At 40.1% G+C, this 142,293-nt stretch overlaps 6 protein-coding genes and 2 non-coding genes across 29 annotated transcripts in view; 2 read left to right on the top strand and 6 right to left on the bottom strand.

The window, feature by feature from the left end:
• PPP1R10 (protein phosphatase 1 regulatory subunit 10) overlaps positions 1-11,025 on the top strand; it is an 18,147-nt gene extending 7,122 nt beyond the window's left edge. For 3 of the 9 annotated variants that reach the window (XM_007483487.3, XM_007483484.3, XM_007483483.3), the window contains 18 exons: positions 1,426-1,543; positions 2,349-2,435; positions 2,545-2,680; positions 2,847-2,898; positions 4,630-4,707; positions 5,091-5,264; positions 5,478-5,583; positions 5,691-5,803; positions 6,341-6,441; positions 6,625-6,772; positions 7,064-7,222; positions 7,382-7,628; positions 7,750-7,825; positions 7,937-8,131; positions 8,321-8,435; positions 8,759-8,881; positions 9,011-9,472; positions 9,675-11,025. In XM_007483487.3, coding sequence (XP_007483549.1) covers positions 1,437-1,543; positions 2,349-2,435; positions 2,545-2,680; positions 2,847-2,898; positions 4,630-4,707; positions 5,091-5,264; positions 5,478-5,583; positions 5,691-5,803; positions 6,341-6,441; positions 6,625-6,772; positions 7,064-7,222; positions 7,382-7,628; positions 7,750-7,825; positions 7,937-8,131; positions 8,321-8,435; positions 8,759-8,881; positions 9,011-9,472; positions 9,675-9,784 — 2,589 coding nt within the window. In that variant the 5' untranslated portion in view covers positions 1,426-1,436 and the 3' untranslated portion in view covers positions 9,785-11,025. The remainder of the gene's footprint in view (positions 1-1,425; positions 1,544-2,348; positions 2,436-2,544; positions 2,681-2,846; positions 2,899-4,629; positions 4,708-5,090; positions 5,265-5,477; positions 5,584-5,690; positions 5,804-6,340; positions 6,442-6,624; positions 6,773-7,063; positions 7,223-7,381; positions 7,629-7,749; positions 7,826-7,936; positions 8,132-8,320; positions 8,436-8,758; positions 8,882-9,010; positions 9,473-9,674) is intronic. The other 6 variants (XM_016430940.2, XM_056817835.1, XM_056817836.1 and 3 more) reach the window with 5 other exon arrangements.
• Positions 11,026-20,068: 9,043 nt separating this feature from the next.
• ABCF1 (ATP binding cassette subfamily F member 1) lies at positions 20,069-32,768 on the bottom strand. Its single transcript, XM_007483482.3, has 25 exons — positions 32,612-32,768; positions 31,615-31,661; positions 31,317-31,400; positions 31,040-31,178; positions 30,867-30,904; positions 30,676-30,780; positions 29,645-29,719; positions 29,459-29,563; positions 28,530-28,637; positions 28,192-28,314; positions 27,818-27,918; positions 27,659-27,744; positions 27,193-27,332; positions 26,731-26,879; positions 26,048-26,131; positions 25,671-25,795; positions 25,377-25,489; positions 24,976-25,147; positions 24,463-24,537; positions 24,277-24,347; positions 21,791-21,823; positions 21,537-21,705; positions 21,330-21,394; positions 21,136-21,208; positions 20,069-21,012 (listed from the first exon to the last, which is right to left on the bottom strand). Exons 1-25 carry the CDS (start codon positions 32,694-32,696, stop codon positions 20,846-20,848), a joined length of 2,532 nt encoding a protein of 843 aa, XP_007483544.1. The 5' UTR covers positions 32,697-32,768; the 3' UTR covers positions 20,069-20,845.
• On the bottom strand, positions 27,743-27,817 carry MIR12326 (microRNA mir-12326). The gene has a single exon (NR_162861.1). It is a non-coding gene; the product is annotated as a microRNA mir-12326 (primary transcript).
• Positions 32,769-33,462: 694 nt separating the features above from the next.
• Positions 33,463-38,020, bottom strand: PRR3 (proline rich 3). Its single transcript, XM_007483480.3, has 4 exons — positions 37,889-38,020; positions 35,975-36,037; positions 35,438-35,752; positions 33,463-35,184 (listed from the first exon to the last, which is right to left on the bottom strand). The coding sequence occupies exons 1-4, from the start codon at positions 37,959-37,961 to the stop codon at positions 35,081-35,083; spliced, it is 555 nt and encodes a 184-aa protein (XP_007483542.1). The 5' UTR covers positions 37,962-38,020; the 3' UTR covers positions 33,463-35,080.
• A 123-nt stretch (positions 38,021-38,143) lies between these two features.
• GNL1 (G protein nucleolar 1 (putative)) lies at positions 38,144-49,912 on the top strand. The gene is made up of 14 exons (XM_007483481.3): positions 38,144-38,281; positions 38,594-38,671; positions 39,158-39,261; positions 39,699-39,864; positions 40,233-40,369; positions 40,495-40,646; positions 40,827-40,898; positions 41,600-41,807; positions 41,998-42,093; positions 42,647-42,841; positions 44,143-44,321; positions 44,525-44,687; positions 45,724-45,864; positions 46,209-49,912. The coding sequence occupies exons 2-14, from the start codon at positions 38,613-38,615 to the stop codon at positions 46,445-46,447; spliced, it is 1,911 nt and encodes a 636-aa protein (XP_007483543.1). The 5' UTR covers positions 38,144-38,281; positions 38,594-38,612; the 3' UTR covers positions 46,448-49,912.
• Positions 49,913-74,199: 24,287 nt separating this feature from the next.
• Positions 74,200-79,075, bottom strand: RPP21 (ribonuclease P/MRP subunit p21). 2 transcript variants are annotated; one of them, XM_007483477.3, is made up of 5 exons: positions 78,671-79,075; positions 78,475-78,575; positions 78,304-78,386; positions 77,830-77,955; positions 74,200-74,570 (listed from the first exon to the last, which is right to left on the bottom strand). In XM_007483477.3, exons 1-5 carry the CDS (start codon positions 78,773-78,775, stop codon positions 74,557-74,559), a joined length of 429 nt encoding a protein of 142 aa, XP_007483539.1. In that variant the 5' UTR covers positions 78,776-79,075; the 3' UTR covers positions 74,200-74,556. The 2 variants fall into 2 exon arrangements, with proteins under 2 accessions (XP_007483539.1, XP_007483538.1); XM_007483476.3 differs by lacking the exon at positions 74,200-74,570 and adding an exon at positions 76,801-77,666 and having other exon boundaries at positions 78,671-79,069.
• A 1,220-nt stretch (positions 79,076-80,295) lies between these two features.
• TRIM39 (tripartite motif containing 39) lies at positions 80,296-135,796 on the bottom strand. Of its 13 annotated transcripts, none has more exons than XM_056817819.1 (10): positions 95,002-95,139; positions 94,211-94,293; positions 91,920-92,118; positions 88,941-89,102; positions 88,260-88,719; positions 87,142-87,237; positions 85,818-86,048; positions 83,269-83,291; positions 82,641-82,756; positions 80,296-82,136 (listed from the first exon to the last, which is right to left on the bottom strand). In XM_056817819.1, exons 5-10 carry the CDS (start codon positions 88,710-88,712, stop codon positions 81,589-81,591), a joined length of 1,467 nt encoding a protein of 488 aa, XP_056673797.1. In that variant the 5' UTR covers positions 88,713-88,719; positions 88,941-89,102; positions 91,920-92,118; positions 94,211-94,293; positions 95,002-95,139; the 3' UTR covers positions 80,296-81,588. The 13 variants fall into 13 exon arrangements, with proteins under 13 accessions (XP_056673797.1, XP_056673801.1, XP_056673798.1 ...); XM_056817823.1 differs by having other exon boundaries at positions 88,972-89,102; XM_056817820.1 differs by lacking the exon at positions 88,941-89,102.
• On the bottom strand, positions 87,241-87,302 carry MIR7278 (microRNA mir-7278). The gene has a single exon (NR_127472.1). It is a non-coding gene; the product is annotated as a microRNA mir-7278 (primary transcript).
• Positions 135,797-142,293: the final 6,497 nt, after the last annotated feature.

Here is a 142,293-nt window from a genome sequence, read left to right as displayed (position 1 = left end):
GGAGTGTAGCCTTTTTGCCTCTTATCTAAGTTTACTTTCTTAAAATTGGATAAACTACAGGTTTCCTCATGGGACAAGAGGGAAAACCACTTGTTTTCTCCTGAGACTTATATATCTTCACTCTCTTACAGATGTTGGGGTAGGCCGTGAGCAGTCATAGAAAATAAGCAGTAAAGCTTATATCACCCTTGGACCCCGCACAAAGATATTCCTCTGATTCAAAGGAGCCTTTGTTTGGAGAAAAATTGTGTGAAAACCCTATCCTAAGCTTATCTCCTATGTAACCTTACATAATTTTGAGAGTCATTCATAGAAATTATTTACACCCTAATCTTTGTCTCTTATAGCATTTCTTCCTTTCCTGACTGTCTTTTGATGAAGAAATAGAAGAGAACTATTTTTTTTTATTGTATTTTTCACTCCTGGCTCCCTTATATTCAGTCCATACCATAAATTCCTATACATAGGCTTTGGAAATTGAGGAAGCTGATGAAATTCTTTTGATTTACCATCATTACTTCTGAAATTTTCAAGTTGACCAAAATATTTTTATTATTGGTTTGTTATTAATAAGTAACTCTACACATAGCCCAAACTTTTATTCTATATGAGATAAGAGAGCAAACATCTCTGATTTATAGCTTCTTAAATGTCTCCACCTCTTTCTCATACTACTGTTTTCCCAATTTTAGATTTGCTCCTTGTTCCCAGTTTTATCAGTATAATCTATCACAATTTACCTATGCATTGGGGTGATGCCAGAATCCTTTGGAAGATAACTTTTTTAAGGGCTTCATTGTATTTCTCATCCCTTAAACTAAATTTATAAGAATAATTTAGAACAGAAATGTTGAAACCTGATGTTGATAGCTCCCAGTTCTTAAGACTTATTTATCTAGGAATAAATGAACCATATTCAGATCTAGGAATATTTGACCAAATATGTAATACACTGAAGTGGTTTTGAGAACAGTCAGCTTCATCTGACACAAAATTAACTAGCCTTTTAAAAGCATATTATTATAGGACCTTGGGTCTTGGACCCTTATCTACAGCCTGGGGGGAAACTCAGCCTTTCTAATGGCTGAATTTGGAAAGGAAAGAGACTTTTCCAGCAACAGTGTTTACCTCTTATAAATGTGTGTGTGTGTATGTATGTGTATATATACATATATGTGTATATGTATATATATGTTTTGCCCTTCTCTTTTTAGTAATGACAGTCTTAAGTCTCTTCATTTCTGGATCACTGAGGAGGGGCTAAATAGCCATTTGGGGTCTTGCTTGATAGAAATTAAAAGAATTATTAAACCCTCTTTAGTTTGCTGTGTTAATATCAGATGGGCGATTAGGAAGAAGTGTATTATTGGAAATAATCCTGTCACAATCTTTGACATATTTTCTCAATCTTCTCTCCTCCCTCAGGCTTTATCATCATGGGCTCGGGCCCCATTGACCCTAAAGAACTCCTTAAGGGCCTAGACAGCTTTCTTGGTCGAGATGGAGAAGTCAAAAGTGCAGAAGGAATAGCCAAGATCTTTAGGTATGTATAAATTGCCATTGAAATGGATTTCTGGAATGAGATGACCAAAAAAAGAAGTGGATCTATATTACATGACTATGATTATAGTAGGAAGACTTGAGAACTGTAACATTAGGGAAAAGGGGAGTTATATTCAGTATCATATATATAACACAATTAGCAAAATTTTATTTTTTTATTAAATATTTCTAATCAACATGGAATTTCAGTAGCACTGGTAGTAATCTGAATAAATAACTCCCATCACCTTCCCTTGATTTCCTAGCAAGGCCTGTATATGGAATCTATAGAAAGACTTTGTTTTATAACTGTCAAACCAAATTCTAAAATCCAGTTAACTGGTAAGGGATCTGATGCTATTTTTTGTTATTGTATTAATTACATGAATGGCATTCTTGTTTGTAGCCTTAGTTTTACCAATACAGTGGCCCTTAGTTTAAAAAAAGGAAGAGAATCAAAATAACTCATGGCCCTTGCTAAAACTGGTAACAAATATAGTGACGATGAGCGTTAGTATGTGGCTACTGATTATTTAGAAGGTTATGAGAGTGGTCTTTGCAAGGGAAATAGTGCATAATACTCCCAAGATTTAATTGTACATATTTCTCCTATTAGAGTCCCCCATATTGTCTTATATATATTCCTTTCTCCTAGAGACCACTGCTCCTCTCTTGTTTCTTAGATTGAGATCCAAAGTTCCTCATGATCATCCTTCCATAGTGGAACACAGAGGCTCAGATTCCTCTGTGAGTAGAAGATGTGTTTCTCTTTCCCAGCTCTTATCTCAATTTAATTTCCCTTATAGCTTGATGAAGGAAGCTCGAAAGATGGTGAGCCGCTGTACCTACCTAAACATTCTCTTGCAGACCCGTTCACCAGATGTACTAGCCAAGTAAGTAAGACCTAGGAAGTAGAGATGGAATGGAATAGGGGATCAGGGCATTGAAGAAGACAGGAACATAGAACTCCTGAATTCTGATACACCTTCTGTCTATCTGCAGGTTTATCCGAGTTGGTGGCTACAAGCTCCTTAATAATTGGCTGACTTACTCAAAGACAACCAACAACGTACCTCTCTTGCAGCAGATTCTACTCACCCTTCAGCACCTACCCCTTACTGTGGATCATCTCAAGCAGGTAATTTGGCTTTCATCCTTTCTCAACTGAGTATATTGCATAACTGATAAGAAAATTATATCTTATTAAACTTACTGTGTTTCTAGAGCATATGGGACTATAAGTTGTGGGAGATGGAATCTTTCTTCTCCTTATGCTTGCTTCTCTTCTGTTTCCCATATTTTAGAACAACACAGCCAAACTTGTAAAGCAGCTGAGCAAGTCAAGTGAGGATGAAGGTAAGTTCATTCTTTGTTCTCTTCTTGTCTACTTTTTCTTTTGCTTCCATTTTACCCCTCTCTATCCATCTCTCACCCAGCTGATCCTCCTCTTTCTATCCTCTTTCCTTTCTACTTATATCTCCCTTTTTGGTCTTATATTTACCTTGTCCCATACCTAACTTTCTATTTATATAGCCTCTGGAGTCTAGTCCTTGGCGGATTCATTGTTGATGGCATGGACTCTTTAATAGCAATTTTGGAGCATTTTGAGGGGCTAGTAATTTCCTTTAGCAACAGTATTATCAAAGCCAAGGTTTTTTTGCTTTGTTTTGATCTTAAATTTTATTTATTTTTAGCTTTTTTAAAACCTTTCCTTCTGTCTTCGTATCAGTTGTAAGATCAGAGAGAGCTGCAAAGACTAGGCAATCAGGATTAAGTGGCTTGTCCAGGGTTATACCACTAGAAAGTATCTCAAGGCCATGTTTGAACCCAGATCCTCCAGACTCCAGGCCTGGTTTTCACATTGTTACTTTTTAAACCCTTATGTTCTATATTAGAATAAATACTGTATATTTCTGCCAAAGCAGACAGTCACTAAGGGCTAGGCAATGGGAATTCAGTGACTTGCCCGAAGTCACAAAGCTAGGAATTGTCTTGGGGCAGATTTGAACACAGGATCTCCCATCTCTGGTCCTGGCTCTCAATCCACCAAGCCATCTAGCTACTCCCTCTATTATTATTTATTATTATTATTTAGCTTCTAATTCTTTCCCTCCAACCTCCCATCAAGCAAGTAAGAAGAACAAAATTTATTATAGCCATTACAATCAACCACAACAAATTTCCTCATTATCCATGCCCAAAAACAGATTTTTATTTAAATCCTAAATCTACACTCTTGAGTCCATATCCCCTCTGTATCAGAAGTAGGGTTAAATTGTTTTATCATGAGCCCTCCGGAATTGTGTTTGATCATTGAGTTGATCAGAATTCTCAAATCTTTCAACAAAGTTGTTTGTCTTTATAGTATTGTTATATAATTGTTCTTTTGGTTCTGCTCACTTCACATTGCATCCATTCTATATCTTTAAATATTTTGAAAACTTCCTTATAACTTCTAGGACATCTCTTCTAGTTATGCTTTCTTTGACTCTTCTTATGACATGAATTCAAGTTTTGTCATTATGCTGATCGATCACCTTCTGACTCAAAGCTTCTAAAATGCAACATTCAGAATTTTATACAGATCTTTCAGAGGACTAGGTGCACAGGGATAATCCTTTCCTTCATTCTAGAGACTTCTGTTAATGTAATAATTATCCCATCATGCTGTTGGACTGAGTTCACTAAAGCCACTTGATCTTTGCCATGTCTCTCTCTTGATCTGTTTATGCAACAGATTTTCCTTAAATCCTAGCCAGAGTTTATATTCCCACTTCTCTTCTTCCTTTTCCTGCCTACTCCTTTGTACCAATATCTTTAAGAATTTTCCTTAAGAACTGTTTTCAAAAAGGAGAAAAACCAATAATGGATTATTATTATTATAAAGATAAGAGGGCCAATTCCCACTCTCCTCAAGCAGTCTTTTATGGGGTGTTTGATTTGGTGGCTTATTGGAATTATTACAAAGGAGTTCTTAAGAGAATAGAACTAAGAAATATGCAGAGGTGGGGGAATAGGAAGGGGTCCTATGTTTTGTTACAAATTTGTCTAACTTATCTTCACTCTATATTTCTGTCTTCTTTGAAGAACTCCGGAAATTAGCTTCAGTTCTAGTCAGTGACTGGATGGCTGTCATCCGCTCTCAGAGTAGCACCCAGCCTACTGGTGAGTTACTTTGTTCCTATTCCTGGCATAATTAACTTCCAAGGATACTAGGGAGGAGTTCATCTTACTCATTTGTCCTGGAGGAGCCTTCTTACCATACAACAATAGCTGACATTGTATAATGTTTAAAGGTTGCAAAACAATTTATCCACATGGTCTCATTTATCCTCACAACAATCCTATGAGTTAATTACTACATGTATCATCATATCCATTATGCAGATAAGGAAACTGAGGCAGACAGGATAAGTGACTTTCCCATAGTCAGACTACTAGTGTTAGTGACAAGTTTTGAACCCAGATCTTATAGTCTCCAAGTCCAGCATTGTCCACCATGCTTCTCTCCATTTAAAATCTTTTCTTTTTTTCTTCTTTTTCCATAGAAAAAGACAAGAAGAAAAGGAAGGAAGAGGGGAAAGGACGCACTACTCCTCTTGAAAGACCCTTGCCTGAAGTGAAGGCAGAAACAAGAACTGAAGAGGCACCAGAGAAGAAGAAGGAGAAGCCTAAATCTTTGCGAACCACAGCTCCTAGCCATGCCAAGTTCCGTTCTACTGGTAAGATTGAGTCCTGATCTTGGAAGGGAGGATACACATACATACATACAGTCATTGCCTTGGGGGATAAAAGTTATTGATTTGTGACCTACTTAAAAGGGTAAGGACAGGCATTTTAGGAATAGTGGTAAACATTGATTTAGCAAGGAGAATACAAGAAAGCCAAAAAGAGAGCACAATATCAAGAATTGACACCATGTATACCTTTTTCAGGCTTGGAGCTGGAGACACCATCCCTGGTGCCTGTGAAGAAGAATGCCAGTACTGTAGTCGTTTCTGACAAATACAACCTAAAGCCCATCCCCCTCAAGCGGCAGAGGTATGTATGTATTAGAACTGGTAACATGTATTACCTGAGGTTATAAAAGGATTGGTAGGGAGGACTTGAAAGCAAGCAGATTTTTAACAATTCCTTTCTCTTAACAGCTCTTCAACTGCACCTGGTGATGTGGCTCCTCCAGCTGAAAAGAAATACAAACCACTTAATACAACACCCAACACCACCAAAGAGATTAAAGTGAAGATCATACCCCCACAGCGTGAGTAGAGCCAAGGGCAAGGGCAAGCAGTAGATTCTGTAGCTAGGGGAATGGAGATTGATTTTTTTTCCTAAATTTTCCATTTAGTCTTTTATTTCTCTTAAGTCTTTCAAAGAAAGTCTATTTTTCACGTCTCATTTTATAAAAAATCTACCAAATTTCTGGCCTTTCTTTCCCTCTATGTGTCCCTTTCTGTTTCTGATTTTTAGTCTTCCAGTTCCTAGAGTATATACCCCTTGTTGCTCAGTCATTGTTATACACTTCCCCCTCTCCCACTGTCAGCTAACAACCCTCATCTACATTTAGTATCCAAAACTAAATTGCTAAAAGATAAGTCTGGTAACAGTTAAGACTTTCTTATGTGAATTTCTATGCCATCTGTGCTTTCTGACATTGCTATCATCTTATTTTAGATAGAGGGAGATCTCACTATCCTATTTGGCCAATATATTCTTTGTCACTAATTGTTATATAGGGAAGTATGCCATCTGTAAATCCGTCCATCAATTATACACTCTTTTCCTTCCTTCTCTTTAGCTATGGAGGGCCTGGGTTTCCTAGATGCCCTCAACTCAGCACCTGTTCCAGGCATCAAAATAAAGAAAAAGAAAAAGGTTTTGTCACCCACAGCTACCAAGGTATGAATCCTGGGCGGTGGTGATGTGGAATGATGGAGGAGAAAATCCTTGGGTAGGGATTGGGAAGTGTTCATAAGTCTCTTTAGGAGCCTTGTGAGAGATTGTGTTCCTTTATGGTTTCTCTTAAAACCTATTATGCTCTCTATGGCTTCTCAATCCTAATGAGCCCTTTTTCTCCTATAGCCAAGTCCCTTTGAGGGGAAACAAAGCACAGAGCAGAACACAGCCAAACCTTCTTCACCAGAGCCAGCGGCTCCTGCTGAGGCCATGGACATAGAACGGCCTGGAACCCCTGTCCCTCCTGTTGAAATTCCAGAGCTTATGGACACAGGTAAGAGTAGAGACTGAATGTCTAAGATTCTAGAATGTCTGGGTCCTGAGAAAAGGGAACTAGGTTTGGAAAACTGAACATGGAAAAACTTTATTTAGGGTCAAGACTCCATACTACTTTAAGTGATAATTCTGTTTACTCAGTTTAACTTGTGGTTCTGTACTTTTATATTCTTGTGGCTTTAAGCAAGTCACTTAACTTTTTAGGGCCTCATCTGTAAAATTAGGAGTTGGGTGAGATAACCTCTCTGATGTCTTGCTTTAAATCTAATAGTCTTTAATACTCTTATAGCCTCCTTGGACACAGGAGTGCTGGATGCAAAACCAGTGGAGAGCCCTGGGGATCCAAGCCAGTTGACAAGGAAGGGCCGGAAGAGAAAGACTGTGACATGGCCTGAAGAAGGTAAACTGAGAGAATACTTTTACTTTGAACTGGATGAGACTGAGCGAGGTAAGAGGGTAGATTGATACATAGGGGCACCTTGGAGCTGTGAAAGATGGAGGGTAATGGGGTCTTGGAAAGGTCCATCTGACCTAACTCCTCTGTGTTCTCTTCTCCTTCTTTTCCTTCCCCCTATCCCACACCTCCCAACAAAATAAATAAAAATAGTTAATGTGAACAAGATCAAAGACTTTGGTGAAGCAGCCAAGAGAGAGATATTGTCGGACCGTCATGCTTTTGAGACAGCTCGGCGTCTGAGCAATGACAATATGGAAGAGAAGGTGGCATGGGTGTGCCCCCGGCCCTTGGCCTTACCTTCACCCCTTGTTTCACCGGGTGGCAATAGCCAAGAGCGCTATGTCCAGGCTGAACGTGTGAAAGGAATCCTGCAGGAGCTCTTCTTATCCAAGGAGAGGTGAGCAGGGGATAAAACTCAGTGAGGCAGTTGGTTGAGAGAGGGATAAGGTGAGAAATTATTACTGGGAATCTGGGCTTAATGGAAAAGTAATCTTAACATCATTTTTTTCCCTGTACAGTGTTCCTGACAGTCCTCATGAGCCTGACCCCGAGTCATATGAACCTGTTCCTCCAAAACTCATTCCTCTGGATGAGGTAGGGTATTTTGGGTATTTGTCTTTCAGTCTTTGTCTATGGGGTAAGGTGTCTAATGTGTCTCATTGACATGTTTGATTTATCATTATTCTGATTTTTTTATAACTTTAGGAATGTTCCCTAGATGAGACCCCATATTCTGAGGCATTAGAGACTGGTGGACCAGGTGGTTCCCCTGATGGGACAGGTGGCTCCAAGCTGCCTCCAGTCCTGGCCAACCTTATGGGAAGTATGGGTGCTGGAAAGAGCCCCCAGGGTCCAGGAGGTGGCGGCATCAATGTCCAGGAGATCCTTACTTCCATAATGGTGAGACAATCTTTTCATGAGGTTCTCCTTTTTTGCCTTTTTTTGTAACCTTATCTCCCTGATTATCCCTCCTACATGGTATCTCCCTCTCCTTCAGCCATTCTTCCCTTTACAGTTATGCTTTTGATTTTTGCTATCCCCATATCTGCTGACTGACCTCTTTTCTAACTCCTCTACTCTTTTCCACAGGGAAGCCCCAATAGTCACCCTTCAGAGGAGTTGCTGAAACAACCAGACTACTCGGATAAGATCAAGCAGTTGCTGGGTAACCTCCAGGGCCAGGCCCAGGGGTCTGGGGGAGGAGGTGAGGAAGCCCACTTTAGGTTTAGAGGTGAAACACAGCCAGGTAGATATGCCCCAATTAAAAATTGGAGGTGGAATAAGGGAATAGTCTTAGAAAAAGAACTTGTAAAGAGACACAAAAAATGCCAGTAGGAAGGGAGTAAAGAGAGAATAGAATAGTTCCTAAAATAGTTAAGGCTTTATTTTAATTTGATCAGATTGAGTAGACACTCAGCCTCTCACTTTTTAAATTGGGGCCTGTATATTTAATGGGAGGTAGATCCTCAGGGTAGTGGTATTAATCCTAGAATCTGTCTTAAATTTTTTTTCTTCCTCTTAATTCAGTGCCCCATGGGATTTTGGGACCTGCCCCAATGGCTAATGGTTTCCCACCTGGAGGTCCAGGAGGCCCCAGTGGCCCCAAAGGCATGCAACATTTCCCCCCTGGACCTGGAGGCCCTATGCCAGGTGAGTGGGATGGATATTTCTCTAGGATCCTGAAAGAGGGAGTATGAGATTGACCTAAACACAGGAAGAAGTGGGAACAAAAACATGGTCGTGAGCCTGACCAACATGCAAATATCTCTTTCTTTATAGGTCCCCATGGAGGGCCTGGTGGGCCTGGTGGTCCAGTGGGTCCACGACTTTTGGGCCCACCCCCTCCTCCCCGTGGGGGTGACCCCTTCTGGGATGGTCCAGGAGATCCCATGCGAGGTGGTCCAATGCGAGGAGGTCCAGGACCTGGTCCTGGGCCATACCATAGAGGCCGAGGGGGTCGAGGCGGAAATGAACCTCCTCCATTTCGAGGAGGCCGGGGAGGCCGCTCTGGGGGAGGACCTCCCAATGGACGAGGAGGCCCTGGTGGAGGAATGGGTGGAGGTGGTGGCCACCGTCCTCATGATGGCCCTGGTCATGGTGGACCCCATGGTCATCGGCCTCATGATGGCCCTGGCCATCGAGGCCATGACCACCGAGGCCCACCCCCCCATGAGCATCGTGGCCATGATGGGCCTGGTCATGGAGGCCACAGAGGACATGACCCCCATGGCCATGGAGGAGGTGAGTGTTCCCTATGAAACAGTATATAATAGTTAAACTCCTTTTATATCCTTTAGAATGTCCTAGAATTTCCCATATTCTACCCCAAATTGTCTTCCCTGAGTCTGGTGGTAGCGATGGTGATGGAGGGGAAAGGGACAGGGTCATTCCTTCTCTCTGGGGCCTCTAATGTCCATCTAACCGCATACCACAACTTCCACAGATATGTCAAGCCGCCCTGTGTGCCGACACTTCATGATGAAGGGCAGCTGCCGCTACGAGAACAACTGTGCCTTCTACCACCCGGGTGTCAATGGGCCACCCTTGCCCTAGGGGTTACCAATCAGTGGTACCCTGTTTATGACTGCAGCCTCCCTCCCTTCTTGGCCCTTTTGCCCTGTTATGGCTTCTGTGAGGCCCACCTCCCCCTTTCCCCAGCTGATGAGGAGCTGGACCCCCTTCCTCACCCCCTGTTTGGGGTTTTGGGGATTTTCTAATCACTGGTGCGCATTGTTGTACATATTTCCTCCAGTCAGGGGAGGAGAAAGACTGATACATCCTGTACCCCTGGACTGCTAAAGAGAAGACCTACTGGGCTTTGCCCTGTGAGGGGCTGTTAACCCAGCCCTAGCCTCCTTCCAGTATTATCCTGGACCCTGCATATAACTATGACTGGTTATCCTGAAGGAAGGGGAAGAGACCCCTCTACAACCAAGATAGGAAAGATGGACCCTTTCTATCTTTGGTCACCCATGTGAACAATCCCCTGACATGGTGTCTTTTGCACTTATTGTGAAATCATCCTATAACCAAGCAGGTTCATTCATTCCTTATGGGGGTGGGGATATGATAAGGGGTGCCTTCTTATTTCACTGCACTAAGAAGGTTCCCTCCAAGCTAGGTGTGAATTATCCAACACACTCTATGCTTTGCCTTCCTCCTTTCTCTTCCTATATAATATACACATCAGGACCTGTACTTTGCACTCTGAATCCTTTTTAACAGTATGACACTGCAGCCTTGTATGAGCACCCAGACCAGCTTTATCAGTCCTTCATACCTTTTGACAAAAGTCATCCGTATTCTTTAAACCCGATATTTTTTCAGCTGGTATAGGTGAGATCCCTGGTGTCAGTCCTCCCTTCCCCTTTACTAACTGGGAGTTCTGTAAAACACTCTTAAGCAAGACCACTCTGTCAATATGTCAGTGATCCCAAGTCTGACATAGTCACACTACATGCACTGCCTTTTGAGAGTTTTTCAGCTCCAGTCCCTCTTACCCCAAACCATGTCAGTGTGAGGCCTCTCTAGGCCCAACCCCATCAGTCACTTCTGTAAAACCCCACCTGGCCCTTTCCAGGGTGGATCCTGGACAGTATTGCTGCCCTTTCCCAATTTTCTCCTTTGCCCCATCCCAGCGTCAGTTGTTTTCTGTGAAAACGGCAGTGGATGGATCGGGTTTTGTGCAGGGCCCCAGGTTTAGAGCCACAATGGATTGAGGATGATTATTTTCTTTTTGTTTTGTATATTTTGTACATTAATAATAAACAGTGGAAAGAGAAGCTTATTTAAAACCCTTTGTGTGCCTTGATTACTTTTCTGAGTCCTAGACTTCAATGTCTTCTCATTGTAACATTGGAAAAATTGTGTGAGGATCAGCTGAAGCATTTATATAATTACTTGCTTTGAGTAACAAGTAGTAAAGGAAAAACACAAGTATGTACAGCTGGGATCCTAATAAGAGTGAGTGCATCTGGAAAACAGCATCTTGGCTCTTCCCAATGTCTTCTGAAGCATGAGGCCAATTGAACTTTTGAATTGGAAACGTTTATGGGGGAACTGGAGAGAGAAGGGGAATTGTGGCCATGAAAAAAAGACCTTGGCAAATTTTTGTCTGTTCATTCAGCAGTGTAACTGGCCATGATCATTCTTCATTCTGTAGGTTGAATCCAAGACTTCAGGCTTCAGAAGGGAGTTAGCATTCTTAGTCATCCTCTGGGATCCTGGTTGTTGGTCACTGCATTAGAGTTCTTCAACCTGTCCAAGTTCCTTTTTATGCTATTATGTAAATTGTTTTGAATCTGCTCTCCTGCTTAGATTACCCAAGTCTTTCCAGGTCTCTCTCAAACCATCTTTTTAGTCATTTCCTAAAACACAATATAGTATAATTTATTCAGCCATCCCCCTGCTAGATGGGCACCTCTTTAGTTTCCAGGTGCCACCACAAAAATCTATATTTTTATATATCTATGGATAAATCCTTTTTTCCTTTCAGAGATGAGAATATTGTACTTTTAAAGAGCTGGGTTTCTCCAATTTTCTAATTTGCTTTTCCCTTTTATTTCCCCTCTACCTTCTCTCCTGCAGAAGTTCCCAAGTACATTAGAAAATACTTGGTTATTAAAGGAAGTGGTATGCTTTTAAAAAAATTAGGTTTTTTGTTTTCAAAAAACTTTTCCTCCATTGCCCACATTTTATTCTCACTGGGATCCATTTGCCCCATTATGTCTACATGACTACCTGCATAGATTGGACTCTGATCATTGTCCAGTCTAACACCCTAAGCCCACTAACAGCTGAGACGGACCTTTGACATGCCCAGAATTCTGAATCTGAATCGTCTTCCTTATGCAGTCTCCTCATGACTGCCTCCCAGGCTGGGATGTTGCTGGAGAAAATCATAACCCTATGCTGACCTGGCCCACCCCAGGTTTATGGTAACTTCAATGAGTCTCTCAGTGATAGATACACCACAATCTTTGATCTGTATTTTTTCCCCTTCTTCATTCTGTATTAATTCCTTAGTGTACTCCCCATGGAAGTTGCCATCCCATACTTCAAAATCATCAGTCTCAAATGAGAACCTCACTTATTCATCCAAAAATATCTTTTATCATATTGATCTCAAATATCTCTGCATCTTTCCCTTCCAGGTTTTGGGGAAGTGCCCCATCTTTGCAAAGCTACTCTTCCAGTCTCATCCTTTTTATTCCCACTTGCTGACACCACTCTAGTCCAGGCACACATTACCTGTGACCTGGTCTGTCACAACAACTTCTTATCTATCCTTCACAATGGCACCTCATTACTCTCCTTCCCTAGCACAGATCTGGTCATCTCTAATGCTAACAACACCCCACACACACACACCAAAAAAAAAAAAAACCACACCAAAAAGTCTTTAAATGGTTTCACATTACCTATAGAACTAAATCTAGCTCCCTTAGGTTTTAAAGTTGTTGGGTTTTTTGCTTTTTCTGAGATTGGGGCTCCCTTTGAACAGCCTGGTGGCTCTCCATACTGGGATGGACCATACGCACATCTGGCTGTATGGCTGTAACTCTCCTGCAGCTCAGAATTCTTTGTCTCAGGCATTCTACCAGCTTCAGACACCTCCTTGAGCCTCCTAGTCTGGCCTCTAGTCCTTCTAAGGCCCTCCCTAGTCTGGCCCTAATACACCTTGTTTTATTTCATGTTCATGTGTTCTTCTTATTGCACCCCTTATTGTGAGGGGGCACAAATTTTGGGGTAGGAGGCTTCCAGGGATGTCCCTTCTCTATGCTAGTCTTCCAAAATCTATCCATATCCCTTCCTGACATCCTCCATCAACAATTTGTGTTAATCAGTTAGAAACTATTGCACACTTCAGAAGAAACAGGCCTCAGATGCTTAGCTGAGGTTATTGCCTTTAATTATGGGAGCTGAGGCAGGAGCCAGGCTTGGCTCTCCATCTCTACAAAACCATTTGATCAACGTGTTGACTTGTTTTGCTTAATTGTAATTATTCGTTATAAGGAGGGCTCTTGAGCAGAACAAGGCTTGGATGATAGTTCAGCCCAGCGAGATGGCCAGATTCAAAGAGCAGTCAGTTGCTCATACAACAGAAAGATGCTAAAAATTCATCTGTTTAAATATATCAATGCCCAAAATAAATAATAGACTGGAATTTTCTCTTGGTTGCTGTCAACATGGAAATCCAGAAATCCCCAGTTTTTGACCTTGTCACAGGAGAGGTTTCCCCCTGAGGGAAGGTCCCTCTTCACCAGACAATGGACATCCTGGTAGATTGGGTGGGAGCAGCTAATCCCATCTGATGTTAAGTATTTCTTTTGTCCCAGTGGTTTCTCCCCCTAGGTTAAGGTCCATTACCAAGGTGGCCCAGCCCTGGGCCACCTTGGTAACCTCTCCTGTGACAAGGTCAAAACCTGGGGATTCTACCCTAGTTTAAGGGTAGTAGTTGTTATTTAGTTTAAAATAAACTGGAGATTTCTAGATTTCACGTTGACAGTCTTCTACTTGGGCTTTAAAGAAGTCAGTCTCACAAAGTAGGATGGAAGAAGTTTGGTTAGACCCAAAGTAGATGAAAAAGATCTGGAGGTTTTCATGGACTGCATGACTCCACAGTGTGCCGGACTTCAGCTCCGTTAAGACTTGACTTCCAGGAATGAGAAGCTGAGTCCCAGTACCTGGCCTCGGGCAGGCCACATCTGGAGTATTTGATTTAGTCTGGGGCAACACAGTTTAGGAAGGACACTGGAAACTCTACTGGCGTCCCAAGATGGTGGGAGGCCTTTAAAGTCCGTGCCCATAATCCGAGCTCCAATCTTTGATTTAGAGTTGCTCGCTCTTTTCATATTGTGTCTAGGAATATTTTATAAACTGCAAGTGCTAACCTTTTGTGAATTAACTGACATTCCTTACTGGAAACTATAAGGAGAAAAAGTTGTAGAGCCTGTTTATGGGGTGTCAACTAGAAAAAACACAGAACTATTAAATAGTCAAAATCACTCTTTAATCAAGGAAAAAGGGGTTAGCGCTACTACTACGACAACAGAGCTGATTTCCAAGACTGCACCGGAGTCAAGACGCTCTGGTCACCAGCCCCTGGGAGTGCCACCGACTCAGGATGGACTCCGAGGAACAAAAGAACTTAGGGAACCTATATACCACTCTAGATGACCTGGGGGCTTTAGGATTAGAGGGACAGTTGATTGACTTTACAATGGTAAGAAAGGAAAATGAGGAGTTCCAGACAGGAATAATAGTGAGGGGCTGGGGCCCTACAATGGACACAAAAGGGAAAGACTCAGCCTAGGGCTGGGTCACCTTGGTCGTGGACCTTAGCCTAGGGGAAGAAACCATTGGGACAAAAGAGATGTTCAATATTGGATGGGATTAGCTGTTCCCACCCAAACTACCAAGAAGTTCACTGTCTGGTGAAGAGGGACCTTCCCTCAGGGGGAAACCTCTCCTGAGACAAGGTCAAAACCTGGGGTTTCTACACTCAAACTAAATAAACTGGGGATCTCTAGATTTCCATGTTGACAGGGGTTTGGATGTGCACCCCTGGGGTTCAGGAAGGATACCTTTTGCAAGCATGCAAGACTCCAAAACTTCGCTTAAAAACAAAAAGAGAAATTTATTTAGAAGGTAATGTTGAGAGTGGCCAGGAGGATAGCAAGGTGGAACAGCAAGATGAGGACCAGTTCCTGGGAGGACAGCATGAATGGAAAGGCTGTTCCCCAGACGACATCAGTTCTGGGGCCTTTATCCTCTTTACAACAGATGCTATGTCCTGGTGTGGACATGACCAGAATGTTAGTCCTTCAGGCATTTGGTGGGGTGAGGTGGTCTTCTGACTGGGGCCTGCCTGGAGGCATAAAGATTCATCTCTTTGTCCATCTTAAGTCTAGAGGACGATCAAAGAGGATAAACATCTCAGGACCGGAGGAGGGGGTCGTAGGATGTTTCTAGGTTCAGAGTCAGGAGGATGCAAGGAGTTTCCCTGGGTTTCTGGGGTACAGTGCCCATGTCAGAGCCCTTAAGGAAAGACTGCACACTAAAAGGCATGCCTCAAGTGAAAGAGCAAATGAGCTCCCGAGGAAATACTTGATCCTGCTCAGCTATTCAACTGAACTGTCATCTCTTCTGACTGCACCGCTAAACTCCGGAGATGGCGCCTCGGCTTTCAAAAATGATGGCAATCTATGATCTGATTACAAAGTGGGGGGCTGGGGAGCAAGAGATTTCCTGGAGGGTTTGTTTTTTTAAACCCTTACCTTCGGATTTACTAGCAGTTTTAAGACCAGAGCAGCGATTGGAGTCAGGGGACTTGCCCCGGGGCCTACCGCTAAGAAGTGACTGGGATCAAATTTGAATTCAGATCCTTCCAGCTCCAGGCCTGGTGCTCTTTCTACTGTGCTACTACCTAGCTGCCCCCAAAATCCTGCTTTTAGAAATGTTAAACTGGGAAAAACAAACAAACAAACAAACACTGAACTATTACATATTTAGAAAAAACAAGTCTTTAATCTGGAAAGGGATAGGTCCAATAATTGACCCTTTGCTCAGAGCCCAGGGCCAAAACTTATCCCTGGGAGTGACTGCAATAAGTGACAGCTCCAAAGAGCCATTAAAGTGGGAAGATTAGATTCCTTTTGGGGGGGAACCAGGGGACTGAGGATGAGAGAGGGATAGTTAATTGGCTTTACAATGGTAACCAAGGAAAAAGAGGAGGCCCAGACAGGAATAACAGGAGGGGCGGATGCTTTACAAAGGACACAAAGGGAAAGATCCAACCAAGGTCGGGGCTACCCAGGTAAAGGACTGTGGCCTAAGAGGAGAAACCATTGAGACAAAAGAGATACTCTATGCCTGACGGTTAGCCCTCCCCCCCTAAACTCCTTTAAGGTGTATCGTTAGTCTGAAACTCCGAAGATTGGACTTTCCCTCTGGGAGTTCTTTCCTGTGACAAGTTCAAACTCGGGGCTTTTCACCTGAAGCTAACTAAACTGGGGGTCCTTGAATCTTACTAGGCTGCAAGCTTGGGGGCTTCTAGATTCCACACTGGTAAAGCAATCACTAACTGCAGGAAATAAAACAAAGAGAAAAATGTGAACAATTCCTCTTTTGGAATGATTTCTTCAGAACCCAACTAACAGTAGCATATTATAGGAGGAAAAGGATGAATTTGAATTTAGCTTGGAAAAAAGAGGTCCCGGGGATAGGTTTCCAAATAGTGAAAGGGTTTTCCATGGAAATGGCATTCCTTTTGTTCCTTTTGCCCCACTGGGCAGGGCCGCAGGGAAAGTCTGGAGGTAAATTTATCCTTAAGAGAAGGAAAACTGTCCAATTAGAGCAGTCCAATCCAGGAATGGACAGCCCTGGAGGGTGGTGGCTTTCCTTTCCTTTCTGGTTATAGTGGAGAATTCCTTCTACAGTGGGACTAAGGGAGAGGACCTGCCTCCTGGGGAAGAAGAGAACGTAGACATCGTCAACTTTGAAAAACACAGAACCACTCAAGTAGTTAGAAAGAACAAGTCTTTAGTCAGGACAAGAGGCAGTGCTCAAGATTCAGCCGCCACACCAGCACTTGATACCACACAGAGCCAAAGCTCGGGGACTGGTCACAGTGTCTCTGCGGAAACATCCTGCCAAAGATGCTTTCCCAGAATAATAGAACTCGGGAGTCTTATATACTTTTTTGGGGGGAATAAAGGCCTGGGAAGTATGATAGATTAACTTCATGATGGACACCAGGAAATGAGGAGTCCAGGGCTGGACTATCAGGGAGAGGCAGAGAGGTCTCTGATATTGTGGGAGAAACTTCTAAGACAAAAAGGGTGTTATGGGCAGGAGGGATACCTTGGGGGTTCGGGAAGGATGCCTTTTGCAAGCATGCAATGACTCCAAAACTTACCTTAAAAACAAAAAGAGATTTATTAATGTGGAGAGTGGCCAGGAGGATAGGAAGGTAGAACAGCAAGATGGGGAGCAGTTCCTGGGAGGACAGCATGAAAGGAAAGGCTGTTCCCCCAGATGACATCAATTCTGGGGATTTTATACTTTTTACAATAGAGTTAGTTACTCAGGCATGAGGTGGGGTGATCATACTGGGGTCTGCCTGGGGACATAAGGATTCCTTAGTTTTAGGGAACAAACAGATGTCTGATAGGATCGAGGTGTGGTCTGAAGGTGCATCTTTCTGTTCATCTAGAGGAGGATCTCAGGACCCTAGGTGGGGTCATTGGGTGTCTCTAGGCTCAGACTCAGGAAAAACAAGGGAGTTCCCCTGATAATAGCTCACCTGGGCTTCTGGGGTACAATGCCCATGTCAAAGGGTACTTAAGATTTCATTATCTCTATTATAATTATGTTATTATATGTCTGATCTGGGATCATTGGGTACTTTTTTTTAAAACCCTTACCTTCCATCTTGGCAATACTGTGTATTGGCTCCAAGGCAGAAGAGTGGTAAGGGCTAGACAATGAGGGTTAAGTGACTTGCCCAGGGTCACACAGTTGGCAAGTGTCTGAGGCCACATTTGAACCTAGGACCTCCTGTCTCTAGGCCTAGCTCTCAATCCACTGAGCTACCCAGCTGCCACCCATTGGGTACTTTTAAGGGACTTCCCTTAAGGCAAATTCCCAAGGGACAGGGGCAAACTTGGGAGTTCCAAAAACTAGACACTAAACACAGAAAGGCCAGCTAATATGTGGCTATAAAGTCTGATATCCTTCCCTACCCTCCTACCTCTCCCCAGTGCATTCATAATTTATTAAGGAAATTTGACAGTCCTTTCCTGCCTTTATACCTTTACTTACATCATTCTCTGTGATTGGATGACTTCACCCATATCTCACCAAATGATGTTTTCCTTGATAAGAATACTGGGTGCTGTGTAGATGCTCCTCTCATAGCAGGGGGCAAAGGCCATGACTAATTCATGTATATCTTTTCATCTGCTCCAAATACCTATCTGTTGGTACTTCATTTCTCTCAGGGCTGGCATACTGCAAAAATACTCAATGAATCTCACTTACTTAATCATAATTTCTTCCCTAGATCTCTAGTCTCTTCCTAGAATTGACTAGAAGGCAGAGTGGATAGAGCCTTGGGTCTAGGATCAGTTAGATTTGGATTTAAATCCTGCCCCAAGTCACTTACTAGCAGTGTGTGACCCTGGGTGAATTACTTACCCTGTCTGCCTCAGTTTTGGGCTAATAATAGTTCCTAGAAGGATGGTTGTGAAGATCAAACGTGTAGTATTTAGTATAGTGCCTGGCACACAGTAGACAGTTTAAATTGTTCCTTCAAGTGACTTTATTTCACACTTCAAACATAAGTAGGTCTACCCTATTTTGGGGGGAAAAATCACTTAGCTGTGCCATTTTTAAATAGTTTAATGAGTTTTCTTTAATTTTGATTGCAAAAATTCTTGACCAAGTGACTGGCACCTTTGTTAACCACTCATTCCTGAAACCCCTATCCTTTGGCTTGTGCCCTTCCTCACTTGTGGTCAATAAAACTAATGACTGTTTTCTCAATCCTTATTCTTGCTTCTCATTATTTCACATGATCACTCATTTCCTTCTTAAAACTTGGTATCTTTGATTTCTGTGTTTCTACAATCCTGGTTTAGCCAACTTCATCAAACTTCTTTCCCCGGCTCCTCTACTGTGTCCTGATTCTTAAGTGTTTCCAAGGTCCTTGGCTCTTTATTTACTTAGAGGAGGCATCAAATTCTCTGGCTTCAATTATCTTCTCTATGCAGATAATGCCTAAATCCATGTCAACAGCCCTCAAAACTCCAGGTTCACAACTTTACTTCTCTGATATTTGGGTTCTGTTTTTCAGCATCACCTCAATATTAACATGTATATAACAGAACACATTTCACCCCAAACTATGCAATTGTTGATCCCTTTACATTTTGTCCCTATCTCCAATCATTCCCTGACTTAATTTCAACTCTGATCTATCCTTTGTTAAATGAAATTACATAAAACACTTGTTAAATCTTTAAGTGCTACATAAATACCTGCTATTGTTATTGAGGAAGTCCTCTTCATTCTCTTTATAACCACCCAGCTTCAGACCCTTAAAATACTATATGCATGACTAACCAATTTCTAACTCAAATTTCTTCTCCTTACTTACAAATTAAAATGCCTATAAACTCCTTAGCCAGGCCAGACATCTTTCCTCTGGGCACATTCTTATGACAGCCCTTTACCCTAGTCAAATTAATTTTCTCAGCTATCTCTCTAAAACATCTTGTAGTTTTTCACCTTCACACCTTTGTTCAGGATATTATTCCTAGACGGAATGACTTCATTATTTTTCCCATCTTCTAAAGGTCACCTCCTCACATCATGGGGCATAGTGGCAAGATTTCTTGAAGTTAGAGGCTCTGTGTTCTAAGCCTACCTGACAGCCCAAGTCACCTAACTTCTCTGGGCCTGCTTAAGAGGAAAATGAGGGGGTTTAGGCTAGATGATATCCAAGGTCCCATTACAACTTATGATGATCCTGGGATCCAAAGCCTTCCCATTTATAGCCCATTATTCTTTTCTGCATTCCTAAAGTTATCCCTCTGGTACCACTCGACACCATCATTTTGATGTCGTTCTCAAGCAGAATGTCATGCATATAGGTACTTTATTTCTTCCTGTCCTCTGATACTCTGAACATGCTAGATGATTAATAAAACTTGTTGGCTCAGGAGTGATCGTTTCACATTTGGGTTATTCTATGTTGTGGCCACAGGAGGGCAGCACATAGCTGGTCATGGCAATCCTCTCAAGGCCCAAAGCCCCCAAAATAAAGACAGGCGATGGCAATTCACTCTCCTTTATTCCATCCCCTGGCACACAGAGGGACAAGGTTCAGCAGCATCCCTTCCCTGCCCCCTAATCCACAAATACAAAGAGATGGTGGACACCAGCAGCAAACAGGCTCCATCCCCTCTAAAGACCATGATCCCCACTGAATAGGCATCTGGTGTGACCTCCTCCACCTCTGGAATGCAGCTGGAGGTTCCTGTCAGGTTCCTAGGGCCTCTTGGAGCCAATTAGGCCAAAAAAATAAAACAGGATCACTCCTCAAAGTAGTGCTGACAGGTGGACCCAAGGCCCTATGCCCATAACCTGGGTCCCTATAAACTGTGACTGCAAGAAGGGGCAGAGCATCAGAGACACAGCACAGTCGGAGAAGGGTGGCTCAAACTCCACTGCACAGCCGCTGTGCTGCATCTGGTGAAGTGGTGGTGCAAAGCTTATTCAAATCAGAGGATCTGTCAGATGAACCATTATCTATACTGTCAATGTTCAATGATGCATTGTGGTAGCCATAGTTTCTCCACCTACACTGCAAGATATCAAAGCCAAAGCCAGTATTTCCATCTGATCTGTGCATCAATTAAAGTGATGGTCTTCTTGGCACACCAGGCAAAGCCCCACCTGCAGATGTCTCAGTGGTCTTGCATTGGTTGATGATGAGCCCTTTTTTGCAAGTAGTGGTAGTGGTGGTGGTGGTGGGAGGGGAGGGGGAAGGAGGAGGGACCTCCAGGCCACATAGGCTGATTAGCTAGAATGGCATACAGGAGGAAAACCTCACTCCCGAGGTCGATTGACCATGACCTCACCCAGGGCCTCCAGCACCTCCCTCTTATAGTCTTCGAAGTCTCCATCAATCTGGCTAACACTCTGCTCTTCTACCACCCAAAGCTGGCAGTTGGTTTCTGTGATTAGCCGAGCATCATGACTGACGACAATTACAGCTTTTGAAAAAGGGGAAAAATCAATCAGGATGAGGCAGAGAGAACTTGGACCAGTGGGAAACCAGAGGTAGAAGGGAACATGCTAGAGGGATGGGAAAGCAGGGCTGTACTAAGCTGACTCACCACCCTTGTATTCATTGATAGCTTCTCCCAAAGCGTCAATAGACTCTATATCCAAGTTGTTGGTTGGTTCATCCTGTGAAAGAAGCAGAGGAGGATCCCACAGTTTAGTAGCCCTAATGCCTGTCCATTCCTTCTCCCACCTCCTTCCCTTTAATTTTAGTTCTCCTACCAGTATGGTATGTATGAGGACCTACCAGTATGAGGACATCTGGCTCCCGACAGGCCAGCTCAGCAAACACTACTCGAGCTTTCTGTCCACCTGGGGCAGGAGGAAATGGGAGACAGAGAAGGTAAAAATTCTCATTCTTCCCAGAACTGCCAGAGAGCTGAAATACTTGGTTTCTCCCAGGTATCTGGACTATATAAATGAGGTTCTCCTTAGCCTTGCCCCTAAGACACACCTGAGAGTTTGCAGATCTGGATGGTATGGGCATGGCTCTCCAGGCCAAATCGGCCCAGACACTTTCTGGCATCCTGGTAAGGCAAGTTGAAGCCCCGCTGAAGGTACTCGGTGGCAGTCTCTTCCATGCGTAGTTGCTCTGCATACTGCTGATTGAAGAAGCCAATTTTCTACCACAGGGAGAAAGTATAGTCAGAAAGAATTAATATTCTCCCATACCCCTCCCTGCCCAGTACTAGGTTCTCCAGAGCTTACCAGCCGGTGGTTTTTCCTCATCTCCCCTTGAGTCTGCAGAGAAAAGAAGAGATTAAGAAGGTAATAACCAAGAAGGTAGATGTGAATTGGGGTTTAGGTTTTAAAAGATCATTCTATAGCAAAAATGAAAAATATGGAAATAGGTATCAAGTGATAACATTTGTACAACCCAGTGGAATTGCTTGTTGGCTCCAGGAGGGGGAAGGGAGAGAAAAATCACATAAACATGAAAAAATTTAAAATAATAAAAAAAAAGGAGAACATTGCTGGGAGAAAGGGAAAGGAGATATGTGACTTAATGGCTCAGAAAGAATGGGGTTACTGTTAAAGGGACAACCTGGTCAATAGCAAAAGAACAGAATATTATGCTCAGCAGCATTATACACATCGAAGTTACCTATTTCTCTAATAGTTAAGCAAAGAATATGAACAAATCGTTCTCAAAATGAGAACTGTCAATTACTAACAACCATATGAAAGAATGCTCCAAATCACAAATAATAAATGTAAATCAGGTTTCTCCTGATTTAGGTTTAGAAATCCAAGGTTTCTCCTCGTACCCTGCAAATTAGCAAAGATGAATTAGTCACTGTTACGAGAAATAAGCACACTGGCACATTGTTGGTAGAACTCTGTACAACCATTTGGAAAGTAATTTGGAATTATGTAAATAAAATGTCCATATTTTTTGACTTAGAGATTCCATTACTGGCTTTATACCCCAGAGGCTAGTGATAAGAAGAAAGTTTCCTTTACATATCAAAATATTTACAGCAGCCCTTTTTCTAAATGCAAAGAATTGTAACTTATTTAATAGATGCTACTGATTGTGGAATGGCTAAATAATCTATGGTTCATGAATACTGGAATATTACTATGTTGTTAAAAGAAGCATGGAAAGATCTATATGATTTGATGCAGAGTGAAGAGTCAAGAAAACAATATATACAATGACTACAACAATATAAAAGAAAGCCACACATACACAAAATCAAAAGTACAGTTTGAAAAATGATAAAGAAGCATGGTTCAAAAAGAAGAGATACAAGAAAACAGTCTTCCCTCTATCCCTCTGCAAGAGTGGGAGGTACAAATATTTTCAGCCTGTTTCAATGTCCTGCTCAGTTAGGCTAACTTTTCCCCTCTTTTTCTTAATGCCTTTAAAAATTACTACTCCTAGGATGGCTCTCTGGGAGAGGGAGAAGGATACTGGGGGCCATTATGGAGATGTGAAAATCTGAAAAGTATCAATAAAAACATCTTTAAAAATAAAGCATTATATCCTTTCATGTTTTATTTGAAATCTAATATCTTGGAAAATAGAATGATTACAAACATCATGGGTAGCAAATTATTACAAGTCTTGTTTAAGGCAAGCAATAAGTGAACTGGGAGAATATATCATCATTGTTGAACACCCCATATATTCTAAGAATAGCTTATGTGTGGTACAGCAGCTACTTCTAAAAGGAAGTAAGTTTCTAAACTACAACAGGAGTAAGAGGCACCAGAAGTATAACTATAAGACTTTGCTACTAACAGCAACACAACAATCCAGGACAATGAAAAAGAATGCTATCCACCTCCAGATAAAGAATTGTTAAGAGTATAAAGAACATGATTTATCATTTGTTTATTTGGGTATATGTTTTGGGGTTTTGGTTTTATAAGATTATTCACTTACAAAAATGAACAATATGGAAACCTATAACCCAGATTGAATTGCTTATCAGCTCTGGGAGGGGAGGTGAAGAAGGGAGGAAGATAATATGGATTATATAACTTAAGAAAACTTTTGTGGAAATTTGTTTTACAATTAAAAAAAAGAAGAAAGAAAGAGAACTATCATGGCCTTTAAATTAAAGGGCCAGGCACTTCCCACAGTCTAGAGAGAGCTATATCTCCCCAGTTAGTTGAATTCTCCTAGGGAATACTGGGACCAGAGGGGAAAGGTAATAGCTAACATTGAAGATACAAGTATTTGTGATGACAGAAGTGCACAGTACTCTTGCCATTTGTTGGGGGGCATGGGAGGAGGAGTAATAGTTGAGTTACATATGTATAACTATCAAGGGAAAAGCTATCAAGTCTGACTTATGGGAGATGGAGAAGAAAGGCATTAGAGGTATGGTGCTGGTGGAGGGGATAATTAGCCCCAAGCAAATGATACTATTAGTAGAAGTTTTCCTAGGAACATCTATGTTTAGAAAGAGGAATAATTACTACAATTGTTACAGGGAGGGCAGGAATATGGGGTTAGGTATGACCCTTAAGGAACTGTGTATCCACTAACAGAGACTCCTGGGAACAGATTCCTGTTCATATAGAGAAAGGTGGTCAAGGTTCAGGGTCCTCTCCACACTATAATTTCAACATCCTTGCTTACCTCTCCCCCAGTTTCCTCCCTTAAATACTAAAAATGGAAGGCAGAGAGAGACCCAGGTATAAGAGAAGAAGTCAGTGGGAGATGGGATCCCCAAACTTACTGGAGTCAGCTTTCCTGTGAGCAGAAGTAGCAGTGTACTCTTCCCCACACCATTGGGGCCTACAATGCATACTGGAGGACAGGTTTAAAGGGGGAGAAAAAAAGAGACAAAATTGCTATAGTAATTTTCCTTGGCTTCCCACTTCTAATCCCCACAACCCATACCTATTCCTGTTCCTCTACTCACTCCTTGAGTCCATGTCAATTCCAAAGTCCAGATTCTTGAAGAGTGGCTTCTGTCCCTCATAGCCAAATGTTACACCTAGAATAAGAGAGGGGACATGGCTAAGCTAGCCTGGGATTCTTCATCAATCTTCCTGGGCTACCAAAATAACTCAGCCTTATCTTGGAGTAAATTGAGCAGGAAAAAGGCCCAAGAAGAACTGTTTTGCTTACAAGGAAAGAGTCTTCTCAAGGGAGGTGATATAGTGTTTAAAAAACCAAAAGCATGAATAAAGCAAAACAAAACAAAACAAAAAAACAATTAGGGGTAAAAATGGCACCAGGAAATGTTTTGCATGACAATACATGCATATTCCAGATTGAATTGCTTATCAATTCTGGGAGGGGGAGGGAAGGGAGACAATATGGCAACAGAGAAGGAATAGGACTAAGATGAGGGGGATGGAAGCATTTGGGTAGGTTTAAGGATGTGTGTGTGTACATATCCTAGTCCTGCCTTTATAGGCTCTCCACTAACCATGCAGTCCCAGCACAGGGGGGCTCAGTGGTGGAGGGTCAGGGAAAGTGAATCGCACAATATATTCCTTTGGTCGTTTCAAAAGCTCAGGTGTCTCTTGTGCCTCTTCATCCTGGTTCTTCCGCCGACATTTCTGCTGCTTCCTAGTCAAGGCCTCCTTTGTTTGCTTCTCCTGGGGAGGCAGGAGATGGAAGCATAGGTATCATGCAATCTGCATGGATCAGATTATAGGAATCTCTGGGCATAATTCCTTTATCCCACCCTAGGGAAAAATGAAAGGGTGTGCTCAACAAAAGCCTTGACTCCCTAAAGGAAAACTCAAGTCAGGGATGCTCAACAAAACATGCTAGTTGCAAAAGACTTGGGTGTCATCTGCCCCTGCCCCTGCCCCTGCATCTCACCGCCTGCTTGGTGGACTTGCCCCCAGCCTTGAGCTCTTTCAGCTTCTTTTCCTGCTTCTCATATTGCTTCAAAAGCTCTTTTTGTTTCTGCTGGTACATCTTTTTGAATGTCACTAAGACAGGAATAGAAGGTAAGAATCAGCAGCTGCCCTCTTACCTATTTGGGAGAGGATGTGGGTCTTGGCAGTGTTTAGGTCATCACTATGCCTTCTTGCCCATTTTTCTATCCCCTTTAGTGTGCTAGAAGACCCCAAGTGAAGAAGAATCCCCTTGCCCTCATCATTCTCCACTTACTATAGTTGCCCCTATAGTAGTGGAGCCTCTGGGCATCCAGGTGGATAATATCAGTACAAACATCATCCAGGAAACCCTGGTCATGGGATACAATGAGCAGTGTCTTCCGCCAGCCCTGAAGATAACTTTGGGGAAAAAAAAGGAAGTGGGTAAGTTCACCAATGTTGAAATTAAAGAAGACAGGGTTAAAAGGAAGGTAAAATCAATGGGAAAGGGTGAAATTTGGAGGTATCACAGAAAGATGTTTTTTGAAGGTGTCAAGGAAAATGAAAAGATATCTGGGATCTGAAGTAAGGAGGGAAGATAAATCAATATAACATAATAAAGGAATCTCAAAAAGGATGTAAACAGAAAGGTTAGGCTTGAAGATGACCCACTTGTTGAGCCAAATGACAGCATTGAGGTCCAGGTGGTTGGTAGGCTCATCCAACATCAATAGTGTAGGCTCCATGAAAAGTGCCCTATAATATAGAGTAGAGGAAAGATTACAAGGAAGGAAGAAACAGGTCTCTTTTACCCAAGAGATCCTCCAGTTTCCTTTGAAAACTTGGGGAATGGGAGGTGGGAGTGGGAGAAGCCTAGGACATTTACCTAAAGCCTTCTAGTGTTCTGCTAAGTTGTTCAGGTGTTTGTTGTGTCCAACTCTTCATGACCCCATTTGGGAATTTTCTTGGCAAAGATACTTGAGTGGTTTGCCATTTCCTTCTCCAGCTCATTTTACAGATGAGGAAACTGAGGCAAACTTACATGACTTGCCAGGGGTCACATAGCTAGTACTAGATTTGAACTCTGGAAGAAGAGTCTTCCTGTCTCCAGGCCTGGCACTCTATACACTGAGTCACCTAACTGCCTTCTACTAAGGAGGCTGAGATACCAAAATATTACTAAAAGCAGAATAAGGAAAAATTTAGGCACTCAACTGTGCCAATAAGCAGTGAGTAGGAAAGGAATTATCTTTCTTTACACATCTGGATGGGCCCTGGGAAATAATGGAAAGCAAAAACAACAACAACAAAAAAACATGGAAAGGACACTTTGGGACTGGTGGAATTAGTTCTACCTGGCTAGGGAGACACGCATACGCCAGCCCCCCGAAAACTTCTGTGTGGGTCGATTCTGCATCTCTGGGTCAAAGCCCAGACCAGCAAGGATTCGACGGGCTTTGGCCTCTGCTGCAGCAGCTCCCATAGCTCGAAGTTCTTCATATACCTGGAAGAAAGGTAAAAGGATAATGATGATTTTAAGTCCTGAACATCTTGCTAACTTTGCTTCCCACATGGTGCACACTCTATACTTAGGCCACCCTAGATCATGCTTCACATCCTATCCTGTTCCCTATCATGTCAACTGACTCTTCTCACTGTCCCTGTAGCTTCCCAAACCCAAACTTTTGTATCTTTAATATACCCTGTGCTTGACATACAGTAAGCACTTTTATTCACTTGTTCCTTCATTAACACAGTTTGATAAAAAGCAAGTCCCTGAATGTCTCCCTATGTACTGTTCTCTGAATGTCCTTCACCTTCTCAAGCTTCTCTGCTGCAGCATCATCTCCTTGTTCCAGCCTTCCCTGGAGCCTCTTCTCCTCTTCTAGAAGCTTCAGCCTCTTGGTGTCAGCACGAAGCACAGCCTGGACAGCTGGGGTCTCATCAGCTACCACTTCTGTGGTGGGGAAAAGGGTTGTGGTTCTTGGATTGGAGCTCAGGCACCTGGCCTCCAGAGGGCTTACTTTCTCTCTTTGTTTCCCTCAAATTCTGCCTAGTTCTTTCCACAGGCTTCTCTTTCCTTAGTATAGTACACCTATATTTTCCCCCTCCTTCAAAATTCCATCAATTCTTCCTTCTCTTCCTCTCCCCCTCATATCAGGCCAATCTCCCCATACCATTCACATAGCCATCCCACCATCTACTCCTCCCTATAACCCACCCACCTCACTTTCAAAACATTTCATCCTCCCTGCCCTCCTCCTCAATCCTCTTGATTCCTACCTTGCTCACAAAGCAACACATCTATATTGGGAGGGATGCTAAGAGCTCGATTGGCAATGTGTTTGAGTAGCGTGGTCTTGCCCTTACTGAGGAAAAAGAGTAGTCAGAACTGGATTTATGACCCAAATCCCTCTACCTATGACCCTTCCCTCTCCTCACCCATTGGGCCCCACTAGTCCATAGCGGCGGCCAGCCACAATGTACAGGTCTGCATTAACGAAGAGCTCCTTTCCATGGGCTGAGATGCTAAACTTCTCCAGCTGGGAATAAGGGACAGTAGAAGAGAGAAAATAGTCACTACCTTGTCATGCTACAATGATTGTACCATACCTCCCATCGCTAAAAGGGAGTGAAAATCTTTTCTCCCATCTCAGTTCCCCATTGTTTTTAATGGCATACCTTCTGAAATAACTTAATCTAAAATGTTCTTACCCCCCCTTATATAACTCATTCCAAACCTCTTTTCCTCAAGATGGCACTATTTCTACACATTAAATCTATTCCCACCCCACTCTGCTTCAGGGCCCACCTACCTTGATGTCAGAGGCATTCTCCAACATGGCCTGGCGGGAAGACACTTCAGCCTGGGACACTGAGAAATCATTTTCAGCAGCATTGGCTGCCTTTAGTGTGGCTACTTGTCTTTCATACTCCATCTACAAAATAGAAAAAAAGAATGGATTTAGATATAATCCAATCCCATCTTCCTATACCCAGGCATACAACCCAGGTCACATGGTCCAAATAATTTCTTCCTTCAATTAGATCCTATATAGTCCCTTAAAGCCTCAGGCTTCTTTTCTTCCTAACTTCCAGCTGCCTTAGAAATCCAAACATCTGTTCTTCCTCCCTAATACTCTCCCCAATTCACCTGTTTTTTTAGCTTCTTTTTCTCCTTCTTGCTGAGGTGAGCATAGGGATCATCTGCTTTGACCTCACCCTCTTCTTCTTCATCCCCTTCTCCTTCCTCCTCTGAACCCTGTGGGAATGGATAAACAATAAGTAACCAAAGTTTTGTTCCCTCAAGGACCAAGGAATTTGGTATTTGGTTCTTTTCTGTGGCACTATTTCACAATTAGTTGTGTGTTGGAATTCAATTCAATAGTGGCGATGTGCACAACTAAGGCACTGTGTATGGTATAAGGAAGGCAGAGACAAAAATAAATCAGGAAGCTTATGTTTTGCTGGGTGATAAAACACACACAAGTAGTAGTAAATGAAAGTTAATTTGGAGAGGAAGAAAATACTAGACACTGAGGCGTCAAGAAAACAACTGGTACCAACTAGATTAGAACCTCAAATTCCATAGAATATTACAAAGATGTCTTTGACTTCCCCAAAATTATCATTTTCTGAACAAAGGAATGAAAAATGAAATTAGAACTAAATAACTATAATCTAACATCTGGTATCTACCATGTGAGCATATAGTAAATTAGATTTAAACGGTGTAAATGGACAAATGAATGAACTAGGGAGTCTTCATTATCCCACAAATCATATATACTGTGGGCTGCAAGAGATATATTAGAGATCAAGTCAAACTCTCATTTTACTGATGAAGGCTTTGAGACCAGAAAGAAGAAATGATTGCTCATCTCAATAGAGGTGGTAGATAATAGACAAGATTTTGAATTTCAGTTCTCTGATTTCAAACACTGAATCTTTTCCCCTATGCCACACTGTCCCTTAAGATGATCTATGTCATCCCAGAGATACAGTCCCCTTATCCTCCTGCACCAAGCCTCACCAGAAATGCCCTCTTTCCTTCTTGAAGAACCTGCCCCTGCAACCCCATACCTGTTCCACTTTTTTGAGTTTATCCTTCCCTTGTTTGGAAAGTTCCTTCTCTTTGGGTATTTCTTCTTCCTCTTCATCATCCAGAGCAGCAAATTTATTCTGAGGCTGATTGGCAAAGTACAATAGTTTTAGCAGGTGAAATTCCCATGACTGCTCTTCCTAACATTCCCAAAGGATTTTCTTTACCTTCACTTTCCCTTTTGACTTCTCTTCCTTCCCCTTTCTGACTTTTTGCTCAGGCTGCTGCTCCTGGGACACAGCCTGAGGAGAATGGCAAAAACAACTATGTCACATGTTATAGTAATGCCAATAGAAACAATAGTTGACTACTAACATTTCCATAGCACTTTATGGTTTGTGAAAACACTTTCTATACATCATCTCACTGAAATCTCTATGAGATAGATAAAAGAACTAAGAGAGTTTTCTGACCCAGAACATTGAAGACTGGATAAATGAGGCAGAAACTCAGGCATGAGGAAAAAATACAAATATGCTAGAACACACAACACACACACACACACACACACACACCACAGATATCTGGCCTAAACCTGACATAATGAGGGAAAATTTTCTTTGGGGAAATGTGTCCTAAAAGGCGGTGGATACTGATTTTAGGCATAAAGGAACACAAGACCACAAATTCCAAGCTGGGAGTTACCTTAGAAGTAACCTAGTTCCTCATTTTATAGAGAAGGAAGCTGAGGCCCAGAGAGAGAGATGAAGTGATTTGCTCAAAACTAACCAAATTATAAATGATAGAGATCGATTTTAAATTCAGGTCTCCTGCCTCTAAATCTAGTGTTCTTTCCATTCAACAATAATACTTTTCTTTACATCCATAGGGAAAAGGGACATGAAAGATGGATGCTATGGGATGGTACTGACTGTGATGAATGGGCTGTGCAAAGGAAATATTAAAAAATGAGGGAAAAAAGGCAGAAGCCTGGTAGGAAAAGGGCTTTTTTTGGGTTGTCATGAACTTAAGTTTTATTGAACAAAAGAGCTCCTGAATCAGGATTAAAAATCACATTTGAAGGATTATTTTGGCTACATATACAAAACAGGCTCAAGTAAGAACTCATAAATGCAAAAAATATGGCAAAGGAGGTGAAAGGTGTCAGAATATTATACTTGATGACGAGAACAGTAATTTTGTAAACATTAATTAGGCACAATTCTAGACTCTATTGAGAAGAGCCATTCCTACCCACCTTATTGATTCTATTTTTCTCTGGTTTAGCAGGTTTTAATGGCTGTTCTTCCTCCTCTTCTTCCTCACTCTGGTCCTGTATCAAGGCAGCGAAGACATTACCACCCTAGGGAAAGAAAGAAGAATATAAGTGAAGACATGAAATCCATAACTCTGACCTGAGAAATCCATCCACCACACAGGAGTGCTCACCTTAGCTTTCTTCCCACCTCGGGGTACTGGGACAGGTACTGAAACAACAGGGAGAAAGTAAGTAGAAAAGAGACACATGATGCCTGACCTTGTAATTTTCCACAAGGAATCTGGTCCCCCCTGCAATCTCATTCTTTCTGAAGATTTCTGTTTAGGATTCCCACTTTACTCACCCTCATCTTCCTCATCACTGGCTGGCACAGAAAGCTTCTTGAGCCTTTCCATAAGTTCCTTCTCTTCCCCGTCATCATCATCAGCATCCTTCTTTCGTCGCCCTTTCCGGTTTTCTCGCTTTTTTTTCTGTTGTTGTTGCTAAAGGCACAAGGGAATAGCTAAATAAAACCCAGATCCATTATCTATCCTTCCCTCACACAACTCCACATCTGTCAACATGTACAATAGTAAGCTGGCTTCAGATACTTTGGTTTTATAGCACTTAGCACAACATGCCTGCTGTTCTTTTTCTTTGGCTATCTTCTCTTCCTCTTCCTCCTCCCCAGCGTGCTTCTCCTCTATAGCCAATTCTTCGAAGAACTAGGAAATAAGAAGAAATAAGAGGAATTTGGGGTAGTGAAGGAAAACAATTATAGCCAAAGGAAATTCTACCAAACTCTACATGTGTCCCTTCCCTTCCGCCAGCTTTCCTTCTTATATTGTCCTGACCCTCACATTTAGTTATTTACTTTCATAGACTGTCAACTGCCCATTTACCATCTCTAAGTTTCCTTTTAGTCCCTAATTTTCTCACCGTCTTTTTGGTCTTCTTGTCCTTCTTTCCTTTCTTGACAACCTTATCTGGAGAGAAAAGTAAGTAATACCTTTATTTCTCAATCTTTAAATTCTACAGAAGCTCAAATTTGCTACAAGCTCAGCCAATGTCTATTTTCCTCTTAGAATTGGGTCTTAATGAAGTTAGCCCAATCCCTGGATCTCTTTCCCAACCTAGGCAGGTAACTCTATTTTATCTCTGAAGAGAGAATCTATTTCAATTTAGCCTAACCTCATGATCCTTCTTTACCCTCATCATCTCTCAGGGATACAACTAGTTCTTTTTTCCCCCCTCGTTCTTCTATGAGCAATAAGATATATGACTATATATTTATAATTGGAACAGATTTTTGAGATGCTATCTAGTTCACTAATCTCCTCTCTTCTCCTCCACAGCCTTATTTTACAGATCATGAGGCTTATTTAGGTTAAGTGACTTGCCCATGATCAAAAGAGAGTAAATGTTCCAGACACGATACTATGGTTTTGGGGTACAAGAAGAGTTATCACTGTTTCTTTTGCCTAAAAGATCTAGAATTCTAGCAGGGCCCAGAGGGACACTGGGATCCTGCCCTTCTTAGGTTTACTGATAATTGAGTTATAGGAGGATAGTGTCCACATTAGGGAGTATCCAGGAAAAGCCAGAGTAACACGAGTTTCCCATTTTCCCCATCCATACCCTCCTCTACACACACATCTTTTATATGTGTTCTCTCCTCCCAAATCTCACCCATGCTACTACCTGCTTCCACGCTACTTATGCTCACTCCACCCTAAACTTTCAGGGTCCGAGGACTCTCAGTAGACCAGCTTCTAAACCCGCGCACGCGCACTGTCTTCCCGGTCGCACGCTCTCCGACAGATGTCAGACTAGGATTCTACCTCGCGCCTGCTTTCCCCATCTCTCCTCCCTCGCACACGTGCGATCCTAGGCTCCCCATGGCCTCGCTCTCTAATGGTCCGTCTTGTTCTCTCACCAGCAGGGCTAGAGTTCTCTCGGTCCCCAATCCACTCCGGCTCCGGCAGCTGCCGCTGCTGCTGCTGCTTCCCCGCCTTCGGCATCGCGGCGGCAGTTAAGACTATTCCGGGTGCTGCTAGCTCTACTTCCGCTTCCGGTGGCTTGCGAAAAGGTTAAGTAATGCGAGATCCAATAGGATACTGGGGACGCGACCCGGACGCGTTCCAGCTTCCTACCACCCACGCTCTGGCCCGTAGCGGTCTAGAACTAGGCTCTTTAAGTAATGACTGCGGATGGGGCCGAATCCATCGCGTCCTCTTAGCTTTTACTAGGCTCAGAGCTCCGGGCGGGGTCTTCGAAAATGACTCATGAGAGCTGTAGCTCGGCCTTTCCACTAATAAAGACAAAGATGCTGTAACATTCAAGGGGAACGGGGGCACAAATGCAATTTCAGGACTAAGTTTCTGCAGCAGGGATCCCTTCCTCCACAAAGGATCATGGAATCTGAACTGGCGTATCGGGGGTTTCGGGAATCATGGGAGAAGCGTTTCAGCCTAGGTAGTTGCGCTAAGCATAGTGGGTAGTGATGGCTCGAGGTTTTTTTGAATCCTGGTAATATCATTTAGCCACTGGGGACTCAGTTTCCTCCTCTGGAAAAAGGGGAGGTGGGAAAGGAGTGAAGAGGCGACTTAGAAAACCTCCCAGTATCCGAGTCTATGAAATTATGGACTCAAGGACCCAACAGTTCTGTGGGGCTTCCAGGTTATATAAAAAATTGGTTTCAATTGAGGGGTCCCTGATTTCAGGGTATGACAACACATAAGACCAGACAAAGACCACCAACAAAGTGATGGAACCAGACTTGTCTTCAACCATTCAATATAACTCAATTCAAGAATTTATTTAAGTGCCTGCTTATGTGCAAGGCATTGTACTCTGCAACTGGGACACACTGGGACAAAAACATGTCTCTGCCCTTAAGCTTCCATTCTACTATAAGGAAAATTAAAGATACAAACAACATGAATATAGATAAGTAAATATGAAGTATATACAAAGGTATTGGAATGGAGTCCAGCAACTAGGGAGATTAGATTTGTGCAGAATGTTGCATGTGAGCTAAGCTTTTAAGAGTTAGGGGATCCCAAGAGGCAAAGGTAAGGTGGATGAACATTCCAGGTAATGAGAATAAGGTTTAGAAGCAGGAAATGCAATGTCCTGTACTGGGCAACAGCAAATAAGCCAGGTGAGTAGGAAAACACAAGAGTGCATAAAAAGCAATAGGAAATAAAACATTAAACAAGCTGGAGCCAGAGTAGAGGTTTAAGTGCCAAAGAGGAATTTGTATTTTAGCTTATACTAGAATACTCTGTTCCTCATACACAAAGACTTCGGGAATACCAGTATTAAATAAAATGTTTCCTCAGTTTATTTTTTAAAAAAGCACTAGAACAAAAACTTTTCAACCAGTCATGGCTCCAGTCCCTCCATTTCCCCACATTCCCTAATCTTTCTCAAGGCCCTACTCATACAACTTAAAATCTGTTTTCACAGAAAACCTACACAGGATAAAGGTAAGGAAAACAGGAAAGGCAGTAGTATCATCTAAACTCCAACCAGTGAGATAGGGGAATTTCCTTGCCCAGAGATCTATACTGGGTAGAGATTCACAGAATCCAACTGACAGGATATGGGAAAAGGAGAGGAAGGGAAAGAAAATTAGGAGTAAGGTAAAGAGCCATTATTTCACACTCAGAATGACTTGGGGAGATGGGGAAATAGGTGAACCACAAGGTAGCTTGCTAAAGGGAATTTCTTAGATCTATTGCTGAAGGTGAGGAAGGGGCTGAAGGACACCACTAACAAGACAATGAAGTAAAGATAGTGTCTTTTTTCAAAACTATCCAGGGGCTCACAAGAACCACAGGTCTCACAAGAACCACAAGTAATACTTGAAGGGGGAAAGTTGTGGGTGAACAGCACCAATTAGGTTTCCATTACAACTCATCAGGGGAAAATATAGCATTGAAATCAAAACCCCTCCTTCCCATTCCACCTCTAACAGAAGAAACATATGATGCAGATCAATGAATGGAAAACCTTTCACATCAACTACTGATGTGGAATGCTGCATATACTGTGAGATGTGGTCCATCTGATGACTTGTTTGCATAAGTGACTTTCTTTGTTTCAAGACAGGGCTGCAGGAAGAGTGTTACTGGGAAGTGACAATGGTGTAAAAAACAAAAGTATCAATAAAACATTATTTTTTAAAAAACCTCCTCTGCTACTCTCCTCATTTTCTCCCCCTCTCCCCCCATCCTCCCATACCCCCAGGTAGGAGAAAGAAGAGGATCAGGCTCAGGCTCCTTCCTTGGCTGGAGGTATTGGGCAGAAACACCTCTGAGAAGCCAACAAAGAATAATAGGGCAATGGGCTTCCAGAATAGAAAAGGTCCACTGGAGCCTGACTGGTGGAAGGCACAGTTTTACAATGGAGGTCCATTCACCCCTGGGTGGTAGAAGGCACAAAGATCTTCATAGCGGCAGTGACCCTTTGAAAAGTGTCTGCAGACAGGGCGATTGGATTTATCTGTGGAAGCAAGTGGGAGAAAGGCAGCATAAGATTTTAGGAGGACAGAACCAGGGGGACACCTCATTGGTACTCTAAAGGGAAACATTCCAGGAAATGCTCCTTTTCTAGGATTAAGGAATCCCCCAAGGCTATAAGCTTGGGGGGTGGGGGGAGTGAGGTAACTTGGCAGTGAAGGCAGAAGGGCATTCTGGGATTTATAGTCATTGTCTTCTGGACACAGGAATAAAATATGAGGAGTAATGCTACTAACCTGTTCTATCACCTTCCTGAACTCCATCCTTGAGTTGAGGGGCATTCTTGGGCCAGGGGATGTTCTTAGATGGATGGTGGCTACTGCTCCCTCCAAGGTTTCTCCATCCATTGGGAGGACCATTCCTGGCATGATCCCCATAGCCTGTTCCCCACCTAGGTTCTGGATCCTCATAAGCCCAACGGCTATGTAGGTATGGTCGAGGCCTAGGTCCTGGGCCCCCTCTCATTGGGCACCCTCCCCAAAAAGGGACTGGGAGGCTTAGGAGTGGTGGGATCACTGGTCCCCTTAAGCCCTGAGGGCCTCTGTGGAAGCCTAAAGAGAGACAAACAGAAAGACAGAAAGTTTCTGGTGAACCAAATACTCAGGTTGGTCAGAAATAATTTTCCTTCTTGAGTTTCATGCCAACACCTCCCCCAACCCCCAAGACCTGCTCTCTCCTATAGGAACTTTTAGAGTGCTTTGCCAGTAACAAGTACTTAATTTGTTCATTTAAATCAATCTAGGCTTGTGGCCTTTCAGACCCTTTCCACTCACCTGGATCAGGGCCACCAAACTTTCCATTGGCTATGGGAGGAGGGCCCAAGAGGCTGGGTGGACCTAAGAGCAGGAAAAAGATAGATAAGCACCAGGGACCACAGTCCAACTTAGTAAAGTCCAGTTTACGCAATAGTTCAGGACCTTTATTGAGTTCTCTGTTCTTTTTGCTCTTCAAATCAGGACTCAATAGTACACAGTATGACTGAAACCTTTTGGAGCACTAGACTTGACTGATTTTCCCTGTATCCAGCAAGCCCTTAAGGGTCTTCTACTATCTATGGGCAAGGTGCTGTCTTGGGAACCAAAGACTAAATGAAAAAGTCTCTGCACTTCAGGTGCTTACTTTCTATGAATACATAAAGAATATCATATTGATATTATATCACGCTTCAGAAGAATAAAAGAAAAGCAGAATCTGTTATCAACATCTTAGAAAATAACAAGAAAAATAAACCACCAGGAAATACATAGGAAAACTATACTATGCGAGAAGAGGGCTCCATCATGGAACAAATAGAGGCCTATGGATAAACCTGTAATTGTCCTCTAACCCAGAAGTGAAGGTCTCAAATATAAGAAAGTGGAAGGGGGTCCCTTTTCCAAGCTAACATCTGCCTTTATAAGGCCAAAAGATGGGAGCAACTAAGTTAGAGCTAACATTTATTATCCCAGTTAGTGGTGTCAGTTTCAGGATTCTTATGGCCATTTATTCTCAGTGGTTACTATGATTCACACCATGGTCACTGGAAGTTAGGGGTAGGCAAACTGAATTGTGTTCTTGGACAAAATGAACTTAAAAAACCTAGAGATTTTTTTTTTGCATAAAAATATCCAATAAAGATATCATTAAAAAGGAAACAATTAAGATTTTGATCTTTCAAAAAAATCCCCCACAAAACTGTGTTTTGTCCAAACATACCAAACTGCACAGATCTCATTAATCAAAGCAAAAGCTAACTCAACTGTAAAACTGACAAACACAATTGGAGACTTCAAAATATTTAAAGTATTTTCCTCACTCGGTATTAATCTCTTCTTGCAATCAATTAATCAACAACATTTCATGAAATGCCTTTTGTGTGACAAGCACCGGGGATACAAAACACAAGGGGGGGAGTAGGAGCTAGGGGAAGAAGTTTTGGTTTAAGCAGTGCCTGGGATTGTGAATGGGGCCTTAGAACCGCAGACGGTTAAGTCCAATTCGGTAAGCGTGGTTAAACTGGGTTAACACTTCCCTAATTAGCATTCACTCCTCCCATCTGTATAGAGTGCCTTAGGTCATTTAGTCCACTCCCCACCCAGAACACAACAGAAGGAGGCAAATGAGACAAATTAACTTGCTCAAGTTTGCAGGCAGTCAATAATTGGGATGAGAACCTCTAAATCCAAAATGCTTGTTACTCGATATTCTCGTTCCCATAATATGAAACTTTCTTTTATACTACATCTATCTCACTCGTGAGATAGACAACGATAACCTGGGCAGACAATGGGGGAGGGTAGTGGCGGCTAGCGCAGCCCAGTCCACTTACTTTTATTTGTCTACGTCAGAAGCATGCACATTCACTCGTTACCGAACCGGGAATATAGACTCACCACTCTTCCATTCTCCCTAGGCACGTGCATCGGCCGCCCCCGCCCTTCCTCCCCTTCCCGGGCGCGCCACAGTACAGGGGGTAAGCGCATGTGCGCTCTTACACTTTTAGCTCTCCGTACCCCACCGCCCTTAAAAAGGGAAGGAGAATATCTTTCTTGCCTAGCGCTACTCTACAATAAGACGCAATGTGGGCTCCTTCCCTTTCAGGCCGCTGTAATCTCATTCAGTTCTCGCCTTCTCCCTCCACGCCTTGGCGAGTTTTGTCTCGTGCCCTTGTTCCAGGCCCTCCTCAGGTCCATACACCTCTCCCTTACCAGAAGGGCTCCTACTCTCCTCATCCCCACTCTCCTCGGGGTCCGGTGGCCGCTGCTTCCCCCTCTTGGGCATCACGGCCAGCGTAATAGCAGCGAGGAGAGTCGCGGCCGGCGGGAGAAGGGGGCGGTATATGGAGGGAGAGAAAATCCGGTTATTTCCGCTTCCGGCAGATCCATCCAGGAGCGACGACTGCGCAGGCGTGTGCCTTTCCTCCTTGTAGCGTTCCAATTTGAGTATCCCCCTTCCCCCTCTCACATACACACCTCCTACCTAAAGAAAAAAAAGAGAGAAACAGCACTTAGCGAAATATCATAGAGTCGGGAGGACCGCGGCCTAGAATGTTGGGGGGGGGGAGAAATGAGGAGGAGCAAGCAAGGAGCGTGGTAACCTCGGTAACCGCAGTCAGCCCACGCCACCGCTTCCAACTTCATGACCTCTGACCTCCCCCAAAGAATCCTTAGCCCATTTAAGCCCCAGTGCTCTTCCAATTACGACCTTTTAAATTCCACTACTATTAGCTTACTTCCACCTAAGTTTTATTTTTTTTAATTTTCACTAGATGCAGAGTCTCGCGGCTCTTCCGAGCATGACCTCTGACCTTCCCTGAAGGGATCTCCAGGGCAACCTAGTCCTTCATTACCCTTTCCTCCCTCCCCCTCCCCTCCCCTTTCCTTCAGGTATGATCAATCTTCTTCCTCCTCTAGGTCACTTTAGTTTAACCCTATGCTCTTCCTCACCTCACAAGTGGTAGAGTCCACTCACCCCACCGGCCCTTCCGCTAGGTGAGTTGGGTAGATTCTCTCCAGGAACGAAAGGTAAGGATGGTTTCTTCACCCCCTCCTTCCGAATGGGAATTGGTATCGCCCGTGACGAAGTCAGTACTGTCGGTCGGCGCCCCAGCGCGGCTCCCTCTTCCACACCCCCCGTACCGCCCCCATCCCTCCCCAGGACTCCTGAGGGACTGGCGTGTGGCCGGCACCTCGCGCGTCTCTCCGTCCCTGCACTTCCCCCCGGCCTCACTTCTCACGCTTGTACTTTACGCAGAAGGAAGTGGCTGAGGCCTCCCCACAAAGGACACCGGTGGTCCTCCCTGTGTTCTCCTACCCACAACGTACTCCCCCCGACTTCTTAAGGAGGCGAGACTTGGTCCGACCCGCTGAGTGACGTCATTTCAGAGCCCCGCCCCCAAGGGTCCCGGGCCCAAAGCGGCGGGGGCAGCCTGGGGGGTTTAGGTAGAGACTAAGCGGCGGCGGCCGGACCCCTGATAGGGCTGGAGACCAACGGGAGCCAGACCGGGCCATGCCGAGGAAGAAGCCTTTCAGCGTGAAGCAGAAGAAGAAACAGCTGCAGGACAAGCGCGAGCGGAAGCGAGGTAAGTGCGGGAGGGAGATGAGGGGGCGGGGCCTGAGTCTCCCGCACATCTGGAAAGAGGGCTGAACTCTGCATCTGGAGCCAGGTTGGAGGATGGCAGACAGAGCCAGCCGTTTCTGTTCGAAAGGAGAAGGAAGAACCCTTGATCTCTCCCTCATCAGGGAGAGGAGGGAATGGACAGAGAGTTATCCACATCTGGAGGAGAACTCCTTTAGTTGGAAGAAGGGCCCCCACATGAAGTGGGATTGCCTCCTTCCTCCTGGTGTTGAAAGAGTTCTGGCATGTGGAGGAAAAGGGAAGAGAGACCATGTCGAGAAGCAGAATATATGGGTCCCCGTAGGGGATAGAAGTTGGTTTAGAAGGAGAGAGCTGGACGAATGAGATGCCTGCGTCTGTGGAGAGCTGGGCGTCAGGTGATGTCATGTCCCTTGGCTGCAGGGCTGCAGGATGGATTTCGCTCCAGCTCCAACAGCCGCAGTGGGAGCCGGGAGCGGAGGGAGGACCAGACTGACACCTCTGATGGAGAATCTGTGACCCAGCAAATCCGTCGGCTCAACCAGCAGCCAACCCACCACGGCTCTGGCCATCGCTATGATCCTAATAGGTAAAAGTAGGAAACTTAGCACTTAGGATTTCCCCTCGCTTGCACTGAGAGTAATGGACGGGAGTGTGTAGGAGGAAGGATGTGAAATAGAAAGTTCAAATATACTGAAGTAAAAACTCTGAAGGAAGGACCTTGGATTTCTTAGTTATCCTGAAAGTGAGTTGGGGCATGCAGAGCAAGGGGTTCATTTGGAAAGGGTAGAGAACGTTTTTATCCCTAGAAAGGGAGGCTTTGTAGGCAAGAAGAAAATTAAGAGCCTTGGTTCCTTAAAGAGAAAAAATGCTTACGATTTTTAAGGGGAATCTGGAAAATACTGGTTTGGAGATACTATATACTAAGTTGAATACTATGGGTCAACATTTCCCTAGATACCGGTTACACTTTGAAAGAGAGACCAGGGAAGAGGTGGAACGGAAAAAGAGGGCTGCTCGAGAACAAGTGCTGAAACCAGTTAATGAGAAATCTCTAGAGCTTGACATTGGGGACATCTACCGCCCAGGCTCAAGTAAGGAATGAGATGCAGGACCCTTGCTCTAATCCTCAAGGGATTAGAAGATAAAAGAGTGATATCATATATCTGGGTCCTGAGAGCCCTCACATTTCTATTTTTCTTTCTTTTTGCTTTTCTAGACCTAGACTTTCCCCGTCGTCCCCCTTGGAATTATGAGATGTCCAGGGAACAGTTGATGACCCGAGAAGAAAAGAGTTTCCAAGAGTATCTGGGGAAGATCCATGGATCCTACGCCTCTGAGCAGCTCAGCTACTTTGAACACAACCTGGAGGTAAGATAAGAGCAGAGTATTATATGATCCCACTTGGAGAAATGAACTTTCCCAGAAGAAGTGGGAATGGGGTAGGTGACACATGGACCTTTGTGGGTTTGCTGGTTTGTGGTTATAAGTTGTCACTGATATGTGACTAGTAGTACAAGGCTCAGATTTTCCTCATCTAATTGCTCTTAGACTTGGCGACAGTTGTGGCGTGTACTAGAGATGTCTGATATCGTCCTCCTCATCACAGACATACGGCATCCAGTGAGTGAGAAGAGCCAAGCAAATGGGAAAATGGGTTGGTGGATATTAAAGGCAAGAGTTGGGAGGTGAGGTGAGAAAGGGAAAAGATTCTTTCTTCAACTTCCACAAAATAAGAATCTATTTTTTTTTTTACCTAGTGGTTCCTTTCCCAGCCAGGTCAGCTGTAGTTTTTGGAGGGTTGAACAGCTTTAGGTGCTTCTCAAGGGGTCAGCTAAGAAGTAACTGCTGGGAACCCTCTGTTCACATCCTCTCCCACCTTCCCAACACTTTTTCCTCTACTCTTGATTTTTTAGACTTCTTCAAATTAAGCAATGGTACTTCTCTCTTTGTAACTTCTTTCTGGTTTAAAAGTAGGGACTTATCTGTAGGTTTCTCTTTTGTTAGGAAACAAAACCTATTCTACTCTCCACCCTGCCTCTGCTGTTTATCTAGTTTATCTGTCCTTTTCCTATTCCTAGATGTCTTTCTCTTATCTGAGAGCCTTGCCTCCCCCCAGAACACCATGTATTACTTTTTCTCAGCTGTTCTTTTGCTCTGAGTTCATTGGATTTATTTTACTCATTTGGCTCTCTATTGTCTCACAAATACAGAAGTTGATGCCTATAGGACCATTCTTAGAAACTAGAGGAAAGAGGAATTGAAGGTTCCTGGATAACTTACTCTTATTCCTACTTCATATCTTCCCCTCCCTTCCCCAACAGGTCATCAACTTTCCCCCAGCCTTATATGAGTATGTGACAGGGGAGCTGGGGCTGTCACTGATACTAGTGCTGAACAAAGTAGACTTGGCACCCCCAGCTCTTGTCATAGCCTGGAAGTATCACTTTCGTCTGCACTACCCCCGGCTCCACCTTGTTCTTTTCACATCTTTCCCTCGAGACCCCCAAACCCCACAGGACCCAAAGACTGGTGAGTGGAATTTGGATAACATAAGGACATATGGGAGAACATATGGAGTCTTCTGGGAGACCCAAGGTTCCAAGGGCTTTATGGAATGGAGGTAGCAAATGAGAAGTCAATGATGATGGGAATAGAGCAAGAGGAAGGGATAGGATCTGGCCTCTTTATTGTCCCTTCACCTCTCTTCTTCTTTTCTCAGTCTTGAAGAAGCGTCGGAAACAAGGAAGGGTCTGGACTCGTGCCCTGGGACCAGAACAGTTGCTGAGGGCTTGTGAGACCATTACTGCAGGAAAAGGTCTGAGTGTATATTTGAGAGAAGGCCTGAAGAGGGTTGGGGAAGGTCTGGGGTTCTTCCCTTGCCTCCTACCAGAAGTCAGCCCCTCAGTTAGGACAGTTGTAGGAGAGTCAAGAGAACTAGAAAAACTGAATGAAGATCTTCCATTGCCAGATACCCTGGTATTTGTGGGCAGGTGGAAGCCTTGGGAATTTTTTTCCTCAAGCAAAATCCTTTTGGTTTCTTTTTCCTTTGGACTGGATCTATGGTTTTATTAGTATAGAGAATTTCTAGTGAAGGGCCTCCCTCTATCAATGCAGATATGCAACTGTCCTTTAAATTATTTTGTCTTAGAGGGTTGCCTTGATGTACTGTGAGTTTCAGTGGTTTGCAATGGGTCACAGAGGCAGGATCTGAACCTAGAGTTTCCTGACTCCAAGGTCACTTCTTTGTCTACCATGCTATGCTGCCTTTCTTATTATACCCTCCAAAAAAACTAAGCAAGGAAATGCAGGGTTTTTTTTCCTGGGAAATCTAAAAATCCTTCCTCCCAATCTATCTCCCCTTATGGTAGTGGATTTAAGCAGCTGGAGAGAAAAGATGGACCGGGATGCAGCTGGGGCAAGCCGGGAGGCTGGCTCCGGGGAAGAAGAAGAAGATGAAGAGGGATCAGCAGTACTGGTGGAGCAGCAAACAGACGTAGCTCTGGAACCAACTGGCCCAACCCGGGAGCAATATAAGGATGGAGTTGTGACTATTGGCTGTGTGGGTGAGGAAGCAGGAACACAGTGTTCCTCATTATTGTTCAGAGGGGCAATTTTTAGGATTTAGGGACTTCATAATAGAATATGAAGGCATATTAGTCCCTAAGAGTCTATTTCAGTTTTCTGGGGGTAGTACTGGGTAAGACCAAAACTGCTAGACCCAGTTACATAGTAGAATCAACTCTTTCAAAACAAAACTAAAACCCTTACCTTCCTTCTTGGACTCAATACTATATGTTGGTTCTAAGGCAAAAGAATGGTACGGGTTAGACAATGGGGGTTAAGTGACTTGCCAAAGGTCACACAGCTAGAAAGTATCTGAGGTTAGATTTGAACCCAGAACCTCCCATCTCTGGACCTAGCTTTCTATCCACTGAGCCACCTAGCTACCCCCCTAGTAGAAGCTCCTCTTTTCAACCAAAGGGCTACTTTGAGAAAAGAAGGTTAAAGCTTGGGAGGGTTGTTAGAATAGTTATTGCTGTGGTGATCAGATGATGAAAAGTTTATCTTAAAAAAAGTCTAAAGTCTCTATTTTATTGAAACAATGTCTGAATGAGAGGAAACCGAAGAATAATGAAAAGGAAAGATCACTAGATTGACTTCTTTAAAAATTCTTTACCTTCTATCTTGAAATCAATACTAAATATTAGCTCTAGGGCAGAAGAGTGAAAAGACCTAAGAAATCAGGGTTAAGTGACTTCCCCAAGGTCACACAACTAGGAAGTGTCTGAGACTAGATTTAAACCCAAGAACTAGCATCTCTAGGTCTGGCTCTCAATCAGTTAAGCTATCTAGCTGCCCCATTGAACTTTTTTTTTATTACTGGCTCTGCCCATTGGGTAGTTCTGTGACCTTAGATAAGTCACCTCTCTTTAGGATTCTGTTTTCTCAACTGTAAAATGAGCAGGGTTAAACTAGGTGAGTAACCTTCACAGTGCCATCTAGGATTTTCTGAAATACACAAGGTAAATTATTGAGATTGGTGGTTTGGGGTCCAAGGGATCATTCAGGTCAGAAAGGATGAAGAATGCACCATAGATATTTAGAGAAGGAGGATCACAGACAGTTGTGTTACTCTGGACATTTTAGTGGGTGGATTGGAAATGGTAGGGATGATGTAACTCCTAGATGCTCTGCCTGTCTTTAGCATGATTTTTTCCTGATCTTTATCTCTGATTGACCTGTGACTTGATCATTTCCTCTCTCTGACTAAACTTCTCTTGGAACTTTAACAGGTTGTCTCTCACCTTTCTTTATCTTCCTCATTGTCTATTATATTGTCTCACTGCTCTTCTCCTTCCCACAGGTTTTCCTAATGTGGGAAAGTCATCCCTGATCAATGGGCTTGTAGGTCGGAAGGTGGTGAGCGTTTCCAGAACTCCTGGCCACACCCGTTACTTTCAGACATATTTCCTCACACCCACTGTTCGGCTCTGTGACTGCCCTGGCCTTATCTTTCCTTCCTTGCTGCCCCGACAACTACAGGTATGGGGACTGGAAGGTAAGGGTGCTGGGAGGGGAGTATGCTAAGTTGCTTCTGGGGCACTAAAGAAGTTAAAGGCTAAAGGAGAAAGGGTATGAACTGGGAATTAAAGGATCTGGGTTCCTAGTTCCCTGAAAAGAGTGAGAGATGGGGCCTAAGGTCAATAAAATGCCAGGTCTTACCAATCCTCTGGGTCTTTCCCTAGGTCCTGGCCGGGATATATCCCATTGCTCAGATCCAGGAGCCCTACACATCTGTGGGGTACCTGGCTTCCCGAATACCTGTCCAGGCACTGCTTCGGCTGAGGCATCCTGAAGCTGAAGACTCAGGGCATGAGCCCCCCTGGTGTGCTTGGGACATCTGTGAAGGTAGGTTCTGTAGGCTACCTACCCTTACAATGCCATTCCTGTTCCCCTTCATTGTTTCTTCACTCCCTCAGTCACCATTTCCTTCCTCTTTATTCCTCCTCTTAGAGGCAGCATGATAAAACAGAGCATTATACTTGGAGTTAGAAAAACATGGGTTCAAATCCCACCTCAGATACTTAGTAGCTACATGACCCTAGGCACATCATTTAATCTCTCTGGGCTCAATTTCATCATCTGTTAAAAGAAGGGATTGTACTTGACCTGTAAGCACTCTTCTAGCTATAAATCTATAACCCTATATTCTTCCTGCCATTCCCTTACTATTGGTCTCAATCCTTATCTCCTCTTTCCTGTCATCCCCTTGTCAGTTTCTATGTCCCCTCTCCGATCTCATCCCCATTTCTTCAAGGTTTCTCTTTCTCCTCCATCATGACATCCTTGTGTCGCCCAGCCAACCACCTCTCTGACTTTAAATATCTCAGAGAAAATTTAAATAAGAGTCCTAAAATATAGAAGGTCTCAGAGATCATCTAGTTCAGCCTTTACCTGAAGCATGAATTTATCTCTACAGAAGCATGATTTTCTAGCATCTGCTCGAACAGTTCCAGTGTCAAGTCATTGCCTCACAAGCCAGTCATTTCTATTGCTGGATAATTGTTTAATTCTGTTGACCCGATATTGAGTATACCCCTGTGAATATGCCACCTTTTGTTTCAAGTGTTCTGCCTTCTGGAGCTATACAGATAAGCCCAGTTCATCTTCCAAAGGATATTTCCTCATTTTTTTCAAAGATATCTCTTGTGGCTCTCCTAACTCATTCCTTATTTGGGGTATATATATATATATATATATTCCCAATTCCTTTTACTGCTCCTGATATAGCATGGTTTTGATTACCCCCATCATATTAGTTCTTCTGGATGTGCTCTACTTGTCTCTTGTTCTGGGCTTATCCTTTTGGGAAGGCCTCTGAGGCTGCAGGGTAACTAACTGAATCATACCCTCTTCTTTCTCCATCCCTTTACCTTTCCTGTAGCCTGGGCTGAGAAGCGTGGTTACAAGACAGCCAAAGCAGCTAGGAACGATGTGTACAGAGCAGCCAATAGCCTCCTGCGGCTGGCTGCTGATGGACGGCTCAGCCTTTGTCTTCGTCCACCTGGCTACACTGAACAGCGAGGTAAAAGGAACAGACTTGCAGTTCCTAGGATCTGTTCCTCCCTATTTGCCTCCTACCCAAATTCCCAGCCTTCCTTCACCAACAGCATCTAAATGGACAGTCTTTGCCTCTCTCCTCTATTGGACCTAGGTATCTGATTTTCTGTGTCTTCCTTCCCTCAGGGACTCTTCTCCTACATTTGTTGCACCTTACTCTCCACCCCAATTTCTCCTTCTTCCTGCCTTCTGTCCCCTTTCAGGCATATTTCTATTCATATCCTTTCTTCTTTTAAAGGATCCAAACATCCTTTCCTCCAACTCTAACCCCTCATCATCCTCTTTTTGTCTCCTCCCCATTCCCTTTAGCCTCCTGGGAGTCTCATCCAGAAACCTTGGAGCTGGTGATGTTGCAAGGGAGGGTGGGACTGTCGGGTGAGGATGAGGATGAGGAAGAAGAGCTGAGCAGTTCTGGGGAAGAGGAGGGAGAGGAGGACCGAGATGCTGATGAGGAGGGTGAGGGGGATGAAGACACCCCCATCCCTGCCCGGCCTTCAAACCTGGCAGGGCCAAACCCCTTTGCCCTACTGGGTGAGGATGAATGCTGAATCTCCAACCTTTTTTTCTCCCTCCTATCCAACATCCTTGCTCTTGGACTGATCTGGGAGTACCTCCTTTCCGTGTCCCCAACTGTGAATAAAGATAACCTGCTTTGTTAGCCCCCTTCCCATCTGGACTAAAGCTGAGATCGAATTGTTATCCTGGCAGTTGGAGGTCTCATCCTAACCTTCACCCAAAGCCCCCTTCCCTTAGGGGCCCTGGTTAATGATAATCCTTTGGAAATAGGGCCTAATACACCAAGTCCCTATCCCCTTCTCTCTTGCTCCTCTTTTCTCCTACTGTCTTGTTAATAAAGACCAGACATAGGGGGTCAGTTCCTGCCAGTTATATCTGGTCTAATCCCAGGCTCTTCAGTGTAGTACACAGAAAACCTCCAGACCCAGATCTCTTCTAGGTGGAGAAGGGACAACATGTTCAGGAGAAGCCTTAATAGACCTATCACAGGATGTGTCCTTGTGAAGGAAATCATTCCCTAGTCCCTCTGATGAGGTCAGAGATAGAGAGGTGTCCTACCTAGGTGATAAACTCAAGTAGAAGGCCAGATTCCTTCAAGGAGCCCATCTAGGCAGATACCAGTAGGAATGCCACATCTTCAGGCACCCACATTTTAAGACTGAAAAAGAGTTTGTCCTCCCACAGTTCTTGCACATTTCTTAGAAGTTTCTGAGTGCAGAAATAAAATACTTTCAGATCTTAAAAAGTACAAAATGATTAGGTGTTACTGTGAGAGGGTGAATGGATATGGTCCCCTCTGTGAGGTCAAACATTTTAAATGGTTTAAGTTGACAATAAATAGGAAACAATTTTGTTGTTAAAATATTTCTGAAAGCCCAGTGGGTAAACCCTCACCTTTGATGGCTGGCTGTCTGACATACAGAGTCCAGAAAGGGAAAGAAAGCCTTCCTTTGGCAGGGGACCCTTGTTCATATATCTATTTGTGTCTGCCTTAATTTTGACTTGAGATTGGGTGATAGAGAGCCTGAGGTGGGTGTGGGTGTGATAGTGGGGCTAAGGAGGGATCCAGCCCTGGGCCTTCCCAGGGTACCAGCTCTTTTCTAGAGAACTTTGACATCAGTCACCAGAGTTTTTGTCTTTCACTATTTTTTTTAAATTTCCCTGAACTTGAACTTGAAATACCAAACTCTTTAAACTTCCTGGGTAAAGAGATAATGGCTTCTTGTATTCAGAAATTACCCAAGTCCAAATTTCTCCTCATCCTTTCTCTGCTAGGTATATGCCCAGTTATAGCAGCCATTTCCCACTTGTCCTCCATCTCTACACAGTATAGACCTCAAGAATCTTTTTTATGGTTTTGAGACAAAAGAATACACTGTCTAAAATAATTTAACAGGATATATTTTAGCATTTTTAAAAACAATTTACCTACTCCTAGACTAATGGACACTTGAGCTTTTTAAACCTAATTATTATTTTTTAAAATCTTCCTCCAATTTCACATAAAAACCATTTTTAACATTCTTGTTTTCCCAAACTTTGAATTCCGAATTCTCTTCCATCTCTCCTCCCTGAGATGATAATATATATCATCTAATCCAATTTTTGACAAAAATTTATCAGACCCAGGGCACTGGCCCATATTGCTTGGGGGCCAGAAGCGTTAGTCTAAGGTATCTCATTTCCTTAGTGACTTTATACAAGAATGATAGCTTTGATCCTAGAATATACCCAGGTTCAATTTAAGGATTTATTTGCCAGGGCTCCCTGGATATTCTATGTCCATTCACATAATAGACAATCTGGAAGCCTTTGGCATGGCATGTTGGATTTGTGGTTTTCCCATCCATATTATTCTACAACCATTTAGAATAAGGGATTGAGTAGAAAGAATTATCATATTGTGTTTTCTGCTGTCTCGAGAATTGTCATGATGATTCACCCCAAAAAACAAAATCACCTCCAGTGTTAACAAAAGACAGGCCCTTTCTTTGTAAGACCTCTTCAGTGTTGAATTCCCCATCTGTTACTTTTCCTTTACTGAAAAGGTCAAAGGTGGAATCATCACCTGGCATTATGAAGTTTTATTAATGCATTAAAAAAAAGAACATTACTGTTACTTTCCAATGACTCCCCCACTCCCTTATAACAGAATACAGTTAAGCAAAAAAAAAAGGGGGGGGGACCATCGGCCAGATCTGAAAACCACCACCTCAACCCGTATCCATAGCTCACTTCCTCAGTCTTTCCTGGTAGATGGCTTGCTTCACCATCAATCAAAGGGTATTTTCCTCATGAGCTTCACAGTCCCCTGTAAGGCTGAGGAAGAAGGGGAAGCCACAGGAAAAGTGAAATAAATTACCATAGAAAGGCAGGAAAAGCAACTTGTAAGGTGAGGAGAAGCCAGGTGAGTTGGCCTTTTTTCATTAAACAAATATTAAGTGCCTGTTATTTTCTGAGTTTTGTGCCAAGCACTAGGTCAGATGTAGCTAAATCAGGGATGACCTCTGTCCTATTGGAGCTTGTGGTTTAGGGCAGAAATAAGGTGGCTGCACCTGAATGTTAGTGTATCTCCTTTCTCTTCCTTATCTGGAAGTGACCCATTTTACACTTCTAGAGAGATAAAAGGCAACAGGAAGGTAGAGAAGGCAATTTCAAGAATAGGAAACCCTTAACAAATAGAGCAAGCAGAGATCATGGAGTATGAGACATGGCTTCAAAGGCAGGGTGGCACTAGACCATGGAGGCCCCCAAAATCAAGGGAAGAGAGTTTGATCTTTTTTGGGGCAGGTGATACTCCTGTTTGCCAGAAACCAAGAGTGAATGTGCTTTTTCCCCTGCCAAATCATTCATGGGCCTGACAGTTATACTCACCCAAGTGACAAATCATTGTGAGTAAGCTGGAGGAGGCTCAAGTTGAAGGCACATGGGGAAAGAATAATTCCTCCACCTTTCTTTTCTGAGACAGCTTTAGTCTGAAATCCTTGGAAACCACAAATCAAGTGTTCTCAACATATTTGCTTCCCTCATGTCCAATCCTTTCAGAGACCTTCTGAAATGTATGTACCCTGCTTGAACCAGCTGAGTCTTCTGTCAGATATTCTACCTAATCCATCAGCTCCCTACTTGGAGACTCAAATGCTCAGTTCTCACCATTTGCCACCTAGGTCCCTTAAGAAATTGAACTTAGAAGAAGTAACATGAAGGTAGACATAAAAAATATGCACAATAGTTAATAGAATGTAATTAAAGACAACACTAAGAGACAACAAAACTCAGGTTGAATGCAATGGACAAAGTTGGTATCAAGCTATTAAAGCACACTTCTGTAAATAATGGATAAACTGAAAAAGCATGTACTATCAGTCATAATCACTATTACATGGAATTGTGCAATCACTGTGGGGGTTATTTTTTGGGGGAAGTATTTGTGGTGTCTTAAACTGTTGATACTAATAAAGAATAAATATGCAGATTGCTTTAAATGAAAAAAAAAAGGAAGCCCTGGAGCTGATTCAATACTGCTCCTCAACTTTAATATCTGCTGGACTATTATGAGATTTATGCCCTTCCAGCATCTCAGCTCTTGGAATTAATGAGTGAGTGATGCCCAGTTTATAGATAGGTATCTACAAGTATTTTGCTTTGCAGTATAAATACAGCATATGGGACAAAACACAACAAACATCCAAGGAATTTGGTAGGATCCTATTTTTTGGGGCTTCAAATGTATACTACCTGACCTGTAATAGAGAATCAGGTCTGGAGATAGATGGGAGGTCCTAGATTCAAAAGTGACCTCAGATACTAACTAACTATGTAGCCTTGGGCAAGTCACTTAATCCCAGTTGCCTAGCCTTTACCACTCTTTGCCTTGGAACCAATACTGAGTATTCTAAGAATTTTTTTTAAAGCTATATTGTTTTTATTTGCATTTTGGTTATTAATAATTTGAAAAAATCTTTCATTTGGTAACAACCAATTCTTCTGTGACGTGAACTGCTTACTTATATCCTTTGACCCCTTTATCAATTCACAGATGGCTGGTTTGAGGGTGTTAAATGTCTTATGTATTTTGTATATCATAATCTTATCAGCAACATTTTATCCAAAGATTTTTTCCAGTCCACAATTTCCTCTCTTATCAATACTGAATTTAGTTGCAAAATTTCTTATGGCATAAGTAGCATTATAATCATATGCCACAATTTGTTCAGCCATTCCCTAGGAGATAGGCAACTACTTCGTTTCCAGTTTTCTGCTGCCACAAGTGCTGTTATAAATATTTTGGTATATATAAGGCCTTTCTGACTTTTTCCTCTTGGGGGATATGTTCAAAAGTAAGATTGCTAGGTCAGAGAGCATGAAGTTATTGTTTTTCCTAACATAATTTCAGAGGTTTCTAGAAAGATTAGACCAATTTATAGCTCCATTAATAGTAAATCAGTGCTCTTGTCTTTACAGCCCTTTGAACATAAGTCCTTTTTTAAAATCAACTTATTGATTCTTTTTTCCAAATGACTACTCTTTAAATATCTGCAGACAACTATCTTGTCTTTGCCCGAGTCTTCAAGCTAAACAACCTCATTTCTGTCATTGATCTCAAGACTCTTCAATGTTCTGGTTACCTTTCTCTGGATACTTTCCAGCTTAGAAATGCCCTTAGTATAAGATTTCCCCCCTTTTATATTTTTAGTTGCTAAGTTTGAAGAATGTAAGGATGCAGGCTAAAAAGCTTTGTGAGACTTCTATGTCCCAATTTATTTTTCTCTAGACAACCTATTGTTTATTGCTATTTCCTTTCAAATCCCTAATTTTTGTTTACAAATTTACAATAATGTTCAGCTCAGCCCAAATCAAGTAGGTTTTAGAAGCCCCTTAGCTCTTATAGATAGCAGATTTCTATATTCTGAACAGAGATATAATGCATTTACATACATTTACTATGTGCCAGGTACTGTGTTATATAATTTTACAAATATTTCATTTGATCCTTGCAACAACCCTGGTAGAAACGTGCTATTATTATCCCAGTTTTACAGATAAGGAAACAGGCAATTAAGTTAAATGATTTGCCCAAGGGTCACATAACTAGTGTCTTGAGGCTAAGTTTTGTAAAATTAAATTTTGTCTCTAGTAAAGAAATATATTTTATTAGGTTTATTAAGGATTATAAGAAATAAAGAAAACGCAAACAAGAAAACCACGTGCCTAGGGCTGATTAGCCCATTCAAAACCTCCAGCTTACCTTACTCACTATATCCTTGCAAATTGAAGAGAGCGAGGTAGGTGTTGCTGCCAGTTAAACACTCCTTGTGATCTCGCCCAGGTGGAGACTCAGGTGAGATTATAGGGAATTCTGGGAAATACCAAGGACTTCTGGGGATTGAAGTCTAGGGTTCAAATCTCCATTTTACATCCCCCCTCCTCCCCCCCCAGGCCCAAGGAAGACTAGTCTCTCTGCTGGGGCTTGTAAACATACCAACTTTGAAATTACAATAATTTGAGTATAAGAGGAAGAGAGAACAAGACCAATAATTGCTAGATGCATTGACAAAAAGCCAGTTAGAGGGCAGTACCCTTTGGCATGAAAGTATACATACAAATAAATATTCAATCAACCACACCCAAAGTTCATTCTTGATTTTCTCTTGCAGCTTGTGGTCTGTGGAGGCATCTTCATGTGTCTTCTCCAAACAGTTCAGTTTCTGGATTTGGAGAGATAGCATGTTTCTTAACCTAAAATTACTCTCTCAAGGAATTTAAACTTTGCAATTTAAAATAATAATGTTTACATTCCCCCCCCCTCCCCAAGAAGGTGATTGAAAAACACAGGAATCATTTAGGCATGCATGGCTGAGTTATGAGGTATATGAATCAATTGGCAAGAGAAATTTAAAAACATCAGAAAAATCCAAATTAAGAAAAGATAATTTCTGGGTGAAATATAGACTTATCAAAGTCTTATGTGTAAAAATTCTAATTAAAGGAAAAATAAATCTATAACAGGTCCTTGAATCAGGGCCCAATTAAAATGATCTAAGCAATGATACATTTACCCAGTCAGTATCCAGGACTACAGAAAGTTGTCGCATTATGAAAGACAGAATAGGGACTAGATTATAGGAGCCAAATTTTGGAAATTATAAGTATTTTCACAAAGAGTGTGGATACAAGGAAGGCCTATGTCTTAAAGTATGTTAAGTGTCGCAACCTTGAGTCTCACACTAGGTTCAAGTCCTTTGTATTGGCTTAGAATTTTCATCAACCCCATCGGGATTGGTTTCTTCTTTTTTGACCTGTGTGCTCTTTTGGCACAATTCAGGTTTAGCTTTGTGCTTCTTTGGCCCTGTGCAATGGCTCTTTTGTATATCTTCTCCTGGAATCAGAATCGTTAAGCAAAGTCCCATAATTATTTTTTGAACAATTAGTGGCATCGTTTTTACAGTCTCAAGCTTTTGGGGGCATGCATTGACATAGCAAATATATTTTCAACTTATATTACTGCAAACCAAAAAAGTTAAAGAAAATCTTAATACTGGTGATGTGCTTCAAATATAAAAAAGAAAAAAACAAATAGTATATTGCACATGCAAGCAAAATATAGTAATAAAAGAGTTTTTACATTCAAAAATATAGCTTATAATCATTGACACACGGTGTCAGCTAAGGAAATGTAGTATAAAAGGTTTCTCAACAAAATGAGATCCATTTCCTCTTCATACCTGGCCATGATCCACTGTGAGTACTAGCAAATGAATTTCACAAGGTAACAGTTTTTTTATAAAGAACAGAAGTACAAATATGTAGGTATCAATATCCCCAAAATTCTCAATAGCCCAATTAATTACAATAGCAAACAAAAACCACTATCATTTTTTTACATGAGTCTGCTGTATGACATTTAAAGAAAATGGATACTTGTCACAAGTTTTTCAGGTGTAGCAATATTTTAACTTTGGAAAACATATTTTTAAAGTAAAACTTATTTGGGTCTAGAACATCATCAAGAAATCTAGATATCATTAAAAAATGTGGCGGAGGAGTCTAGGAAAAACCCAAACCTCTGTACTGTTGGTGTTGGGTAAAGTGAGCTGAAGAGTTATAAATGAGAGCTATGCTCCTCTTTTGGGAGTCAGGGGTACCATGCCCTAGGATTAACTTCCTAGCTCCTTTGGTATGAGACTGTCATGTCCTATCCATTCATTTTTATAAATGTGGGAGGTGGGGATTATAATTATATTTCACTTCAGCTAAAATGGACCTTATCAGAGTTGTTGAAAAAAAAAATCATGTCTAAAAGACCACTTAAAATCAATTTGAGATATTTAGCTCATTAAAATTTCCAAAGGTTGTTATACAATTTTAACTAGCTTCTATAAAGTCCATCTATGTGATGTCAAAAATAGAAGAAAAGCTATTTTTATATGGACTTCTTCAATAATATTTGTTCAGTGTAGTTATAGGGGAAAAACAACAGAATATAACAGTAGTTAAGACCCAGTACTTTTTATAAAGAACAGTGTAACAGAATAGTATTGAATGCATTAATATATAAACTTAAAACCAACAAAATTAAGTCTTAAAAAAATCAGCAAAATGCAATAAAATACAGAGGTTTTTATAAAACATTGGAGTCTGAAATGCCTTAAAAATACAACCAATGGTCTCTTTAAAGTTCATTTATTTTTTTATCCATTTAAATGTCTATTGTCAGAAGTCAGAGATTGGTAAGGGGTAGGCAGTGGGGTTCAAGTGACTTGCCCAGGGTCACACAGCCAGGAAGTGTTCGAGGCCAGATTAGAACCCAGGACCTCCCATCTCTAGGCCTGGCTCCCAATTCACTGAGCCACTGATTTGCTCCCCCATAGTCAGGGTGGGTTTTTGGAATCTCAAATTGGGCCAAAGAGTTGCAGGGAGATGAATTTCTCCCCTGAATCTCAGTTGAGATAAGTAACAGTTCAAAAGATATCCTTTTAAATAAGCCATGCTTATAACTTCCTGTTTGGAAAAGTCTATTCCTTCTCCTCGTACCCCCCTGTGGTCCCCTGCCCCGTGGAGGCTAATTGTAGCCTAAGGAAAGATCACCCCCATTTTTACCAGCTGGTTTGTGAGTCCTGAAGAAACTGGGGCACCTACCAGCAGCCTGGGCTGGAGTGATCTGGCTCTGGAGGCTGGAGATCAGCTGGAGCTGGGCCGGGGTGGGGCAGGACAGGGAGAGGGATCTGGATCAAGCAGGTCCAGAGCAGATGAATGCAGGCAGGAGTGGATAGCTGGCAAGCAGGTAACAGGAGTGAGTGAGCTGAGTCAAGAGGCTTTGCTGAAAAGCCTTGGAGAAATGTGGCTTAAAAAACATTATCTAGGTTATCTTAAAAAAAATTTTTTTTTTAGAAGTTCTCATCCAAATCTTGTGGTTGCCATAACTGTAAAATTAAATTTTAGTCTCTAGTAATAGAAATACTTTATGAGGTTTATTAAGGATTATTAGAAATCAAGGAATAAAGAAAACGCAAACAAGAAAACCACGTGCCTAGGGCTGATTAGCCCATTCAAAACCTCCAGCTTACCTTACTCACTACATCCTTGCAAATGGAAGAGAGCGAAGTAGGTGTTGCTGCCAGTTTTACTCCTTGTGATCTCACCCAGGTGGAGACTCAGGTGAGATTATAGGGAATTCTGGGAAATACCAAGGACTTCTGGGGATTGAAGTCTAGGGTTCAAATCTCCATTTTACAGTTTAAACTCAGGTCTCCCCGCCTCTAGGCCCAGTACAATGTGCACACTATGGCACCACCTATGATCATTCCAATTCAGTAATAGTTTAGATCAATTACTTTTCCAAGGCCTGTGATCCTTAGGGCTAGTAAGGATGCTAGACTTCATAATCTATATGCATAAGGTGATAAGTTGGGCCATTGAATCTCCATTGACTGTGAGTATCCCTTATCTTAGCGTTCTTCCATCAGCTACAGTTGCCAGAGTATATTGGTTCTCATTTTGGTTTAAAGAGTCGAGCAGGAATTCTCTCCTATTCCCTTATTTCTCCTCATTTCCTATCAATCAGTAAACATTTATTAAATGGCTACCATGTGACAATCAATGTCCTAAGTTATGAGGATACAAAGGCAAAAGACAGTCTGCCTTCAAGGAACTTACAAGTTATTTGAGAAGACAACCTGGAAAGATGTATACAACACCAGTTATATACAGGAAAAATAGGAAATAACAGGGAATGCACTAGAATTAAGAGGGGTTGGGAAAGGCTTCCTCTAAGAGGATAAGTTTTTAGTTGGGATGTACAGGAAGCCAGAAGATTGAAATAAAGAGGGAGAACATTCCAGGCATGGGAGATAGCCCAGAACTGAGAGGTAAAGCATTTTGTTCATGGAACAACAAGGACAATGATGGTGAACCTATGGCACACATGTCAAAGTGGGCATGCAAAATGGCCTCTGGGCACATGTGCTGTCCCCTACCAAAGTTTGTTACTAAAAAGGCAGAGGGATTAAAGTGGAGCAACTTCCTTGCCCCTTTCCACCATGCCTGATGACTTTTTCACATCACCTGTCCCTCTGCCCAGCAGCTGAATGAGAGAGCTTCCTCCTTCCCCTGTATGAGGGAGAGGGGGTGGGCAGGGTGGACTTGGCACTTGGCATGTAGTCTCTGGGGGTGGGGGTGAGGAGGCAGGGCATGGCACAGAGTCTCTAAAAGATTCACACACCATCAATGAGCTAGGAGATCAGGTTCACTAGAACAAAGAGAACATAGAAAGGAGGAAAGTATGAGAAGAGTGGAAGTAGGACAGTAATAGGTTATGAAGAGCTTTGAATGCCAAATAAAAGATTTTTTATTTGACCCTTGAGGTAATAAGGAGCCATGAGTTGACTGAGTAAGAGGATAACATGGTCAGGCTTGTGTTTTGGGAAAATAACTAGTGACTGAATGGAGAATTGATTGGAGTGGAGAGAAACTTGAGGCAGGCAGACCCACCTATAGGCTATTTCAATAATCAAGGTGTGAAGTGAAAAAATCTACATAGAGAGTGTTGGCTGTGTTAGGAGAGAGGTGGCATATTCAAGAAACATTGTAAAAGTGAATCTGACAACAGATTGAAATCCTGGCAAAAGATTGGATGTGAGGGATTAAAGCTTGTGAAGAGTATAGAATGATTCACAGGTTGTGAGCCTGAAGGACTAGGAGGATGGTCATGCCTTCAATGGAAACAGGGAAGTTAGGCAGCAGGAAGGATTTATTGGAAAAGATGAGCTCCATTTTGGGCATGTTGAATTTAATATGTCTACTGGACATCCAGTTCAAGATTAGTGAAAGGGAATTTGGAGACACAAGATTGGAGGTCAAATGAATACCTAGCAAAGGAGACTGAGGAGAATTCATATAGGTAGGAAGAGATGTGTGAAAGAGTGGTGCTTCAAAGATCTTGAGAAGATTATGGAGGAGGTGATCAAGTATTAAAGGCTGCTGAGAGGTCAAGAGGAATGAAGATCTATAAAAGGCCATTGAATTTGGCAATTAAGAGATTGTTGGTAAATATGGAGAGAACAATTTCAGTGAAATAAGGTTAGAAGCCATATAGTAAAAGGGTTAAGAAGAGTGTAAAAGGAGAGAAAATGGAGGCATCTATTGTAGATGTGAACTTAGGAAGTTTAGCTACAAAGAGCAGAATGGTTACAAGACCATAGCTAGTAGGGTCATAAGGATAGAGTGAAGGTTTTCTCAGGATTGGGGAGATGGCATATTTGGAGGCAGTAGGGAAGGAGTCAGCAGATATCCAGAGACTGAAAATAAGTGACAGGAGCAGCTAGGTGACTTAGAGGTTGGAGAGCTAGGTCTGGAGATGGAAGGTCCTAGATTCAAATCTAAACTCAGTTACTTCCTAGCTGTGTTACCCTGAGCAAGTTACTTAACTCCAGTTGCTTAGCCCTTATCACTCTTCCGCCTTAGAATTTATACTTAGTATCAATCCTAAGACAAGGTAAGTTGTTTTGTTTTTTTAAAGAAAAAAGTGACAGAGTAGTGTGTGTGTGTGTGTGTGTGTGTGTGTGTGTGTGTGTGTGTGTAATCTATTGGAGTTAAAGAAATGGAATCGGATCATTTGAGCAGGTAGAGGAATTAACCTTGGTAAGGAGTAAGTCCACCTCATCATGTGAGACAGGATTTGAAGGAAGAGATAATGGCAGAAGGTATATGAGTAATAGATGACATGAGGAAGAGAGAAGAGGGAGCAATTGCCTAAACTTTTTCTGTAAAAATAAGGCAAAGTTCTCAACTGAGAGGGGAGGGAAGAAGGGCAGCCATGGGAGGTTTGAGGAGAGATACGGGTATATGCTTATCTGAAGGACTGAAGTCATGAAGACATCTAGTGTTCAAGTGAGAAACTCCTTTAAGTGGGGCAAAAACCTTATTCTTTCAGAGAGGTGGAGGCCATCAGGCAATCAAATTTTGCTTGAACAGTTTATTATATCCTTCTATAAGGTTTAATATTCAATTATTATTAGTATAACACAAATATGATAATATTCAAGCAAAGACAGGTTATTGACTCAGTTTTACAGTGGATGACCTGGGAAGATGATAACTTGAGCAGGGACAATCTTTGTCATCTTGCAGGAAAAAATCGGATTCTGCCTAAAGCCTTCAATGCTGAAAGTTAAATAAGGGAATGGCATAACCAGAATGAACATTAATTATGTAAGGTCATGTTTCCAGCACTGAAAGAAAAGGAGTGACTACTGTAGTCGGTCTGTCATGAGGTGTCAGGAATGGCCCCTATGAAAATAACTACCTACTGAAGTGTGAATGGGAGCTATCATACCTGGCATCCAGGAATACTATCCTTGGTGCAGCATCCTTTACTATCAGCCCCTTAGCACGCCTTCAGTCAAATAACCAGAGATTTTCCTAGCCCTAGCTTGTAAACCAATAATAATCGCAGATTATATTCTTCAAGCAGGAAGGAGAGAAAAAGGATAATAAAACATGAAAGTCATAATAGCTTGAAAAGTGTTCAAAGGGCTTAATAGGCATAACTAACCTCACAGCCTCAAATTCTTACATCTAACTCCAACAATCCCTCTAGATAAACCCTACAAGAAGTATTGTCTTAGTTTTACCAATGAGGAAACTGAATCCTAAAGGAGAAAATTTGTCTTGCTTACAAGTCATACTCTCAGTATGAATTATTGTGAGGATCAAATGAGATATTTATAAAGCTCTTAGCACAACCTGGCACATAGTAGGCACTTAATAGATACTTATTCCCTTTCCCTCCCTTTCCTCTTAGTAAAGCAAGAGTCAGAGAATCAATCAAGTGTTCTGAGATTCCAGGGCACTCTCTTTCCTCCCCCTTTCCTCTCAGGTCCCAACAAAGTACATTGCACACATTAGGCATCAAACAAACCTTTGTTAAATTGGATGGCAAGTGTTTATATTATTTATATTATATTATTTATATTTAATTTATATTTTCATTATTAATCCAAATTTGATTTGATTTGTTTAGCCCCCACATTGCAAAGCACTTCCTTCACTCATTCCTTGTGAATTCCTTATTTTACTCTGCTCCCTTTCCCTCCTCACACCTGGCCATTATCATCACTACTGAAGATTAGTCTCTGTATGTCTTTCCCTGTACCAAGTGGGACCTCTGTCCATGGTGCTGATGACTTGAGGCCAGGTCTGAAAGAGTGGGACATCGATTAGGTGTGATTATCAGCAGAATCAGTTGCTTGAGTTGAACCAAATGATGCATCTGAAAGGACAAGATTTTTATGAAATATGTCAACTCAGTTTCCAACCTGATTTCTTACTGCTCTGTATGTACAATCCACATACAGGTTATCTTTCTCTCATTGCCTTAAAATAAGGAGAATGAGTACAATAAACAATGTTTTGTTTTGTTTTTAATCCATGTTTAAAACATTTTATTTTACAAAACAATATAGTGTCACATAATAGTTATTGTCAATTAAATCCTCATGAGTTAGCTAAAACAGGTAGGACATCATGTCCAATCCCTTTATTTTTACAAACAAGAAAACTGAGGTCTAGGAAAGTATAGTGATCTACCCAAGGTCACCCAAAGTAGAGCTAAGCTTTTGACCCCAAGGTGTCCGATTCTAAATTTGGTATTTATTCATTGTACCATTCTGTTCCCCCCCCCCATTTATTAGAGTAACTTCAGTGAAATCCTGTTGTGATTCCTTATTGTAAGATGTAACCCTTCTTTTTTTTTCTCTTTTAAATATATCCCAGAAAGGACATAGTCTGGCAGAATATACCAAGCTGGAGGGACTTTGTATACCACCTGTTAATAGATTGTGTTTGTATTGCTCTTGCAGTTCACTGTGATCATCAGATCTTCAAAGTAGCTCTTATATAGCTATGTTACTTCATCTTTTATCTATGAGGTTGATTTTGTGGACTATTATTTATCATTTATTCATATTCTTTGAATCTATGTTTTTATGGTTAGAAAATTGTCTGAACAAAAAAAAAACAAACTTATAATAGAGGTTGGGCTGACCTCAAAGATGTTTTAGGGAAGCTGGATGAATTAAGGAATACTTAGATCTCATCCAGCTCTTATTTTGCATCCTCTCAGGTTTTGTTTTGGGCCCATCCAAAGCTTGTGTTTTGAGTGCTCCAAATTAGATTGCTTTATCTCTTGATACACATCTAAAACAGCCCTTCTTCTGGAGACTACATCCTGTCCATGTGAGGTCAACCAGGCCAATGTCCTTATGCCCTAGTGTGAACTCTATATAATGTAACCTCAAAAACACTTGTGAGAGGTAGCTAGTCCTTTCCAGATCTCTCCCTCTGTCCCCAATAAATTTCATTCTAAAAGTATTTCAGAGGTTCATTCTCAAAAACAATTTTTAAATTTAAAGCAGAACTTTATACTTTACATCTCTATTCAATTTCAGCTTATATTTAGCACATCATTCTAACCTGTTGACATCTTTTGGGGTACTATTGCTGTTATTCAACATATTATATACCTCCTAACTTCATAATTATGGCAAATTTTACAAACATGCTTTTCTATGTTAAAGAAAAATATTAATAGTGCTCTATGTTGCTGATACAGACAACCAGAATTTTTAGTAAGTTATCATTATTTTAAATATATGTATTGTTCTGCTTGAGGGAAAATCATTCAAGCTAGCAGTCTCTTCATAGTCTCGAACTTCTCTCCAACACAAGATGTTTTTTTTAAAACACTTATCTTCCATCTTGGAATCAATACTAAATATTGGTTCCAAGGCAGAAGAGTGGCAAGAGTTAGGCAACTGGGGTTAAGTAACTTGCTGAGGGTTACACAGCTAGGAAGTGTCTGAGGCCAAATTTGAATCCAGAACCTCCCATCTCTAGGCCTGGTTTCTCTAGCCACTGAGCCATTCAACTGACCCTCATAAGACATTTTTGAAGTAACATTTATGGAAATCTGGAACAGTAAAATTTCACACACAATCAAGGAAAGGTAAAAGTTAAGATTTTGCTTCATCAATAGAGAACAAGTCATTTAATCTTGGAGACTCATTTTTCTAAACTACTCTAAGATTATTTTCCTTAAAGGTTCTTTTCCCCCAGCCAATCACAAATGATCCTAAGTAATCAAAGAGATTTTTTTTTCTTATATGGACATTATTAAGATCCCTTTTGGGCAGTGGGACAGAGGCCACTCCTGTCCCTGTAGGGTCATTGCCCTCATTACTTCAAGAGAAGTCTTTCCTGGGCTTATCTAGAAAGAAGGAAGCAGGACACTGTTTTGAAATTGATAATTAAGCTACAGAAAGATGATAAAGGGTTCTCTTTCCAATTAGTCCAAAAGGGCCTTTGTCTGCTTCCCATATGCCTTCATCATTTATTGATAATGAGATTTAGCAACACTGGCTCAAGGCCAGATCCTTGAGGAACTCCATAAAAAAACCTCCTTCTAAGTTACATTGATAATGACTACTTTTTTGGTCATTTAAACAGCTCTAGTCTGTGTAACTATACTATAACCTGTTCCCATGCCCACCTTCATCTTTCTGAATTATTGTGATTTTTCCCTGAGCTTAGATTTTATATATATATATATATGTATATATATATATATATATATATATATATATAATATTTTAAAGCTAGAACTAGAAGGGCTAGAAGAGTAATCAGGGCTAGGCAATGGGGGTCAAGTGACTTGCCCAGGATCACACAGGTGGTAAGTGTCTGAGGTCAGATTTGAAACTAGGACCTCCCATCTCTAGGCCTGGCTTTCAATCTACTGAGCTACCCAGCTTCCCCCATAGAACATTTCTGATAGCCCCCACATCCTTCCATTGGCCAGGACTTTTAGGGAGCAGGTACTCACCAAGGGCATGAAGCCATATAAGATGACAGAGAAATGATGGGACCTATGCTTGGGCACACAGGTCTTGAGTTCTCTTTTTCCTTTCCTTGTCCTTGAAGCAGAGAATTTCTGGTTGTCATGCTGGGCATGGGAAGCAGAAAGTCATTGCCATTGGGCTGAGACTTCCCACTCACTATGTGAGTTAACAACTGACTTTGAGATTGGGGTTGCTGAGTAGAGATGACTTCAGGAAGTCAAAAGAACCCCAAGGTCAGCACTGTGGAGGTGATTATATTCAGGAAAGGAGTCAAGGAATCTGAGGAAGAGAGAAGGTCCCCAGTACCTAAAAATGTCAACTATCACAAATCCTGTTGGATTGATGAGCCTAAGGTGGTCCATCTCCCTCACAGAATCTTACCTGTGTTCCCCTCCATGACCTGGAGATATGGTCCTAGATGTACACTTCTCCGTCTTAGAGGCTGGAGTCTTATATATCACATTATTTTGATAAATTTTTACACTTTCCATCCAGCATGGATTTTTAACATTTATTTTTAATTAACTAATTTTTAACATTCTTTTTTAAAATTTTGAGTTCAAAATTCTTTCCCTTCCTTACGACTCTCCCCAACCCATTGAGAAAGGAAGCAATATGATACCTATTATATATATAATATATATAAATCTAGCACCGCGCGACAGCAAGAGAGCAGCCTACACATTTACCAGCTTGGTGTCTCGTTGTATCCTCAGGAGAATACTGTAGTCTTTGATCGCGAGATCTGTAAACACCGGAAAACCGAAACCCCTGGGCTGATAGCTGAGTGAGAGCACCACCTGGTGGACAATTCAAATATTACATCCCCTTGAGGGATGATTGATATCTCAGTGGCTTTCAGTCAGTTTAAGCAAGAAATTACTCTAGCCAGTTTGGATCTCGCCACTACAAAAGTCCCAGTGTCACGTGGTATACACACAAACCATAACCTAGAGTTCACAAGTCTCCTGGTATGATCAACTAGACTGAGATGCTGACAGTATTCTTATAGGTCAATGAGAGCTCTCACAGCTTTCACCCTACCCTTGGTCCATATACAAGGAATTCTTTAAAAAAAAAAATCACTGTATACTACTTGCTTATATATTTTCTTTCTTGGATCAGCCTCTTCTCTGTACCCACTGAGGTTTGAGATAATCCTAATTAGATAAAAAAGTTTTCTCATAGGACTAACACTTGCACAAATTTTATTCTAACAATTTATTTATATAAACCCTCACTTTTTTCCCTCTCTGGATTCCCAAACCTTTAATTCCAGCCCCCTTAACTTTAATCCCAAACTCTTCAATTACCTATGATTTTTTTTTTAACCCATACCTTCTGTCTTAGAATTAATACTCTGTATTGGATCTAAAGCAGAAGAGCAGTAAGGGCTAGACAATGGGGGTTAAGAAACTTCCCCAGGGTTACACAGCTAGGAAGTGTCTGAGGTCAAATTTGAACACAGGACCTCCTGTCTCTGGGACTGGCTCTCAATCCACTGAGCTACCCAGCTACCCTGCTGCCCCCTAACTATGGTTCTGTTTTCCATCATTTCTCTTTCCTTACCTAATTCTCTCCTCTCCCTACCCAGTCTCTAGAATACAGATGAATCCTTAGACTTCTGCCCTACTTCCTCCTAAGTGTCATTTGTGAAATTCAACAAAGATAAATTAAGGCATATTTTCTCTAACCATAATAATAATTTCTTAGCAGGGTGTTGTTTTTAATTAGGTAATTAAATCTATTAATAAAGTAGATCAAATGGCTACCTCAGTAAGGCCAAAAAACCCCAAAGAGGAGGCATAGCACCTAACAGCTTAGGTGAGAAAATAATAGTTATAGGGTTGGCAGCATTATGAGGACAACATATTAGGTTATATTAAGAAAATCGGGCTAACTCGCATGTGGGGCTAATGACTATCCCTCTCTATCTTAGAGGAATATTTTATTGATTTATGGGACCCATCTGCATTTTGAGGTCTTTGACAATTGGCTAGGGATAGCAGACTCTGGCTCCTAAAAAGAAATGAGACCATTTTAATTCAACAAGGATGTATTTTGTGAAAATGTACCAGATCAGCTTGCAGATCTTTAAAGATAGCACGCAGATGTCAGGAGTTTTTCAGGAGAGGAAATTATGAGGGATAACAAATTTCCTTCACATAAACTGATTTGCTGGTGGTGTTGGGACAACAATTCTCTTTGAATTAAAATGTTTTATGAGAGCATTGAATTTCTAAACTCAGCTCGGTTTTTCTTTAATTAAAAGTGATCAATAAGGAAAAATGAAACTTTTGCATCTAACTTGAAAGGAAGTCTGAACTTTTTAACTCACCAGCTTCTTCACTTAGAGACAGAGAAAATGGTTTAGGTTATGAAATAAAATACAAAATAAAGTTACAGAATAGAACTAATTTCAGAGTGGAATCAAATATAAAATACAAAATCAATGTTTGTTTTTCACATAAAGAAAACTAGCAAAAAGTATTGGCACTGGCTTATTGTGTTATGTTAACTGCCTTTATGTCCTTAAAAATCTGATGGTTATGGACAATCCCTCTAGCTAGATCACTTAATCAATGATTAATTGATTGGAAATCATAACCTGGATACAGAGCCTGCCCCACAGGAACCTCCTATGGGAGTCCCTTGTATGTTCCAGAAACCAGAACTTGAATGGCTCCTCTTCCCATTAACAGCCAAACCTACCATTACAATTGCTTTCACTGCCATGTACACTAAACACAGAAGATGATATAAGTATTACAAGTTCCCAACCCAAAGTCAAATATAGAAAGTTAAATAACCCAAGATCCACTTTTTTTGGGATCCCCCAGCCCATTCTTCACTCATAGTCTCCAACTATGTGTTGTCTGAGTAGAATTTACATAAGAAAAAATAATTTCATCCCTTGGCTTTCCCATGTGGAGAGTGGGGGTGGGGATGGGGAATTCCCTTTTCATTTGTGATAAAATCACAATTACTGCTGGCCCCACTTTATAAATCATAAGATTAAGGGGGTTGGAGTCAAGATGGTGGAGTAGAAGGAAGCAGTACAGTGCGATCTCTATGCTTCTGCCATCACCACCCCTCTTCCCCCCCCACCCTCCCCCGCAAAAAAACAAACAAACCACTTCAAATAGATCTAGAAAATGCACCAAACTGAATTCTGACAGGGAAAACCAAGCCATTTGTCCAGCCTTGATAAGCCTAGAGAAATAGAAAGGTCTGCAGATACTGGGATGAAATCTGGCTTGGAGCATGCTGATGCCCAGAAAGATTAAAAATCGGAGGAACGGGAGGTGCCACAATCCTACCAAAGCACACCATTCTGATTCTCTAAGATGGCAATAGGTGCCAATTTGCAGCTCTGGCACTTGCTACCCACTTCTGAGTCACAAGCCCAGGGTAGACTCGGAAGGAAGTTGGCTGGTAAGGTTCCTCAGTCCTGAAACTGAGAAGAAGCTCTAAGAAAGGAGCAGGTTCAGAATGGGCCAGCAGCAGAGGTGTCCCTCAGACCCCAGGAGCAGAGCAGTGTCTTGGTCCCAGCATTTCATCGGGCCTGTAAAGGAATAAGGAAGGACAGGAATCTCAAACCAAAGGAAGCCTATGATTGTTACCTTGAACCAGCCCTGCTACCCCATTGGCTAATAGGAGCTAAGTCCAGCAGCTTTTTGTTGTCGCTCAAACTGAAACCTTCAGGACTTTGAGGAGCTCAGATTGGGGAATCAGCAATCAGGTTTTGCCCTAGATTGGACCACTTTGGGAATGCAGAAAACGTATAGTCCCCCAGCCTGTCTCCAATCTCCTTTCTCACTGGGCCGTTCTACTTTGAGAATTAGCTGATTTCCCTACCATAACCCCAGGAATGTCATTTTTGGGGGAAACCTCATTACCCTGTAAAATCAAATTAGTCTGGTATTCACACCTCATCTCTACCCTCTGCTCCTCAGATTGGAGGGTAGTGCCAGGAATTTCAAAATCTTCATTTAAAGAGGGGGCTCAGTACATCCCATTTCCCAACTGGCTGTGCTAATTTGGGATTTCTTCTTCTCTACCCCCAACTTTTAGCTTTCTTTTATGTGTTGTTTTCCCATGTTACTCGATACCCAGAAAGTGATACCTCAGCAGGACCTTGCCCCTGAATTTCCCCCAAGAAGTGCCACAGAGCCTAGCTCTGACATCAGATCTGAACTAGGCTAGAAGGATGATCAAGCAAACAAAAATAGAATTCTATCTATAAAATGCTATTGTGGTGACAGGAAAGCTCAAGACACAAATGTAGATGAGAATGACTCAGAGAAAAAAACAAACCCCAAGTTCCAGTCACTAGCTAACACACAGCTATATAAGAGGTCTTTTTCTTGGTCCTGAACTGCTCAAGGTAGCCTTTGTAAGGTTCCCCAATTTAAATTCTATTAGATTCTACATGCAAGTATCCAATTATTATATGTTCTATAATTTGACAGTCCATAATAGATACATCCAGAAAGCAGTAATAGAAAATAATATCAAATTATATGTAGATAGAAATCTGAAAATGTTGTCCACAACCCACTGTGCTCCTGATAAACAATTTAATTCCTGAAACAATGATATTTTTAAGATTATATAGAAGCCTAGTTTATATTCATTATATTTTCAACTCACCTAACTGAATTGAAACATGTAAATTGAAACATATACAAAGATTCCTATTAGTAAAGCCAAAATGGAAAAATAAAAGAAAAACGTTAAGGAACATCATGCAATAATAATAATTTAAATGAATAATAATTAGCATTTATATAGCATCTACTCTGTGCCAGGAATTTTACAAAAATTATCTCTCTTTATTCTTATAACTATCTAGGGCCCCATTTTATAGTTGAGGAATCTAAGGTAAATAAAAATTGAATGACTTGCCCATGGTCATAAAGCTAGTAAGTTTGGCTAAATCTGAACTCAGGCCATCCTGACTGCATGTCTATCCACTATACCACCTAAATGCCTTTATGTATGTAACATATCAAAGGGTTCATGATGAAACCAACTCTCTACTTCCAGATAGAGCTAATGGACTCAGTATGGATTGAAATATATTTTCTTTTATTTTTTCTATCTTTTTTTTGGACATGGCTAACAAGGAATTTGTTTTGCTTGATTATTTACATTTAAATAGGTTTGTTTTTCATGCCTTTTTAATGAATGAGGAAAAGGAAGATGGTAGGGAGAGAATTCAGAACTGAGAATAAAATAAAATTGAATTAAACATTAAATTGAATTTTAAAATGAAACATTATTATGACATCTTCCAAGCCACTATCCAACAGTAAATAAAACATGATTCAGCCATCCTTTAATTTCCATTGTGAAGAGAAAATATTGGATTCATTTACAGAATATATGTAGGTCTGTCATTCCATTTTACTTTGGGGTTGGGACTTATCCCATACTGGTTAAGTGTAAAAAAGTAAATCAGTTAAAATCTTTTAATTGAAAAATATTCCCTAAATAAATTCAGAAGAAGGAACAAATTCCCAATTCAAATTTGTGTTCACATTTCCCCCACCTTTATCAATCCAGTCATTAAAACCCAATACTTTCCCTAAACTAAATAAACTCAGAGATAGGTAGTAGATTCATATTTAACAGTAGATATACACACCTAATACTGAACCATAAAGTTTTAAAAGGTTTTAAAAATTCTTTATCTCTGCTAATTTTAAAGGACCTATAAAATGAATCCGTAGACTATTAAAAAGGCTCTCTCTCATTTTAAGGTCCCTTAAGGTGGTATCTTTTACCTTAAATAATTTATCAGAAGTCATAGTGAATGTCAGACTCAGAGAGTTTTGAGAGGATTTTCATCATGTCTCAGATACATACATTAGAAAGACCAGTTGACAACTCTACTTTTTGGTCTCCTTAACAAAAAGTCATCTCCGTACATCTCAGCAAGGAGTCATAATCTCTAATATTTGTCCTTTCTTTCTCTGATTACTACCGCTACCACCACTAGCACTATTCTTTTTTTGAAACATAGGAAGCTGCTTCCTTCAGAGGATCAAGTTCCCCACTCTAAAGAAAGAACTTTATTCTACTTAGATCAGTGGTTCAGCAATCCATCTTCTCTTCCTCCTCCCAGGAATCTGATGGAGGTTAGGTTTTCCCTATGCCTCTTCGATGTCTTTTTCTTATTTGTTTAATTATTTGTTCCACACATCTTTTAGTCCTTTAAGGAACACTTCATTCTCGATAACATGAGGAATAGATATATACCCCTTTATCCCTTTCACTTCTTCAAGGAGAGAGACCAGCTTGCATAGTTGGTGAGACCAAGAGGGAAAAAGGATCTGGGTTCTTCTGACTTTCAGCCTTGAAAGAGAAGGTGTGCAATTAAAAAACAACAACAAACTTTTACTGTCTATCTTGGAATCAAAACTCTATATTGGTTCCAAGGCAGAAAAGAGGTAAGGGTGATAAATTGGGGATTAAGTGACTTGCCCAGGGTCACAAGTGTCTGAGGTGTCTGAGGTTGGATTTGAATCCAGGACCTCCTATCTCTAGGCCTATCTCCAGCTGCCCCCAAGATGTGCAATTTTAACCTTTCTTTTAATGACTAAAGAGAGAGAAAGAACTCTGGGAAGAAACCAGCAATTCCATTCTCAGTTTACTATACAAGAGATTCTGGGGAATTTCTTCTCCAATGAGAACTGGGACTTTATCTCTCTTGGTTGAACTGTGTTACCTCACTCCCTATGAGACAGCTTCTTCATTTGGTGTTTACCCATAAATATTCTCCTATGTATACTTTTTCTGATTTCTGTTTTGCTACTGAGTTGGATAAACAAGTTTATTTGCTACGTGTGTTTGTTGTGGAACTGGTATCTGGTGGGAAAAGTCAAGCATTGGATACGGAGTTTCAGGCACTCCTTCCCCATTAAGAAAGTTATAAAAAAGAAATAAAAAATATCAATAAGCACATGAAAAAGTGTTCTAAATCTCTGATAATCAGAGAGATGCAAATCAAAATAACTCTGAGGTATCACCTCACACCTAGCAGATTGGCTAACATAGCAGCAAAGGAAAGTAATGAATGCTGGAGGGGATGTGGCAAAGTAGGGACATTAATGCATGGCTGGTGGAGTTGTGAATTGATCCAACCATTCTGGAGGGCAATTTGGAATTATATCCATAGGGCTTTAAAAGAATGCCTACCCTTTGACCCAGCCATACCACTGCTGGGTTTGTACCCCAAAGAGATAATAAGGAAAAGGACTTGTACAAGAATATTCATAGCTGCGCTCTTTGTGGTGGCCAAAAATTGGAAAATGAGGGAATGCCCTTCAATTGGGGAATGGCTGAACAAATTGTGGTAGTTGTTGGTGATGGAATACTATTGTGCTCAAAGGAATAATGAACTGAATGAATTCAATGTCAAATGGAACAACCTCCAGGAACTAATGCAGAGTGAAAGGAACAGAACTAGAAGAATGTTGTACACAGAGACTGATACACTGTTGTACAATTGAATGTAATGGACTTCTCTATGAGCAGCAATGCAGCAATCCAGGACAATTCTGAGGGACTTATGAGAAAGAACGCTATCCACATGCAGAGGAAGAACTGTGGGAGTAGAAACACAGAAGAAAAACAACTGTTTGATCACATGGTTCGATGGAATATGATTGGGGATATAGACTCTAAATGATCACTCTATTGCAAACATTAATAATATGGAAATAGGTCTTGATCAATGACATATGTAAAACCCAGTAGAATTGTGTGTTGACTATGGGGAAAGAACATAAATCATGTAACCAAGGGAAAATATTACAAATTAAATAAAATAAATACAAATTTAAATTTAAAAAATAAATTAAAAATAGTTATCAAGTTGTAGCTTGAACTTAAAATTACATCCCCTATGCTAATAATATTTAAGGAAGCAGATAGATATAATTCTAGCTCAGTACCTCTCCTTTCATCTAGGAGAAGAGTCCCCAGTCTCTGGCTCCAACCTCCTCCTTCTTCTGGAAGGAATTAAAAACTTCCTTGGAGTAGGGCTGGGGAAAGATGCATAGTCTTGCTTCCCTGTAAGCTATGCCTAGATAGGCCCATGTGGACATATATAATCTATCTGAGCAAAAACACCCACCAAATCCTAATATGTTATCTAATTTGCCTCCCTGGGTCTCATATGCAGAACTGGAATATCACCTCTCACATATGGGCCCCTAGGAAAAACAAGTAAGTCATTTTTGAGACATTCCATGGGACATTCACTCTAAATCACTGTTTATAAGCACTTACTGATGTGGTTATTACTTGTCAGGCAGGTAAGACACATTTGTTCCAAGCAAAATGCAATTACTCAGACATATAGTTAAACAAGGAAAGGTTCTTTCACTAAACTTTCCCACATGTTATCATTTAGTCAATTAGCATTTATTAAGCATCTACTATGTGCCTAGAATTGTGCGAAGTGCTAGGAATATCAAGAAAAACAGAAAACATTCCCTGCTCTCTGGGAGCTTACAGTCAGTCTTAGTGAGAAAACATGTAAATGCTTATGTACAAACAAGATAAATACAGTGTATAATTAGGATTTGCTCCCAAGAACTCTAAAGTCCAGCAGCCTAAGTCCTTACCTTTTGGAGATAAAGTTTGTGTGTCACCCTGCCTCTCTCTCTTTCTCCAAGAATGTGGCTAGGAAAACTTTTGTTTACTCAGATTTTTACTTTTGTCTTTTTATTTCTTCTACTTTAAGTGATTATTAATAAATCTTATAAAATATACTCCTTAGATTTATTATTATAGATATTACTTTTAATATTACAACAGGATAAACTGGGGGTAGATCCAGAGGGGAGATACTAAGATTAAGAAGGACTGAAGAAAACATGTTCTAGAAAATGGTACTTTAGCTGAGACTTGAAGCAATTGAAGGAAGCCAGGAAGCAGAGATGAAGAAGGAGTGAGCTCCAGGCTTAAGGGACAACCAGTCCTGGAAAGGTAGGAAGGAGCTAGATATGATCAATTCTTCTGTTGATATCCCTCAGGAAGGACAGTGAATGTGAAAATTCCTGACTAGTCTCCGTCACAGGAATAGGGAAAATGGCATTGGCAAGAATGTTAACCTCATATCACTCATCTTGGTCATAGGCAAGCTATAAGGTATAAGAAGAATGCAAATGGGGGTGGCTCAGTGGATTGAGAACCAGGCTTAGAGACAAGAGGTCCTAGGTCCAAATATGGCCCCAGACACTTCCTAGCTGTGTCATCCTGGGTAAGTCACTTGACCCCCATTGCCTAGCCATTACTGTTCTTCTCTTGGTTCCAAGATGTAAGGTAAGGGTTTAAAAAATAAAAAAAGAATGGAAATGTAGGGAAGGACCAAGTCACATAGGACTTTAAAGATCAGATAATTTTAGCCATTTCTTAGTTGATAGTGCATTTCTCTAATTATTATTTTTACATAGCTATTGATAGCTTGGATTTCTTTATTTGAAAACTGTCTGATTATATCCTTTGACTATCAATTGGAGAATGACTCTTTATTTTCATAAATTTGAAGTAATTCCCAATATATTTTAGAAAAGTGACCTTTATCAGGGACATTTGCTACAAATATTTTCCCCCCATTTGCCTACTTCACTTCTAATTTTAACCTATATTGGTTATGTTTGTGCAAAAATTTTTAACACTTTTTTTTGTAGTCCAAAATTACTCATTTTATCCTCTGTGATATTTTTATACCATTTAGTCATGTACGTGTTTCTCCTATCCACAATTCTGATAGGTAATTTCTTTCTCCTCTAATTATTTAATGACTTGTTTATGTTTAATTCATGTACCCACTTGGAGTTTCTCTTGGTATATGGTGGGAGATATTGGCTTACACTTAGTTTTTGTCAAAGGACTTTCCAGTTTTCTGAAAAGTTTTTAAGTTGTGAATAATACTTGCTCTAATAATAAGTAGGATTTTTAGGTCTATCAAACATTAGACTACTGATCAATTTCTCTGTTGTTGTTGCTCAGTTGTCATGTCTGACTCATAGTACACCAGTCCTTTCTATCCTCCATTATCTCTTTTTTTTTTAACCCTTAACTTTCTGTCTTAGAATCACTACTATGTATTGGTTCCAAGGCAGAAGAACAGTAAGGGCTAGGCAATGGGGGTTAAGTGACTTGCCCAGAGTGACACAGCTAGGAAGTGTTTGAAGCCAGGCTTGAACCTAGAATCTCCTGTGTGTAGGCCTGGCTCTCAGTTCATTGAGCTACCCAGTCCTCCATTATCTTTTAAAGTCTGTCCATATTTGTTTGTTGTTTCCGTGGCATTCTCTCTCTCATCCTTTGCCATCCCCTTCTTTTGCCTTCTATCTTTCCCAACATCCCAAATGAATGCCCATTTATTTATTAATTTCTATTTATTAGTCTATTTCAAAGAATCCTGTCTTTTCATTAGGTAGCCAAAGTATAAGCTTCTTCTTCAGTATTTGGCCTTTCAGTGAATAGTCTGAAATAAAATTTTAAGGTATTGACCTATTTGATCTCCTTGCTGTCCAAGGGACTCTCAAAAGTCTTCTGTAACAACACAAATCAAAAGTATAGATTCTGTAGTGCTCAGCTTCCCTTATAGTCTAACTCTCAAAGACATACAATGTTACTGGAAAAACTGTAGCTTCGACTATACAGATCTTTTTTGGTCCTTATATTGCTGCTTTTTAGTATGCTGTTCAGATTTGTCATAGCTTTTCTTCCAAGCAAGCATCTTTTAATACCTTGGATGTAGTTATTGTCTGCAGTGATCTTTGAACCCAAGATAAAATCTGACACTGCTTCCATTTCTTCTCCCTCTATTAGTCAGGAAGTAATGGAAGCAGGTTTTTTTTTTTTAATTTTTTATTTGTTTTTATGTTAAGCTTTAAGCCAGCTTTTACATTCTCCTCTCTGACCCACATCAAGAGGCTTTTTTATTCTTCTTCACTTTCTGCCATCAGAATGGTATTGTCTGCATATCTGAAATTGTTGGCATTTTTCCCACTGACCTTAATTCCAGCTTTTGATTCATCCAGTCTGTTAATGTCCACATGTAAAGTTGCCTTTTAGATTGTTGAAAGAGTATTTGCTATGACCAATGAATTATCTTGACAAAACTCTTAATCTCTGCCTTGCTTCATTTTGTACTCCAAGGCCAGATTTGCCTGTTATACCATTTGTTTTGAATCTTTAGCATTCCAATTCTCTATGATAAATGTGGGTGTTATTTCTAGAAGATGTAAGTTTTCATAGAACTTATCTACTTTGACCCAAGGCATCAGTGATTAGAATGTAATTTGTATCACTATGATATTGAATGGTTTGCCTTGGATTCAAACTGATATCATTGCCATTTTTGAGATCACATGCCAGTATTGCTTTTTTTTACCCTTTTATTAACTATGAGGGCTACTTCATTTCTTTTAAGGAATTCTTGCTCAGTACTATATGTAATGATCACCTGAATTAAATTCACCCATTCCTCTCCATTTAAGTTCCTTTATACTCAAGATGTCGATGTTTAATCTTTCCATCTCCTGTTTGATCATATCTAGCTTACCTTGCTTCATAGAACTTACATTCCAGGTTCCTATGGAATACTGATCTTTACAGCATCAGACTTCCCTTTCATCACCAGATGCATTTTCAGTGGAGTTTCCTTTTGTCTTTGGCCCAGCCATTTCATTAGTACTAGAATTACTGGTAGCTATTCTCTCCTCTTCCTCAGTAGCATATTGGACACTTTCTGACTTGAAGGTTTATCTGCTGGTGTCATCTATTTTTAAAAAAATCATTTTAATGCTATCCATACTAAGTATTGGTTCCAAGGCAGAAGAGCTATAAGGGCAGAAACCTGAGGTTAGGTGATTTGCTCAGGCTCCTTCATCTAAGAAGTGACTGACATCAAATTTGAACCCAGAACCTCTGATCTCCAGGCCTGACTCTCCATATACTCTATAACTGCCCCTATGGCGTTTTCTTAACAAACTGGAGCAATTTGCCATTTTCTTCTCTACTGGATCACTTACTGTCCATCTTGGGTAAAACTGCATGGCATAGCTTATAATTTCACTGAGATATGAAAGCTTCTCTGCGAATAACATATCAGTGATCCAGGATAAGTCTATTTTTTGACCAGTAGTAGTAGTAAGGTTTTTTTTTTTTTTGATGACTGCTGTTTTGAGTACCAGTTTCAGGTCTAGAATTTTGAGATCTCTTTTTCTTCCCACTCCCCTACCCCCATCAATTCCCTTGAGGTTAACTTTTTAATTCTTCCTCCAGATGAATTATTTTTTTCTACTCCTTTAAAAAAATCCTTTGATAATTTGATTGGTATGGAACTGAATAAGAATGCATATTAATTTAGGTAGTATCACTTTTATTTTATTCATTTATCCATGAATTACCTAGTTATTTAGATCTGTCTTTATATTAACAATGTTCTGCAATTGTGTTCATATACTTCTTGTAGGTGTCTTGGAATGTAGACTCTAGTATTTTATGATTTCTAGTTATTTTAAATGAAATTTTTGTCACTTTCAAATGGATTTTCTTGGTATTAAAAAAGAAATGCCTATGGTTTTTTAGGACTTTTTTTATATCCTGCAATTTTGCTAAAGTTAATTATTTTAATTAGTTTTTAATTGACTATATGGTTTTCTAAGACATTTTTTAATGAAATGTTTATATTTTCAATGAACATGTATTTAATCTTCCTTTCATCTCTTCCTCCCTGGGGAAAAAACAAAAATATGCATAGTCAAGTAAAAAAAATTCCAACATTAGCCAAGCTCCCAAATTTATGTCTCACTCTGCATACTGAGTCCTATACTTTGATATCAGGAAATGAGTAACATTCTTTACCCAGTCCCTCTGGAATGATGGTTGGTAATTTCTTTGATCATTTTTTAAAAAAATTTTTTCCCTTTGATCATTTTTAAGTCTTTTGAAGTTGTTTTTCTTTACAATGTTGTAATTGTATGGCATGTTCTCCTGGTTCTGCTTACTTCATACAAGTATCCCCAAGTTTCTTTATAGCCTTTCTTTTTGTCATTTCTTAATTGACAATAGTATTTCATTATATGCACATATAATAATTTGTTCAGGCACTCTCTTATTGATGAGCACTCCTTGGGTTTCCACTTCAATGCTACCACAAGACCTGCTGTATTTTCTTTCTTTCTTTTTTTTTTAAACCCTTACCTTCTGTCTAGGAGTCAATACTGTGTATTGGCTCCAAGGCAGAAGAGTGGTAAGGGCTAGGCAATGGGGGTCAAGTGACTTGCCCAGGGTCACACAGCTGGGAAGTGTCTGAGGTCAGATTTGAACCTAGGACTTCCCGTCTCCAGGCCTGACTCTCAATCCACTGAGCCACCCAGCTGCACCCTCCTGCTGTATTTTCTTAAGTATGGATCCTTTTTCTGGGCCTTTGATCTCCTTAGCCCAGTTATGGTGAACCTTTGAGACCAAGGGCCCAAATGACAGCCTGCATGTGAGCCCCAGCCCCCTACCCTAGACAGGGGAGGAAGTTCTCCCATTGTTCTGTTAGACAAAGCAGTGGGTCATGTGAGAAATGTCCTCAGGTACATGTGGAGAGGGGCAAGGAAGCAGCCCCTTCCAGTACATGGCCTTAGGGGATAGGCCTAGCAAAGGTATGGCTGGGTTAAAAAGATTTAGTAACTTCTTGGTTATATTTCCAACTTGTTTTCTAGAGTAGCTGAATAAGTTCAGCGTTCTACCAACAGTTCGCTAATGTACTTATTTTTTCATAGTCCCTCTAAGATTTGCCATTTTCCTTTTGTGTAATCTTTGTTAATCTGATGGTGAGCTTGAACCTTGGAACTGGTTTGTATTTCTCTAATTATTCCTAACTAGCAACATTGAAAAAAAATATGGCTAGTTTGGATTTCTTCTTCTGAAAACTGCTTGCTTGTATTCTTTGATCATTTATCAATTGGCTACTATCCCATTTGCTTGTTTCTCTTCTAATTTTAGGTACACTGATTTTATTTGTGCAAAATCTTTAATTTTATGTAATCAAAACTAACCATTTTATCTTGTGCTCTTCTCTATCCTTTCTTTCATTATGGACTCTTTCTACCTTAGTATGAGTATTGAGTAAAATGATTATTCTAGTAGGCAGTATGCATAAAATACTGAATGTGGAAAATGACTTGACGTGGAAACCAGAGGCATTCACTTGTTGCATTCAATGTCCTCAAAGCATAAATTTTTAGTCATCTTTTTATATCATTTATTTTTATATATACTAGCCTCATCCCTTACCCAGAGAGCTATTCTTTGTAACAAAAAAGAAAAAGGAAAAAAGTAGTTAAGTACATTCAATAATACAGCTATTAAAGCTTAAAACTCCACTAAGACTTTTGGGTGTCCAGACCTATGCATAGTCCCCTACTTTTGCAAAAGTAGGGAGGCAAATGGGCTTGTTCCTCTTTCAGGTTCAAGTTTGGTCATTATACTTATTAGTAACTTTACTGGTTCTGCTTCACTTTGTTCCAGGTCATATTTTCTCACATTGTATTTTTTAAAAACCCTTACCTTCTGTCCTAGAATCAATACTGTATATTGGTTCCAAGACAGAAGAGCAGTAAAGGTTAGACAATGGGGGTTAAACTCAGGGTCATATGGATAAGTGTGAGAGGCCAGATTTGAATCTAGGATTTCCTGTCTCTAGGCCTGGCTCTTTACCCATTGTGCCACTGAGCTGTCCCACATTGTATATTCTTAATATTCATTTCTTGGAGCACAAAAAATTCCATTACACTTACATGCCAGAATTTATTTAGCCATTTTACAATCAATTGGCATTTCCAGACCTTTGGCACTATAAAAGGTGCTGTATTGTGGTATATGGGACTTTCCCCTTTGTTTTGATCTCCTTCCCCAAAACATATTTAGAGACTCTTTAAGGATAAACAATGAAGACTACCTTGAAAGACACATTTTATTTTCAAAAATACACATTTTATTTGCAAAAGTAGCTTTGTCCCTAGACTAGATGACCAGAACAAAGGTGAAGATGCTTGTGAAGTAAGTATGGAGACTTGATTTCTATATAGGGTATCTTTCAAGCAAGTCACTTCACCTCTGTAAAATGTAGAAATGTAAAATGATGAAAGGATTTCCAAGGTTTCTGTGTACATTCTGCAACTGAATTTTATTAGCTTTTATGAATAATCTCTATCATGTACTAGGAACTGTGAATTTATTTCTCATTACTAGGTTTAACAGGTAGTTGTTCAACACAGAAACTAAATCTTTAATTGAGGTCATTTACCTGGCAGAATAGCTTTCTAGCATATTCAAGTTCCATTTCAACCAGGCTTAAACTGATCTCTATCAGGCTGATTTTCATGATGAATCCCCTACTTCATGTGGGGGATACCATATCCTGGTTATTACAAATCAAAACTTTCAAGAGTGATTTGTGGAATGTGATTCTTCATTTGTTGATATGCATTGCAGCTGCTCTTCCTCTTTTCTATACCTTAAAGGGCACACAGCTTAAAGACAATAAGTGAAACAGGTTCCTCTAACTCTGGTACCAGTGCTTTTCCCACATTACAAGTTGTGTCAAAAAAGTTAAGGCTTAGTTCACTAGAGTTCTTAGCTCTTGAAAACACTGTCTATACATTGGATACCCAAATAAGAGGCAGGACAAAACTTTATATGAATGAGGGCCCATGTTTCCTAGTTCTTTGCATCCCTTATTATTGTATTTTGGGGATCTGAGGCTCGGATTTCCCTCCAGAAGGCTGGACTGAGACTGGATGGTTTGTGGGTGCCACAGGTTTATTCGATTTGAGATCTGGAGATAGAAACGAGATTGGTCCAAAAAAAGGTGTTCCCCTCCCATCCCACCAAGGATTTACTTCCATCCCCTCAATCCCATATTATACAAGGTCTTCCTAATACTTAATTCGCCCCATTATTTATTCCAGTTTTGTTAGGCATATTTTTCTCTCCCTTACCAGCCTGATTCCCCTGCTGCGCCTCAGGCCGGTCCCCCCAGAGCTGGTGTTTGGGGTCATTGAGGTATCTTCGGCTTCGATGGCATGTTAGACAAGTCTGTACTGTCCAGCGCTGCCCTAGGTGACCTTGGAGGTGAGGGTGGAAAGATTGAAGGAGGGTGGTGTATGTAGGGGAGGGCTGTGCCCTCCCCTCCTCTCCCATTTTCCACTATTCGGCTGAAGGCAGGGCTGGCTTCCCCCACTCTCAAACACTGCTGTTCCCAACTCTAAAGTTTCCATTGGCCCCCAAGTTCCTTCCAGTTTGTCTAGTCTCCCTAGCCAGGGAGCCCAAACCGGGTTGGGCTATAATGGCAAAGAAAGGCTAGAAAGAACACATTTTTTTTTTAAGTCAGACGCCGCACACAAGTTATTTAAAAAAGTACGCCGCCCATCCACGGTTCCATTTCATGCCACGCGGGTGGAAGGGTCACTTACGCCTCTGCCGCTGGGTACAAGTCAGACCCGGGACGAGGAGGGAGGAGCAGCCGCGACAGAGAGTCCTTTTCACTGAGGGGTCCCTTGGAGGCGAGGACAGACAGCGGGGTCACCCGCAGCCCCTCCTATCCCCGCTTCCCACCCCCTTTCTCCCTCCCCCCACGGCCTCACTGTCGCAGGACGAGCCTCTTCCCGATGGTTCTCTCCGTGTGGCAGTAAAACCTTGCCAGCGCCTGGTTCTCGGGGTTCTGGGCTAGGACGCAATGGGCAGCCTGGCGAGAAAGGAAGGGGCGCTGGTCCCTTTCCGACTCCACGCGAAACTCCCCACCCTGTTCCTCCCTTCCCTTAACGTCCAAGGAGCCCATACCTGGTACAAGAAGCTGAGTCTTTGAAAAGCCTCCTTGTCCTTCACCTGGCCCGCCATTCGCCCAGCAGCTCTTATACACCCTGGCCCGCCGTAATATTGCCTCATTCCTCATCCCACCTCTTCGCGGAGCGACTACACGCGCAGCGCCTGCTGGGAGGTGTAGTCTCCACAGCTACTACATATTCCACAAGTTTTCCGAAGGGGCAAACCTCCCCTCCCCTTTCCTCATCTCGAAAATTCCGCCCAGGACACATAGTTCCACCCAGTCTCCGCCTCCTTCTAGGGTTTTTTTTTTTTTTTGTCATGTAACTAAATGAGTTGCACAATAAACGATGCAGTATAATCTCTCCTTTGGCCTCAGTTCTAGAACCTTTCGATGCTAACCTGATCCCTACACCAGGGTCCCCCAGCTGGCCCTTAACTGGGTCATTTATGATTCCCTGGGAAGTCAGGTTTGTCAGGCACCCCTTTTGCTTTCCTCCTGGGACTAACTCCATCCTCGATGTACAGAAAGGAAATAGCTTGTGAAGTAAAAATTAAGATTTAGAATTTGGAAATCCCAATACAATCATTTTGCAGCTAAACAAACTGAGGCCCAAAGGGACTTGACTAAAATCACAGTTAATAGCGCCAGAACTGAAACCTTGGTCCTTAAACTCTTATTTCCAGTTCTTTTTTTACTACAGGGGCTGCCATAGGTTAGTAGAAACTTCTTTTTCTTCAGGGTTACAGGGCAGAAGCACTTCTTACCTTTACTTACATTTAAATGGAAAGATCATGAAACCGTAATCTACAAAGAGGGTCATGGGAGGATAAAATAACGAGGTATTTTGGCAAACAAATGTGAGCTATATTATGAAGACAGGCTTTCCTTTTTGCCTACGTAATTCTGAAGGGTAGTGTAGATGATCTGGAGAAACATCCCAATATGCCCTCAGCAGGAAGAGCAGTGCCAGAGATAAAAGCCACTTTTTCTCATCACAAGACATACTTCTAGAACATGCCTAGATAGGCTGGCTTTTAAACCAGGACACATTCAAATCTAACGTGGGATGGGCACTGGCTGCATGAACACCATTTAAAATGGATTTAAAACTTTCTGGCCTTAATCAAGCACGTCTGGCTAAAAAAAATTTTTTTTTTTTAAGGCTGTAGGGATTAGGTTTACAGTACTGAGTGAAAAAGTACTGGCCTGGCTTTGGAGGTGGACCTGGTTTCTCACCCATCACTGTGACCTGTCCTGGCCTTCATGCATCTGCTTCATTTGTAAAACTGGGAGGGTTACACATGCCTCTCAGCTCCTCCTAGCTCTAAACCTGTGATTCTGTGCAAAGAACTTAAATTAGTTCTTGATCTTTAACACTGATGAATTAGAAAGATGGAAGGCAGATATTTAACCTCATTCATCTTCTTTCCTCTCATCATAAAAACTATTAGCCTCATTAGTTTATCAATAGTTCTATATGAAGTTATTAGCATATTCCCCAACATTTTACCAGCCCAGTGTTAACCAATGTAATTAGGGCCCAGGCAAAGAACATTGTGGGAAAGCCTAATTCTTTTGCATTATTTGTTGTTGTTGGGGAAGGGGGTGAGGGTGGGTAAAGAAAGAGCCAGGGCCAATCTTAAACTTGTCATATTGATGCTTACTTATATGTGAAATCTTTATTATCTGCAGCCATAGACAATTTGATTTTGGAATATGTAATGCTTTTGGCAACATATTTGCCTTCAGGTTACTTTGGCTAAACCTAGTTTTGAGCCTGGTAGGTAATAGATTTGAGTAGAAACTGGGGGGGGGCCAGGATTTCAAAACAGGTTGTAGGAAACCCAGTTATGATTTATTGTAGCCCTGCCCACCCTAGCCGTAAGTGTTGTGTGTGGATGGTGAGGAGCAATGCTTCCTAGTTCCATTAATGGCACAGCCAGTATTAAAAAAAGATGGGACCTCAGAGGTTATGTTTCTAGTTCAACCCCATCATTTGACAGATGGTGGTAACTGATGTTTGGAAAAAAGAGCTGGCCCAACAACTAAAAGGCAGAACTAGGATTTGAACCTATGTCTCCCCAATACAAATCCCAGCATTTCCCCCTTTATCATGCTACTTCTCCACTACCTTTGTACTCTAGCTAAAAGCTATCCAAGCCTCCTGTAGGACCAGGACAAGGAGAAATAATTCCTTCCTCCATCTCTTATTACTAATTAATTTTGGGTGGCATCTCTGCCTTTCTGGGCTTAAATTTTTCTGCCTCTACCCTTCACCACCCTCACCAGTGGCATGTCTGAAATAGGATGGCCCCATGAAAGTTGGAAGAATAATGTTCTATTTTTCCCTATGGCTGGAACCTCTGGCTCCTCTTCAAATCCCTTCACTAACTTTCCTTTCTCCATCTTCTCTTAGCCCTTGCCCCAGACCAACAGTCTTCTTCCCATGTGACTGACAATTCACTTTTATTTCATTCTAGGGATACAGATTATTCTGATTCCCTCAAAGGAACAAAACTGTCCTGGACATATAGAACCACCCAAAATGGGTGAGCAGAGGCTTCAAGGTTCCTACTTCCTTTTTTGAAGGAAGGGAGCCCTAAAGTCCTCTTACAATGAGGAAACTGGTGGACCACAGTGCAGGCAACCAAGACATCCTCACCTTCAGTAAACCACTTCCCCCTCTTCACATAATGGGAAGAGACCAGTTTCCAGGTGTGATCTGAGACTTTCTCTTCCAGGCCCAGTCTCTCTTTCCTAGGATAATCTTCCCTCCCACTACCTCATCTTTTCCAGGAGGATACAGGACATGAGCCTGATAGTAAGGAAACCTCTAGCAGCAGGACACAGGCAATTAAGAGACACAGTTCCAAATACCTGTCTCCCTGGTCACCTTCATAACTTCAACATCCCACCCTGTCCCTTCCCATCATCATTCCCAATCTGTGGGTGGCCGGATGGTAAGAGGAGCTGCATTCTTCCGCCCAGCCCGGATACCCGGGTAGAAGAGTGGCCAGAGTTTTTCAGTGAAGGTGTCAGTAAAAGTATAGATGTGGGAGCGGTCAGTGACATTGTAGAAAGACAGTGTGCCGGCCTCGTAGTCCAAGAATACACCCACCCGCTTGGGTTTCACTTTTATGCAGAGAGGGGTGAAAGGTGAGGTCGTGGCTGCATATTTGTCCCCATTCCACAGTCGCACCCTCCAGTAACCTGTCTCAGGTAGTGGCGTTAGCTCGCCTTTTCGGCTGACGGAGTCCTGGCACACACCTACTGCCCAGTGGGTCTTATCACCCACCTCCACCTCCCAGTAGTGACGACCTGAGGTGAAGCCCTCTGTGGCCAGGACACAGGGGTAGAAGGTAAAGCGCCGAGGTGTATCAGGCAAGTCCCGGAGACGAGTTTCCACAAACTTGACACTTTTTCGGTCCTCTGATAGGACTAAGTTAGGGTGAGCTGTCTCTGGGTCCAGGGTCACATCCGCTGTAGGAAGAAGCCAGAGTAAGGGAGAAGGTGGGAAGGATGTAATGGACCTACCTTTGAAGGCCTATCTTCTCTAAGTTCCCCCCAAAATCACTATATTTGGTTGACTTTTAGTCCTTCATGTTTTATGATAGCGGGAGAATACTATTTTCATCCTAATGCCAATGCATTCACTTAGAGCAAACTCCTGACTATTCAGAAGCTAATTGGCTAGGGGGTGATTAATTCAGGTCTTGGCCCTCTCCATTTTTTTGGTTCACTAAAATCTGTCCCAATATGTTGGGAGGGGAAAGGGCAAGGTCTGAGGGCCAGAAAAAGAGGGGAGTAGTGAGCTGAGAGGAAGAGGGCAAGATTGAGGGTATGAGAAAGAGAGAATAAAGGGAGACTGAAGGCCAAAGGGAGTGGGGTAGGTGAGGAAGGGTTGAGGAGGCAGAGGGGAAAAACCTAAGGAATCTTTCCTTCCTAAATATTCTTGCAGCTAGTTCTCTTTTTGGCCCAACTCACCCATCAGCTGTTTAAGGATCTTCCTTAGGGCAAAGTACTGTCGGGGGAAGCTGCTGAAGTTCTTTTCCAGCTCAATGGAGACCGAGGTCACCTCCATGGTCTTCACCTTCTCACATCTGAGAGGGGGTGGGGTGGGAGTGGGGATAAGGGGCCAGATCAAGGAAATGCCCTAGGCAACTGGGCCACAGCTATCCAAGCCTTCAGAGAGAAGCTGTGATCACCAGTTCTTCCCATTCCTTGCTCCCTAAACTATAACTAAGAATTCCTTTCCTGTTTCTTTCCCTTAGTCCAATCTGCTGAGTGTGGGAGGAGGCTGAGAAGGGCAGCACAGGGTCCCCAAATATCCTTTCCTTTCAGAGCTCTACAGGTCCTTTTGTACCCCTTTATTCCATCTTTTCTAGGTCCCATTCCAACTGGTAGATTGATACAGGATTTAATCTGTCATTGCTCATTGTATTAAGTGAAATATAAGCAATAAACTGGGAGAAGAGGGCATTGTCATGGCTGTCCCCAGTGACCTCATGTCTCTTGGTGCTAGGGAACTTTCTCTCTCTCACTCCCACTCAAAAGCCCTGTCTGATCTTGATATCCCAACTATGGGCAGCTGGTCCAAAGAGGAATCACTTACTTTTCCAGTGTGCTTTTGACGTCCTACAGGAGAGAAAGAAGCAGAATTTAGTATTTTATTGCCTTTTTACTCCCCCCCCCCCCTGCCTCTAGCTCATCTCAGCCCTATGGGTCCTATGGGTCTTTCCAGGGATTGATTCAGTATCTTTAGAAGAAGGAAACAAAACATCATAAACTGGGAGGGGGAGGATAGAGTCAAGTGTGGAGGGGAAAATTCTGGATGGAGTTCAGGACCTCACTTTCTGACTCATCTGATTGATCCCTTCTTTTTTATGGCTTGCGATTGGAAGTTCAACTTTGGTCCTTTATAATGATGCTCAGACATTACTACAAATGATTTTGTGCATGTTTGTTCTTCCATGATGGGGAAGTAGCATGACATAATGGATAGAAGGCTGGCAAAGGAGTCAAGAAGACTCAAGTTCAAGCCCTGGATCTGAAGCTCATGAGCTGTGTGACCACAGGTTAATCATCTTGGCAACTAAGCCCTTAAGTGAGAATAATGTGCACCAGTGGAGTGAATTTCTACAGCAGGAATTACATATACTGGATAACTGATTCAGGCAAGAGCAGCATTAGGATAAATTTATTAAGATGAAATTCAATAGGGATAAATATAAATTTTTACCTTTAGGATCAAAATCCTCATCTTTACAAGTATTTGTTGGGTTAGGAAGTATGATTAGAACAAGTCTGTCTGAAAAAGATCCAGTTTTTTTTAAAAATTAAAATTCTTGCCTTCCATCTTAAGACTTAATACTGTGTGCTGATTCCAAGGCAGAAGAGTGGCAAGGGCTAGGCAATGGGGGTTAAGGTGATTTGCCCAGTTACACAGCTAGGAAGTGTCTAAGGCCAAATTTGAACCCAGGATCTCTCACCTGTAGGCCTAAGTCTCAATCCACTGAGCCACCTCCTCTGAGGGAGGGGTTTTAGTGGACTACAAGTTCACTATTGGATCAGCACTGTGATATGATGTGGTAAGTCCATAAAGCAAACATGACTTTGAATTGCATTGGGACACAGCTTTCCAAAAGTAGGAGGCAGCAGCCCTCTGGTCTGGTTATATGTCATTAGAGCTAATTTACTCAGTTCTGAGCACTACGGTTTAAGGACACAAATAAGCTGGAGAGAATCTGAATGGGGAACAACTGAGGATGATGAATGGTGTTGAGTCCACATCATCTGAGGATTGTTTAAAAGAACTGGGGTTGTTTACCCTGGAGACTTGACTTGGGGGAACATAATGGCTGCCATGCCAGGTGGAAGAGGCAAAATCAAGAGCAATGGGTAGAAATCATAAAGAGGCAAATTTAGTCTTTACGTCAGGAAGAATTTCCTAACAATTAGATTTGTCTGAAAGTGGAGTGGGTTGCTTCAAGAGGGAAAGAAAAGGGGTCTCTTTTTCCTTTTCCTTGGAGGTCCTTCAAGGATATACTGGATACAAATTTCTCATTATACTGGGATTCCTTTCAGGTATAGGTTGGACTATATATACACAGTTAGTGTTACCTCTTCCAACCCTAAAAATTCTGTGATTCTGAGTTTTCCATATAGATGGAATTAAAAGTCTAAACTTTCCCCCACCTCCAAGGGGGAAAAAAATCTAAAGATAAGAATCCTGTGGAACCCTTTGTCCTGCAAATCCTTAGTACAGGAGGTTGAATGAGTAGTAGATGGTGAATAAATGATCCCCATTGCCATCATCATGACAGTTTAAAATTAGGAGGGAACTAAAATTATCTACTCCTACACCTTCATTTGTACAGATGAGTAAATTCATTTGCTGAAAAAGGAAGATGATTTGCTCAGGTTGTAGCTGTAAAGACAGTAGACAGAAGCCCAAGAATTTGAAACTAGGTTTTTTTCACTCTCTTGTTCTAGGGTTTTTTACATCCTATTGGACCTTCTAATTCATGAATGTGTAACCCCAAATTGAAAGTCTTGAGTTTTAGGGGATACAAAATAACAAGACAGTCTCTATCCTCATGAAGCCCCTCAAGCAAATGAAGATGACAAAACTTCCATACTTGAAAGGAATCTTAACTGCTTAAAAGAACTGTTATCAAATATTTCAGAAGCATCACTTTATATATAATAGACAAACAATTCTCAAAGATTAATTTAGGAATGTTCATAAAGACTTGTCAGCACCTTTGGATACTAGTTCCTGAGAGAAAACAATTTTGTATAGCTACAGCACTTTAAAATTTTACAAGGCGTGCTTTCTAAATTAAATTGATAATTTAAACATTATGGTCCTCACTTTACAAATGGATGCCAAGAGCTTAAGTGTCCCTAACCCAAGGTCACACACGGCTATGTGTTAAATGCTAATGGCAGGATTTGAAGTCAGGTCTTGTTCAACCAAAGCAAAAAACTTTGAAAGCCTGGGGAGTTTAAGTGTCTAGTGCAAGAAAGTCAAGACTAGAATCTAAGTCTCAAACCCCACTCTAACTAACCCCACTATATCTAGGATGGACAGAATGAGTTATAGGGTCTGATCTTAGATGTGTAAAGCTAGAAGTGAAGAGAGTGAAGAGGAAGTCACACCTTGAGCATCTCGAACCCTGACTGTAGGCACTTGCCCTCAATCTCAGCAGCAAGGCGGGCAAGGTCCCGACGTTGCTCCCCTAGCTGGGCAGCATTTTCCCGAAGTCTCTGCAGGATATCTTGTTCCTCCTCCTCTAGTCTGGAGAGCAGAAGCTGCTGTTCTTCCTCTAGCCGTCGATGTAATTCTTCAAACTCCCCAGCAATTTGCTGCCGCCTAGTCTCTACTCGACGCTGAGAAAAGAGAAGGATATATGTCAAAAGGGCCAGCTAGGAATCCTCTAGTTCTATCCCAAGCCACCACTTAAATGAATTAACACAGGTTAAATCCCATTATAAGGAACTGAAGGATACCCATTTTCATGATTTCTTTTGTAATGAGAACATTGAGGAATAATAGAGGTTGAGTACTACTGGCCTTTGTGTAGGCAGTTGGTAGGGTTATGAGTTAGCAATTAGGAACAAAAAAAAGTGCTCAAAACACGGCAAGAGAAAAGGGGAAAACCCCCAAAGCAAATTTTCATTCACTTTCAAGGAGGTGGCATGCACACACCTTCACCCCATCCCTTCAACTCCTCCAAGTTTCTATATCTTTCTGAGTCTGTTGTTTGGTTTTGCAGGGTTGTTTGAGAATTTGGGATGTTTGAAGAAGGGAGTTGCTTGAATTCCTCTGCTTAATTTTCCACTCTTCTTCCCCTTTACACTTTTACAGTTTATTAGCAAGTGAGATGTTTTCTGTAAGTATAGTTGAAAAATATTTTGCAAACAATACACAATCAAAACTTCTCAGAAAAGAGTGACAGACTAAAGGAGATATTAGCTTTAGTGGATTAGTGGTAAGGGGGTGGTCAGCATCTTGAACAGATAAATACAATTTATGATTTTTCAACAATTTTCTTGATTTAAAAGTTTTGAAATTTTAATTGGATTCTTTTAAAAACCTTATGTTTTAAAATGAAAACCTACATTGTTTTAATATATTAAAATTAAAGGTATAGCATGATATTGGCTATAATAAATTTCAAGGTTAAAAGCTCTAATTATTTACCTTAAGTCATTTTTGAAGAAAGTTGGGCCATCAAATTTGTGAATTGTATATAACAGATGCTTAGTAAATATTCATTGCATTAATAAACTGAGTTTAGCAATTGTAAAAGTTAAATATACAGTCCTTCATGAAAATATTTTTTATTATGGTGAAGTTTTTATTTTAATGGTACACTTGTAATGGGATTTGACCTGTAGTAGCCTTTGGTTATGTCTATAATAATCATACCCACAGCATAGCTCTGGTTAAACTTTCTCCCTCCCTCCCTAGTGTTTTCACCTTGAGCTCCCCAGGTTTCTTCTCTTCAGATGACTTGCACTGGGTGATCTCCTGCAGTTTCTGCTCCAGAGGCTCCAGACACTTTTGCAGCTTCTCCTGAGATGAAGGATTGTGAAAGGTGACGGGGGCTGGCTGTCACCATCACCTGCCCAGTCCTTCAAACTCACTTGTCTTCTTTGCTGATTTTCTCAGCTCAACCACTATATCATCACTCTTGAAATCATTCATTCAGACCCGCCCCCACCACCACCACACAATTCATACCCAATCATCTACTAAATGAATCTCACTTGTCTAATTGCTTCCCAGAATTCAAAGCCTACCCCCAACCTGGTCCCCTATTTAACCAGATAGTTGCTAGTATTCATTGCCCACTATCAATTTTTATGATTTCCCCTGACTTTCCCTGCTAAACCCCCAATTTTCAAGAAATATATGTCTTTTTCATCCGTCCACTCTGTTATTAAATAGTCATTACTTACATGGATTAATTAAAATCTAAGTTAGTAACATAAAGTAAGTGATAAAAATGCAGTGCTTATATATTATTCTCTATTTGTGATTAAACATGTAGCTTGTAGCCTAGAAGGAAATCTTGTAATCTAAATAAATTCTCCTTTCTCAATTGTAGAAGCATAAGCAAACACCAAAAGTTCAACTCGAGGCTGGTGCTGCATAAGTCTAAAGGTATGATGCTATTTCTCCCCAGTTTTAAGGGGAGATAGTAAGGGAGAATTCTGTGATGGGGGGAGCCAGATCACTGACTCCCAGTCAGTTCTTCTCAAAGTGATGTCATTTATTTGTGCAAAATACTGTAAATTCCCAGATCAAACACACGGATATTCACACATATGGCCCCAAATGTGCTGCAAAGTCAAAAATAAATGATTTTTGGATAATCCTCACCACTGTTTGCTTCCATTCGCGTGGATAATTGAGTTGACTGGATGTACTGAGCGCCCCCTGTGTGTGTAGCTCTGGGAGGTTTACAGAATGTGGACCAGATGCAGTCTTGCCCTCAAGGAGCTTACAATCCTCTACCCAATGGAGTCTCCCATCCTCTGTTGCTCCTCCCTCTTTTTTCTCCCCACGTCGGCATCACGCATCAGGTTCCCCACCTTGTACTCCTGTGCAGCATCATCCAGTGGCACGATGGTGTGAGCCCGGTGGGCATGGGAGATCTCGCACACCAAGCATACAGGTTCCTGGTCCTCGCAGCAAAAGAGGTTAAGGGCTTCATGGTGCTGGGGGCAGAGGCTCTCATCTCGGGTCTTCCGCTTGACAGCTTGTAGTTGTTTGGCGATTTCCACCATGTTGCCTAGTTGCCTATTGGGCCGGAGGCTGCGATAGCGTGATGTCTTTCGGCAAACGGGGCAGGGGAAGTCTCTTTCCAGTTCTTCCCACCAACGGGTAATGCAGGCTCGGCAGAAATTGTGCCCACATTCAATGATGACAGGCTCCTTCAGGTACTCCAGGCACACTGAACAGCTTGCCTCTACCTGTAAGTTCTCCAAGGCTGTGGCTGCTGAGGCCGCTGAGGCCCCTGCCTCAATCAGGCCTGTATCTGCCATTATTCACCTGACAGTGGGGAAGACAAGGAAAGAAGGTGGTCTTAGTTTCAATTCTTTGATGCTTTAGTCCAGCAAATATTCTTAACTTCATTCCCGATCTCAATTTTCCTGTTTAATCCTAGGTCTGAATGCCATTTGGCATTCTCATCCAGATGTTTTCCCTATTATTCCCTTATCTTCAACCTTCCATCCCATACCTTTATGAAAGCTTTTTGCCATAGTCTTTACCTTAGTCATAGTGCTCTCCTCAACTCTGTACCTTTTATTCTGTTTTCCTGTTCTATTTCTTTGGTGCATCCCTCTCCTGTTCTTGGATTCTTGGGTCCTGTTCTTGGATTCTTGGGTTCTTCTATAGATCCCCATTTTCCTACCACTTTACATCCCATTGTGCTGAGCAACAGAAGGGATACAAAGTTTAGATAAGATAGTCCCCTGCTTTCATGGTACTTTTCTTCCTCGATTCTGAGACACAGGACACATATATACCCCAGAGCACAATGGTCTGCATACTGGAAGAAAAACATTATACAAATGCAAGGACAAGGTACAATAATCTTTTCATAGCTCATACTTTTTCACTTATTTAAAAATGAAACACAGAAAATAGGATCATGGGTTTTTATGGTGGGAAAGGCTATTTTAAGAATAGCTTTTATATATAGATTTTATAGCTTTACAGGCCATCAAGTCTAATTCCCTCATTTCCAGATCAGTAAAGTGAAGTCCAGGTGTTAAATGGCCTGCTCAAGTTCATACAGGTGACTCTATAGTGACAAAGTGATTGAAAAAAGCTATCTTTGTTTAAAATAGCATAGTGCCACTTAGTAACCAAACCTTAGTCTGTTTGATAGATGTTTGCATAGTACATTTTAAAATAAGACTTTGCAAAAAGCCTAGTAATTTTTGTGGCCTTCCCAGTGAGTGTAGTTCTAACAGCAAATTAATAAGGTTTATTACTTTGGGTATGCTCCCAGTCTACTCATCCTTTCATAAGTTACTCCTATTAACATTGTTTTACACAATTATTTCTCCTCAAGTCAACTGATAAATTACCATGAGTGAATCCATGATTGAATCCAACTTGTCAACATAACTTAAGCAAAAGAGTCAACTTCTAAGATATAGGAGATGTTTACTTTAAACAATAGAGCAACCTATAGCTAAGGCAAGAGAGTTGTATTTCATTACATGACAGTATAAGTAAGGAAACCTACCTTCTGGAGGTTCAATATATATATACATAAATATATGTATATATATGCGCATTTATTTTCAAATCTATGTGGATGGATAGAATACAAATTCATTTTAAAAGTGTTAATAAATTCATAGTATCCTTTTGTCATATTTTCTCAATCAATGGATAAATAGTACAATTATTATCATATTAAAGTTATAGAATTTTTTTCCCCATAAAATCAAAATTTCATCTGAATACTAGAAAAGGTTGGAAGCTACTGAGGCTTGGGTGTCAGAAATCATTCCTCCAAAGCCCTTCTCAATTTTTAGGCAAATCAAATTCTTGCTAATTAGAATCTTAATTGAAGTTTACTATATTACAATTAGTTCCCATTTGGAAACTTCTGTTTTTTTAAAACCTCTATTCCTTAACTCCTCATTCATAAAGTCTTGTTATTTTACTTCTGAAATGTCATTCCCATTTGTTCCTTCTCTAGTTCTACTGTCCCAATTCAAAAGGCCCTATTAATATACCTTCTTCACTCCAGGAATTTCAATATTGCCACTCTACCTTCCACATCATTGGCTCTAACCAGAAAAACATATAGTCATTGGGAATACCTTTTATATCTGGTACCTGACAGTACAATTATACCGATTTTGGAGTATAATTTAATTACTATGATCAGAGCTTACCAAATGAATTTGAGACATCTAATCTTCATTATAGCATGGTGATCTTAAATATTATATGAGGAGAGCACATTCTTTGAACATCCCAACCAAACTGCACAGGCTTCTGGAAATGGACTGATGAGAAACTGTCTAGTGAGAACCACTTTATGGTATATGAAGCCCACCTCATGTTGTTCATGGGTGAGGAATTTCTGATCCAGAGAAAATCATTATGACTATCTACTGAGGCAGAGAAGTGTTCTGCCCTTGATGTTTTTCAGAATACCCTTATGATGAAACCATTAGATGGCTGGTTGAAATATAGAGATTTCTAATTATATGTGCTTTAATTGTGGGTCATAGTTATAAATTATTTAACGTCAGATTCTGGATAAAGAACAGAATACTCTATATTTCTTCTTATATACCAATTCTTGCTGCTTACAAACATAACCAAGTCTCTCTCCCATCCTTAAACCTTTACTAGACCTTCTACATCTATCTATTCAATCTAACATACTTCTTTTCTCAGCCAAACTCCTAGAAAAAGCTATCTTACTGTCTCCAGTTCCTCTCCTCTCATTTTTCAAACTTATGCAATATGTCTTCAAACCTCAATTACTCTTTCTTCAGTTACCAATGCCCTTTTAATGTCTAAATTTGATCATTTCTTAGTTTTTGATTTTTATGTAGCTTTTGACACTGTTGACTACCTTGTCTTCCTAAATACTGTCTGGGTTTTTGTGACACTAATCTCCTGGTTCTATGATACTTGTCTGACCATGGCTTCTCAAATTTCCTTTGCTGTTTATTCATCCATATCTTAGCCCTATGGGTCAACACTCAAGGCTGGGTCTTGTCTGGAGCTTTCTCTCTCTTTATACTCTCATTTAGTGACATCAACAGCTCCCGTGGGCTTAATTATTTCTGTAGATGACTTTGCAGATCTATGTTCTGCCCGAGTCCCTTCTGATATTGTCAAAATATCATCACAATTGATAAAAAGCAAAATTGAGGCTCAGAAATTAAATGTCTTATTTTTGGACACAATCAATAATATAGAAGAGATTTTAAAAAATGAAATTCAGGTCTCCTAAGTTCTACTATAAGTATCAGAAAGAGGGTCTTAGAAGCTACATCTCTTCTTCCCAAAACCAGGACTTTGGATCTGTCTCTGCTCTACAAGGTTCACTACTCTTATCATTATTATCATCAATTTTAAAACCGTGTAAACATTTTCTTGAAAAAACTTTAAAAAAAAAGGCATCTCTCTATCAAAATTCTGATACATACAAAGGGAACATTTTCCTCTCTACTCTAGGACACACCAAATGATCAACTTCTACCACTCACCTGTATCTACTATTTTTCCCCATACTCCAACTTGTCCCAATCATTCTTCTGTCCTAGAGTTGCTCTTCTCCATCTTTCTTCTAGGCCTATTCCTCACCAATTTTTTCACACACCTCCTCATGGGTCATTCATCCCCCACTCTTTCAAGGACTTGAATTGGGATGAGGATGGATGCCACCCTGCTTCTTTTCAGGAAGGCCTAATAGACAAAGCCAGCAAAGAGTAACATGATGTTAAAAGGACTGAATCTGTGCACTTTGCCCTCTGTTCTGATTGAAATGATTCACAAAGTGCTCCATGGATTTTTAGATACATCTTAACATGCTCCTAATGCTAGGGATCTATTCAACTTGTTGCATGAATTAAAATGAGTTGCAAAAATGTGGCACCTACATTCAACAGTGCCAATGGTAAAGGCTATTAGGCCCAAGGAAATCACCCTCTGACAACAAGAAAAGTTGTCTAGCATACTCCCAATTAGTTAGCAGTAGTTAGATTCTTCAACACAGATCATCCCAGCACATTGCAGAAACACATGCTACTTCTTCACCCCATCAATTACATCAACAAGTATTTATTAAGTCTTTTCTGTGCTATAAAATATGCTAAACAGTGGGGATTCAAAGAAAAAGGAAAAACAGCAAGCTTGAACTTTTCACTAACTCATTCTGCCTTTATCTCTTCCTCTTCCACATTCCAAATTCTTTAGTTACTTCAAGCCCATACTCCCTTTATTCCTAATTCACACCTTACTGCCAAGAATTACCTATAAAGCTCTCTACTAAATACAACCCACTGGCCAAAACCATTTTCTTACATTAGGTCAACAATAATGTAAACAAAATCTGATGTCTTCTCTTCTTTTTCTAAAAAGTTAGAAGATTATAGGAATGGAACATTGCACCTATTCACAGATGCCAGCCATTGTATTGGTCAGTTTGCTTGATTGGTTTTCTTTGTTACAAGGTAGAGTTAGGGAGAAAATTACTGACACTGAATTTGGGAACATTTACACCAATAAATGTTTTTTAAAAAGCCATCTTCATCTATTACAATCGCCAATTTAAGAAGTTGCATCCTCCCTGCCTATAAAAAATATGCTTAACCTATAACAAATCCTACTCATTTTCACTTTCTTCCAGATCTACAAAGGAATACATACATACACACATTGACACCCCATATCACAGATCTATCTTCTTCTATGCCTAACACCAGGAAAACTCTACATCGCCCAAAGAGAGCAAAAGGCTTGTGTGACCAGCAAACAATGTTTGAAAACACATTTTCTCTTTACTCATTTTCTCTAGTTATTATTATGCTAGTTTTTTTTTGGGGGTGGGGGAAGGGGGGTGAGAAAGAGAAAAGGATAAAAAGCAGTATGAAGCCTAGAAATGAAGGGTGCTAAAGACAAGCATGTGGGATGAAATAAAATGACCACTCAACTCAAATTATGATTACAAACTTGGAGTAAGAGTGGATAGAAGATTCAGTCTTTATTCTTACTCATAAGTAAGGGGACACGCCCTAATGGCAATGCTCAAATCATGGGTGCAGATATAAGCATTTTATAGATTCCAGACACAAGACCCCCCTCCCCATCCCCTCCATCTAATACCCCATGATCTGGGAGCCAAACTTACAATCTAGGCACCAAAGTCTACCCAATTAAAAAGCAACAAGTTACATAGCTGTGTGCTTCATCAAAAGTTTCCACCAAGGAAGGGAGGTTATGAAGAGATAGCTATGTCCTCAGGAAAGCCTCCTCTGGCTCCTAAAGGTCAGAGAAAATTAGGTACTATATAGCCTAATGGTTTTCTTGAGACAAGAGGCCTCCCAACTCACTGGGCCTGTGGCAGTAAACAAAATGCCCTTGAGGTCTTAGTCTGAAATCTTAAAACAGGTTTTCATTCCCTAATGGGGTCTATGATGGAAATCCATCCTGAGAAAAACAAATTAATTTTCTCTAGGCACACAAGCAAGCTGAGCTTTTCCAGACATTCTATATCTATTAGGACTTAACTACCCGAGTTCATTAGTCTCCAATGGGGGTAAATTAGCACTCATTTTTTTCATTCCCAGAACTTAATATACTTGGGCTAAATAAATATTTATCAATTTGAGTTGTTCTCTGAATGGAGGATGGACTAACAGAGACCACTCCTATGTGTCATCCTTTCCTCATTAACCAGGGGGTTGGAGCAAGTTTTTACATTTTCCCTATATGGAACCCAGCTCTAAGTTCTCTTGTCATGCTCAATAAACATCTAAAAACTGAGAAATTTACTCACCTCGGGAGAATTGTAGTCTCTGTAACTTAGAAGCCAAAATTGAACAGGGCATTAGGATGGGAAAAGGGAAGGACCACCCAGCCCTGATGAAAGAAAGGGAAAGGAAAACGGTCAGATATTTGGAGAGGGGAGGAAGGGTCTAATGGAGGGAGCCAAAGACCAAACTCTATCCCTCCATATACTGACTGTGGGTGGTAGAACAGGTTCTCTTCCTTCTCTGAAACTGTCAGTGAAAGAAAGGCAAACTCTGTGGAAACCCCTCATTCTGTTTCTCTCCATATTTGGGGGACATAACTTTACTATTCTTTTCTTCCAAGCATTGATCCCAACTCTGTTCCCTAAGCATCCTTATTTCCTCTCTCCAGCTCTGTCTTAAAATGACTGCGGCAAAGGGTTCTTTTAACGAGGCCTCTGGCTGGCAGCAAGGGTGGGTGTGACTCCGGAAGGAGGCATGAGCAGAGAACCTCTGACTGTTGTGATGCAGTGGAAGATGTCTATGACATCATGAAGCTGGTTAGCAGGAGGATGGTGCGGGTCACGGGGAAACTATGGTAGCGGGGAGATGGCAAGGCGATGTAGTTAGACAACGCTGGACGCCCTGACATCAGCAGGGCTGAGGTGACGTTGGCACCAGCCCCCCAAGCCGGAGGAGGAAGGCGATTGTTACGTGCTGGGGGTGGCAGTGACGTAGTAACAGGGCGCGGGGACGCTGGAACGCGGAGCTGAGGCAGGCCAGGGAGAAAAGGGCAGAAGCCGGGGGTAGGTGGGATGGAGAAGGTGTTCCCACTTACCTCCCCCAGGTGCGGGTCCGGAGGTCCGGGGGACCGGAGCCGCCGAGGCCACTGCCTCCTCCTCCAGCCCCCGAAAGATACACACAATACACACCGGAAGCGGAATCTACGCTCCACGAGTCCCACCCCGGGCTGAAGCCGCTGTGCCCAAAGCCGGCTGGGGGGAGGAGCCCGTGATGCCATCGCCAACAAGCCTCGGGTATAAATGAGGCTCAACCCCGATCAGCTGGGGCGAGAAGGGATTAAGAAAAACCGGCTTTTGGCCGTTGCGTGGTACCCGCCCAATGGACCAGCGAGGCCATCGCGAGAAGGGCGGAAGGAGGGGGCGTTGGGCACGCACGCCTGCGCAAAGATCACAGACGGCGGGGCAGCCTCGAGAAGGGCGGGCGGTGGCTGGAGTGGGAGGGGCCTAGGAACGCAGGCGCCTTGGAGCCAACTGAGGCTACTGAGAAGCCCGCGCGGGCTAGAGTGGTTGCAGTGACCCAGCGGGGTGTTAAGCTTAAGCGGTCGCGAGCGCCCTCTTTCGCCGTCCCGGAGGACGAGGTGAGGCTGGGTCTCTCGGTGGGAAGCCTGGACGACCACACCCCAAATCCTATGTCCTGGGCCTAGGAAGCGGACCTGGAGGGAGGTTAAGGCAGGACTCCTAGCGGTACAGTGGCCCTGCCCATTCCTCCTCACACCCGTGGAGGGGGAAGGTTACCAAAATCAAATCTAAAATGAAAACTAATTTACTTCATTGACCTTTTTGTCGCCAGAAAAACGTTTTGCTTCAAATGCCATGTGAACATGAGCTACTCTTAAATAGCGTCCCCGACTTAAAATCACCTATCTGTAAGAAGCCTCCTTCCCCCTCCCTGTTAATGAAGGTAGTTAAACCTATTTTGAAGGTGGAGGAAATAGGTCCCTTGGGGTCAGTGCAAAAATGCATCTAAACCCCAAAGCACTCTGTTGCAATCCGGACCTCCCATCTAATACTGCCTTAAATTTGAGTTCTTAAGTGTCATCTGGCTTGCAAAGACCACTGTGATGTGTGAAATCTCTGGAGTGATAGTGGGGGAAATTTGCAGACTTGGGAGAGAGGCAACTAGAGTTGGTTCTCAGGCTCCTGGACCCCATGTGGGAGAATCCACAGGAACAGGAGGTGAACTGGTATGCTCAGAAAGGTGTGGCTACTAAAACTTGTAAAGAGTGATAACAACTATATCCTTAGAGACTATTAGTGTTTCACAGCTTAAGTTGAGAAAATGCCTAAAGTTTTGCTAAGCTTACCCTTCAACTAATTTTCAGAACTGATGACCAGCTGACCTTAGTTTTGTCTTAAAAGCCCCACACCTGTCACTTTTTTTTTTTTTGGTAAGAGCCTTCTAACTGGTCTCCCTATTTCCAGTCTTTTCTTTTTTCAGTTCATCCTTTACAAAGTAATCTTCCAAATACACTGGAATAATAACCATGTAGCTGCCTCTTGCTAGCCTTACTAAACTGAACTTCTAGCTCTTCCCTAAGACATCCAACATTCATCTTCCTTAGTGGTGGTGGTGGTGGTATGTGAATCTCCAATCAGTCCAGAGGGGAAATACATGAGTGTGTTGTTGCCCCATTGGCCAAGCTGAATGTTTACAAAGAAAGCAACAGTTGAATGCATAGAAACCACTGATGGGGGCAGATAGATGACACAGTGGATGAAGTACTGGCCCTGGACCTGAGTTAAACTGAGTTAAAATGACCTCAGACACTAGTTGTGTGACTCTGGGCAGTTAATTAACCTTGCTAACCTCACTTTCCTCATCTGTAAAATGATCTGGATAAGGGAAGAGCAAACTACACCAGTATCTTTGCCAAGAAAAACCCAAAAGAGTCAGCTACAGCTGAACAACAAAAACTAATAGTTGACATTTGCCTTACAAGGTCTGTAAAGCCTTTTACTGGTCTTATTTGAGCTTCAGACATAATAAGCATTGGGTATGGCTAATTTAAATTTCTCCAGCTGGAAATGATTTTTCTTCTAGGATTTTAAGAGTGTGTTTATCTTGGGTCTTTGCTTTATTCCCTTTATATCAGAGCTGTTTGTGTATACATTTAATACTGTAAATTTCTGGAGGGTAAGTTTTGTTGTTTTTCTTGTAGAAATGGATACATAAACACATGTATGTATGTGTGTGTGTGTGTATATATAGTCAACTTTGTTTTATGAAACTCCCAAGTTTGCCCTGTCCCTTGGGAACTTGCCTTAATTGAAGTCCCAGACTGACCTTTGCTTAGACTGATCAATAAACCTTAAAGTACTTAATGATACCAATTTATATGGAATTAGTGGGTATAATCAAATCTTAAGTACCCTTTTGTCTTAGAAGTTTCTCCCATTGTATAAGAGGTTTCACCTAGGTAGTCCAGCTAGTTGGACTCCTTCTTCCCTTGGGTTCATTGTAAAGACAATCAGTTGAACCTTCCTATATTCCCCAAAAGAAATATAAGAACCCCAAGTTGTTTAGCTTTTTGGAAAAATCTCCCTTCGAGGTGCTTTTTCCTGGAGACAGTATTCCCAGAGTACCAGAGCTTTTCACTGTGTGGTATCTAGCGCTTGACTCTTTGTGTAGTGGCTGATCAGAATATTGTCTTCCTTGACCTGATTAAAGACTTGTTCTTTTTAACTACTTTAGTGGTTCTGTGTTTTTCAGGGTTGACATATTTTGAGGCCCCAGTGAGATTCAAAGTTGTTTCTGCTTAAATCATCCACTAGAGGGACTCTAGACGTGTGATATCCATAGGAACCCATTGAGTTCCAGTCCTGTCTCAACTTAGCAGGTTGGCTGGGTAAGTGAAACTTGACAATGAACTTGTGTATTTGGGAGAGTGAACCACTCTTTAATCAGGAGTTTGTTGAACTATGGGCAATCACAGGGATGTGTCTGCCCCAGTATTTCATGTAGGTGACTACTACCAGAGATGTCCTTAAATTATGGACCAGGCCTATAAGATATTTGGACTGTAGGTGTGGAGATAATTAATTTCCATACTCATATGTATGTGTTTGGTTGTATGTATGTGAGTGAAGCAAGGCAGGTGTGTCTTTTCCCACCCTTACCCTACAGAAGGCAGGAAAGGGGATGGTGTGGTATTTTTGAGAGTTACAAATAGCAGAGCAAAAGAATCTATGTGGATGGTTGGCTGAAGCTTTGAATGGAAATGGAGCTGGAGTGTTGGAGTCTGGGTTATTAAACCCAAAGTGTTTAAGTTTTGGTAACTGCTTTGGACCAATTAAAATGGAGGAAAGTTCCTCATGGCATGAAATGCTATAAGATTTTTTTTAATGGTTGTAGGTTTTTTGAAAAAAGCTTATAGAAGCTTGAGAACTTAAGTTCTGGATTTATTCTAGGTTTTGTCTATATTGTATTCCTAAAATCAAGGTTTCACTATAATAACCTGAAAAGCTTGCAGTTTAAATGTTAGCCACTAATGTTTGAAGCTGTACTGTTTATTCTCCCAAAAGCTAAAAGTAGAGAAACTTCCTATCTGGATATTAGAATCTCCAGCAGGAGACAAAGGAAGGTCCAGGATTCATAACTTTATATTTTAGTGTTTTCCTTTACAGTATTTAGCATGGTGAATGTGGAAAATAATGTATATTGAAAGCAGTTAATTTTTAAATAGTAACAGTAATGAGATACATTTTTAATTCTAGGTATTAACTCTTGATTTAAATGATGTGATTTCAAAATTTTTAAGCTATTCTGTCTAGAGAACTAAGACTTTTCTGATTAACATGTATGTGTTCTGGCGTATATGAAAGTTAATTTGAATATGGGAAACTGCAGACCTGACTGGTTATTGCCAATGGACAAGAACTATTTGGGAAAATACTTTGTGATTAATGGTAAAAAACCTTGAGCATTTTAATTGAGCACCCAAAGTGCCTTGTGGAAGCAGCTTCTGCCTTAGACCAAAAGAGATGTAGGGCTTAGCTGATTCAAATGCAATATTATCTTGGATCCATACGTGAGAATTATAAATCTTGAAATCTCTCAGACTTGTGAATATTAAAAATTTCCCTATCAGGGAATTCTTAATTGGAACAAATTCCCTACTGAGAAACATTCCCCATTTTGATGTGAGAACTCGCCAGGATCAGAAATGGGAGGACCCCTACTCTACCTGTACTTAAGACTGCTTTAGGAGAGAAAACTCCTTGCTAAACAATGAAAAGTACTTGGATCCATGCTTATGGTGGGGCAAGGAGTTCTTTGAGCCAGGCCTGTTTTTAGAATTGATACAATGGGATGCTAGGTACCTAAAAGGGTCGGGCAAGTTTTCTCTTGATGAGATTAGTTGATTCAGCTGTGTTTTCTCTCATTCAGACTTACTGAGGAGATTGGTCGACTTAGCAGGAATTTATATGGGCAGTCCTTTGGAAAGCGTCTACAGTGATTGGTAGATGTAGGGACTTAGGGGAGGTGACATGGGAGAAAAAACCCTATATAAGAAAAAGCAGAATCTCTTGAGGAGATATCCTTTTGGAGGATCTCTGATGAGGACCGCTTGGGAAGAATCTCTTGAGAGAGGCTCTGGAGAAGGGAAGCTCTTGGAGGACAATCTCTAAGGAGATCTCGCTGGAGCTCTCTCTGGTGAAGTCAGCTGAGATGGAGCTGGCCTGGTGTCACTAGAATCCCTGTTTAGGCAGATCTTGTGGTGAGTGTTAAAAGACTGACTGACTGATTCTCTCTCTTAAGAGAGAGGTCTAGGCCATATTGGCTTGAGGCCCTTCATAATTATTCCTTTCCTACTCTTTCTCTCTTTCTCTTATTCCTCATTATATTATTAATTAAAAATCTCTATAAAACCCAGTTGACTTGGGTATTTGAATAATTGGGAATATTTCCCTGGTGACCACCTTATATTTGATTTAAAAACCAAGACACTGTAGTGAAACATATTTTCTGCGGTCAAATTTACTCACCCTCTCTTATATCTATCACAATTTATATCTTCCACTATTTTAATCACTACAGTTTAAGACCTAAACCATTTAAATTATAACAGAATGGAATAAAAAGGTAAGAAATGGGGATGGACAGCTATTGTAATTTAAGTACTCTCTCCTGATTTAAAGATAATCTTAAATTTTTCCTTAATATTCTGATTTAAAGATAATCTTGAATTTTTTCTTAATAATCCTGTTGAGTGTTTGTTTTGTGGAAATCCTTAAGGATTCTGCTTTTCTGAGAAGATAAGGCCACCCCATTGCAGCCTAAATTTTGGAGTTTTAATGTAAATTTCCAGAGTACAAATGTTGCATAGAAAATTTATTAAATTCTGATGGCTTCCTTTTTCTGGTGGATTCCCTTTATCTCTTCCTCTGTAAGTCTAGAAGATTGATTCCATTCAGCCTCTACCTTTGGATATTGTCTCTGACAGATGAAGCCATTGGCACAGGCTGTTTTTGGAAAGGATTTTCCCACGTGGGAATTCTCCAGTGACATTTTGCACTTTTTATCCCCAGTCCTTGAGTGTGGTTGATGCTATTAAAATCTATTAAGTTAATTTTGCTCGATTCTTGTTGATCTTTTTGTTCTGTTGCAGAGAATTTATTCAGAATCCTTGGAACCCTAACTATTAACTCAGTCATTTCCTAGAGAGCTAAAAACCTAGACAAGGTTTTTTCTATAGACTGAAGCAGGAATCCATCTAAGTTCTCTGTACAAGGAACCTTATAGGCAAAATGGGAAGGACTTCACCAAGTCTCAGAAGACTACTGAACTGGGCTAAGTATCCTTTTTTCCCTCTCCCTTCCTTTCCTTGCTTTTTAAAATTTTCCCTAAACCAGACAACAACCTGAGAACTAGAAAAATCATAAAGGAAGGACCTAGTCTTCACATCTAACTAGAGTAGGAAAATTTCAACTCAGTTGTGTTTTATTTTGTTAGGTTTAAGATTTTTTAAGATTAAGAGGATTAAAATAATTTAGTAGCTGATTAATCCAAATAGTTTCAACAAAATTTCCAGAGTGCTTTTTCTAGGTTTGTAAAACATATGTTCAGTGTATGTGCAGAATTGCAGAATGTAATAATTTCTCAATCTGATATCAGGAGAATTTAGGAAAGAACAATGGAACCTGATAGTTTTTATGGCTACAATTGTTAACAATAGGAAATAGTTATATTTAACCCATACATATTTGGAGTCAACTGCCATTCAAGGTTAAATTGTATGGGACTGTATTTGGAAGGAATGCTATGGAGAAAATTGGTTGGTGATGGAAGCAGTCCTATGAATATCTTCTGCTAACTGCAGGTATAGTTCCAGATCATGGCAAGGCTGAGAGGATACCCAATTGGATTCCCTAGAAAGAAACTTCAGTTTTATACCTAGCAAATTGCCATCTTATACCTGGCATTAATACTCCAAATTTTGGGGGAGCATTTCTTCCTTATTTTAGTTGTGTCCCTCTTTTCTCCTGTTATGGCAAGTTTTCTGGAATCATGAAAGGTAGAAAGTCTTAGGCTAAAGCTGAAATATATAAGAATTGAAGATGCAGGTATATGTAGACATTTTAGCCATTCAAACAATTAAGTAGATGAATAATGAGTTTTAGTAATCAGTAGGAAAGAATGACCTATGATCTTATTACCTTAGAATTCCATTTACTGGGATGTGTCTTAAATGTATTATTTAACATATATGTATATAATATAAAATGCATATCCTGAATGTGCACAAGAATTAAAGGAATATGAAATAATTTTTTAAAAATAGTAGTTAATATGAGTAAAATATCTAATCCATTTGAGCATGGTTAATAGTTGTTACATTTAAAGTGAATTAAAATATATTGTTTTAGATCCTCAGCATCTCATTCTCCTAAAGGGGTAAGTGAGAATGTTGAATTTAAGGGAAATGAGAAGTATTTTAATTTTTGAATTTAATTTTAATTTTGAGAATTTTAATTTTAAAATTGTCTTGAAACTGAAATTGTCATGCAAGCATTCTTAATATTGTTTTGGGTTTTATAATAGGATATTTAATTAAACTTTTATTTAGTATTAGCTGGTATTTTATTTCTTTTTCACAAATGGTGAGTGGGGTCATTTCCAGGTTTACAAACCTTGATAAGTCTGTGATGTGGATTTTATTTTTTGCTTTTATATTTCTATAGTTTATCTATTTTTTAAATGTTGCTTTTACTATGCAATTACTTTGGTATTGAAATAAATGGTAGGGATTTGGGAATGGGGTTGGATGTTATTTAACTGTATGGTAAGGCAAACTTTTCTGAGCAAGTATAGCTTATATATATTTGTACTTGGTATAAATGGATTTTAATAGAAATAGTCAGATATTAAAAGCTAGCTAATGAGGTTATTCTTAATATTGTTCAAAGCACCAGTAATTTCTAAGGACCAACAGAACATTTCAATCAGACCAAAACAATGGAATGTCTGCTGTGACTGACAAAATAATTTAGTCATATATCTGAGAAAATTATCTGAAGAGTCAGTCAGCTCTTATTGGAGAATTTGGTTATACATTTCTCATATTTTCTAGGAATGAAACTGGTCTAAGAACCCTTCTAGATAAGGAGAGTTCTATAAAAGGACACTAAAGCCTACATGTAGATAGATCCATAGGACTTGAAAGACATGAAAGACATTGGGAAATGGGGTAGTTTTTATTGTGGAGATTTTGCCAAAGGCAGAGTGCCTGTCTTCTGACTAACTTCAGTGTTTCCTTAACTGCAGATGCCAATTGTCCATAATTATGCCCCTTGTCCTGAGGGTCAAGACCTCTTTGGGCATATACTTCTTTGTCCTTTTGTGAGGTGGAATCCATCTGACCAAAAGGGGTTTTATGCCCTTGTCCCTTGGGAACTTGCCTTAAGGGAAGTCCCAGACGGACCTTGTCTTAGACTGACCAATAAACCTTAAAAGTACCCAGTGATCTCAACTTAGATGGAATTAGTAGATATAATAAAATCTTAAGTACCCCTTTGTCTAAGAAGTTTCTCTCATTGTATCAGAGGCCTCTCCCTGGTGTTCCAGCTGGTTTCTCCTTCCTTTGTGTCTATTGTAAAGCCAATCAATTGAATCCTTCTGTCCAAAATTTCCCAAAGATATAAGACCTCAAGTTCTTTAGCTCTTTGGAAAAATCTCCCTTCGAGGTGCTTTTCCCCACCTTTCCTCCCAGAGTCCCAGAGCTTTGTCCCTGGGTGATATCTAGCACTTAACTCTGTGTAGAGGCTGATCAAAGCATTGTCTTCCTTGTTGTGATTAAAGACTTGTTCTTTTTAACTATGTTAGTGGTTGTGTGTGTTTTTTTTTAAGGTTGACAGTATATATGTATAATATACACAACATACACACAAATATCTACATCTCAGAATCCTTGCTGCCCTTCAAGGTTTAGCTTACATATTACAAACTTAAGGTCCTAACAAAGGTGAAACCTCTTAGAATGCCCCCAACTGCTAATATTCTCCCTCTTTTCAATTTATCTAGTGTATTGTACTTCAGAGAATGTAAGTATTGGAGGGCAGGGAAGATTTTGTTTTTGTTACAGTATCCCTAGAGACTAGCACAGTACCTTTTAAGACAAATGTATTCACTAAATGTTTGCTAGAATGGTGAATGAAAGTTCAGCAGTTCACAACTCATTAAGAAAAAAAATATATAAAGGACTCTAAGAAAATTCTATTTCTTTTTCTATTCCTTGGCAATTCCACATGCATCCACTGGTTTGTTAGTATCTCTAGGCACATGATTCTCAAATCTATATTCTGCTTCAATCTCTCCTTGAGCTCAAGTACTACATCTTCACCTGGGTGTTCTACTGGCACCTCAAATATCTAAACTGGACTTACCTTTTATCTTTTTGTAAGAATTAAATTTAAGAGACTTGGCTGTAGATGAATAATTTTATTAAATTAAAAGGAGAAAAAAAAGTAGGGAAAAAGTAGGTAGTGTGCTGGCTAATCTGTGGCCACCATTTGGGGCCTCCTCGCTACACTCCCCACAGGTCTAGTCAGCATCAACAGGCACACCAAGACCCTAATTCTTCCTTGCCTCACCTTCATATAGTCTTTTCTTTGCCCACTAACTCTCACACATCACATCTTGGGAACCAACCATAGTTTTCTAATTTGCCTTTGTCACCCAGGGGGGGAAGTGCCTGGGAAGTCTCTCTGCTGTCTCGAGATATCCTTGGCTGCCTTGCTTCATTTTTCTGGCTGTTGTTCTGCCCTCATGACTAAATTTATCCAATGATTTTCCTCACATAGGCTTCACTTCCAGTCAGAGTTCAAACTCACACCAGGTACCTGTAGTCAAAAAGGGGAAAAGGATAAATTCCCTTTTTACATTTTCTTTCCACTGTGTGAAGTAGAAATTTAAGGGGACCCTGAAAATATCAAAATACACCCTCTTAAAAAGAACACTGGAATCTTTAAAATGGAATGTATTTATTGAGAGAGAAATGTGGGACACTGCCTCTCAAGTCATGGTCCTCAGACAAAAGCCCCCAAAAATTTACAGAGAGAGATATGGCCATGTCTGCCTCAGATCCACCAGAGACAGACTCTGATATAATGTTCCAGATATAGTATGTTCTCAAGTTTACTCCCAATTTAAGAGGAAAATACAATAGAATTAACATTTCAAGAAGTTGGAGATGGGGCTAGCTGGGTGGCTCAGTGGATTGGGAGTCGGGCCCAGAGATGAGAAGTCCTGGGTTCAAATATGACCTCAGACACTTCCCAGCTATGTGACCTTGGGCAAGTCTTGGGCAAGTCACTTAAAAAAGTTGGAGACAATGTTGAATAGCTTTACAGTGGGTACAATCAAGCAAATTAACATTTTATTTTTATTTATTTGTTCATTTATTTGTTTATTTTTAAGAGTTCACACAGCTGGGAAATGTCTTGAGGTCATATTTGAACCTAGGACCTCCTGTCTCTAGGCCTGGCTCTCAATCCAGTAAGCCAGGGGTCCCCAAACTACAGCTCATGGACCACATGCAGCCCCCTGAGGCCATTTATCTGGCTGCCACCACACTTTCGGAAGGGGCACCTCTTTCATTGCCAGTCATTGCATCCTGTACTCCTGAAGTACTGTATTTGGTGATGCCGCAAAGCGCAGTGTTGCTCACGTATAGTACTACTTCTGGTGACAAAATCCTTTGCATGGCCCCTTGTTCTGAGAGTAACTGAATGAGAATGAGGCGCCGCACAAAGGATTATGTGACTGCACAATGTAAGATGTCAGCATGGTGAGTGGTGATCTGGGGACGGGGATTCCGTACTGTGTATACTGCTGCCCAGTTTAGTAGTGGAAGTTATGGGCCTGTGCAATGTGTGACAGGCCCATCACAGCCAGCGCTGCAGTCTCTGCTATCCCAGACATCAAATTACAGTGTCACAGGCCCAGCACCGCCTTCAGTACTGTATTCAGGCATTGGATCACGGCGATCTGGCCTGTGACATCAGCAACCATCTTTGGCAGCACTTATGTATGTGAACAGATGTTTTTCCAGAATGAAACATCTGAAATCTCCAACCAGATCTAGACTAATGCACACTTGCATCACTTGTTACAGCTAGCAGTGACAAATATGGAACTGGACATTGACCATCTCCTTAGCCAGAAGAAGGCCCATAGTTCCCATTTGAAATACTGGTCAGTTTGTTGATTTAAATTTACTTATCCTTTATTTTAAATATTATATTCCCGTTTTGTTTTTTTACTTTAAAATAAGATATGTGCAGTGTGCATAGGGATTTTGTTCATAGTTTTTTTTTAATAGTCCGATACTCCAACGGTCTGAGGGACAGTGAACTGGCCCCCTGTGTAAAAAGTTTGGGGACCCCTGCACCCAGCTGCCTCCCAAATTAACATTTTAAAAGTCTAAGTAGCTTCTAGATGATTTTTAACTCTTCAGCTTAATCTACCTCCATCAGAACCCACCAGATCTAGATTCTTGGTGACATTTTAGACCCAAAAAGGTTTTCTTGAATTAGCTGCTATTTATTATAAATTATATTTTAAATAATAAATTATAATTATAAAGCTGTTTTCTTAGTGAAAATTAATGTATCCTCAGTAGATCCGTGTGTTGGTCAACACCCTCCTCAGGGGGCGGGGGGGGGAACTATATAATTGTCATAAAACTCTAGTTTTGTAAAAGTTAAGAAACTTGCTACCTCCCAGAATTGAGGAAGTGAACTGCTTGGAGAAGGCACCATGGAGATGCTTGCAGAAAGCTCACACAGCACTGAAAGATCCAGAATGAACTTTGGAATATAGTGAAATTGAACTGTGGGGGGGTTGAACACATTTATTTTGTATGTATACTCTTATACCAAAGGGGACTGCCCCTTAACTGGCTTTTTGTCAATGTGTCTAGTAATCATTGGTTTTGTTCTCTTTCCCTTTTATCCCCAAATTATTGTAATTTATAAATACATTATGTTTATATGATCCATTGGAGAGACTAGTCTCCCCAGGGGTGGATTGTGTAATTAGAATCTGTTACCCTAAAAACCATTATCCCCAGCAAAACTATGATTTCCACCACCCTATTCACTTCCTGTTGTTATGTGCTAACGTAGACAGGATATAAATTGGGTGGAGTTCTGTGTTGTCTTGCTCTTCCCATCCTGTCAAGGCTTTGGTGGAGTGGGAACTTTTGAGCAGGTAGAATAACTTAGTCATGTGGTTCTATTTTGTTAGATAATAAACTTTATAATACTTCAAGTATTGGATATTAATTTAACTCTTACAATGGCAAGAAGGTACAGTAAGATGGTCAGGGTGAAAGGCTGGAAACATGGTCTGGTAGTATAGTGCTGGTTAGAGTAGGTTATCTTAGCCATGTGAATTTGCACTCATATTCACCAGTAATTTTGTGTAGCCCCAAGGGTGGGAGTTCTAGAACTTCCTTCTGATGTCTCCATGAAGTATTTCCTGATATCCCCAAATGAAAGTGTTATTTTCCCAATATTTTTTCCAGGGAATTTTTTATTTTATTTATTTTTTTTTGTCCCCATCATATTCTATTGTAGTGATGGCAAACCTTTTAAAGACCGAATGCCCAAATTGCAACCCTCACACTGAATGTGAGCCTCCCCACCCCTTACCCCAGATAGGGGAGGGAGGAAGAGATCCCATTGGGCTGCTAGGCAGAGGGGCAGGTCATGTGAGAAATGTACTCAGCTATGCATGGAGATGGGGAGGGGAGCAGCCCCCTCTTGCACGAATCATGGGTTCACCAACTACGGCACTATTATAGATAATGCAGAAATGCTATATTCCTCTCATCAGTAGAATATAAGGTCCTTGAGGGGTAGGGGTTAAGTAATTTTTCAATTCTGTATCCCCAGCACCTAATGTAGTACCTTACACAAAATAGGTATTGGATAAATATTGAATGCAACTGAAGTTGGCCATAGGAAAATCAAGAAGCTGGAGAAAAGAATAAAATGATATTGTAATAATCATCTGTAGACACAGAATGTGTTGTCTTTCAATACCAATGACAGGCAGGGCAGAATTAGCTGACAAGAAAGACTCAGAGTTGATTATGTTTGGAAAGTGGGAAGAAAACAGTAAGCGTGTAAGGCCCTGAGTGGTCCTAAATGAGACACTTATTATTGGGGAGATAAAATGTATCTAATTCAGTATTCAGAAATTTTTAGAAGTGTGAGCCTGGTAAAAATTTATCTTTTGATGATTATAAAACATTCTCTGCACATTTTGATCAGAACAGAAAATCACTGAAGGAACAAATGGAAGATTTCTTCAGTTGTTCAGCACAAGAATACAACCTTTTTTAGAATCAAAATATCTGTTAACTAGCTATGTTGGCCTGATTCTTAGTTCTGGAACTTTGTTCTCTTTTATCACATGCCAAAATTTAAAGTTATACTAAGCCCTTTTCTAATTATAAGACAAGTTCTGGACCTTGCTGATCAGTATATATTAGGATAAACATATTATTAGATCATTAGATAGGGGTTATGCCTCTTATATATTCCATTTGGCACCTAACTCAAAGAGCACTCAAACTATGAATATATATATCTGTCACAAGCTATGTTAACACAAGTTAGTTTGTAGATTGTGATGATAGAAACCACAAGTTTGTCCTACCCCTCTCCCTATTTTTCTGTGCAGGAAGTGGGGGCATGTTGCTGTAGGGCTTTTGGTGGGCTAAGCGGCTTAGTGGGCTTGGTATTTCACCTTGGATATTTTTCTGGATAGGTGAGAATTTCTGTACCCTTCCTTCATTTACCTTTTTCATATATCTCCATTTTTATTAAATTACATTGTTAAGAGCTACTAAATGGACTCCTGACTTGAGAGTTGATTTTTGTAACGGTGACTGCAATATTTTTATTTATATTACACTTGATAAATTTTATTTTCATTTATCACATATAATTTGTTTGCTTATTGTCTCTCCGACTGGATTGGGAGCTTCTTGAGGGGAAAGACTGTTTTTTTGCCTCTTGTATCCTAAGGACTCAGCACAGTGCCTGGCATATCATAGTCACTAACATTTGCAAATGAATATCAGGCCAGCTGTCAAATGAAAAATCAGTTTGGTTGTCAAAAGGAAGGAGAAAACAAAGTGTTGGTAGAGTTAAGGTACTGATGAAATCTAAAGTAAGTCAAGGTCTAATAAAAGGAAAAACAAATGGTAAATCATACTTGAAAGATGTTCAGCTTCAGTAGCAAATTAATGTTAAAGTATCATTATATATGTAATAAGTTGTTGTTCAGTTAAATCTGACTCTTTGTGACCCTATTATGGGGTTCTCTTGGCAAGGATTCTGGAGAGATTTGCCTCTTCTTTCTCCAGAGGATTATAAATAAGGTTAAGTGACGTGCCCAGGGTCGCATAACTAGTGTCTGAGGCCAGATTTGACCTCAGGACTCCCTGACTCTAGGACCAATGCTCTATCTACTGAGCCCACCTAGCTGTTTTATGTACTAAGCTAGTAAAATTAAATAAAAATGATGGTCTAATGTTATAAGGGGTTTGAGGACATTTAAAAAAAATTTAAAGGTATTTTCTAAATCCTCATCCATTTAACTCTTTATAGCCTTTGATGCTGTTGACTTTGATTCTCTTGGTTCTCCCTACCTGACTATTCTTTTCTTTCTTTTCTGTCTCCTTTGCTGGAATCCTCTTCTAGCTAATACCCTCTAATCAATGGTGTCCCTCAGGGTTCTATCCTAAACCTTCTTCTCTTCTCTCTCTAAGTAATTTCACTTCCTCTCCTCAGATTCTATAGTTTCAATTATTCTATGTTAATAATCCAGCCAGAATAGCTCAGTTGATTTCTAGGCTTTCACTTACTCTCTATTAGATATCTGAAATTGGATATTCTGCAGCCATCTTTAAACTCTACATGTCTAATGCAGACCTCCTAATCTTTATCCCTCTAACTCTCTGCTCTTCCTAATTTTATTAGTATCAATGCCACCATCATCTTCCCAGACATCCAGGTTCAGAACCTCAGGTCATCCTCAACTCTTTTCTCCCCATATATAATCAGTTTCCAAGTCCTGTCAATTCTGCCTTCAAGCATCTCTGGTATATGGGTCTGTCTTTCCTCTGACACTGTCACCACTCCAGGGCAAGCCCTTATCATCTAATCTAGAGACTATCTGGTTACTGATTGTTCTTCTTGCCTCAACTCTCTCCCCACTAAGGTCTAGTTCAGTTGTCAAATTGATTGTCCTACAGCAAAAGTCTGACCATGTCACCCCATGTTATTTCCTTTTCCCTCAAGGATCAAATATAAAATCCTGTTTGGTATTCAAAACCCTTCATGATCTATCCTTCCTACATTTCTAATAATTTTATACTTTACTCCTTGCCATGCATTCTTTAATATAATGAACACTAGCCCCATGCTAACAGAACACTTGGAATTTTCTGATTGACCCCCATTCCTGGAGTTCTCTTCCCTTACATCTTCACCTCCTGCCTTCTTTGGCTTTCTTCAAATTCCAGCTAAAATTCTACCTGCTATACAAACTTTTTTTCAACCTCCTTCTAGTGCCTTCCCTCTGTTGATTATAATTTATCCTATATGCAAGTAGGTGATGCAGAGGATAGAACCTGGCTTGGAGTGTTCAAATGTGGCCTCAAGCTGCATGATTGTAGGTAAGTTAACCTATTTACTTCAGTTTTTTCAACCATAGAATAATAATAAATAGCACTTATTTTCCAGTTGTTGTAAGGTACATTAAAATGGGGAAATATTTGTAAAGTGCTTAGCATTTTGCCTGGCACATAGTAGGTGCTTAATAAATCCTTATTTCCTCCCTTCCTATGTGTCTTATTTGTATGAATGCACATACTTACTGTAAGCATTGGGGATAAAATAAAATATAAGGTAGCTTGAGTTGGAGGATATTAGTGGAGTGGGGGGGGGGGAAGCATCAGAAAAGGCTTCAAGAAGATGATGTCTGAACTGCATCTTAAACAAACAGAAGAAACCTATTAGGTAGTGGTAAGGAAGGAGTACATTCCAGGAATGGAGAATGACCAGTACAAAGACAAGATCTGGGAGATTGAGTGGTACATGTATGGAAATGAGAATTGCAGAGTAGGATGTAGAGTAATGTATTAAAACCTTTACGATCTGTCTTAGTTCTAAGACAAAAGAGCAGGAAGAGCTAGGCAATCAAGGGTAAATGACTTGCCCAAGTTTACAGTTAGGAATTGTTCAAGATCAGATTTGAACCTAAGACTTGTCTCCAGGTCTGGTTCTCTATCTACTGAGTCACCTAGCTGCCCTTGTTTAGAATTTTAAAAGCAAAACAGATGAGATATTTTATCTTGGAGGTAATAGGAAGCCCCTGGAATTGGTTGAATAGAGGAATTAGATGGTCAGTTTGTGCTTAAGGAAAATTATTTTTGTAATAGTGTATTGGATAAACAGGATATAGGATATAGGATAAACAGGACTTGAGGCAGAGAGACCAATTAGGAGGCTGTTGCAATAATCTTAGGTGAGACATGATGAAGGCCTAAACCAAGGGTAGTAGCTGTGTGGGTAGATGTAAAGGTTAGATAGAAAAAGATAGAAAAAGCAAGATCTGGCAACTGATTTGGATTTGGAGGGTTGAAGGAAAATGAATTTAGGATAATGCTGAGATTAAAAATCTGTGTTTTCTTCAATAGAATCTTCAATAGAAATAGGGAAGTTTAGAATAGGTTGCAAATTCAGTTTTAGATCTGCTTAATTGTTTAATAAATCTCCTGAACATTAGTTTGTATTGTGCAATAGGCAGCTGGTGATATGGAACTGAAACAGAGATTGGGATTAGAAATTGTATGTGTATGTTAGTGTTTATTTCTAGGTGAATTCACATTCCACATAATTATGTAATGTATAATTAGAATCTGTCTCCCCAGAACTTTCTTTCCCAGCTTCCCATCTTTGTTATCACATTACATAAATGAAATTGTGAATGTATCTCTGCCTTCTCTCTTTTCCTGGGAACATGGTTTGAGGAGGTTGGGTGAGTGCCAGGCAGGAGAATTTTACTCACGTTATTTTCTTAGGTTTTCATACTTTTGTTCTTTTATTTCTTCAACTTCAAGTGATTAATAAATCTTATAAAATATAATATTTGGAGTTACTGGACATTAATGTAAATCTAACGTTTTTGGCAGACCACAAAAGTTTAATGAATACCCTCAATCTTTTTCACTACTCTTCACTTTTTACTCTCCTTAAGTCAATTCATTAGTATCTAATTCTGGACCTCAGAGGCTTTATTCCACTCTAAACTGGTAGAGCAGTTTTGAAATAGACAAAAGGACAGATTGGCCTCAAGGTAACAGCCAATGGTCTCATACTAAAAAGCTTTAGAAGCCCTAAAGCAGTGGCAGAGAAAACAGCCTAAGGAAAGCTGTGCAAGGGCAAGTGGACTTCCTCACCATCCCAGGTTTAGCAAAGGAAAGCCACTGGGAGCCACACTCCAATCCCCCTCTCCCTCCCCTGCCCATCTTGCACCCACCTCCCGGCTATATACAAGCTACTGCAGTCCAGGGAAACACAGTGTGGAGCAGCCAATCCATGCTATCCACCCCAACCCCAGCCTGGCTAATCCATGGGGGCTTTCATGCTCCTGGCTGTGGGGGTGGGGACTGAGGTATGATGGAGCCACTGGTTTTAGGAGGGGGAGGGACAGAACTCTTCTCCCAAACATTCCTTGTGGAACTCTTGCCCCTAGCCAGTACATACTATGCTAGCACCACCTATGGACAGGAAGTAGAATTGCAAGTATGGTTCAGTTTGCTGCCTATCTCAAACAGCTCCAGTTCCTGGAGACCATTATTGAGCTTTCACAGCTGATGGTTTTAGGATGTCTTTTCTTACTACCATTCTTTGGGTGTGCTTATCCTTGCTGTTAGAGTGAATAATCTCAAGATTTAGAAGGGAGATTCATCCCATTTACTATCTAAGCATAACTACTCTCTCCAACACATTCAATATGGGGTTCATCCACACTATGCTCAGTGTAGAAATTCCCCTTGGTATGGGAAACCCCAGAAGTGTGACCAAAGAAATCTAAGTGGATGCTGATACTTGGAAGGGAAAGGAACTTTAAAGAGTCTGGAGGTGAATTTTTACATTTTTCAGACTCCATTGCCTTATGGATGTTAACTGTTTCAGTTTATTCCCCTCAAAATAGTGAAGAAGTCTCTGAATCTCTGAAACACAGCTATCAGAATTGAGAAAGGACTCTTGAATTCATTACTCAAATTCCATCACATATATTTGTATTTGCTGATTGTTTTAAAATTTAATTTTGTTTTTTAAGTCCACATATCAATCTAATCTAATATCTTCTGTTTTGGCCATCAGCTATAAGTTCTGTTATATTGCCCTCATACCCTCCCCCTATGACTGGACTGAAGAATATACCATTATAACAGTCCATAAACAAGTTGGACAAACCTTTTTCCGTGACAAAACCATAGGTCCTTATTGATGCTAGGTTTGTCACCTGATCCATTGAGGTCACATGTTGCCTTAACAGCCTTTTGTTCCTTTTTGTCTTTGTTAATTGTCACGTAGATGATGATGGATGGACTCCGTCAAACTGGTTACAACCTGTATACAACCTTTGGAGAATTTAATGAGCTAAATCTCTCAATTGATTTCAAGGGGTCTTCAGAAGTGATTTTCAGATATCTAGTTGCATCACTACTGACTGATCATTTGCCTACCTTTGAGTTGTTTATAATAAGAGGTAAGGGTCCATTTAGTAGCTGAAATGAAGTGCAATAGCACTATTGTATTCCGCACCTCCGCATTTATAAAAATGTAACGGATGAGACATCAGAAGTGATTTTCACTGTTGTATTCCTTGTCTCTACGTTGCAATGGATGGGACATACAGACATGCTTTTTATGCTGTTACAGTCTCATACCAGAGGAGGGAGGTTTCCCAAGGGGCTTGGTTACCCTGTGATGAGTTATAATCTCATCTGGGAGGTGGGGAAGGATTTCCCAGGGGGCTTTGTAACCACTAGGTATTTTTTTTTTAATATTTGTAACTCCTCAGCTTACTCTACTGTTCCACCAGAATGATCAAGATTCTTGGTAACATTTTAGACCCAAAAGATTTTCATCAGCAGTAGAGAGGGGTTTTTTTTGTTTGTTTTTGTTTTTTCTGGGCTCTCCTGCCAAATTTTGGAATGATGGCAGTAATACACTTTGTTAGAAATATCTCAGTAAAGGTTGAAAGATTGGCTAGATCTAGAGAACTTGTGACAAGTATCCATAGATTTTTAAAATGTCACACAGTAAATGGCTATATAGTCTCATGTGAATCCTAATGATAGTGAGTTTGTTTGATATTGTCATTAAATGTGCTCTTGTGATTTTGGGAATTTTGGTACTTCTCTGAATGTGCATTAGCTGTTGTACTACTGTTTTATAAGGCTTTTACTTAGTGAAAATCATGTACTGAGGATCATGGCCAAGGTTAAAAAGGAAATGGATCTCATTTTTGGGTGAGAAACCTTTGTATTCTGCCTCTACTTGGCTGACACCTTGTCATGGAATGTGAACTATATATTTTTGATTTTTAAAAAACTGTATTATTATTTTTCCTTGTATGTACAAATAGAGTATTTGAGTTGTCTTTCTCTCAGTTTTTGTACTTGAAGCACATTTCCAGTATTAATAGTTTTTTTATTTTGCATTGATAAGTTTAAAGTGTCCATTAGCCCTAATTCAATGAATACCCAAAAGCTTTAGACTATGGAAACCTACCACTGATTGTTAAATATTATGGGATTTTATGAATGATTTGTCTGATTTCAGGAGAAGAGATCACAAAAGAGCCACTACATAGTGCCAAGTTGCACAAAGTTAACCTGCACAGTGCCTAGAAGCACAAGGTCAAGGAGACCTGCCAATCCTGGTGGGATTGATGAGATTCTGTGCCAAGACAGGGGACTTGAACTTATTTTGGGAATCAAGGAAGCAGCTATTTTCAATGTCATGATGCAGGATTCCCTCATGCCAGATCCAGATTTCTACCAAGTACCTCAGTTTGGCTGCCATTTTGGCTCCCCTATCCCTCAGAGAAAGGGGTAAAATCAGACCATGGAATGATATTTCCCTCCTGCTTCAAAATTTAGTCCCTTTTTCTCTCTCTTTCATAGTGCAGCAATTTTCTGTAGTCCCGGCTAATGATTGGGTAAGTGCATAATTGCTATAGGCTTGTGGCACATAAATCACTTTAATTGGGCCCTGATTCTAGGACCTGTTATAGGTTTATTCTTCTTTACTTGGACTTTTTACACACGAGATATTTTATGTTTCATACAGAAGTTATTTTTTCTCTTTTATTTGTTTTTTTTTTGATATTTTTGATTTTCTTTTCACAATTGATTCATATATCTCATAACTCAGCCATGTATCCCAGGGTATTTTTGTCATGGTATTATTGTCATAAAATTCTAGATTTCTAAAAATGTTTCTTATTTGAGAGTAATTTTAGGATAAGAAACTTGCTACCTCCCCCAATCAAGAAAGTGAACTACTTGGAGAAGGAGCCATGGAGATGCCAGCAGAAACTACACATTGGACCAAAAGATCCAGAATGAACTTTGGGATGTAGTGAATTGAAACTGTGGGAAGTTGAACACATTTATTTTGAATATAAACTCTTATGCCAAAGGGGATTGCCGCTAATTGGCTTTTTGTCAATGTGCCTAGAAATCATTAGTTTTGTTCTTTCTCTTTTATTTACTTCGTATCTCCAAATTGTAATTTCCCCTTAGAAAGTACAATATTGTATGTACCTCTAGTTAAAAATCTTTAGAGATATAAGTTGGTTATATGTACTGATTCATTGGGGAAACTGGGCATGTAAATCTGGGAGATTTATACATGCTCATTTCCCAATGGAATTACAGGGGAGGGTTGTATAATTAGAATTTGTCTCCCCAGAACTCTCTTTCCCAGCTTCCCATCTTCATTCTCATGTTATGTCTTTATGTTTTGGAGATAAAGTTGTGAGTGTAGCTTTGCCCTCTCTCTTTTCCCGGGAACATGGTTTGAGGAGGTTGGGTGAGTGCTAGGCAGGAGAATTTTACTCACGTGTTATTTTCTTAGGCTTTTAATACTTTTGCTTTTTTATTTCTTCTACTTCAAGTGATTATTAATAAATCTTATAAAATATAATACTTAGAGTTACTGGACATCAATTTAAATCTAACAATAAAGAGTTTAACTTTTCCTGTGTCATTAGAAAATAAAGAACCAACAGTTGTACCCTTTGGTCAGCCAAGCCCTTTCTAGAAAGGAATTACCCTACTCATGGGGTAGGGGACAGTAAGACCTGCCAATTAAGGAGTACCTGAATAGTTTTGTTTTCCCCTCTTCCCCCAGAATATATAGAACCGTCAGAAGTGAAAAAAGGTCTCAGTGATTATAAGCAGGGGTAAGAATAAGGGTTGGGATATCTGATATGTGTGAGTGTGATTCTAAACTATGTCGAAAAGTAGTTCATCCTTATCAGTTAAGTCTTCTTAGAGGTTGGATCTAAGAAATCTTTTAGAATATTGCTGATTTATCATAGATATCTACCATAAAACAAGCCTATAACAAAACTCTTGTTTTGAGAGTCTTTTCTGGAATTCAATAATGCCAGATACCTGAGGAGGGGAGGATACAGGATAAGGAAAACCCAGTGAATGTGATGGTGGTGGGGTCAATCTATGATCTCTGGGTGTACCCTGATTAGAGGTAAAATACGCTTATAGGGAAGAAGGATATGTTCTTCAAGAGGTTGAATAATGGCACTGTTAGTACTATGATGTCATATACCCTGAATAATCAATTACCGTAAAGACAAACCTCTTATCCTGAGATGGGAAAGGGCCAATATCAGTTTACTTAGTTGAAGACAGGTTGAAAATCCCCCATAATATACTGATTTTCCAAAGATGGATGCCCCATCCTCAGTGGATGATATGGTCCTGTACCTACTGCTATATTGCCCCCTCCCCCCATGTCCATATTAATAATGGATCCTGTACCCAATTTCTTATCATTTTTATAAGGGCATCAGCTTGATTATTTAGTTCAACAGAGAGCATACAATAGTCTCTTGAGGAGCACTGTATGTGGAATGGCAAAATTCCTTCATTGTTTCTGCCTTCAAAATGATGAACCTTTGTTGTTCTTTTCTAGGTACTGAGACATCCAGTCAGACTTACAGGCATCACCTAGGAATCAATACAGATGATCTTATCTGCTTTGTTTCTCAAGTGTGAAGGGTTAAAATTTTGGGTAGGAGTTTGACACAAGTAAAGAGAGCAGTTTGATAAACCACAAACACTTATTTATTCTGAGGAGAAGTTAGGACAGGAAATAGAAGGGAGGAAAGTGAGATGATCACTCTAATAGCTTATTACCTATGCCTAAAATCCAAATCCTATACTAAAATTTCTAAGAAACCCTAAATCTAACTGCCTTCGAGGGCAGGGTCTTCTTCTGAACTACACTACTCCTATCTGAAAATATATTCCTTAACTATCTACCTAAGCTAATTGACAAATATTGATCTACTACCACCTCCTTAAATTAGTATCTCAGTCCAAAATGTTAGAAATCAACTTCCAGATCCTCTTGATTGAGAGAGATCGACACAGAACCTCTACTTCCTAGGAAGCCAGAGAAAAGGAGCCCCTTTGCCAACCTAAACCTTTCTTTATATGTGATCCTCTTCTCCTAAGTAACAGAATCTTCAGAACTTTTACACAGAAGCCTATCAGTTCAAAGGCTCTTACTGAGAAATCTTTCTGCTCCCTTGCCTCTTAAGGAGACAGAGGGAAGAATTGAGAAAACTCTTTTAACATACCCCCCTGAGATCCATTGGGAGAGCAGTCTCCCCAAAGGATCTTACAAAAAAAACTATCTAACTCTATTAGAAACAGGGAGAAAGAAAGAAAGAGAGAGAAGGAAAGAAAGAAAGAAAAAGAAAGATCTTGACACATGCAAGACTCAAGTTACATACAGTTACAATTATTTATAGTTACAGAATAACAAAATTCTGACTACAGAAATAAGAATCTAAAGATATTAATTAAAATTCAACTTACAGTTACTATGCAAAAAAAATTATAAGAACATTATATACATATAATATCCTCCCTGAGGTGGGTCAACACTTATAACCCTTAGAAACATTTTATCTTTTAAGTATCACTTAGTTATCTTAACTATATATTAATAATTATTTCTAAACAGAAATTCTAAAACCTATAACATAACATAAATTATACACTTACTTATTGAGTATTATTTATTCTATTTCAAAATCAAACCTTTTATTGAAAAGCAAAATATAAGTTCAATGTCACTGAAAATATTGTCTAGTTGTAGTAGTCTTTGTACTCTTATTCTTGATGATCATTTTCGATGAAAGGCACCCTTTTCACATGAGATCAATGAATCTATGATGCTTTTCCTCCAATTTTGATTGCTCTAGGGGTTGTTAAAAGTACTTGGAATGAACCTTCCCAGGCCAGCTGAGTTGCTCCCATGAGCTGGAAATTCTTTATATAAACTGTTATCTCCAGGATTTAGGTTCTGTAGAGAAAAGTTTATAGGTCCAGCTTGCACTACGGCTCCTGATTCATGAGTTCTTTTATCTTGATCTGCAGATCTCTTATATATGTGGTAATAGTAGTATCTCCTCCTAACAATACTGTATATAGAGGGTTAAATGGTTTTGCATGAATAGGTGAATGACCAAATGGCATCTCAAATGGTGAGATGTGTAGATCTCCCCTTGGTCTATTTCGAAGGTAGAATAATGCTAACGGTAGAGCATCAGGCCATTTCAAATGTGTCTCAGAACATAATTTGCCAATCATGATCTTTAATTCTTTATTCATTCTTTCCACTTATCCTGAGGTCTGGGTGGTATGGCATATGAAATTTTGGTGTAATACCTAGGCATGAATATATTTGTGCTAAAACTGAATCTGTAAAATGTGTTTCCTGTCTGAATCATTTATTGCTGGTAAAGTAAATCAAGGTATGATTTCTTTTAATAATATTTTGGCTCTGAACACTGATATAGTTCTACTTGTTAGGAATGCTTTTGGCCACCTTGTTAGCTGGTTTACTATAACTAAACAAAATTTGTAATGTCCAGCTTTTGGCATTGTTATAAAATCAAATTGGAGATGTTTAAATGGTGTGTAGGCTAAAGGATGTCCTCCAAATGATTTTCTGTGAAATATATGTTGATTATACACTTGACAGGCTGCACAGACTCTGGAGGCAATGTTTGTTATGCCAGGGGCTATTTATGTTTTCTTTATAGAATCTACAAGGCCTTGGGTTCCAAAATGGCCATTTTTATTGTATTGATTGGCAAATTCGTTGACAAAAAGTTCCAGGAAGTATTGGTTTACCTTCTGATGCCACCCATACACCATTAATTTGTTTAGCCTTAAAGTTCTGTTTCCTTTTTTTAACCTCTTTTTCATTAAATGCCAGAGATAAATCTGATTCATTGAAGATTGTCAAATTTGAAAATCAATTCAGGGTTTTGCAGCAACATCTGCTTGGTGGTTTCCTCTTGAAACAAAGTCCGTTCCACCTTTATAAGCAGAGCAATGTACTATAGCCAGGGTTTCAGGTAGCTGAAAAGAACCTCATTTGTAATTTTTGCATTCGCAATTGTTTTGCCAGCTGATGTTAAGAAACCTCTGTGAAGCCAAAGGGTACCCACAGCGTGACATATTCCAAAGGCATATTTTGAATTGGTGTAGATTGTTGATTTTTTGTTTCTTGCTATTACACAGGCTTGTTTCAATGCTATTAATTCTGCGCCTTGTGCACTTAAATTTGATGGAAGTGAAGTAGACTACAAAGTTGCAAATTCTATTATTACAGTTGCTCCAGAATAATGTATACCATTTCTCATAAAGGAAGAACCATCCATAAACAAAACTGGATCTGCATTTTCTAAAGGAATGTCTAGGAGATTTTCACAAGTTTTTTTCTGCCATAGATACTCATGATTCACAACAATGCAATGGTTCTCCTGTGATTGGTAAATCTGGAAGCAATATAACAGGACTGAGTGTTGTGCAGCATTTTAAAGTGATGTTTTCTCTGACTAATAAAGTTGTTTCATATCTTGTAAGCCTTTGGTCTAAGAATGCCAGTGTTCTATGTCTTAGCAGCAATGTTTCAACTTCATGAGGGCATCCTCATTAGTCGGCATCCCAATACTAAATTTGAAGATTTTGTTATTGGTAAAGCTGTTGCAACTACTCCTCTAAGGCATGGTGATGCTTCATAAGCTATTGGGTCTAACTGAGATGAATAATATGCAATTGGACACTGATCAGGTCCTAAAGATTGTGTTAAGATGCCTGAGGCTACTCCTCTTCATTAATGTACATGCAGAAAGAATGGTTTCTTGAAATCTGGGATGCCTAGAGCAGGTGCAGAAAAAATTGCTTGTTTTAATTTAGTAAGTGCTGCTAGGTGTTCTGTATCCAATTTAAGTGGTAAAGTGACTATATTTTGTTAGTGCTTTAAGGGATTTGCTGATTTCCCCATAGCAAAGAATCCGTTGCCTGCAAAATCCTGTAGTTCCCCAAATTGCTCTCAATTGTCTTTTAGTTGTTGGGGGAACTCAATTTTTGGATTTCTTCAATAGGGTTAGGAGAAATGAAACGTGAATCTTCAGCTAAAACAAATCCTAAATACTCTACTTTTGGGAGATACCACTGAACCTCTGATTTTGAGATTTTGTCTTCTCTTATATAATTCCAATAGGAGATGTTTGCTATCTTCTTGGCATGTTGCAGCATTTGACAAGGCCAAGAGTGAATTATCCACAAAATGTATTAAAAGGCTCTCCTTAAAACTCGATATTTGCTAAATCTTGTGTCAAAATTTGGGAAAATAAAGTTTGACTTTCTATGTAACCCTGAGGCAAATGGGACCATGTATATATTGAGACCCTTTCCAGGTGAATGAATATGTTTTGGGAATCTTCATGGATGGGTATTGATAAAAAGACAGAACACAAATCTACTATGAAATATTTAATGGTACTAGGAATAGAGGAAAAAATAGTTGATGGGCTTGGGACAACAGGTTGTCTTGATAATGTGATTATTAATAGCTCTTAAATCTTGAACAAATCTATATACAGGCATTCCATTTTCATCTAGTTTTGGTTTTTTAATAGGCAAGACAGGTGTATTGTATTCTAATTTGCAGGGGATTTTTATTTTCTGTTTGATTAAAGAATTTATCACTAGGGTAATTCCCTCAATTGCTTCTTTTGATAATGGATATTGTGGGATAGATGGAGGTGGACCACCTCTTGTTCTAATTTGGACCAGAATAGCTGATTTAAATAGGCCTACATCAGTAGAAAATGTAGCCCAGAGAGATTCGAGTAAATCTGTTGGTATTTTAAAGGTTGGAGTTTTATCCATCTCATGATTATTTAAAAAGAGTACTCCCAAAGAGATAATGGACACAAAGACTTGTACAAAAATATTCATAGCTGCGCTCTTTGTGGTGGCCCAAAACTGGAAAACGAGGGGATGCCCATCAATTGGGGAATGGCTGAACAAACTGTGGTATATGTTGGTGATGGAATACTATTGTGCTAAAAGGAATAATAAAGTGGAGAAGTTCCATGGAGACTGGAACAACCTCCAGGAAGTGATGCAGAGCGAGAGGAGCAGAACCAGGAGAACATTGTACACAGAGACTAATACACTGTGGTATAATCGAACGTAATGGACTTCTCCATTAGTGGCGGTGTAATGTCCCTGAACAACTTGCAGGGATCCAGGAGAAAAAAACACCATTCATAAGCAAAGGATAAACTACGGGAGTGGAAACAGCGAGAAAAAGCAACTGCCTGAATACAGAAGTTGAGGGGACATGACAGAGGATAGACTCTAAATGAACACTCTAATGCAAATACTATCAACAAAGCAATGGGTTCAAATCAAGAAAACATCTAATGCCCAGTGGACTTACACGTTGGCTATGAGGGGTGGGGGGGGAGGAAAAGAAAATTATCTATGTCTTTAACGAATAATGCTTGGAAATGATCAAATAAAATATATTTTAAAAAAAAGAAAAAAAAGGAAAAAAATAAAAAGAGTACTGGGAACAAATTTAGAGATTCTTCTGGTACTTCTAATGTAATATTGCCACCTTGAGTACATATTATTGTGGCTCTTAATTTGCACAACAGATCTTTCTCCAATAAATTCATAGGGGAGTTAGGCATTCAAAGGAATCAATGTTCCATGGATAAAGGTCCTACAGACACCATTCATGGTGAAAGCTTTTGGACTTCCAAAGGAGTTCCACACACTCCAACAACACTAATCGAGCCAATAGAATTATAATTATAATTAGGTGTACTCAGCACAGATCCTGATGCCCCAATATCTAGAAGACAATTATATAACATATTTCCTACTTTCAGAGTTACATATGGTTCAGTGCTATCTGGGGGAGAATGGACTGGTATGACTGGTGTAATTATATTGGTGTCTGGAAAATCAAATGTTTCAATCTTTGATTCCAGGGTCCTTTCTCCCCTATTAAACCTCCATAAAGGTCTGTGTGCTCCTCTCTGAGATTTCTTTCATTGAGGAGAATTTACATTTTGGTTATTGCATGTATGTGCCCCATTACAGATATATTGTAACAAGTCATTTGCCTCGTTTTGGTTACTGTTTCTATCATTCCCATAGTTTCCATAATTGTTATTTCTGAAATTGTTTCTGTTGTTATTATTGTTTCTAAAATAGTTGTTCCTAGAATATTTATTCCTAAAGTTCCCACCATTATTCCTAAAATTACTGAATATTTGATTCCAGCATCAGCAATTTATCATTAGGTGTCTTCTTTTTCCATACAAGTAACACGTTGGCCTTTGGTTTGTATATTCTCACACTAGAGCCATAGTTAACCCAAAATTTGTATCCTTTTTTCAAGTTTATCAATTTTTCCCTTTAAGGCTTTTATCTCCTTTCTTAATGCATCCACCAAAACACCATCATGTTCATCTTTCCTTTCATTATGCCCATTATAAACATATACTGTCACTTCCTCAATTTATCCATGTCCATATTCATCCAGTTAGGACAACTGGTTTTGAAACAGTCCTTGACCACCTGGCAACAATTCTTCACAAACTACCTTCTCACTTGTTTAATTTCTCTTTCTCTGGTTAAATCTATATCTATGTATTTTCCTCCTAGTTCTATCAGTTGGTCCATATATTTTGAAGGATTTTCACCTATTTCTTGTTTTAATTTTTAAAATTTTGTCCAGGTTTCCAGTCTATCGGAACATGCTCTCATTGAGTTTAGTACTGTCTCCTTCCCTTGACACAATGTTGCATAATTTTGGGGGACATTAAAGTCCCAATGAGGGTCAAATCTCAGGCCAGTGAACTCCCCAATTAGCCTCATTTGTAAGTCTGATCACTTTATCTTTTTCTCTTTTGGTTAACAATTCATCAAGTAGATGTTCAAAATCAATCTAGGCTGGATTGAACTGTCTGCAAATTGTTTTCAGCTTTTTAATAACTGTTATGGATTCTTCCTCAAATGAAGGGGTGCTCTACTTAAATCCCTCAATATCCTGATGGGTAAATGGTCTTTGATGCCTAATAGTTACTAACTCCTTCTTCAGATTAAAAGTTGATACTTCTCTTACTGGGAGTAGGCTATTATCATCTTTTTTTTTCCTGAGGTTTAGTTTTAGTTACCTTAGTGGAGGGAGTAGAAACAGTAGCTCCCTTGGTGGAATTAGTAGGAGAGGTAGTAGGGGAGTCAAGTTTGGTAAACTGAGCTATAATTTCATTTTATTGCAAGATAGTGGCGGTCAACTGAGAGATACAATCTTCCAGATATGCAACTCTAATTTCAATAAGGTTCTTGTTCAGCTGTTCCCTTTTCCTTGATAAAATTTGACCAACTACTAGGTACAGTTGTTAACCTTGAATAAATCCCGACAAAACAAAAAAATCTATGAATAGTAATAGCTAGAGACAATCTAGGATAGTGAGATGTAATATCTCACTAAAGTTCCCTGGTAGTGGGAGTTGTTTGAGGTAAAGAGGAAACTCCTCCTGTACTAAGTACCATGACATCTAACACCATGGTTACGGTTTCTGCTTTTCCCTACTATTGATCAGAATCAGAAGATTAATTGATTAATCAAACTCCTACCTGGCTCACCAGGCTGTGAAGGGTTAAAATTTTTACGTAGGAGTTTGACACAAGTACAGAGAGCAGTTTGATAAACCACAGTTATTTATTCTGAGGAGAAGTTAGGACAGGAAATAGGAGGGAGGAAAGTGAGATGATCACTCTAATAGCTTATTACCTATGCCTAAAATCCAAATCCTATACTAAAATTTCTAAGAAACCCTAAATCTAACTGCCTTCGAGGGCAGGGTCTTCTGTCTCCCAGAACAGGCCTATCTGAACTACACTACTTCTATCTGGAAATACAATTCCTAACTACCTACCTAAGCAAATTGATAAACATTAATCTCCTACCACCTCCTTAAATCAGTATCGCAATAAAAAAATGTCAGAAGTCAGAAGCCAGATCCTTTTGACTGAGAGATCAACACAGAACCCCTACTCCCTAGGAAGCCAGAGAAAAAGAGTCCCTCTGCCAACTGAAACCTTTCTTTTCATATGATCCTCATCTCCTAAGTAACAGAATCTTCAGAACTTTTACACAGAAGCCTGTCAGTTCAAAGGCTCTTACTGAGAAATCTTTCTGCTCCCTTGCCTCTTAAAGAGACAGAGGGAGAGATTAAGAAAACTCTTTTAACACAAGACTCTTTCACAGGCCAACTTTGTGACTTGTGGCTTGGTCCACTGGGAAGATTTGCCATTCCCATTCCTCAAGGCATATTACTGAGTTAAAAGAGATACTGAGGGAGGCAATTAGATGGCTCAGTGTACTAAGAAGCCAGGCCTACAGATGGGAGGTCCTGGGATCAAATCTGGTCTCAAACACTTCCTAGCTATGTGACCCTGAGCAAGTCATAAAAAATAACTCCCATTGCCCAACCCTTAAAACTCTTCTGCCTTAGAAGCAATACGCAGTATTCATTCTAAGAGGGAAGGTAAGAGTTAAAAAAAAAAAAAGATACCAAGGTCCAATTATTTATGCCACTCTCATGGGCAGAACTGTCAGTTTCCCAAGTAAGCTTCCTAAAAAGCTAAATCCTCACCTATAGGTCCACTGATTTAGAGGGAAAGCAGAACATTGGAGTTGGTACTTAATTCTATACCACCAGTAAAATTATACCTTTTCATGAAGGACCCTGACACAAGAGGGGCTTGGGTAAGTAGAACATTATATTTCCATTTAACAGTAGAAACCACTCATCTTGTTAGATGTTAGAGGGACCATCTTGCATCAGTCAACTCATAATGTACAGTTCTTCAAGAGGGGGGATGGCCTGACCCAAAGTCTTTAGTAGCGTTAAATCCTAGTAATAGGCAAGCAAAATTAGTGGCCCCTTTGAAACCTAGCAATCATTCACTCTGGTCATCTACTGGTGCTTGCCAAAGGACAGAGACCTTCACAAATGGTCCCATAAGGACTGTTAAATGCATTTATCAGATGGGCTTACCTTGAACCTCACTGATCTCCTGGTTGGTAAAGGTCTCTGGAAACTTATTGCTCCTAGAACCTTTGATTTGATCAGACTTTCCTTATATCTTCAGCTTTTGATATCATTAAATGTTAGTCATTCCTCCATGTTGCTGTCTGCTCTGATCATCTTCTCTATTGAAGTTTACATAAAACATGCTCTTCCTTCAGAATAGGCACTTTTGCATTCTCCTGTGTCATGTGGTGACCCAAAACTTCAATTCTTCTGCCTAAGACCTTTATTGCTACTTTGATTGTCCTTTTTATTTTCATGTTGATAGGACTCAGATGGGAAAAGAAGACTGAATTGTCCACTTTAGATCTTCCAAGAAATTAATCTGTTCTGGAGCCTACTTAAAAGTAAATCTGCAAATAACTTGGCAAATAGAGGGTATAAAAATACCCAGAGGTGGAACAGAATTGTCTGGAACTCGGTATCTAAGCTTCCTTTTTGTATTTTAGGAAGTAAATATTAGTAGCTTAGTACAGACTACACCTGGAATCACCTGCATTTTCTCTATCCAGTGTATTCCCCAAAATTTAACCAAATGGGCTAGGCCAAAATTTCTTAGGGTTGTGCTCACACCACTTTATTATACAAAATACCACAGGGCCTCTGCCATTGTTGGCTTCATTTGGCTCAGTCAATACAGTAGTGGCTGACAATGCCTTCAGGAAGTAGGTCCCCTCAGCTCCGGTTTACCCACCAAAATGGTAACAATATGAAGGAAAATTATGAACAGCAAAGGTATACTCAGTTCCTTCCTAGGTAAAAGCAAATGGCTTCTGACTAGTCTCAACCTTGGGAATGGAGAAAAATGTATTGGTCAGATCAGTAACTCCCTACCACTAGCCTGGGGTCCTGGCCATCTGGGCCACTCCACTGATAAAATCAGGAAGGGCTGCAGTGATTATGATTAGCATAACAACTTTGCCTCCCTATAATCTTTTTTTTTTTTAAACCCTTACCTTCCATCTTGGAGTTAATACTGTGTATTGGCTCTTCCTCTGAGAACTGTCATAAACTATAAGAAAACCAACATGGCTATTACCACTGGAAATGGCATATAAATAGACTGCCCTATTGTACATACCAGAAAAACCCTCCCTGACCAAAACTGCCCTATATATGTTGTCTTTCTGAGGACAGGGACTGTCTTTGCTTTTGCATTCATATTTCTAGTTTAGCATAGTTTTGGGCACAAAGTAAGTATTTAATTTTTTAAAAATTCAAGTATGTGGACTAATAGGACATGAAAATAAGTATAAGAAATAACTGAAAAGGATAGAACACACATATATACAAACACACACATACCTCGATGACAATTTGGCAAATCAAACATGAACAGACATTATTAAAGATCAGAAGAGAATTTTGAAGGAGGTACATAAAATTTAATGTTCAAGAAACTTCATTAAGGGTGTTTGTGTGTGTGTGTGTGTGTGTGTGTGTGTGTGTGTGTGTGTGTGTGTTTGTGTTTGTTAAAATCAGAATAAAAAATCATTCAAAGCAAATGCCTTCCTGGTCTGCCAGAGCTTTAAGGGATTACTTAATAGAAATCTGCAAGGGAAATCAAGATTACTAATTTTATAGATTATGAAACTGAAGTCCAAAGAGGCTAATTTTAGCAAACTGCTTGTTGGTGGTAGAACTGCCATTACAATTTGAGATGCTAATGATTAATTTGGATAGAACTGTCTGGCAGGTAATTGAAATGGGGGCTGGATAAGTAAATTTATAGTCACCTGCACAGAGGTGATTAGTGAACTCATGTGAATAGATGAGAGTGAAGAGGAAGAGAAGTGTAGAGGGTCCAGGACATAGCCATTGGACACTCCAGCAAAGGAGATTAAGAATGTTTAAACAGGTTGGAGCAGTAGCAAGAAAGAGTGGTGTCATGAAAATGCAAATAGAAAAAAATATATAGGAGATGATGACAGTGTCAAATATTACAGAGAGGTCAAGAAAGGATAAAAGTGAGATAAGGCCACTGAACTCAGTAATTAAGAGATTGCTGGTAACTTTGGGAAAATCAATTGTCATTGGTGATTGGGGTCAGTGGCCAGATTTTTTAAAAACTCTTATCTTTTGTCTTGGAATAACTACAAATATTTGTCATATAGCTAAAAGTGTCTAAGGCCAGAGTTGAACCCAGGGTATGTAAGTGGCTTGAAGAGAGAAGGTTTAGAAAGGTCTCTGTGGGTAGGAGTTTATCTTTAGTCATTCAGGGATAAATAAAACTATTGGCATGCAATAATGAGAGCCCAGTTGAGGTTATATAACAAAACTTTGTAGTGGATTTGGTCAGTACAGTTGTGTGACTTCCTCCAGAAGAATTTGAACCTAGATGAAAGGAGTAGAGAAGGTGGGAGTAACCCAGAAGTAGGTTTTGGAAAGGTAGAAGTAATTACAATGGCAAGGCAACAAAAGACATGGGTATGAAGTCAAGACTGGGAAGGAAGAAAATGAGTCCAGAGTAGGGAGGATGAATTATGAAAACAGGGAGGACCAGAGGGCATGATGGTTTGGGAGTGAACTAGAGGCAAAGAAGGAATGATAAGTGGTTATAGTCTGAGATGAGAAGTTCTGAGTTCTGGATCATAAAGGTCAAACAGTTACAGGTGACAGTGTGATCCCTATGAGTGGGTGAGGAGAAATAAAGGTGTAGGTCACAGAAGCTGAGGGGACCAGTATGGTGTGGGTGGAGAGTAAGGAACAATCAACACAAATAATGAAGTCCTTAAGTTTGAGGATGAGGATGGGTTGGGGAGGAAGATTAAACCAGATACTGAACTACTTGAGAAAGGAAGGAAAATGACATGGGGGACTAGCAGATAATAGTAAACAGGATGTTGACAGATAAGCAAAAATGACTTTCCTACCTTGCATGGTAGAGCATCCTCCTCTGTATGCAGCACAAAAAATCTTCATACTTTTTCAGATCTTTGCAAACTCCACACTGGAAAAATTCATCTTCTTCAAGTAGGAAAAAAATGCACCTTCCCCAAGCTGCCCACAAAACTGATAACTCCCTTCATGGCCACCCACTTTGGGGCTCTGGAGTTATAAGGAGGAGCACCAAAGTGGCCCAAATCCCATTGAGTCTGATGTCTCTCTTTTGAAAAGGTTTCTGTCATAAAGTTCAGGTAGTGGCTCCATCCGGGGACTTGTAGATGCCATAGCCCTCAAGTTCAGCAGAAGCTGGGGCCATACAGGATGCTCAGGGTCAGAAATGTACTCCAAGTAGAAACTCCAGGTCATTTGCTCAAATACCTTTCCCAGAGCAGGCTTAGAAACCATGGTTACTGGCTGAGGTGTTTTTGAAAATTCCTCTTAAGAAGGACTCTGCTTCCTTATTTGGTGGTGAGAGGGATAGGGCTGAAGCTGGGTTAGGGGTTGGGGTTAGGGTAGGAATTCAAGATGGGATTGGAACAATTTAGGACAAAGATAATTGACAGCCCCAGTGCTATCAAGTGTTGCCTTAGTTGCAATTTTGTCTTCAATTTATCAGCTAGCACTCATAGTTATCAAAGGTTACTGTTCCCAATTTTGTACCCCAAGAGTAGTAAGAGATGTTAAAAGTAATGGATTTGGGGGTTTCATGCCTCATCTCTGAGGATGGTATCATGAAAAATAACTCACATTTTCCAATGTACTATCCCTTGCTGTCTCAGAAAAAAATATTGGACTAACCTGGGGCCTTGCATACGCATGGTGTTTCTTGATTGATATGGACTAGAGTGACTATGATTCTGACAGTGTGGCAATTCTTAATTTGTTATGCTACATTTTCTTATTTCCCTTTCACTCTTCCTCCATTTCTCTATGTTTTTATCTTAGTTAAGGCCACCTCACGGATCCACATGGATCTCTCCCTTCTATGAAATTGGACAGCTCCTATTATGGTCCATACACATTCCTTTTCCCTGTTGTTTCTTTTTGAATCCTCTTCAATGCCTATTGTGTGTCGAATTAACAGTAAGTGTTCAATAAATGAATTCTGAATACTTGATTGAATGGAAGCCAATTGCAAATGGGATTATGGCTACATTGAGGGTTTAAGAAGTTAGAGCAAAGAAAAGGAACTATAGTTTCTATAGTGAATAGAAAACAAGAACAGTAGGGGACCCATCAATTGAGTAGGTTAAAAGAAAAACAGATTAGGAATCAGGAACCTGAGGTTCTGGTCTGTAATCTGCCAGTAACAAGCTGCATGACCTTGAGCAAGACCCTTAATTTCTTTGGGCTTCAAGGTGCTCAACTGTAAAATGAATATGGTAGAATAGATGATCTTTGAAGTCTTTCCCAGTAATATCACTACTAGATCTGTGTCCCAAAAAGATTTCTGTACTTGTGCAAAAATATTTGTAGTAGCTCTTTTTGTGGTGGCTGAGGGGATGCCCATCAATTAGAGAATGGCTGAACAAATTGTGATATATGATGGTGATGGAATACTACTGTGCTATACATGATGAAAGGGATGATTTCAGAAAAAGCTGAAAAGATCTACATGAACTGTTGCAGAGTGAAATAAGCAGAACCAGCCCAGGAGAACATTATACACACAGTAACAGCAATATTGTTGAATGATCAACTGTGAAGGATTTGGCTACTCTCAGCAATACATGATTCAGAACAATTCTGAAGGACTTAATACAAAGAATGCTACCCACCTCTAAAGAAGGAACTGTTGGAATCAGAATGCAGATCAAAGCATGCTATTTTTCACTTTATTTTATTTTTGTTTTTATTTGGGGGTTTTGGTTTTATGAGTATTTTCTTACAACAATGACCAATATGGAAATAAGTTTTGCATGATAATGCACGTATAACCCAGATAAAATTGCTTATCATCTCCAAGAGGGGGGAGGGAAAGGTGACAATTGGATCTTATAATTTTGGAAAACTTGTACTGAAAATTGTTGCATGTCATTGGGAAAAACATTTATTTTTAAAGAAAAAAGAAAAAATTTTAGACTAATGAATGCTAAGATTCTGTCTGGTTCTAAATCCATGTCATTAAGTGTCATGTCTAAGTCTTTGTGACCCCATTTAGGGTTTTCTTGGCAAAGATACTGGAGTGATTTGCCATTTCCTTCTCCAGCTCAATTTAAAGACAAGAAACCTCATGAGACAACAGTTAAGTGACTTGCCCAGGGTCACACAACTAGGAAGCGTCTGAGGACAGATTTGGATTCAAGGAAGATGAGTCTTTCTGACTCCTAGCCCAATACTCTTTCTATTGAGATACCTTGCTGCTGATTCTAAATCTATGTCACTGTGAGTAACATGAGGATCTTAGAAATGTACACCAATAATTCAACAAGAAACATTTTAAAAACAGCTACTCTAGACGATTGTGCTAGGTACCAGATCAATACAAAAATTAAATGAGACAAGTTTCTTGGGATCTAGATCTCAGAGAGTTTGCAAACTAGTTGCAATGCCATAAGACTCTACATTAAGGGAGGTAGTATAATAGTTAGTTTTATGGAACTTCATAGTTCTGAAATAGACTGAAATTTCATAGACTGAAATAAACACATGTAAGAAAAAGTTATGTTCTCTGATGCTGCAGGCTGTAATAAAATTCCACATACCTAGATTTATGAATCTTCAGAATAGGAAGAGAAGGAACTTATTATAATCATGGTCTTGAAGTAAAATAATATGCAAAATGACTGATGCAGAGAATAAATGTCCCAGAGGATAAAAGGAGAGAGAGTTCACCATGCTCTGGAATAGTCTAAGAAGGCTTTATAGAGGAGGCATGGCTTGAAGGACAGGTAGGACTGAGATAAGTAGAGGACTAATTTTCCTTATATAATAAAATAAAAGCAAGATTAGAATGCAGTGAGCACATAGTAGGTACAGAATAGATATTTGCCATGATAATGATACCTGCTGACCTTTACCTCAATGCTCTTTCCTTGGAGCACAGCCTACCTAGAAATTTTTAGTTAAAAAATACAATTATGAGAAAGAATTCTATCCACATCCAGAGAAAGAACTGTGGGAGTAGAAACACAGAAGAAAAAAAACTGCTTGATCACATAGTTCGATGGGGATATGATTGGGGATGCAGACTCTAAATGATCACTCTAGTGCAAATATTAATAATATGGAAATAGGTCTTGATCAATGACACATGTAAAACCCAGTGGAATTGCTCATTGGCTATTAGAGGGGGCTGGGAAGGAAAAAACATGAATCATGTAACCATGGAAAATATCCTAAATAACTTAATTAAATAAACTTAATTTTAAAAATCCAATTAGCTATTATACACTTAAGAGTCACTGAACAGGAAGTGCCCACAAAAGCCCTACTCTGCTGTCTCACTTGGGCACAAAGGTGATTCAATTCTATCCATGGTTCTCTTAAAAGCACATAGGATGTCAGTCAGAAGAAACTCCAGAGGCCACCTAGGCCAACATAAACAAGGTAAGGGTTTAAAAAAGAAAGGGGGAAGAAAACCTTTAAAGTCAGTCCCAGCAACTATGAGTATTTTCTGAGGGTCCAGTCAACCTAAGTAAGGAGAATTTTATCACCATTAGGATGGCCAACAGGTGGTGAATTCTTTGGTTGTGGTAACTGATGAAACAAAAGAACAAAATAGACCTCAATCCTATGAGCTCTGGTTTTGAACTTACAAAAGCAGAATAGTGGAGGGCAGAAGATGCTAAGAATCATAGTTTTTAGATAATTTATAAACAGTAATGTTGACACCATAAGTGTCTTATCCTTGTCCAAAATCTGATAGGTTAATATATTGAAAGAAATTAATCACATCAATAATGAAATTTTTATGACTGAAACCAAAAAATACAAGGAAATTGTCTAAATGGAAGAATAGATTATAGTTTTTCCTTGCAGAAAGAGGGGGAAAAATGGAGCTGTTCTAGTTAGTTGCATCATGGTCCAACGGCAAAAAGAAACATAATTTCATAGACCATTCATCTCATATTGAAATGCTCATATTAAGAATTTTTGGGAAAACTCAGTTATTATTAAGATATCTTTAGCTTACATATCAACATTTCTTGCAGAGGATAGTAGGGAAGTTCTTCAAAGAACTAAATAAGATCTTCCAAATGTAAATCATGGACTTCAGATACAAAGGTGAATATTGGAGAATAGAGATAGTAGAAAAAGAAAACATATTGGGAAAAATATGGCTAAGAGACCAAAGTCTTGTAGATAGATGACAGATACTGTCTGTCTATGTATCATGAATACTTGAAAAAGGAAGTCAGGAGAAGGAAAGCATCTACAAACAGCACAATAAATGAAATTTGTTATATCTTAATAAACAGGATATACCTGGTTACCAATGTCACAGTCATTTCCAAATCAGCTATTTTTCTATGCATAGTAAAACCATCAATGTGTTGGAGCAAAGATCAAGATCAATCCCAAATTAGAATAAAAATGAGAAAATTATATAGATTATATTTAAAACAACCCAAACTTGACCTATATAAACAAAGTATTGACACTGGAAAAAAAGGAAATGGATAAAGGCACCAATTATACCAATCCCTACAGAGATTTAAGTGATATAAATCAATTGCCAGAATGAAGAAGCCAAAAAGAGTCTAAAAACCATTGCAGGCAGCCAAGGTCAATATGTTTAAATAATTCACTTGTGACATTTTATTGGATCTGGGAAGGTTATAAGTACTATCATCTCAGGATAGTAAGAAACAGCTGAAAGGAAAAAATAAATTTATGGAAAGTTTGATAAGATACTCAATTTAAACCAAGATCATCCATTTAAAGATGAAACTAGAAAGAGGACAACAAAGACAAAAAAATGGAAAAGATCTGTCAAGGTTTCTATAACAAACTATTTTCTCCAGTGATAATGGAATTATATTTGGATTCAAATACCATTGTCCCCAACATGCTACAAAAGGATGCAGAAATGATAGATAGGAAGACCAACTATACTAGACTAAGTATACAGTAAGTCTATTCTGAAATGACACAATTGGCCCCCAAACCACCACCCATTGGCTTTGATAGGTTAATTCTCAAAATATCTGAAGGTGAAGACACTAAACTCTTGAAAAAAAATGAATGTAGTAATCAAGAAAATACTGATAACTAATAAGTCAAACACCTACTTTTTCATATCTATGCAATGAGAATAATCAATAAACATATTAAAGTGATCCTTGAAAGTACTAGAAGCCAAAGGATAGGTTCTTACAAATGGTAATCTGTGACAGACTTCTTCTTTATAGTCATACCATTGACAAAAAGCTACAAGAAATACATGATCCTACTGTGCTTACTGTTTGCTGTGAACCTTAAAAATTGCTCACCATAAAAAAACACTTGATGAAGCAAAATAACATTTTAAAAGCTTTCCTCCAACAAGTAAAGACATCACCATGCATATGCTAATGATACAAGACTCCTTGGACAAGAAAACAGATAAAATTGTTCAATAATTCTCTGGTACTTAATATTAAACAAGAAATAAAATAAGAAGACACATTCTTGTCAAAATTATGTACCAACTCATAAAGGATGTCCAGTGCAAAGGCCTAATAGAAGTGAGATTCCCTATAGATATTAAGATCCTCCAGATATTTCTGTTTACAGATAAGAGTGCAGACTGTATCAACTTCTAGCTACTTAAGTGAGATATGTAACCATTCAAAAGAGTTAGATCTAACTATACACACAGGGAACACTAATCCAATGAGGAACACTTATTTTATATACTATAGTAGGAGCTGGCAAACCAAATGGGTCAATTTAGCCCAAGCCTGTTTCTATATGGCCTGTGACCTAAGAATGGCTTGTATATTTAAAAATACAATAAAGTGTTATTTAAAAAGGTAAAAACTATTCCAAGCTGAGGAGACTATTCAAAAATAGGCAGAGGGTGGGTCTATTTAGCCTACAGGCCATTGCAAACCCTGTTAACTTATATGTAGTTGGTTGTTCAACCGACAGAATTGATCACTGTACATAGATCTTGGCCAAACACCAAAGATATATACTGAACTGAATAAGAAAGAAAAGGCTGGATTATATTTGAGATATCATAGAAACCTGACTTTTAACCTCAATCTTCCAGTGATGCTGTGTTTGAATAATGGAATACCATAATCTTTGGAAAATCAAAATCATGTATTACTGAAAGGGCAATGGAAAGATGTAGAGTGGTCATGAATAAGACTCAGCATACTGCTGACAAAGAATTGTGTATAAGATATAGTGCAAAAAATATCTCAGAGATGTCCTACTAGAAAAGAAGGTAGGAAGCAATAATAGCTGTGTAGTCTAAATGCTGTATCCATGCAATTTTAGGAAAGATAGAATATAAGCTTCTTGATAGTGGAGGTGATTACATTCTTTACATTCATATTTCCAGAAGCTACCACATAGTAAGTACTTAATACATGCTTATTGATCGACAATTCTAATCCTGAGTTGAGCTTGGCCCCTTCAGTCTCTTTTCCCTATTGCTTGTTAGAGCAATGACAAAAGGATCCTGCCTTTAAACTGACCCCCTTGGAAAGTCCATAGACAAACAACATTCTTTCCCCACCCCATCCTCAGAATCACCTAGTGAAGATGATGGAAAGCACCTTTAGTCAATTCCCTGACCTGGCAACCTCAATGCCTTGTCCCCTCCTCTCTCAAAAAATGTTTTCTTCCATCTCAAATTTTCCTAGAAAACTTTGTCTAGATCCCTCCACTGTCTCCATTCCAGTTTACCTGTTACTATTCTTAGGGTGGATACATGTTGTGCCCCTTAAGTTAAAATCCCTTAAGGTGGGGAATTGTGTCACTTAAAAAAAATCTCTGTATTCCTGGTGGAGAAACATAATGCCTTGCACGTAGCAGAAACTTAACAAATCTGTTTAATTGAGTTTAGTCCAAAGCTCTTATCTTACAAATGAGAAAAGTAAGGTCCTGACTGTGAACTGATATGGCAAAGCCTGGACTGGAACCAAGTCTCTTGACAACCTAGAAGAAGTCTTCTCTCTTTTAAAATTTCCCCTCCTGTTTCTGCTTCCTCAAAGCACATGGTCTTAGGAACGACACCCACGTGATCAGGCCCTGGGCTTGAGCTCATCTGGTAGCAAGGAGGGCCTGCGTGGATGCTAGAGGAAGCTCAAGGGCCTATTGGATGCATGCACAGGAACTGCTAGCACAGCAGCAGAGGAGGAAAAAAAGACGGCAGCAGTATCTGCCATCCCTCAAGTCTCCGCCTTCCCCCTTCTTCCCACCGCTCCTGTCTGCCCATAGATACCTCTCCCAGGCCAGTGGCCGTCGGTCCCTCCAGAGTCTTTCGACCTACCCCGTCTCGGTCTCCACCCTGGGGGAAAAGAAATCTCCTGGCCTTTCAGCAACACCCAAGACACCTCTCGGAAGGTTGGAAGGAGGGAGAAGGGAAGGAGGGAAGAGGTCTGAATATGTGTGTGTGTGTCAGATGCCTGTATGCCGAGGAGGGACGGTGCGGAGAGGGATCTTCTCTGTAGGTACAGCTCGCTCCTCTAAACAGCTTCCCGTCGGTTCTGGGCTTCCGGTTCCCTCCCATTCATTCACAGTTAGGTTGTTCTGCCTAGAGACCGAAGGGGGAGCTCCGATAGCGGTTCTTACTGGAGCAGCTGAATCTAGCGTGGACCAATCAGTGGAGTGAAGGATAGAACTCCCCCGCCTCATCCCCACCCTACTCTTAGACTTAAGATCTATTCCACTCCCTGAGACAACTCTTTTGGGCTACATGCTTCAGTTTCAGATAGACTTTACCCTCGAGAAGCTTGCTGGCTTCCCTTGTCCTGCCCTTTCACTTGGTAGTAGGCTTCCCACCAGGAGTGAGTTGGTAAATGTTTAACCACCAACTCTCTTGAAACAAAAATGTGTGCACAGCACAAATTTTAAGTTTAATCTCCATCATTAACATCTTCTACCACTTCTAAAAGTCTGGACAATCAACAAAGTGATAATATAAATCCCTCATTTATAGTGTTAACCGACTTCTGAGGTGCAAATGCTCACACTGAAAATTTAACAATCAGAGAAGCATATATATGAGCTGGCTCCAACACTCCTCTCCGTTCTCTCCCTCCCCCCCAACATAGGGCTGATGCAGCTGAAATGCAATTAGAGCAATTAATTTTCTAATGCTGGTATTTTTTTGATTACCGTGCAGAAGGACTATCTTTCTATTCACACGAATGAATGAATGAGTGAAACATTTGTGAAACTCTTTCTAGGCTTATTGTGGTAAGTACTGGAAATTTTAAAAAAGTCTCTATTAGCAAGAAGCTCACTATTTTCTGAATAGTTTGTGTAGTATTGGAATTAATTGTTGTTTAAATGTTTGGTAGAATTCACTTGGGAATCCATCAGATCCTGGGGATTTTTGTTTAGGGAAATGCCATCATGGCATCTTCAATTCCTTTTTTCTAAAATGGGATTATTTAAATATTTTATTTCCTCTTCTTGTAATCAGGGCAATTTATATTTTTGCAAATATTCATCCATTTCACTTAGATTGAGAAATCTATTAGCACATAATTGGGTAAACTAGTTCCTAATGATTGCTTTAATTTCTTCTTCACTGGTGGTGAGTTCACCCTTTCCATTTTGGATACTGATAATTTGGTTTTCTTTTTTTCTTAAGATCAAACTAACCAATGATCTATTTTATTGGCTATTGTCATAAAACCAGCTCCTAGTCTTATTTAGTACAATGGTTTTCTTACTCTCATTTTTATTAATCTCTTTTGATTTTCAGGATTTCCAATTTGGTCTTTAATTGATAATTTAAAATTTGTTGTTCTAGTTTTTTTAGTTGCCTGCCCAATTAGTTGATCTTCTCTTTCTGTGTTTTATTGATGTAAGCATTTAGAGATACAAAATTTCCTCTAAGTATTTCTTTGGCTGTATCCCATAATTTTTAATGTCTTATTTCATTATTGTCATTGTTTTAAATGGAATCATTGATTATTTCTATGATTCGTTCTTTGACTCATCCATTCTTTAGAATGAGATTGTTTGGTTTCTGATTAATCTTTAATTTGTCTTTCAATGACCCCTCATTGAATATAGTTTTTACTGCATTATAACTTGAAAAGGATGCATTTATCATTTCTGCTTTTCCAAATTTTGTTTGAGGTTTTTATTCCCTAACACATTTTTGTATAAGTGCTATATACCACTGAGAAAATGTATAGTCCTTTCTATTCCCATTCAATTTTCTCCAGAGGTCCTTCAGACTTAACTGTTCTAAAATTCTATTCACCTCCTTAACTCCTTTCTTGTTTATTTTTTGGTTAGATTTATCTAGTTCTGAGAGGAGAAAGTTGAAGTCCCCAACCAGTTTTGCTGTCTATTCCCTCCTATATGTCATTTAAGTTTTCCTTTAAAAAGCTGGATGCTATACCATTTGGTGTATATATATTTTGTATTTACATTTTTATTGTCTATTCTACTGTTTATCAAGATGTAATTTCTTTATCTGTTTTAATTGGATTTGTTTTTGCTTTAGTTTTGTCTAAGATCATAATTGCTATCTTTACTTTTTTTCTTTAGATAAAGCATAATAGATTCTATTCCATCCCCTTTGCTTTGTGTACCTGTTTCAGATGTGTTTCTTGTAAATGAAGTATTGTAGAATTCTGCTGTCTACTTCTATTTTATGGGTAAGTTCATCCCATTCACATTCACAGTTATGATTATTAACTGTTTATTCTCCACCATCTTATCTTCCCTACTTTCCCTATGTTTATCCTTCCTTCTCCTTTCACTCTGTTCCTTTTCACAAGTATTTCTGATCATTGTCTCCAAAAATTTGCCCTCTCTTCTATAAGTCCCTCCCTTTCTTATTCCTCTCCACTCCTATTTCCCTATTAGGTAAAACAGATTTCTATACCTAACTGAATATGGATATTGTTCCCTCTTAAGAATTATAAGTATCATCTTCCCATGTAAGGATGTAAATAGTTTAATCTTAATGAATCCCTTATGGTTTCTCTTTCCTGTTTGCCTTTTTATGCTTCTCTAGAGTCTTTCAGAGTCTAATTTTCTGTTCAGCTCTGATATTTTCATCAAGAATGCTTGAAAGTTCTCTATTTTAAGAAATGACCATTTTTTTCTCCTTAAAGGATTATATTCAGTTTTGTTGGGTAGATAATTCTTGGTTGTAATCCTAGCTCTTTTGGCTTTCAGAGTATCATATTCCAAGTCTTTTATAATCCTTTAATATAGAAGCTGCTAGGTCCTGTGTAATCCTGACTGTGGTTCCATGATATTTGAATTGTTTCTTTTTGGCTGCTTGCAATATTTTCTCCTTGACCTTGGAGCTCTGGAATTTGTCTATAATATTCCTGGGAGTTTTTATTTTGGAGGATCCCTAAAAGGGATCACCTTTTAGGAGGTGATCAGTAGATTCATTCAATTTCTATTTTGTGCTCTTGTTCAAGAGTATCAGGGCAATTTTCCTTCATAATTTCCTGAAAGATGATGCCTCTCATCTTTTTTTTTTTTGATCATGGCATTCAAGTAGTCCAATACTTAAAAAAAAAACAAAAAAACCCTCCTTTCTGCCTTAGACTCAATACTGCGTATTGGTCCCAAGGCAGAAGAGTGGCAAGGGCTAGGCAATGGGGGTTAAGTGACTTGCCCAGGGTCACACATCTAAGTGTCTGAAGTCAGTTTTGAACCTAGGACCTCCTGTCTCTAGGCCTGGCTCTCAATCCACTGAGATGTCCAGCTGCTTCCTAGTCCAATACTTTAAAAATAATTTCTCCTCTATTTATTTTCTAGATCAGTTGTTTTAATGATATATTTCTATAATGATATATTTCTTCTATTTTTCTACATTATAAAATTTTCTTGATGTTTTATGGAGTTAGTAGCTTCCACTTATCCAATTTTAATTTGTAAGAAATTATTTTCTTAATTAAGCTTCTGTACCTCTTTTTCCATTTGACCAATTCTGCTTTTTAAGAAATTTTCTATTCAGTGGATTTTTGTGCTGTTTTTACTATTTGACCTATTCTGTTTTTTAAGATGCTATTTTCTTCCATTTTGTGTGTGTGTGTGCATGTGCCTTTTTTACCAAACTGTTAACTCTTCCTTGCATGACTTTCATTTCTTCTCCCTCTTTTTTCCTGTGCTTCTCAAGCTTTTCCAGGATCCGATTTTACTTTGAGGTTTTGCATGTAGGTGATTTGATCTCATTGTTGTCTTCTCAGTTGGTGCCTTTTTCTTCCCTGTCTCCATAATAACTTTCAACCATTAGAGTTTTTTTTTAAATTTGCTCATTTTTCTGTCCTTTTTCTTGACTTTTATTTTTATATTAAAGGTGGAGTTTCTTCTCCAGTTGAAGGGAGCACTCTCCTAAACTTAAGGTTTTTAAATATTTCTACCCTTAGAGCTGGTTCTTGATATCTTGCAAGTTTCAGTTCTTCCAAGTTGGTATGATTCCATCTCTTTATTGATTCTGCCACTCTAGAAATCATTTTGAAATGCTATTCTAAATTTTTTTTGAGAGGGATTTGGGAGTCTGCCTCTACCCTGCCATCTTGGCTCTGCCTCTCAACAGTTTTAGGAACTCACATTCTAATGGGGTAGACAACACATGGAAGATTTCAGTTGGAATTCAGTTGGAAAGGTTCCATGGTCCTTAAAAGGATAGCTGCAAAATGGAGGGTAATGCCTTTTCTTTAGTGTCATTTCCACATTAGATCTTCATTAGTTATGGCAGTGAACTCTCTTCCTAGGGAGCAACCACATAGCTTTAGATATACAAAGTTGGGAGGAAAATGCACAATGCCAAGCATCTTGAGGACAACATCTAGGCCTCTACTTAGATTCTAGCCTTAAAGCTAAGAATACCTGAGTTCAAAACCTTCCACTGACACATCCTGACTATGTGGCCCTGGGAAAGTCATTTGATCTCTCCTGTTAATGCTCTAAAACCAAAAGTTGCAGGGAAGGTGCCCACCCACCCACCTATATATATATATAGGGGTGTATGGGGTGCTCAGGGAGGGGTAATATCTCTGGTATGGAGGGCTTGTTGTGCCCTTGTAGGGCAGCTCTCCAGCCACTGACCCTCACCTGACACCCAGCTCTCACTTGTGGCTCCTAGTAGCTGCTAGCATGCGGCAGCAGCCACACCCCGGGCAATGGCTTCGACAGGCCAGTTAAACCTTGTGAAGGTAGCCATCGAGTTGACGTCGACCCCTGGTGAACTAGGGCTTTGCTTACCCAGCATGTGAAGACTGCTTCGGCGGAACAGGCGGAAGAAACCAACAACAAGGTTCAATGGCTGAGATGGCGATGCAGCAAGGCACTGTGGAGTGTTTAGGGCGTGATGGAGCACAAAAGACAACACGGCCATCCAATGCAGCTGAGGAAGTCTCCAGGTGTAACGACTTTTCGTGCCAATGGACCCAGGCTTCCAACGCCGAGGGAGTGGGACTGTCTCTGTGCATCGACTTTTCCACTTAAATCTTCATGCACAGGTGTCTTTGTGCACAAAAACGCACAAAGACAATCATCTTGGCATGGCGGCAGCTATTGTCCTGTGTTTAGTGGTGAGTTTCCCTTGATACCATATTGGAGGAAGCCTAGTAACATAATTTAGGTGGGGCATCTTCTTTGAGCTCTTGGAATTTAGGCTGATTTTTCCTCCTTTACCTTCTAAATACTATCCACTTAGAAGCCTCTAATCTTCAGAAACCTTGTGGTGGAGGACTTTGAACTCCCCCTGGCACAGGCCAGGTGGGTGAAATCTATACCCTTTAACTCTCTCTTCTCCTTGATTTCTTCCCTCTATATTGATTAAACCACCATAGATTTCCAAACTGACTTGGGTATTTTATTTGGGATATCCCTTGGTGACCAAAAATCAAACTTAGATTAGGTCATGACCCTAAATTATCCTTATATTATCTCTGTCTGAGGGAAAGACCTGAAGGATCTCAGTGTTTCCCTTTCTCAACTTGGGAAACACTATTGAATATCCACTGTGGTTTTTATAAATTGTTTAACTCTGAGAAGACCAAAGAAAAACCTGGTCTTTGGCTCTGAGTCTGAGTCTGAGTCTTAACAGACTCAGAGTCCTAACTTGATTCTTGTTGAGACTCAACCAGCTAGCCTTTGCTATTTTATAATTTGAAGGTGAAGTTAAGATTTATAAGGATAATAGTGGTAGTTTTATTTAGATAGTATAAATTTGGGTTAGTTAGATCAGGGAGGATTAGTGTAGCCTGTGAAACATAGGAGAAGCAGTTCCTTGTGGAACCAGGGAGTTTATTTGGGTGGATTTAGAATCCCTTAGAATTAGAAACCCTTCCTTATCCTTATGTATTTCAATAAATATTTTATTTTTATAATAAGAGTCTCCTTAGCATCCTTGTGCCTGGCCCTGAAGGGAAGTTCACCTTTGAGCTAAATTTACTTCATCACTAAGGATACTTTTGATTACATCTATCAAAAGTATCCAAATAGTTTTGAACCTATATTGAACAGTGTTTTCCATATAAATATTTTATTTTATAACTCGCAAATTTATTTTTGCAGTTTGGCAAGCTAAATAGGACAAAGAAACTAATTGTATGATTTTAAGGGTCCAACTGTCAACTTGGGCAGTTGGAACCATTGTCTCAGCAGTTGGTCTGTGGAAGCAGCTAGAGTTGACAGTTTCACTGTGAGCCGTGGTAACAGTAAGTTGAACTCTAGTTGGCTACAGTCAACTTGATACAAAGAATCTGTACTCTCAGAAAACCTGGTGAATTAGCTACATAAAATCACCATGGGATTTTCTCTATTAGATATGAATTCTCTCATTTTCACTATTATACCAGGATATATACAAAATGTACTTGCCTATGACGTTCTAATGCCATTACTCTCATTGACACTCCTACAACTAATCTCTTATGTCCCTGTGCTACTATTGTTTATCATGTGCTTTTACATGATGATAAAATCTTTGGTGGTTGTGTTTAAATATTTATTTTTTTGTTTAAACATTTAAAAGCAAGCATCAAGCAAGCTACTGCAAAGAGTGTTCTAATGTTAAAAGTGA

The sequence above is a fragment of the Monodelphis domestica genome, chromosome 2 (genome assembly GCF_027887165.1).
Source record: "Monodelphis domestica isolate mMonDom1 chromosome 2, mMonDom1.pri, whole genome shotgun sequence".
Lineage (NCBI taxonomy): Eukaryota > Metazoa > Chordata > Mammalia > Didelphimorphia > Didelphidae > Monodelphis > Monodelphis domestica.
This window is presented reverse-complemented; position numbering and strand designations above follow the sequence as displayed.

Coding starts and splice junctions, on each gene's coding strand:
- ABCF1 (XM_007483482.3), bottom strand. CDS start 32,696: ATGCCGAAGGCGGGGAAGCAGCAGCAGCAGCGGCAGCTGCCGGAGCCG. Junction 25,148..25,376: donor GCAAGTCCACCAAGCAGGCG/GTGAGATGCAGG, acceptor CTGCCTCCCCAG/GAGAAGCAAACAAAGGAGGC. Junction 24,538..24,975: donor CCCTGTGCTGGGACTGCATG/GTTAGTGGAGAG, acceptor CTCTTATTCTAG/GTGTAACATTTGGCTATGAG.
- PRR3 (XM_007483480.3), bottom strand. CDS start 37,961: ATGCCCAAGAGGGGGAAGCAGCGGCCACCGGACCCCGAGGAGAGTGGG. Junction 35,753..35,974: donor GTTTGGTGGCCCTGATCCAG/GTGAGTGGAAAG, acceptor GTCTCTCTTTAG/GCTTCCACAGAGGCCCTCAG. Junction 35,185..35,437: donor TCAGGAAGGTGATAGAACAG/GTTAGTAGCATT, acceptor TTGCTTCCACAG/ATAAATCCAATCGCCCTGTC.
- GNL1 (XM_007483481.3), top strand. CDS start 38,613: ATGCTCTTCCTCACCTCACAAGTGGTAGAGTCCACTCACCCCACCGGC. Junction 40,899..41,599: donor TCACAGACATACGGCATCCA/GTGAGTGAGAAG, acceptor CTTCCCCAACAG/GTCATCAACTTTCCCCCAGC. Junction 45,865..46,208: donor TGGCTACACTGAACAGCGAG/GTAAAAGGAACA, acceptor CATTCCCTTTAG/CCTCCTGGGAGTCTCATCCA.
- RPP21 (XM_007483476.3), bottom strand. CDS start 78,775: ATGAGGCAATATTACGGCGGGCCAGGGTGTATAAGAGCTGCTGGGCGA. Junction 78,576..78,670: donor GACTCAGCTTCTTGTACCAG/GTATGGGCTCCT, acceptor CTTTCTCGCCAG/GCTGCCCATTGCGTCCTAGC. Junction 77,667..77,829: donor GCAGCAGGGGAATCAGGCTG/GTAAGGGAGAGA, acceptor TTCTATCTCCAG/ATCTCAAATCGAATAAACCT.
- TRIM39 (XM_056817824.1), bottom strand. CDS start 88,712: ATGGCAGATACAGGCCTGATTGAGGCAGGGGCCTCAGCGGCCTCAGCA. Junction 87,238..88,259: donor ATGCTGCACAGGAGTACAAG/GTGGGGAACCTG, acceptor CCTTCATCTCAG/GAGAAGCTGCAAAAGTGTCT. Junction 86,049..87,141: donor AGAAACCTGGGGAGCTCAAG/GTGAAAACACTA, acceptor CTCTTTTCTCAG/CGTCGAGTAGAGACTAGGCG.